Below are 144,179 nucleotides of genomic sequence, written 5' to 3'. Positions count from 1 at the left end.
AAACAGCACCTCTATTGAATAATACGTTGTAACAGTATTTACACATTATATAAGCACACAAAAATCTACATTCGCAATTACATCTCACATCTAACAACTGTAGTTTTGTATCATACTTCAGTAGGAGACTGTTTCTTTCCAAAAAAAATGATTCATACATGTTTGTATAAATTTCTCACATCATTTAGCCATTAGCCATTTCAGTATGATAATTTGGACTTGTTAAATCCTAATGATTTTGTGTTTAAATACAGATATTTATGCTGCCAGCAGAAACCACTGTTGTTGCTGAAAGAAATCTGGTGTAATGTATGATCTCGCCATGAAGCTTTTAATGTTGCATTTTTTCCACCTGCCTTGGCTCTTGATAGATGAATGCTGCTGACTCATGTGGCATGTGCTACAATAACCTTACAAGGACATGAATCAGAAAAGAAAATCTTGTGGCTTCATGGCTTAGTGAAAAGGAAAGCATGCTGTCCAGACTGTTATTGGGAAGTAACCATTCATTGATAACTCAACAGCTGTAAATACAACCTGTCTCCACAGTTTTAAATGGAGGTAACCTCAAATGCCCGTTAAGACACGCGTCCAGTCTGATCTTCTGCTTGTACTTCCTAACCCACCAAGCTTCCTTGTGTTGGACAGAGTGTTGTGGATTTTGAAGGACTTTAGTTGAGGTACTCTAACTGACCTGTGTGAGACCAAGACTTCCGATTCATCCAGTGCCACGTTACCTGCCCAAGAGGTGAGAACTCTTTGTAGGGCAGTTGCTACTCAGGCTTCACCCATGGCAATGCTGGAGGGGGCAGGAAGCCCGATCCCAGGTGAACTTTCTCTGGGGAACCTTTTTTTAATGTTTTATAATAAGCCTTCGAAAGCCTCTGATTAAAAATACAGTTATTTTTCCTGAAGGAAATAAGAAGAAAGTAATCTGAGGGGATTTTCTATACATTCATCCCTTTCAGATATCTACTCACACTTATCCGTGTCCTAGTGCTTCAAATAGACAGTCATTTAGTGATTTTTGCAAAGCTTCAATTTAGAAAGTCAGGCTTAGGTAGCCTTATACACCCCACTAAAAGCAGGTTGTTGAATTGTTCCCCATTTCATTCTTTGCACATAAAGGTCTCATGAAGGCATAGCAAGACCGCAAAGGTTTTGTGATCTCTTGGCATTAACAACATGGATCCGTTTTTTTTTTGTTGTTGTTGTTCCACAGAGAAGTTAGGAGTAACCTTGTCAGCCTTAGACATGAACATTTTAAAATTGATTTTGCAAAATTTCCTCCTTTTTCCAGTAGAAAAACACCATTCCATGGTAGATTCCTTCATTTTTTTCAGATGAGGGACATTTTCATTTCTCCTGAGGAGGGACATTTTTATTTCATGATAACCCCTTGGCCTTTTCTCAACTCCCATTGCTACACAGTCAGACTTTCTTTGTATCCTTGTCTACTTTCACCAACATTTTTCTGTCAATTGAGATTTTCCATGTTTTTCAACACACAAAAAGGAAAGATTTTGACAGTAAGAGCCTTTGTCATTATTAATTTGACAATCATGTCCTTCCTACCCTACAAAACAAAAAGGCTGCAAAGTTTATCCTTCAGCTAGTATATCTATATTTGAGTGATACTGCCTCTGAAGGCTTAATTTTCTCTTGTCCAAAATTTAATCTTCACTTGATAATAAATGTGAGAAAAGACTGTCATGAATTAAGCATTAGTTTCATTTATATCCTAAGAGATATCACTGTATCCATCCTTTCTCCAAACCAACTCTGAATTTTTGTGACGTTGTTCATTTTTCAAGTATTGCAAAATAAAGAATTAAGGAGGAAATCTCACAAAGTTGAATTTATTTTTGAAGTAACTCTGTTGGCTTTAAATACATTGAAATCAAGATACAGTTTAATTTGTTTCTCTGAGATGTGGTTCTACTTGGACGGTCACCCCCAGAAACCATAGTTATTCACACTCCTTGCCATATCTTTCTGCTTTTAGTGCTCTTAAATTCCCTCCACTTATTTACAATGCATCTTTGGCTTCCTCTTCATCATCCTGGGACTATTTCGTTCTCTACCACTAGGTATCAGCATTGCTCTCACTCTTTTTAGAATATTTCCTAGCTAAGAAATGCTGCTGTTTAACTTCAGCCCCAGCAAGGAAATGATTCACTAGTGGAGTCTAAGGCTTCAGTCTTTTTTTCTGTAGCAAATGATCTTGAGCAGTCTTAGACCAAAGTTTTAAAGAAAACTCAAGATGCATTTTTACCTGATGTCTGCTATATATGTGTATTATATTCATATGGTCTGTGTAATGAAGATACTGAAGAAGAGTAGTACTTGGTGGTTCACAAGCAACAGTTTCCAAAAGCTCAGAAACCAAATGTAAGCAAATTCAGGTGGAGAGAGGATTTGAACAGAACAATGAAAATAACATTTAGGAGTCATTCAAGTACATTTTACAAGACACCAAATCCACAATCCAGTGATCAAAAAAAAAATTATATTGTGGAAGATCATAAAATAAGAATTAAGAAACAAGCAGAAAAATTAGGGAACATTTCTGGAAAGGCAAAAGTCAAAGGGAACAAATCTGGAAAGACCAGAAGGAGTTATAGTTATGTGAATTGTCTGACAATAGTACCGGACCACTTTAGGTGCAATTGGTTGAATGTTTAATTTTAATCTGGAAAAGACAGAATTACTTATTACATATTTCTGTTCTTTTTTTGGGAATAGTTCAGTTGACAGAGATCATAACCTCTGTGGTGATGCAGAGACATTTTTCATTCTTAGAGTAATTACGAGAAATTTTAAAAAGAATATGGCCTCGCACCATCAATTTAGAGGTCTTTGGACAACCAGTGTTGACTGAGCAAATGCTAGCATACCAACCAAGTCTAAAGATGTTGGAAGAAAGCAAAGAGTAACTGAATTACTTGGTGATTTGGATACCATTTTTTGTATTTTTGTTATAGTTACACATACAGATATGAAGAACAGGTGGTGCATTTTTACAGGTTGGTACACAGCATCTGGGAAACTGCAAACCTGGAAGTGTTGCAGCTTTATGGTGGATAGCCAACTGACCATGAAATCCCAGTGCAACCTACTGGGCAAGTAGCCACAAGAGCTATTCTTAATCTGAAGAGGTATGAAAAAGAGGAATACCAAGTAAGATCTGAATTAAAGAATAACATTGAAAATTTGGGAAGATTCAAAGAAGAGCTGCAGGAATGATTAAAGATGCTGTTGTCTGAAATAACGGGAGAGCAGGATTCCCCAGAGACGTGGAGAAATGAGATGAGCCCTTGAAGCAGTGGTCTGAGAGGGCCACCTGGCTCAGGTTGGCTTTCTGCAGAGCCAGGTTTGGTCCCTTGGCATCCACGTCTCAGCTAATCTGCACCTAGGCAAACCGGTGACGGGCAGGTGTGAGCTGCTCCTGTGAAACACCCCAGCGACCAGAAACTGAAACTGCACAAATTCAAGTAAAAATATGATGTGTTTCTAAAAATTGAGTGTTATTAACCATTGAAACTACCTCCTTGAGCTTCTTTCTCTGTCAGTGGAAATACTTGTAACAGAGGTAGACTATTTTTCCTTCTTAAAGATAAGTGTTAATTGAGGCAGGAATCAGCTTCTAGTTTCTCTGTGTGGGTGTTTTTCTATTGCAGCTTTTGGTCGTTGTGAAAAACAATAAAAACATTTCAGTTAATTATTTGAAATATTAAAATATTTACTCTGTAATTCATTTATAAATGAATAATCTTTGCTTTCAAAAAAATTAGTATGATTATTGTTTTACTAGATATAACCAATGAACTCAAAAATAGACAATTATATTCTCAACACAATACCTATTTATTATTAAATTTATTCCACTGTTCTTTTTAAATTTTCTATTTTACATGGAAGGTGTTTATGCTAAGATTTTTTTATAGTCATTCAGCTGCGTTATTTATATATATTAAAGTGTAAGCTTCAACTAGTAGTATATTTAACAACTTTAGGAAATATTCTACTAAGAAACCAATATCTCAGATGATTGTTATATTCTGTCTTGTCAATTCATTTTTAGTAATTTGGACAAGTTGATTTATTATTTTAAAAGATGGGATAACTTAAAGTGTAGAAACGCTTAAAATTCTTGACTGTGTGCATAGGCAGAAATCTACCTGTGCATTAAAACTGACTAAGGCCAAGCATCATTCCCTGGTAAATATACAGCCACCAAACACATTTTATTTGGAAAGAACCTCAATACTTGAATGCGCTGTGGATCACTTTGAAGTGTTCATGATAACCATATATATGATAAAAATTATGACCTGTGGCACATTTAGCCTTAGTGAATAATGAGCTTGTCGATGGGAACCAATGCAGGAACTCGTACTCTGAACCCAACACACCCTCCACGTTGCTCTAACAGGTTCTTCCTCTGAAGGATAGTAGCTGTCCATGACAGCACAGCCCCGGACTTGAGCGTGTATCTCCCCTGCTGGCACAGTCAGCACTAATGCAGTTAAGTGGCTTCTGAACTGAAGTTTGCACACAGCTGGCTTGAAGTGTGGGCAAAGCAAACACATGGTTGAATCCATCTGGATAGATTTGCCCTGTGGTACTGAGAAGAGAGGCACCAGAACAACCTTCCAGCAGCTGCAGGTATGGCTAAGCCCCCCCAGACTTCTGACTTTGCTCTGATCCATATGAAACTTGTTGAGCTGATGCTTGCAATTATATGATGTTGCTTCCTGATCTTGACAATCACAGAATCACACAGAATCAGCCAGGTCGGAAGAGACCTCTGGGATCATCGAGTCCAACCGTTGCCCTGACACCACCCCATCCCCTGTCTTTTGTCCTAAAGAATTTGTTCCTATGACTTAGCCAAAGCCAGTGGGTTCAAATACAGCAAGAAGAAAGCCTTGGTACTTTGGGTGGTACCAGTGCATGTCACAGACTCCCTGTTGCATGATCAAACAGCTTTGAGCATGCTGTTGTCTTGCTGGAAGTTAGGAAGCTCTTTCAGGGTAACCTTGGAATGGCTAATCAAGGCTGTGCAAACCTCCAAATAGATGCAGTTATGCACCTAATCAAATAAAATGGGTGTTCTTTAGTTTGTGTATTACAGAAGAAACTGTACATAAGTGTGTGTGTGAGTATGTGTGTGAGAAAGAAAATTAATTTTGCAGCAAAGGTATGCCTTGAGCTGTTCTTTCACAACAGGCACTTTAAATTTGCCTGCTCCACTACCAAGCTGGCTGTGAAAGTCAAAACATAAAATTACTCCAATTCAAAAGTCTTGCAGACATAATGGCCTTCTCCAGGGTTGGCTCTGCATCCCATTTCCATGGCCCGAGAAGGGTGCCTTGGATCACCCTCTCTCTGCGTACTATTTGAAAATCCTCTATTATTCATGCCAAAGCAAGAAGCCTCCCGTGTTGTCCTTTCCCACTCCGTCCTGGATTTTATCTCGGTTTTGGGAGAAAACTGATTGAGTGGAGGGGCAGGGAGCTTTTCTCACCCAGCATTTCTGAGCTGCTGATGGTGACACTTTAAAAAAAGTCACAGGCTCACTCCTCTTTCCCTCCAGTTGCCATTGTTACCCCCAGAGTCTCCCTTTTTATCTTATATATGGAGGAGGGATTGCCCTGGCATCAACCTTTGCTGATTACCTTTTGTTCTAAAGGCCCTTACATACTGCCACAAGGATAAAGCCATTTGTGAGGAATGACACCAGGAAAATTATCAGATTGAGTTGTCATCTCTTTGCAATGTAATACAGTTTTCTTTAGTTAAGCAGCAGATGTATCATGAAATTAGACTTCATAAAGCATTTAGCAGGTCATTTCTAATGTTATTCCAAATTTGTCTAATCTTTACAGGGAGATTTTCTTCCTTTCCCTGGAACCAATTCAATTTAGAACAGAAATGGTCTGGATTTTGCAGGACAGAAGCCTTAAAAAATTAAATTTTTTAGGGCTTCTGCCTGTTAAAAAAAAATTGAATCAGGCACCTTATGAGTACATTGGTCCTTCCTCTGCAGATCTCCTTAAATTTGCCATATGACAGTATAATTTCCAGATACTGCTGCTTGGTTGGAAAAGAATGAACATGTGGAAAACCGATATAGATACAATTATTAACATACAGAATTCTATTGTGACACCATAATAAAACTTTAATTATATTAAAATGTATAGGTTTAGCAAATGCAGGCAGTGGAATGTATTATGTGACACACACAAACTTTGTGCTGTGATTTCCCACTTTCTCCGCCGCATCTTCCCACCACCCCTCCTCGTCCTGATGTGGCTGCTTTCAGGGAGCCATCAGCATCCCCAGTCCTGCATGGAGAGGAGTATATCAGTGGTGGCTTCTTCCTTCTCACTTTAGGATCTGCTTGGTGTCGTTTCTGTACGTGCTGTACACCTCTCTCATTCTTCATCTGTTCACGAGTCCAGTTTGCATCTGAATGAGCTATGTATGGTGTGGTTTATGCGTTGGGTCCTTGGTCTCCTGTGCCTGCACTCCTCCAGGCTGCATCTTTATTCTACAGTTACTGCACAGAATAACCTCTTGTTGTCACTATCTGTTAGTTACAGAAATATGTATGTGTTGCATCACACACTTGTACAACGCTAAGCAAAAGCTAAAACGAAGTAGGTTATGGTTACTTGGTCATTCAATAGTTGTTGCTACAGCTAGACAAGTTAAACAGAGCTCCAAGAGTGCTGAGACAGGTCCGGACAAAGCCAGGGGGTCTGGAGGTCTGTGCAAATGCCTCTCACGTCTCGGCGCAAAAGCTAACGGAAGGTGTGGTGAGAGGCATGGTACTGCCTCTGCGTTTTAAGCTCAGGTTTCATTGTTACTTGCTTTATGTATTACAGAAAGACCTGAAGGTCCCAATTAAAAAGAGTAATTCACTTTTATTTCAGTAAAAATATAATTTCATCCAAATGCTTCAGAGCAGAGTAGGAGGTTTATTAACAAGCATAAAACCCCTTTTTGTTTCTCAACAGGAGATTCACAGTGCCCTTTGCAGAAAAAAGAGGCGCTCTTGTTCACTGCTCCCTGTGGAGATATTACCAACTCTGGCTGGTAACATGGAACATAACCAAATATTAAAAAAGAATACTTTTTCTTGAAATAGTAGGGAGAATTTGTTAATAACTAGGTGCAAATGTAACCAGTTCTAATAGCTCAGGAAATCATTGCTTTGCAGCATTATTACTGCATTTATCTGCCTTGATATGCCACCATTACATTGCTAGCATTTTCCTGGATTTATACTACAGGTTCTAGCTTTCCAAGTGTAGTGAAGCTGCTTCTGATTTACATTGCTCCGAGTGACTGGAAAACAGGCTCTTAAAAACTCCACCTATAGCTAAAATGTGTAACACGACTTCTAACACCACTACACAAGTGAGCAAGGGTATTTTTCTACTCATGAGGCTTCAAATTTCTCCACAAACTGAAAAATATGTTTAAAAAATTGCTTTCAAGTCAGCTTTTTGCAGTTTGCAAAGCACAATTTTCCTCCACTTCTATGGCATGAAATTGCCCTAAGAAATTTCGGAGATTGCTTCTCTTCCAAGAATTTGTACTTTTTCTGCTTTCTTTAAGACAGGCACAAGAGCTATCCCAGAAAGCTCAAATAGCCATTGTAACATCAGTAAGTATATTAAAGATACCTGCTTTCCAGAAGGTACATTTAAGCCATTGTAAGGCATGGTATTGAGAGCTGTTGCGAGGATGCTAATGGAAAGTCTGACAGCCATGAAACTGAAGAGGATAATACGTGAATGCAGCAAGCAGCAGAATAGATGCATGTTTCAAACACCACCACAATCCTTGTTGAAGAGCTTTGCCTCTGCTTGGAAAGTGGTGAAAAAAATGCTGTACCCTTGTTCTGGAGTTTGAGCTCTGAACAGGGGCTGTGAGTTGGACCATTCATGAAGTAGACGGATGGTTTTGGGGGAACAAAAAAAGGCAAAGAAAAATTTCTAATTGTTCTATGCCTCTAATAACAATCTCTATCCATTTGTAAGGTCAAGGCACAATAGCAACGCAGCTGGCTTAAGAGAAGATTTTTTCATGCTGCAGAGAAAGGTGGAATTTCTCTACCCTCTGTAATAATATTAGCACGGTATAATCATTAGAAGAAAAGAAAGATTTTAGTCAGCAAATGAGCAAAATTTTGCAGACGAGGTCTGGGCTGTGAGGTAGTCTTACTGTCATACCCTTTTTCATGTAAATTTTTTGAATGTGAGAGGGGGGATTTTCAGAGCAACCTGTTGTCTTGGTATAAAAGTGGTGCTAAGCACCTGTTTACTTAATATTTAGGTGCCTTCTGCCAAGCGAAGCTCCAAGGTAGGATCCTGAACCCCTCCACAAACCATCATGCTAATTAAATACCCAAACATGACTGGAGGGCTCCAGACTGAGAACAGGGCAGGAGGGAATGGGGAGAGATGTGGTGAGTTTGCTACTCACCTTTCAGGACTGATAATGAATTACCCACTATTCTAAGGCACCACAGACTCAGCAAAGCCTGTGCTCGCCTGTTCTGTTCCTGGGTGGACTTCTGAAGTTGTGGCTTTGTTTTACAATAGACCTAAAGCTTCTGCAAATATGAGGAATATTTATGGTCCATGATGCATATATCCACAGTGATCGGATATTCCCCTTCCCTCTCTCTTTCCTTCCTCCCCTGCACAATTAACTGTTGCATTCTTGTTATTACGAGGAAACAAAATCTAAGTGAGCCCTCCAGTCATACCCTATGAACTGTGATTTGGATGGTCTTCTAGACAGTAGAAGATACAGGTTTAAAGTTTCTTAGGCTGAAAAGATCTTCCCATTTCCCTGTTAGTGCTTGCACATGAAGCAGCCTCTGCATAGCTCCGTGCAGTCAGGGTGCTCATCTGTCCCAAAGCAAAATCAACAAGTACTTAGAAGTGTCAGCACATGGCTACATCTTGCTACTTAGACTTGAAGCACTCACTGGAAACTGTGATTTAACTTCTCAGTAATCAATCATCAGAGCTTTGTTAACTATGAAGAGTCTTTCAAGGCTGGAAAGATGATTGATGTTACCTCAAGAGCCATTTGGGAAGCACTGTAGATTTCTAGAGCCAAAACTTACGGCTAAGAATTCATATTTTGATTAAAGGCTGATTAAAGAGCCCAGAGGATGTGAAAGGGAGAGCATCTTCTACAAACATAAATGTTCTTGGTAATCAGAGCAACCTCAGTGTGCATTGCTAGTATTTGCATGCTGTTACTGTAGCTAATACTGTAACTTTATTTTCTTCTTCATTTAATTTGTTGGAAAAAACAATTCTATATTTCTTAAAGCAGAACCGCATGGACACTTGCAGTTATCAGGTGAATTCCTACAGCTCGCAGAGCAAAGTGCCTCATGCAATTTTTTAGACTGGAAACTCAAAGACAAATCAGAAAGTTTTGTGTTTTTAAAGTCACTGGCAAAGTGCTAGCCTGACCTCCTTGCACGTTGCTGCATAAACACTGATCAAATGCATAACTATAATAAATATGTTTTACTAAACTGTAGCCTCGTATTAATGTGAACGGTTTGATTGATTTGGACAGTAATCTGGTCTAGTCAGGTATTGCTGAAATAAGGGCTCTGTGTTATGCTGATTGATTGCTTTTTATTGGTTTGTTTCTTTATTCATGTAGAACTGATGTTGTATATATGGCCAGATAGTGAAAGTGTCTAAGAAATAATATTAATCAAACAGTACATAAGCATATTTTAGGTTGGTATGGAAGAACTGTAAGTATGCTAAAGTTGCTAATAAATCTCTAGCCAAAACCAAACAAACACAAATTTTTGGAAATGAAAAACTTGACTTCAGAATTCACACAATTATTTGGAATTAATCACACTAATTTTTTGCTTGAACGTACTCATCCTATCCTGGTGTTCAAGCCGCAATATTGCACCAAGTGAAATAAGGACATCATGCCTAATTGAAAAACTCATGCCAGAATTTATTTTATTAGAAGCAAATTAAAAAAGTCAGAGAAAATTAATCATTTCCTAAATTAATTAATGTGTCACTTACTAAATGTCATTAAAATCTTGTTGATTTTATCCAGTGACAAAGCTAATTAAGAAGATATATGTGCTTCTAAAAACTAATGAATATTTTAGGCACTTTGTTCCTTTAACATCTTCCTCAATTGGTTTAACAGACAATGGCAGCATCATGTCATTCTCTGCTGGCCAGAGGAGCCTTCCATGACCCGGCACAGAGCAGTAATGAGGCACTGCAGGCAGATCTAATAGCAGGCAGCCCTTCTTGGAAGTGACAGCTCTGTCGGAAAGCCGAAGGGTGAAGGCAGCAGACCTCGAATGCTCCTACAGTTCAAGCCCTAATTTTTCACTTTCAAAGTGTAAGTGCGTGCTTCACTTGCAACAAATCAGCCCTTTCAAACCAAAATAAATATCCCAGCCAAAAAAAAAAAAAATTGCTTCCTTTCTGATTGTAAATCTTTCAACTATGTACATTGCTTGCTTGACACTTATACCAGATCTTGGACAACTGAACCCTTATCGACAAAAATTACTGCAGGCTTGAAAATAATAACATTGAGACACTTTCCTTGGTCCTCCTGGGTGGGCTGTGGAGTGACTCCTTCAGCTATTCAACATGGCTTCTGCTACCAGGTGTATCAGCAGATGATGCTTCGTGCTGTATTGTTCAAGATGCGACTTCATAGAATCATAGAATCATATAATGTCCTGAGTTGGAAAGGACCCACAAGGATCATCGAGTCCAACTCCTGTCCTAGCATAGGACAACACCAGAATTCACACCATGTGTCTGAGGGCATTGTCCAAATGTTTCCTGAATGCTGTCAGGCTTGGTGCCATGACTGCTTCCCTGGGGAGCCGGTTCCAGTGCTCCACCATCCTCTGTATGAAGAACCTTTTCCTAATATCCAACCTAAATCTCCCCTGGCATATCTTCCTGACATTCCCTCTATTTCTGTCACTGGTTGCTAGGGTGAGAGGTCAGCGCCTACTCCTCCACTTTCCCTTGTGAGGAAGTTGTAGACCTCAATGAGGTCTCCCCTCAGTCTTCTCTTCTCCAAGCTGAACAGACCTAGTGACTTCAGCCACTCCTCGTACAGCTTCCCCTCTAAACCCTTCACCATCTTTGTGGCTCTCTTCTGGACACTCTCTAGTATTTTCATATCCTTTTTATACTGTGCTGCCCAAAACTGCACACAGTACTCAAGATGAGGCTGCGCCAGCGCAGAGTAGAGAGGGACAATCACCTCCCTCAACCAGCTGCCAGGGCACACTGTTGGCTCATGTTCAACTTGCCGTCGATCAGAACCCCCAGATCCCTTTCCCCAGGGCTGCTCTCCAGCCTCTCGTTCCCCAGTCTGTATGTACATCCAGGGTTGCCATGTCCCAGGTGCAAAATCTGGCACTTTTCCTTGTTAAACTTCATGCGGTTGGTGGTCACCCACCTTTCTAATTTATCTAGGTCTCTCTGCAGGGCCTCTTTGCCCTTGGGAGTGTCAAAAGCTCCTCCCAATTTAGTGTCATCAGTGAATTTGGAAAGTAGTCCTTCAAGTCCTGTGTCCAAATCATTAATGAAGGTATTGAGGAGCAGTGGCCCCAAGATGGATCCCTGAGGAACCCCTCTAGTGACCGGTCGCCAGCCTGATGTAGCCCCATTTACTATAACTCTTTGAGCCCTAACCATTAGCCAATTGTTCACCCATTGCATTATGTGCTTATCCAGCTGTATGCTGGACATTTTGTCCAGGAGGATACTGTGAGAGACAGTATCGAAAGCTTTACTGAAATCCAAAAAGATACATCGACTGGCTTCCCTTGGTCAACTAGGTGGGTAAACTTGTCATAGAAAGAAATCAAATTTGTCAAACAGGACTTCCCCCTCATGAACCCCTGCTGGCTGGGACCAATGACTGCATTGTCTTTGAGATGTGTTTCAATAACTCCCAGAATAATTTTCTCCATAATTTTGCCAGGCACTGAGGTGAGACTAACAGGCCTCTAGTTACTGGGATCATCCCTGTTGCTCTTCTTGAAGATTGGGACAATGTTTGCCAACTTCCAGTCAACTGGGACCTCTCCAAATTCCCAAGACTGTTGAAAATTCATTGAGAGAGGTCTCGCTATGATGTCAGCCAGTTCTTTAAGTACCCTTGGATGAATCCCGTTGGGCCCCATTGACTTGTAAGGATCCAGCTGGAGCAGCAAATCCCGCACAAGTTCGGGGTTGATTAGGAGTTAGTACTCACAGTCTCTGGCCCCAGTTTGCTTGGGGCCACACAAAATTCAGTAATGCCAGCCTTTTTGTCTCACTTAAAGAGGAGATTTCCCTACACTTCTACCTTACAAAGCCATGCTCCTGAAATTTGAAATGTGAGGAAATGCCATATGGTAGCTGGAGGTGCAGCAAGCACTGGCACCTTGCCACATGCGTTGCACTCACTCCTCCCAAGTGCGGGGTTTCCTAAACTGTCATGGAGATATTTGAGAAATGCCATGCCACTACATGCATTAAATCAGATACTAGTTTTGGAAAACTGATAATTCTCCTCTGCAATTAACTGCAGTTGAAGCTACAGTGGCTTCTTTTTAAAACCCTGTGTAAGTTTGGCTAGCAAAATTGATGTGGCCTGAAATCTGACAGCTCAGGAGAATATATTTAATTTTCCTATCATTTCAAACCAAAGCAATTGTGCTAATCACATAAGCAAAATGTCTGTGCAGAATATGGATGATAATCTCGTTTGATTTTACTTTAACCTGTCTCTAAATTCATACTTGTTCCTTGCAAATTTCATTAAGATCAAAATGAACCTATCAATCAATCATTTTCCAGACAGAATAAAATATTATTCTGAATGATACTGTACTTCACCTTTCCTATCTCTTGTCTATAGATATGCAATGAAAAATTGTTAGTTCTTGCACCTTGTCAATTCCCTGATTGGATTTAGTTATAATTCTGGATCTGATATTTGTGGTAAATACAGATCGCATGGTGGTAAATGGACATGCAAATTCAAGCAGTGTTTGACATCAACAATGCATGGGAACACCTAGGAAAATATTTTTGTGTGCTTAGAAACCACTCTTGTTTTGGTTGGGTTTGGTTTTTTTTTAACTTTTAAGTCTTCCACACATTAGTGAGACAGCTGAGTGCACTTTTATTCCTAAGAAAAGAATCCTTAGAAAAGCACTATCAAATCCAGATGAGTGGCACCTACCATGGTAAACAGCCACCCAACAGAGAGCATGATTAGGGGACAGTATGCTAGTCTGAAGCCTGGGAGCATGTTAAAGATCAAACTCATCATTGAACAACTGTTGAGACACTCGAGGCCTTTTTCACCTCAATTTTCTTTTTGGAAGCCCTGGATGGTGATTACTTACTTGGTGAACAGATGTTTTCGCTTTCAGTGAGTGAAAGGGTGATGATATCTGGTGTGCACTCGTGGGAAATCATTTACTTGTAGATGTACAGGACCATGGAGATATACGACTTGCATGCGAAGGCAGATGATTCTGCAGATTACGGTCCCATCCCACCAAATACCTTGGGGAAGTTATGAATAGCTGATGTTCAAGCATCAGAGCCTGCCTATTCAAGTAAGACCAAATAAATCTGAGTTAGTGCTTGCTACTTTTGCTCGATTTAATGCTAAAATCTCACAGATTATTTGATAGGAACTTACATTCTTCATCTTAATTTTTTTTTTTTGCCTAATATTTGTTATTGCTAAAGTCAAAGTTGTTCTAACTTCATTCATCCTAGCAGAGCAATAGCAAAATGAGGATAGTATGGTGCTCAGAAATACCTCCTGGGGAAATGTTCCCAACTCTTCATGTATCTTTAAAAGTCATCTATCTGCTTTATGCATTTTCTATACTTTTATTGACGCTGCTGATTAATACTTTTGTGAGTCTGATTCTTGTTGACCACACAAATCACTGACATCAAACTTGCATTGCTACATGCCTCAGTTCAATATATTATTATGACAACTTGTGCTAAATTACCAAAACCAAGTTTTGCAAACACTTCAAATACTCTAATCTAACAAAAATATCATGTCTTTTATTTTTGATTCTAGCTAACAAGTGTGATCAGTATAACTTCCTGGAAAATAAAATGGTTGCAGTATTTTCAACATTCTCACAGTTCAAAACAAGGCAGGCTTTAGCAAATTAGCACATGACAATTTCAAAATACAAGTTTAATAGAAGTTTAAATACAGATTTTGTCTAGAGAGTTAGCTGTTAAATTAACAAAAATTTATTTATAAATGAAATTATTACTGAATTGCTTCGTGTTAATATTATAAAGGCTTTACAGGCAGTAAAACAAAGGAGAAAGATGACTGACCATCCATGTGCTTTGCACTGGTGATGGCTGTGCATACATGTCACAAGGCAAGAACAGACCAGAACAAGTCTATGAGGAGTGGCTGAGGGAACTGGGGTTGTTTAGCCCGGAGAAAAGAAGGCTCACAGGAGACCTTATCACTCTCTACAACTACCTGAAAGAAGGTTGTAGCAGGGTGGGTGTTGGTCTCTTCTCCCAAGTAACAAGTGATAGGACGAGAGGAAACAGCCTCAAGTTGCGCCAGAGGAGGTTTAGATTGGATATCAGGGAAAATTTCTTTACCAAAAGTGTTGCCAAGCATTGGAACAGGCTGCCCAGGGAAGCGGTGGAGTCACCGTCCCTGGGGGTATTTAGACGACATGTAGATGTGGTGCTTAGGGACATGATTTAGTGGTGGACTTGGCAGTGCTAGGTTAACAGTTGGACTCAATGACCTTAAGGGTCTTTTCCGACCTAAATGATTCTGATTCCACGTGTCAGATCCTGTGTTTCTCTGAACTTGGAGCATGGCAGAAGTACAAAGTAGGGCTTGAATAGCAGATGTTTTTCTTAAAAAGTCGCTCTAATTCTTTTTTTCCATTAAGAATGATTCCTCTTACTTGCCTCAGCAGTTCACCTGGGTTGGAAGGTTATCCAGCTCACCTGTGTGTTCAAGGCACAGTGCTTCTGCCCTTTGTGGAAGTTGTAAGATGTGATGCATATGTTAAGTGGTGCTGACATCTGCATGGTTAGTATACAGAACAGAAATAATTAATGTAGCGTCAGACACAGACTGAGTAGCAGAGGGCAAAAGGGTTAATTATCTGGTGGCTGTTGTTCTCCGAGACGCAGCATGTCAGGGTGTGCTAGTGGTTCCTAGGGCTTCAGAACTGGCACAAGTGAAAGAATAAGCAGGAAGCTGATTTCCAAAACTGTCAATTCCCAGCATGATACTACTCTTTTAACCCTCCCACCCTTGCAGCTGAAAGAGGTTGCAGAGTGGACTTAGAGGTTGCTCGCTGGCTGGCCTGACCTCTTGCTTTCCGTCCGTAAGTGTCCAAGTGGGTCTATCTTAAGGCTCGCACAGCCCAGCAACCACAAACCAGGAGCGAATCATGGCTTCTGGATTCCGGTTGTACCAGCCTAGATATCTTTATGTACCTTCGAGGCTCCTTTTTCCTTCTCTGCACTGTGGATAAATAACTGTTCGTCCAATTAATGTGGGAAGGGAAATTGGGAACCATCTTACTTCAAAACACTTTCTTTGTTTTCACTCTGTCTATCATTAGCTTAGCCTACCTCTGTAGGGAGCCATAATGCCTTCCTAACCACAATGCTTACTTAAAGTATCTTGCAGTTCTGGTTTAACATCTCAGATGCTCCACGTGCAGTTTGAGATTTCTGTAATGCCGTGTACTGGATTTCTGAGTTATTTGCTACTTGGCAGGTAAAAATTATTTTGCAATTATATCCTGTTTACTGTTTTATATTGTCAGACATAAAACATCATTTAAGAGTATTGTAGCCTCTGTCTTCACTGCCTCTGGCATCCTCAGACTGTATCCTTAGGTTCAGACTCTGTATGTTATGACTTATTTCAAAGCAGTACTGTGGAAGTCTGCGTCAGGTAATCACTGGGCTACCCTGCCAGAGCAAATTGTCACTGTGATTGGGGGTGAACCTGACTTGCTGAGGTCAGCAACATCTGAGGTGGATCAGAATTTGACTAGAAGTAGTTTGCTGAAGTTACTGTAAATGTACCCATGGAAGCATAGAAGTTGTAAACTGTGATGCGTATGTATGAACTATGGGTAAAACAGTGGATTTTGTCCCAGAATATCTGTGCTATGTGAAAATGCTCATAAAATATCAGCAACTGGAAACAGAAGCAATTTCTTCTGATGTAAGAAGTGAGTTTTTCTAAAAAAAAATGCTTGTGTGGTTTTCTGGTATAACGCAAAGAAAACTGAAGAGGCTCAGAGTTCGATGTTACTAATACTAGCAGTCCCAACGATAATACAACGAAAATGGAAATCGTAACAAAATGTGTGTAAAGGTTGCCATTTGTGAGGAAATATTTTTTGAGTGTTGAGTTCTACCAACCCATCCTGCATCTTGCAGGTCAGGCAGGAGACCTTGCAATAGATGATCCAAAATCCTTCTGCACTTGAGCCTGGGAACAAAAGCAGAACAAGAACGTACCCTCTAATGTTCGCACACTGGACTGGACTATCATGGAACAACCAAGGGGATTTGTTAAGGTCTTGTAATAAATGGATGCCAGACTCGGTGGAGAGTTGACCTTTGAGGCGTGTGCTTTAGCTATTTTTTTTCCTCAAGTACAGACACTGACTTTTCTTGTTCTAGGTGGAAAAATGTTTTGATTTATTTTGTTTGTGCACCTTGGCTGTATTAAGCACCAGAAACTTCATGTTGAAAGATATGAGAGCTGACCGAGGAGTTTATGCACCACTCTGCAGAGATGCCCTTTTCCTTCTCATACTGAGCCTAGTCAGCCCGCTCCAGCTCTCATCTCTATTAATATCATGGATTAGGCTTTAAGGATTATCAGGAGTGACGAAAAAAGGATTTAATGAACTTACAAAGACTTTCAAAATCTTTAGTACAAAGATAGGAATCCTTGCTCCCCACAGCTGTGGCAATACTGTAATCAGAGGGCATATTCACTTTTCTCCTGTAAGTCAAGAACCTACGAAAAGAAAGTCTGTGAAGCAGGTCCTGGTTCCTAAAGGCTGCATTCCCTCAGGCTGCTCCACGGGATTTATCGCTGTAGAGACAACTGATACATAATTCAAGAAAAGGTCAGAGGTGATTTAAAAAAACCAAACACAACAAAACACCCACAGTTCCCACATGCCATGTAATTGTCATGTATCGCAAGAACTGGCCAGTACAATTGGCTTGAAGAATGACAGAACAAGACTATGAACAACCATCTTCTGATGGCTACAGCACCGGGCTTCTGGCATACTGCCCCCAAATCCAACAGAGGCTGGAGATCCTTGTAGGTAATCCTAGAAATGAAATGCAATCGAGTGGTGTTGGCTCATTTGTCAGCAAAGCCTGGCCTTGCTTTCCCCTTTGTTTGCTGAAATGTGTAACACGTGCATGTGGGACCTGTTCTGTATGTTCAAGGCAATGCATTTTTCCATTGTTTGGTGGCTTCTTGCACTTCTTGTAGTTCAGCTGCAGTCTGTAGGTTAAGGTTGTGTTTGCGAGCTTGGCTTTAAGTAAGGACAATGCATCTTCGAGCTCAGGGTGGGAGAGGTTTCTGGTCCATCACAGTGAATGTGAGCATCTGCCTTAGACCAGCCATGGAGGAGGGCAGAGTCCTTCACTGCAGCAGTCCAAACTCTGCCCCAAACCATGGTCAACAGAAGTACTGATTTGCTAAGGAATTATACAGAAACCATAGCTCTCAAAATTGTATTTATCTTCTAAAAAAGACTTGGAAAACCTATCTATCCATTTAATTTGCTACAAAATATTTTTTGTCTCTCTCATGACACAGTACTGCAGATTCAAAAACTTAAGGTACTGGATAAATGAAATTGTTTGCCTTCCTGGTCAGGTACTGCCAGTCACAGTTTGAGCTAAGTTTTGATTTGGGGGGAAATTTCTGTCCTTATTTACACCTCCATTTCTGCTAAGGCCAGAGGTGCATGTTTTTAAACACGTTGTATCTGGGAAGGATGTAATGAAAAAGGTTAAATTTGCAGGAGGAGGAAAGAACAAAAGTCAAATACATGCTCTAGTTATAAATTGGAAGGACTTGATGCAGCACTAATTAATCTCAGGTAGAGATTTCCAGGATGGCATTTTTATTTTGATTAATAATCTTGATTTTTCAGATCTAGTGAACCCCTGTGGGTGTATGTGTATGAAATGCAACTTATGCTAAACCAAGATATAGTTAATAGACCATCATATTTAACTTAAAGCATGGCATGCTTAAACCTGAGTAGCCTCTTTTCAGAGCTAAAGACAATCGATTTTTTTTTCCAGTTATTAATTTTAAGCCAACACAAGATTTGGAAGCATGTGCTGACATAATGTTTGCAGGCTGTCTGCACAATTACCCCCCTTTCTAAAACACACTCTTAAAAAAAACAGGCCTCAAGTGCTATGGCTTGAGTCTCGAAGGCATGTACGTAAAGATCTGTCTTGGGCTAGGAAGGTACATGCAACTTCCAGTTTTCTAACACCCTCAGAAAGAGTGAGATAAACTGCTACCCCGGAGACAGGAATCATGTGAAACCAAGGCTTTTTTATGAGAGGCAGGACAGATCCTGGAAGAGAAAAATTCAATTTTCCTCACTGTGAATCAGTCTCTAAAAGCTATTACCCTTTGAGGAAGGTGAGTGAACCTCTTAACAACATGTTGCCATTAACAGCTACTTTATTGTCATCTCTTATGTCACAAAATGAGGACTACAGAGGCTGGAAATGCAGATTCCCTTCCCTCGTGATTCCCACTCAAAGAATACTGAGGTGCAGTTTCAGGTTTTTTAGGCAAATCCACTATCAGAGCCAGGGCAAGAGAAAAGTTACAGTCAAGATCTATTAACGTGCCCCCAAAGATAATAGTACCACTGAAAAAGAGAGAACTAAATAAAGCCACCTAATTATTTTTCTGATGAGGCCTTTAAAGAAGCACTTGAAGAAATAGACTTAAGGAGTCTAATTCTTTTACAATGTGCCTCTAGAAGTGGAAAGTGCCTCTTGAGACTTGTATAATTTAAAAAATTATTCTTACTATTAAAATATCCCACAGGATCATGCCTGGAATAACAATCAGGAGAGACTGATTGATTAGTGTTATAGCTGCTATACTTGCTATGTATGTGTAATGTCCACAGGTGTCTATAGAGAAGACGACCCTAGAGAAAATTATATTAAGACATCCAGCCTGCCTGATGGTTTTGTGGTGTATTTGTGCCTTGTGTGCATGTGTGTTTTGGGAAGACATGAGCTGTCCCTTTTGTTAGTGCTGCTGTTGAAGTTGTTTCACAGCCTGATTCTGTCGCACTGCATCCTCCTGTAGTCCTCCCCTGAGTCAGAAGTTCAACCACAAAGTGTGCCAGGGACTCGTCTTCCTGTTCAGCTGGGGACTAGCACTGCTGTACCTAGGGAGATGCAACAGCTGTGATCGTGCTTGCTGCACCGTGGCACACAACAGGAGGAGAATTTGCGTGGGTACCTCCCCATTCTTGCATCTTTCCACCTTCTGCACGTTCAGCTCCTGTAGCAGGTATGGTTTTCAGGGACATCATACACAGTTACCTACAACAAGTCCTCAGATTGTCCTGTTCGTGCTTTTAATGCAGACCTTTCAGTTAACTGTCCTTCGGTGAGGGAATGTTAACAAAAGATTATCTTTAAACAAGATGAAGCACAAGGTACTGTGCGAGAGGCTTACCTATACATATGGTACTTGTTACTGTGGTGTAGTTACTGTACACCATGGTAGTATGAGGGGAATTACATTTTAAGTCCATTACTTCAGTCCTTCCCAGCTCCCCAAATTAGACATGTACTTCAGCTGTGTCTTGAACCCACAAGGAAAGCTGAACCTGCACTGATCCTTCATTTCTGCTGCCTGAGAGCTGTGACCTGAGTGAACCCTGGCCAGGGAGACTGGCACAGACTCAGGGTCCCATAGCCAGGACCAGGACTCCAGTGCTCAGTGGGATAAAGAAAACCTTACACAATTCAGATGTCAAATCCTAAGATCTACCTGGGAAAACTCTCCCAACAGCAAGATGCACCTTTTTACTCAGCCAATGCTAGTAAGAGCTCTAGAATTTGTCCTGAGGATAGTGATTATATAGCAGTTAATTTTTAAAAAGCATTTAAAAACCCCACTGAAGTAAAGCTAACAGCTCCATGGCTGTGCTTGAGTGTGGTCATTAAGCAAAACTAATTTTACCAAGGGCCAGACAGACACTGAGCAGGCAGGCACGGCAGCCGTGCTACAGTGAACTGCCGTGATGAGGCTTTCTGAGCTCCAGGGCAAAGTTGGAGAAGTGGGGAAGCATTGCAGGAACTTCAATTTTTTTACATGTAATGTTGTAATTAGTATTCATGCAATTAGTAAAAGTTTGTGCCAGCAGAGCTATTGAAGTGTGAGGTGTGATGAGGGGTGAGCAGCGACAGGAGTGACAGGTCCCCACGTGAAGACTTTGTGCTGCTGGGGCAGCTGGTCCTGCTTTCTGGGATCCTGCCACGAAGGTCACTCAGAGTTGCTCTTCTGGCATCTCACAGTGGTGCTCCCACCCTGCGAAACACTCCCAGCGTGGGTATAGCATAAGGGAGAACGTGGAAGCAGCTTTCCCAGGCTGGGCAAATGGAAAGCCAGCAGTAAAACAGGTCTCCTCTGGGACCTCTGAACAACAGACAGGTGGCTGGGCAGTACTGAAATACAGACTTTGGGAGGAAGCTTTTTGAACTTCAACACTTTACTGCTGGTGTCACAGAGTGTAGATCTTTTATGTTTCACTTGTTCACTGAAGGTAAGTTTATTAGAAGTGACACAATGCGAACACGGGAGTGCAACAGCAACAGTGAAAGAAAAGCTGCAAGTGCAAATAGTTCAGGACAACTTTCATGGTATGAATCAAACTGTTTTCTTCCTTGTCATCATTCTGATTTTCATTATTCAGCAGGCTGAGGGCCATGTTCTGCTCTTAGCTGTAGCAGGAAAAAAAAAATCACCAAACCAAGCATGAGCTGAACTGAAGACAATTTGCTCCGGATGCTCCATGCTGTGGTTAGACTCGGGGTTCAGGTATAATTCAGCAGAAACTAACACTTTGTGTTACATGCAAGGCACTCTTTCAGAGAGAGCTGTGGCACGCTAACTATATGGGCATGTGTGTGTGGGGACAGTCCTTGGAGTGTCCTAGGATTATCCTCCAAGCTGCAGACCTGGTCAGGTCCTTATATCACTGATTTCTATCCTAATTGTACTACAGCCTTTGCTAAATTCTCCAAATCCAGTCTCTTTTCCAGGGAGCCTGGCTCAGGATCTTTGGGCCCTAAGCCAAAAGCTCTCTAAGACACTTCAGCCCTACAGACATCTTTAGCAGCGCACCATGAAAGACAATGTCCCCAGCTAAGAGGGCTCCTTTGCCCCTAACAGCACATTAGCTGGACGCCATTTCCAATTGCTCTGCCCCAGGAGAGCCCTCTGCTCGCTGTCTCCAGGGTCCCAGTAGCTCCTCTCCCTCCCATAAATGTCTTTTTTTTCAGGCTGTCTGGTAAGATATAGGGGCAGTTTTAAGATTTACGGTTGCAGTTTTAGGATTACTTTTGCAGTCTGACAGTGACCTCGCACCTAAGCCTGAAATTTTAGTGGGAATTAATATCTATTGAAGACTGCCATTGATGAAGTATTAAGTATAGAATTGATGAGGCCTTATAAAGCGTCTCAGGATGTTCAATGGACGGTTTGCCTCTGAAACACCCTCTCACATAGTATGTCAAGTTTTCCCTGGGCCCGTAGGGGAATGAGACTTTATTACACTTTCCTCTCTGTGTCAGTCTGGAGTTCATTTCATCATTTATAATTTAGAAGATTCTTATCATCATTAAAAACATGTCTGAATATGGCATAATTTATTTACAAGTTTCAGTGTGGGTTTATATTTGTAGGATGGAAAATTCCTCATGTTCCTCTCATAAACTAAGTAGTGCCCAATTTCTATTCCTTTTTCACTGCTTACCATCTCCAGGGCAAAGGGGAAGAGGTGTGAAAGAGAAGCCCATCAGAATCAGTTGAGGAGCATCACACCTCCAGGTATGCCAGAGCCCTTTGTCGCCTTAGGATCAAACAGCTTGTTGCTGTACACAGCTGCATAACACTGTGTATGATTTGTGGGTGAGTGCATTTAATTTGTCCTCTTACTTGGAAAGAGGAGTACGAGGTCAAATGATACATGCTAGATGATGAGCCACACCAGAGTTGGTCCAAAAAGCCTATTTTTTCTAAAAGGATTTGGGGGATACTTAAGGTATTAGGCATCACTTGTAGTGTCACCACTTCATATATATCATAGTTAGACTGCTTGAAGTAATTTATTAGTAAACTCAAACACTTGCAGCAGTCAGTTTAGAGGAAGCAAAATTAAAGTACTGTCTAATCTTAAAATCCTGTGTGTGAGATGCTTGTGGCACAGCAAATGTAGGAAGATGGTTTATAATAGTCTAGTTATCTTTGAAGCCAAATTGTACTTAACTAGTTGGGGGAAAAAAAATAATCACAAAGAAAATTTAGAAAATAACAGTTCTAAAGCCAGCCTGAAATCTGTTGTTCTCCATTCGAGAAAACTGTCTGAAAGGAACTTGGCCTTTATTGCTGTATGAAAACCGGTTAATGGAGTAACGTGCAGATGAACTTGTTAGCTGCTGTTCTTGTTAGTGATACACAACTGCTACTGCCACATACACAGGATAACAAAAAAGCCATCTTAGCCAAGTGAAAAGAAATTAAATTGACCCATTATATCCTCCTAGTCATTATACTGTTAAATATTTAGTGGTTTGGTTAGGTGTCATAAAAGGGGAGAACATTAGTCTGGGAAATCATAATGATAGTTTTGAGCTGTTCTTTAGTGTCCTGCAGTTCCAAATCCAACAGCTTAAATTGTTAAAAATGTAAATGGATTATTGTTAAAATTTAAACGTGTTGTTGATATTATGAAATAAAGGAATTTCAAGCAGGCTGAAAATGGTTATTACTTCTATGTAGATCCATTATTAGCACTACTAAATCCTACAAACAGCCATATTGACAGTCACTTCAGTGCTTGTGCTGCCATACCTGCTTTGTAAATCCTCTCCTAACTAAGCAAGGTAAAAAAAAGCTGGCATGAAGCCTTGTAATGGATAATTCTTGCTTGCAGCAGATTCTTTTGTGACATTTGGTTAGAAAAGAGAGGGAAAGCAAGGTTTGCTGGAGAACAAGGAAAGCTGTCCTAGCGACATGGAGTCATTCACCTTTAAAGTGTCTTTTACCAGCAGTGTAAGCAGTGTAGGTTGGTGCTCTTCAGTGTCCCCCATTTACATGCTGATTAACATGAAGTAACTACTGCAGCACGAAGGTACCAGAAAAACAGTGTGGTAACCTAGTCTGTGCTGCACAGTCAGAGCTGATGCTCTAATCACGGAGATGCTGTATCTCTCACTATGTCTAATTCCTACCGCCAGTGTGAAAACCAGATTGCATGTACCTACACTATTCAGTTCCATGTTTTTTTATTTGACCTTCTGCAGTCCAGAGCATTGGCTCCTATTGCTGGCATCACACCAGCTGGTGTCTTTGGAAACGATCTGGTGTGAAAGTGCAAGATTACAGGGCAGTATTAATACGTAAAAAACTTTTGCTTTAACAATGGACTACATTTGGATCTGCTATAAAGGTGTGAAACAAAGTTTGGGGTATCCACACTTACTCCATGTATAAATTTAGACCAATGGCTCAAGCTTTTTCTTATTATAACCTTTTTCTTTTCAATAATATTTTTTCTTTTCAATAATAGCGCAGCCTCCTTGAAGTCAAAGACTTTCAGGCCCTGCTGTTGTAAACATTGTTACCTAAAAACTGTTTCTTAATGTTTTAAACATTTATCAGTTATTTCAACAGTAAAGCTGGGCAAAGTGCTAAGGTTTTCCAACATCCACCTGATTTTTGAGGGAGCAGCAGGTAAGCCTGTAAAATTAATTCAAGTTCATAAGCTTTTGCAAAAAACAAGAATGTTTTTCCTCATTTTCTTCCTTCCCAAAAGTGATTCATATTTCTTAAAATTCATTTGCTTTTTAACAAAAAAAAAATCTTGTTTTTAAGGTATTGGCAATAAAAAAACTCATTAGACACATTAGTTTTTGAAAGCCCACTGAATTGTTTCCTTAGGACTATACTGAGAATATGAAAGAAAACAGCTTTTTGCTTGTAATAGGTGTGTGGGGTGTTTCTCTAGGCTGAAATAAAGAGATCACACTTCTTTAACAATATATCAGTGCATATTGTCATAACCCCAATTTCCAACTATTTCTCCCCACAGGTATTACTCACATATCTGAAAATACATGTGAAGTTGAAAAGCTCAATTTAGAGCCCTAGTGCACATCACAAGCCTATGGCCCTTGTTTTTAAATGGCTTGAACGCAACATTATATTCCAGTTCCTTGGGTTTGGACTGTTAACATCCCACTGCCTCCTTGACCACACGAGGAATGTTAAGCAGTGTCCTGCATTCAGAAAGGAGAGCCACAGTGGCAAAGGTTGCAGCCCTTATAAAAGGCATTTCAAAGACTTAGATCTGCCTGCAGAAGCAACATCAACTCATCCTTGACTTTTAGGATCAGCTGAATTCAGGGGCATTATTTTTTAAACTTCTTTTTTTTGTGGAATGAAGACAATGCACAAGTAGCCTGATCACCCCACATATCTGTAGTAGGAAAAGAAGAAAGATGTGTTTTTACATTGTTACCGCAAGATCAAGAAATGCTCATGAGTAATTAGAGACAGTGAGAAAGTAATAGACTTGTTAGAAAACGTAACTTAATTTTTCAGACTCCTGAGTCTGAGAAAAAGACTGTTCTTTTTCTAAACGAAGTCTTCAAATAGTGAAAATCTTTATGTAATGGCTACTGTAGGAGGTATTATAATTCAGGATGAATCAAGACCTGTAAACAGAAACAGAAAAAGAGGCTGCACATCTACAAGGTATGGGAAATGGTTTGCAGCTACAGAAGACTGCAGCTGGGCACATATCAAGGCATCATACATAGCTGGGGACATATCAAGAAATCCCTAAGAGAAGGCTCATATGTTTGGGACTGCAGAACGGGATGCTGCCAAAATAGGGAAAAGGTGGGAATAAAAAAAAACCTAAGTAAGGAACCTTTATTCTTAAAGAATCTCAAACATACATATTACAGTTGCTTTATGACAGTTATCAATACATAGATTTTGAAAAAGGAAAAAAGAATAAGAGTTTAAGTCATCCATAGTGTATGGAATTAAGCCCATTTGAGCATTAAGACTTTCTAAGTGTCCTTCAGCTAGGAAAGGTTGTAAGTCTGTCTTTAATGTAAGTCTACTTTAATGTAGAAATGTGCAATGTGTTACGAATCAACTCAAAACATCTGGAATATGTCAATTTTTGTGGAAGATAATATCCCAACTGCCACTTCTGAATGAAACTTTAAAAATATAAGAAAAGTAGCACTTCAGTCCCAAAACAGACCAAAAGATTAAGACTGACAGTCATGAAATCATGCCCTCTGAAAGAGGAAAATTGCAAATGACAGTGATCAGTCGTTCGGCAGAGGCAGCCACAGCATGTTAATCACTTGATGTTACCAGGAGTTTCTCATAAGTGCTGCCTGCCCTTCAAACCCACTTGAAAGCAGCCAAGAGAAGGGTCTGCTTCGCTTTCCCATGCAGAAGCCTCCTGACTGTGTACAGAGCCTTGTACCAGTGGAAGGAAGGAGCTTTTCATCCCTTGTCTCTTTTTTGCCTGCCTGTTAGCTATAGTTAACTAGTGTAGAGTGTGTGTCGTGGTTTGTGTCTTCTCTTTTTGTCGACTGGGGCAATGGTATACGCTTGCACGTTTTGAAACAAGAGCCAAGGAATTCAAACCTCACATGGCTGTCCTTGTTGGCCTTTGATGAATAATTTCCAGCTTCCTTTTCCTTATTTGAGAAAAGTAGGTAGTATGTACTCTGTTTAACTTCCCTCTTGGGGGAGACCAGGAGTAATTAACCTTTTTAAGTATCAGTTGCTGTAAAAGTACTATCCTGTACAAACATCTTTGTCCATGGGACTAGAAAACACACACAAAGTTTCAGAAACATGTAGTCCAGAAAAGGGAACAAGGCATGGCAGTGTGTTCTTACTCTTTCTTTGAGTGTGTTTGAGTTAAAACAGCACTGCTGTTTTATATATATTACTGCTTACTGCTTAAGTAATATATTGTTAATAAAGCTTATAAAACCACCAAATGTGTAACCATGATTCCTTTATAATGTCCTTCCTCAAATACACACCATCATCATTATCCAAAGCCTGTTCCCCATGCTTGGCTGCTCTTTGTAGGCTGATCCCAGCTTTCTTCTGCTTCAGGTGGAGTTTAATTAATTGCATCTCTGTGGGAAAGAGAGGAGGAATTAACTTGCAACTTCCCACAAGGGCCCACTGCCAGCTTGTAGGGCGGAGGAAAAGCAGGGCTTTGCCACTGTATTACGGGTGAGTGGGTAGAAGTTTGCAAATGTTTGAGGCATATGGCCCTGTACGGCACCAGTGCAAGGGATGAGCACCCAGGAGATGGAAGACGACTTGACTTTCTGCTGTGCATCCTCCTTTGGGGCCTGAACACCAGCCTATGGGTAGACAGCCCTGTAAATACCTCTCCAGCTGCTTCAGCCAGTGGACTAGTATTATCTGAGTCTTAACTGTATTTAATTTTTTAATTAAAAGATTAGATTTACAAATGAACAAGAATTTAATGACAACAGATAGTTGCCCAGGCAATTAAACTAGGGAATATTTCCATGCAGCTTCTATGGCACATCACTGATACATTTGTCAGTGAAAAATAATACTTCTAATTTCATCTTCACAAGTTTGGGTTGTTATCATGTTATATCATTCTGCACACGGTGATAACTGCGTAACTAAAGGCTGGTTTCATAATACAGGGCAGTTCACCTTGTAGCTCTCCTTGCCCTCTACTATCTGTCCAACGCCTTGGTCAGCTTTGAGACATCTGCTGCAAATTCCAGCCTGAGATGTCAGAGCTGGTGCTGGCCACTAAGCCAAGTCAGTGCTGGGGCTCCTTTGCCTTGCTGCGTCAGCCCAAAAATTTCTGCAGCTATTTGGGAGCAAGGTGGAGAAAAAATCTATATGCAGCATAGAATATTTTATGTGCCATATTCTATGTACAAAATGCTACAAAATCTCTATTATAAAAAAAAAATGTACAAAACCTCTGTATGCAGCAATAAAATATTGTATATGCATATAGAGAAAAACTCTACATAGATTATTGTATATAAAGCTCAGTCCTGAGCCACCAGGCATTAAGACTGTCTGGAGTAAAACTGCAGCTAGTGTAAATTCCAGTAACTCCACTGATGCTTCTCCTCAGCATAACTGTGTGGTTCATGCCAACAGAGTACCTGAAAAATTTTTTCTCATTTAAATATTTTCAAAAGTCAGAAGCTGTCTCTAGATTCAGGGTGTTCATCACAAGGGACTAACATCAGAAGCTGTCAGGTCATGTACATCTAGTGAAATGTCTAGCGAAATGTTAGCTCTCCAACCCTGACATACACTGAAGCGGCAGTTTTAAAATAAAAATTTCCAGAACAGAATATGTTAACAACTGATTGGGCTTCATCATCTGTTATATCAGTTTAAAGTCAGTGTAGCTCCACTGTTTCGCTGCTTCACCTGTGTCAAACCAGGGTAAGAGAGCAGCAGATGCTCTCTCACCAGGTTCTGACCGACTGATAAACCAGTGCACATATTCTATGTCTGTCTTCTTAGAAATGCAACTATTCAAGTGGAAATCGTATTTCCATTAAAAAGTCTATTACCATATTATAGTGCAATAAATATATTTTCATTAATTGCGATCCTCAGTCTCTTTCTTCCACTCCTATTGCCTTTTCTTTGGTGACATTTTTTCTTGTCATGGAAAGGTCATGACATTTCGAGGTGTTCACTTCCTGAAGCATGACTCCTCGAAGCAATGAGATTCAGATGATCTGTCAGTAAAAATCTGCCACGAGTGAAAACCAACACAACAAAAGCAAAGCTCAGAAGCGTCGACTCATGGTCACTCACGATGGGGGTGATGGCTGCCCATGTTATCTGTGTTATTACAAGATTGCCCAGAAAGGAGAAAAGAAACATGATTATATGTTACTGAGTGCTGTTATTATTTGAACCCCTGCTTTCAAGCATCTTGTTAATTTACATAGTGATTCAAACTCTGACAAACTTTGCTTTGTTTTAACCTTAAGCAATGTTGCATCAAAAATTGATGTAAAGAGATTTTTGGTTCCTTGGTGAGTATAAATAGATTTCAGACTGCATATGTTAGTTTGAACCTTTCTGACTGTAATTTTTAGGCCTTTTTATGTGTGGTTGTTACCCAGGAGAGCAACACTGAGGACTTCCATCTCAAAGGCAGATCCTTTTAATGCTGGTATCTCCAGAATGTAAAGCCATAGCACAGTAATTTAGAAGTAGATTTGGGCCTGATTCAAAAAGTTGGTTGTTTTCTGTCCCAGTCTTCTTATTGCAGAAAAATTGCATAGGGTTTCCATTTTGATTTAGCAGTGCTTTGCATTCGCTTTTCACCTGGGAAAGACTACATCACATTGTTCTGCAAAACCGTGCTCAGCCCAAGGCAAGTCTGAAACTAGCCTTGACATCTCCCCTTTGTGTCAATGTATGCAGAAGTGATAAACCATCTTCTGGAGAGAGAAGTGTGCTCTAGCTCTTTTAGCTACACAGCCTGCTCTCTAGTAATATTTCTTAAATAATCCTTACTGAGAATTTCATTGTGTCTTCTCAAGAAGAGACATAATTCAACCTAGTATACATTATAGCCTATTATATAGTCTATTATATAGTATTATTCATTATAGCTTGCTTCCCTTTTAGCTGCTGTGATTTAGGCTGATAATTTTACTTTTTGATAAGTTCCTGACAGTTTGCAGCCCATTTGAAAACAAATAAATCTGTATTTTCAAGCATGAACTGCTTGAATTAATTTGTTATTTTGCCTTGGAGCTCCCAATGTCATAGTTTGATTGGAGTTGTTCTGACATCCCTGCTTTCTGCAGTCTTTATTTCTGATCTTCGCCAACACAAACAAATAATAACTTTTAACAAATCTCATGTCACCAGTAAAACTTTTTTACATAGATTGTATTTGTATTTGAGGAGTTCTTTTGTCTGAGAAGGGAGCAAAATAAAATCAGAAGTCAAAGAATTTAGGAAGGAAAATCTCATTAGTGGAGACTGGATTGATTTTTCCCTGAAGGATATGACGCTGTCATGCTCTTCCTGACAGCTAAAACTTTTTTTTGTCCTAAATTTCTAAATGTATTTAAAAAAAAAAAAAACAAACCGGGAAAAGCATGCCTTTCTCCTGGCTGCCACTTTTGTAATTTTTTACCTGTTAAAATATGTTTATCTGCTTTATGTTGCTTCATGCCTTAGCTTTGCCAGATAGCAAGTCTTGATTTTCAGGTGATAGCATGGTGCTCTTTATAACCTCAAATGCAGTCCTCTACTTGGGCTGAGCTTCAGCTGGAAGACCGCTGCCTGCAGCCTTGATTAACCTGCCATGAGTCTCTCCTACTGCTTCTGCCCATCCCGGGTTCACTTTTCAATAAACTAACCAGCAGAGGCTTCTCCCATTTATTTAAGTAGAAAGGAGGGTGACTTAAGTACAGAATGTGTGCAACACCCATCGGTGGAGCACAGACAAATGTGATTTTTGTGAGGTGGTTATGCATCTGAGAAGTAAAGCTGGTGGCAGACAGCATCTCGCTAAATTGGACTGAGCCTGGCAAACTGATAGAGCTGACTGAAAAAGCTGGAACCTGGTCCATTACTTCACTGTTATTTGGCTGAACACATGCTTTCTGATGCTAATTGTTTCACTGTGACACACCTGAACAGCAATCAGAAGGCATAAATGCAAACCGGATGATACGGTACTGGCACTGCTCCTCTGCTATAGCGTGACTCCTGCAAGCATGCGGACGTTCTCTGCCAGAAATGTATGTACAACTCACGTTTTATTTGATTTGATGAAAAGGAAACAATGAAATAATTATAAATTTTTCTACTGTCTTTATAAGGTATATTTAAACTGGCTAGGCTTCTCTTAGCCTAATTAAATAAGAAGAAAATAATGGAAGGTATGAGAGTATGAAAGATCTATTAAAGGATTTCCTTCTGTGTGTGTGTGTGTCTGTGTATTATATACACATACACACAGCTGTATTACGTTCACATAAAACAAACCAATAAGCCATTTTTTGTATTTTTACTCTCAGTTGTTCATACAAAGTGTCTCTAAAACTCCGTAAATAAAAATTCTCACCAAATGATTTTGCCTTTTTCCATCTGCCTGTTATTGATTTTGTTTCATTTTGGCAAGGTATGAAGTTAACAATACCAACTTTTCTTTGATTTTCTTAGCACTCGGGTCAAAATATATTTGTTTCTGTATCAGAATAATTGATTTTGCCATAGCTTTAAGAATAGAAGGTTTTACCTCTTATTCCAAATCCAGCCAACAGTCTTCAGTGCAAGTATGTTCCACTAAAACATCACTGATTTAAAGTAATGATCTCAATAAAACACTTTATTTAAAAGAAAACTACTCATCTAACTGCACATTCCTGCAAAAACATAGTTCTGTGCTCCTAACTCAAACTGTGTTTTAAAAGCTTCTAAGCAAGAACTAATTTTTTGAAACTGAGTATTTGTATGAAAACCGATACTTTAAAGTTTTTGTCCTTTTTATAGCCCTTATGGGCTCACTTCCATAATAAGAATATCAGCGGATAATCCAGGGCTGTCACTTGAGATGTAGAGTGCAACAGTGGTGCAGTTTGGTTTTATTTGCTGTTATGGGGGGGAACTGTCACTTGTAGTAGTAATAATAGCCTGTATTATTCAGCATTTGTGAATGTTTCTTCCTGCTAAGTAACATTTTTCATAAGAAAAGTCACCTTCTGTTCTTCCAGGAGGAACACGTGTGACCCACCATGTACTAATAGCAGACAGATTTTTAATGAGAGGATTTTTAACATGCGGTTCATGTAGCTTTCATTCGGACATTTGCTCTGCGGAGTCATTCTTACTACTCATACACTGTAAGTAGTTACGTGTGTACCTGCGTGTGTATTCATGCAGATGCCGGAGTATCAGCTAATTATGCAGAGAAAGTGTCACTTGTTTCTTCCAAAATGTGAGAACTTCGGTAAGGAGTTAATCTAGCAGCTCTGCTAATCCAGCCAGTCACAGTGGTCAGATGCTGTTGAGAAAAGCCAGAAATACGGCTACAGCTTCTCAATGTCAACAAGCGTGGGATGTCTCAAGTTGGTTGAGGTTTTGTTCTCCTGAATGAAAGAAGAATGAATCTATTTAAAGTTTATTACTACATCTTCCCAATCTGTGCCATGTGTAATTTATAACCTAAAGAAATATTAAAAATTAATAGTGTGGTACAACAAAGAAAGCAATAACTAAGGATGGGGTTGCTGCTATGCTGTATTTGACAGGCATATATATATATATATATATGTATAATATGAAAGAATGATACCTGACCCAAGAATCTTCCCATATATTAAAGTAGTTTTGAACTCAAATAAAGTAGTTTTACCTCAAATACCAAGTCCAGGGTGCACTGTTAGTGAACAAATCAGCTTAGAGGGCTGCCTCAAACTGTCCCAGGTTAGTCTTGCTCTACTCCATGTAGCTTCTCTTTCTATTCAAAGACCACTCATAAATTTTGGACTCCTTGTAAATTCATGGCTCCCCAGTGCACCATGGTTCCGTATAACACTGTGATCTGAGCACTAAGCTCACAAGGCATTTGATGTGGGATTAGGTTCACAAGTCTTGAGTCTTTAAAGATAAGCATATGTTCCTGGTGAGTGGATGCCAGAAGCATACAGGACTGGAAGGAACCGTGGGGATCCGCATGTTCAGTTTACAAGCAATCATGAATATGTGGCATCTTGCAGAGTTTAAGTGGATCTGAAGTGAAGTTAGTGACAGCCTGAAGGTCAACATCTGGCAAAGGGTGGGCAAGGGATGGTGAGCTGATCATCAGTGATATATTTGAACAGTCTCTACAAGAAGAGATAATTTAAGATTAAAATAATAAAAAAAAATGGGGTGTATAAAGATTTTACTCATTTCAAGTCACAGGTTAACATTATAAAATCATTGAAAAGTTCATGTGGCAGTTCATGCTGTCTGGGATTAGATATGTAAGACACATTACAAAACTCTGCTTATGATACTTTATTTTCAAGACATTGCCATGTAGGCTTATGACTGTAGTCATAAGAGAAGTCAACAGAAGAATTTGCCTTCCCAAGTCCAACTTTCTAGGGAAAAATGTATTATCTAATAAACTTCAGAGTTGGCGCTAACAATCTCATAGACTCCAAAAATCTAAAACTAAGCAAAGAGAAATTTATTGAATTTTGAGATTTGGAGGGCAGGGCTGAAGACTCTACTGATGATTTTTGGCATTCTTTTGCATTTGGTGGTTGGTATAATAAAAAAATAGCAGCAGGCCATGTCCAGAAATAATATCCTGTCAGGTAAGCTGCATCGCTGATTAACCCACAGTAAGAGCAGCTTTGTGGTGATGGGAGAAAAATAAAAAGATTGCTAGAACTGATTTTTGTTTACCATTATTTTGACATGACAAAATCTATTAATGATTCATCTGTTGCCTGCTCTATTAGTAAATATGATTTCTAAGTAAAATTGACATGTACTGAGTGCTCTGTTCTTAGGAGGACAGTGAACAGACAAACAGACCAAGCAGCAGACCACTGGGATCCCATTGCTTAACACTTTAGACAGAGAATCTCTGAATGATTCAGACTGGAAGAGACTCAGGGAGGTTTAGTCCATTTTTCCAAATAATTTCCTTACGGTCCTTTCCTTCAGACTACCAAGCACACGCTTACATGTTGCATCTATAGCAGGAAATTTCTTGCAGCTGGCATTAGTTGCACCTCACTAGCAAGCTGGGAGGAAACCTAAGGTGAAATATCAGAGTTTAGACAATATATCAAATTCAGCCCTGGATTATATTTTTCCTGAAGCCAATGGGAGTTCAATACTTCTGCAAAATACACTGGAGTTTTTTAAGCAAAATTTCCAGGATGCCTTCCTGCCCACTGGATTTATGTACATATTGTGAATAAATTAGACTAAACCATTGCAAGGCCACAACATGAGTTTGTCTCTCTTTAAAAGAGAAATGATCCCATTGCAAAACCAACACAGCTCACAGCCACGTGGAAGGCAGGATGACATTTTCGAAGTGCCAGTAGTCACCCACCTTCACTTCTTCTCTTTCTTGCTTAAGGTCTTTTTAGTTACAAAACCTGCAAAATCTGAAAGCGATATTGGGTTTTTATTGTTTCATTAATTATGTGTCAACAATCAACAGGATGCTCAAAATCCAAAATCCTGTTTTCCCAGGCAAATCTAATCATGTTGTTTTTAAAACAATTGTCACATGCATTGGTGTGTATTAGAGAAAAGTGAGATGGAGGTATCTTGAAGATTAGCTTTTTTCCAAAAATTTATACGACCGTACTTCTTATATAGTAATGATAGTAGATGATTATTGCTTTTCTTTGAATTGTTATTCAGTTGAATAATATTGAATAAAGTTTAATTATTATCATGGATTATTGTTTTTCTTTACCTTTTTTTTGTACAATAATCGGGACTTCATAAAACAAATAAACCGTTTTGTTTCAAGTCCCAGGTTTTCTATAGACTTAATGAGGCACACCAGTCGAAAAATTGGAAAGTGATGTAAACAGAGTGAGAAAGATTCATCATCTGTGACCAATTCTACCTCTAAAACAAGTGGAAGTCCATAAAAATTACACATTTCTGCTGGATGTATTTCTTATGAAATCTCCTTACTCCAAAGATGATTAAATACCATGGACTAGGCAAGAGATGTCTAACGAAATGCAGAGCTTTTTATTTCCATGGGACTGATTCAGAAACATCTCAGGATATAATAAATGAGACATGGGAGTCATGACTGCCAGGTCTTATCATAAGAATTTGTTAAAAGTAATTTTTAAACTTTTTTTTTCACATTGTTCATATATACATATGTATTTATAGACCTATATTGTAACCCTCTCTAAGTTCTAGCTTTCCGTGCTGAAGAGTCCCAGTCTTGTCAAACTCACACTGAACTTACTACAATTCTCTGCATTTTCATCTGGAAGGAGCAGGGGATTCGTAACTGCAGTAATCCACATGTGAAAGCACTAAGGGCTTCTGCAAAGGCTGAGTAATGGTTTCTATATTGAGGTTTTCACCCTTTTTTTTTGCCACATCTTTATAATTGTAATAGTAGTAATATTATTTTTTTCCTAGTGATTCACAACATTCTATTTCACTTTTTTAAACTTCACTGAGAAGTGACCTGGTGTCCATGTAGAGCCAGTCATGGTGATTCTGGCACCTCTTTTCTATATGATGGTATCCAGTATACTGCCTGTTGCTGCATAGGTACAATAAGGTTTATTTTTCCCCACATGCATTACTTTTCACACAGGAACATTGATCTTTCTGCTGATACTAGAAACAATGCAGCGATGCAATTCAGAGGTCTCCTATTCTTCCTCTAAGGATTCCTTCCAAGCTAGAGGAATAAGGAATTGTGCAGTTTGTGCCCATGTTGTGTGTCTGCGACCAGAAGGCTTCAGTCTCACTATACAGAGTGAGCCAAATTCAGCCCTAATTTAAAGAAGTACCCACTATTTTGGAAAGATTATTATATTTTTGCTGAGTTTGGTCACTGTCATCTATCGAGCAAATTTTCTTTAGCTGTTAATGAGCTCAGCCATCTCTCCTTCACTCAAGGACTTTTTACACAAAACATTCTGGGACTTTTGAAGAGAGCCCGGAACACTCGCTGCAATCAATCCCATCGCTGTTCCCTAGTAGAGTCTCTCTCAGCCCAGAGGCTGGAGTTTCTGTGCTCGTTTCCAGTAGTTCAGACAAGTTCCCCTCAATAGTTCATTAGAGGCTCCTAAGGTCATTTAAACTTTACTTATTCATAAAGGAAGAGCTGAGGCATTATCTTGGATAAAATAAGAAAAGAATATTCTGAGAAAATAACAGGGCCTATCATGCCTTTTATGGCTTGTTTTTTGTTGTTGTTTGTTTCCTATTTATAGGGAGATATCTCTAAAGACTTCTACTGAGTGAATATCTTTTGGGGTTAAGTCAACACTAATAAGAGCCCATTCAGAGATGCTGATTCTTGAATTGAGTTTCCAATGGCTTTTCTTCACCGATCTTTTTCTGTTCTGATAAAAGCTTCATGTTCACTATCAGTCAGTAATATATAGAGAATACCTTGGAGAAGTGGAATATCTGAGCAGTCATTAATTGATTGTTGAGACCTGCCTCCCCAAAGTTCAATTCTCTAGAACATAAACAAGTAAGAAGAAAATCCATGTATGCAACTTGTTCATTCCACAGGAGGAAAGATATTACTGGACCAAACCGAAATTGTGAGAGACATCAGTATGTTTGCATACACTGACCCATCAAGCAGTCTCCAGCAAGTTTGGAATATTTTGGTGAAGAAAGTGCAGTACGGATAAAAACGCTCTTAGTGCTTAAGTTCAGAAGTAGGTGGAATGATTTCTCAGCGTTTTTACTGATGTCATAGAAAAACCAGTATGCACTGACCTTTTCACAGGCTGTGTGTGCATGTATGCAGCAAGTGAGTGGATTCAGTGATGTACCTCCCAACCTTGCTTTTGCTGAAGACAGAGAAGATGACAGTTTCACATACTCAACTGTTTGCTTTCCTTTCCACTAGCCATAATTAACATTTATTCAAGCAACATTAGGAAGAACATAAATATTTCAAAGCAGCTAATTACAGCATCCAAAACATCCCCCAAGCTATTCGTTTAATGAGGCTGGGCTTTGTTCCCGCAATAGCGTAACATTGATTTCGTCAAGCAATTAAACAAAACAAAACCAGACACAACAGAGAAAGATGTATTTTTTTCTCCTGTTTACAAGAATGCTCGCTTGCATTTCAGTGAGTTCTTGTGTAAAGGTGACCATCATAAGCTATGTAACCTCCTACAAACTGAGACTGAAGCTTGGAGAACTTGCTCTGTAAAAATTTGCAGAGATTTCAGTAAAGATATTGTCTTTGTATAAACTTGAGTTTGGGCTTAATGCAAATATACATTTTTTCTAAAAGTTATATTGTTTTTTCTAGTATACGATTAGGAGGATTACAGTTATACCCAAATCAGTTTACCTTACCCCTATATCAGGAAATGCAAAACTACTCTGATGCTCTTAGTAAAAAGGCACAGTTTAAAATGAAATGTAGTTCACACTGGGTTGGAAGTACTGGAAGACTGTAGCCTGCTAGGATTCAGGTAACGTAACTCAGGCTGCAAATAGGATTGCACGTGTAACGGTTACTGCTTTTGAAGATGAAAGATTACAGAGCAATATGAAACCAAGCACAGAGAGAAGTATTACAGGGTTTTTTTTCTGGTAAATGGAAGATCAGAATTTTTCTGGAAATTTTTCTCATCATCTTCAAAATCTCTTTTAATATGTTTTTGTGCAAGTGGACTCAGCTAAATTTTTTAGTCTGCAGTATTAAAACAGATATCACAAAAATGCAATTTCTGGGCTAATCAGAGCTCTTTCAACTGAAAATAAAGTTTAATTCAAACCGTACCTTTTTTTCACTATTCTTAAAACTCTCTGCACCATTCAACAGGTGTAGAATATTTGCAGGTATTTAACTCTCAAATTATAAGATACTGTATTTTATGTCACAATCTATTAAATATTTAACAAGAAGGTATTTATTAAAACACATAACAAGTTAAATCCTTCCTCAGGCCAAGGCTCAGGACACTGATTCATGTATTTGAATCAAGATAGATTAGGAAGATGATACCTTTTAGTGCTGATGACCTCCCATTTATGATAATATCTTCTAAATAAGTATCTTCTGGTTTTATTAAGAGAAACCAGAAGCAAATGCAATTCCTTGATTTGGATTGTTTTAAAACAACTCTTTTAATTAGGTAGGTGTAAGTACAATAATGCATACAAAATACAGGCTGCTTTAATTTTTGTACTGGATTTCCATTGACACAACGATTAGCTCTGTCCCCAGTCATAATAAAGGAAGCTTTGCTACTGAGTCTGATAGAGAAGATCCTTCCATTACTATGAGAATTTTATAGCGTCTTAGCATGCTGCTTGGCAAAGCTTTTAAAATTTTGATGGCCTGTCAAAGTGTTCACGGTGGCAGCGTGCAATTCACAGCACATATGACTGATGAGGTTAAGAGCAAACAGCAGACAGCGATGCTATGGTTTTAAATCGAAGTTATCATTTGTTTCACAGTAACACCTACTGCTCTTGTCAGGCAGCTTTACTCCACCACCCATTACTCACCCCGCAGCCAAAATCCACTGAAATGGTCTGCTTTGGTTCTTACAAAAGAACTGTTTTGGAAGATAACAACCTCTAATATTGTACCACTGCACCATTGCTGGACCATGATGCAACATTTCCTTTGAAAGTTAGAAAAAAGCAACCAAGGAAAAAGATAGGAGTGAATGGGAAAAAATGGGAAATACATCATAAAGCTAGACTAAATTGGGAGGTGCTGCCCTGAAAAGCTCTCCGTAGCGTTTCAGTGTTGGAGCTGTACCTCAGCTGGGCAGGACCTTCCTGGAGGAAATGGCGAGGTAGCAGACACAGTTAGACACGTGTCTTTGGAGCAAGCCAGACCCTGCTGCTAGGCTGAGTGCAAGGAGCAGGTCAGCACCAGCCCGAGCATCCTGCTGGGAGTGGGGATGACTGGGTGGCTCAGGCACCCGCAGACTTGGGTAGCAGGTCTGGTAAACTGGGGCTTTCTCTGTTTCAGGGGATGCTGGACTACGCTGCCCAAGTGTCTTTACAGACTTGGGGTCTGTGTGTATATAATGTAGTTGCCTTGGCTATTTACAGGTGTAAATAACGCCTGGGAACAAGGTCTGCAGCTGTATTTTAAGTAAAATGCCTTGCTAAGGACCATATTAGGTTTTTAATCCCCAAATACTACCATATTATTGAGTTCTGTTTCATGGTGTGGCATTTCCTGTGTGTGTATTTAAAGCATGGGGGAAGTCAGGGACCGGTCACAAGCATGCAGTGGCTGGTCCTCCAGAAAACCCACCGATCGGCAGGTCCCAGGACAGATGGGTGCATGTCCTCAGAGCCTCACGTCCCAGCCGCTGACGGCCTCTCCCACACACAAGCGCAATGAGTTTTGACTCCCAGGTTCAGCTAGTTAGGGGCAAATCTGTGTGAGGTCTCACCATTTTAAATCGTGCCTCTTCTCCCCTCCACACCGGGATCAGACAGTGTCTGAACGCTCCCCCTTGCCACTTCCACATCACCACTCTGAACTGCGGAGCACAACGAGGGACAAGCAGCACCTTTTACGCCCGCCATCACGGCTGCTATCAGGGCTCAGGGTGTTTTACAGGCGTTTTTAAAAACATGGATTTTAATTAAAGACGGGGTTTAATAAAGGGCCTGGAGCCTGCTCAGCCCCTCATCTCGCTGCTAAGCAGGGGCACCCACGGCCCCAGCAAGGGTTACGCGTGGGTCTGCCCCCAGGGTGGGAGTGGGGCTGAGTACGGAGATGCCCGGCGGAGGGGGTGAGGGGTCTGGCCCGGGCAGGGCGGGCAGGGCGGCTGCCGCGCCCCCCCGCAGCCAGGCTCATCCTCCTCCACGTGTCAGCGAGATTTAAAAAGTTTGCGGAGGGAGCGAGGGCCTGCCCAGAAGAGCGGCGGGTAGGGAGGCAGCGCAGAGGACACGGCGGGCATGGGAAACCTCTGCCACCAGCAGCCCCCCGCGGCCACCCCCCAGCGCAGCCTGAAGAAGGCAGGGGACGGCGCGGCGCTGCCGGGGTCCCCGCTGCTCCTCCTCCTCCTCCTCCTCCTCCTCCTCGCCTCCTCCGTGCCTGCTTGCAAAGGTGAGGCGCATCCCCCGCCCCGCAACCCCCTCCTGCACTGCCAGTCCTGCAGTATTTTGGGGGTGAGGTGACCCCAGCAGGCTGCCAGCCTTGCGAGGGGGCTGCGAAGCGAGCCGGTGCCCGCCTGCGCTGCCCGGCTGCGCCGCGCTCGGGTGCGGGGCTGCGGCACAGGCAGAGGCGCGCAGGAGGTCGCAGCTGCTGGCCACGGCTTCAGGGGCTGGTTTTGGGGGGCTTCCTCATGTATCCCGGCAGGATTCCCTGTCCTGGCAAAACTACACTCCAGCAGCTTGGGGAAGTGGCTTTTGTTAAAAGCGATTATTTTAAATATCATTTACTCTGAGTTAAAAGCGATTATTTTAAATATCATTTACTCTGAGTTAAAAGCTAAGAAAAGAGAAACGATACGTATCACGGAACTGTTGGAAAATTTAGAACCCTTTGGATGTCATTTAGCCTAACCTGAAGCAGTATTTATTGCATGAGGAATCCCTGGGGGTGAGGTTAAGTGGGAAAGGATAGAGCTGCTGAGCTGCTTCAGGCATAGAGCTTGGTTATCTTGATTTAATTTGGAATGTTGTCTTACACCTGAAAGTTGCTATTTTCGTAGCAGGGAGCGCTCGTGAAACGAGCACGGCTAATGGGCTTTTTACAAAACGTACTCTCTAGTCTATTTTCCCGCTCCAGGTAGACTAACTACTTATACGTTGTGAAGTTGAGTTTTTAGAAGTTGGCAGAATTGAAGGATAAGAGAACAAAATGTGTCATAGACAGTGGCAATTTTGTAAGAGGATTTCCTTCTCCACGCTCCTTTTGAATAGGATTGCTTCCCTCTTTCTTTTTTTTCCCCCTCCCTCCTACGGTTATTTTGTACATGTTACAATATAACTTCTTGTTTCCTTGTGTGTGCTGTTGTGTATGTGTGTAAATGAATGAAGTACTGTAGGCACTGCAGCATTGTGCTGGATGGGGTGATGGAGGGACACCCCTTGGCACTGGGAGGAACATAGTCCTAGGTGTGAGCGCAAAACAGATGGGACTGCACATGAATTAAGTTTTGTGAATAAGTGGAGAAGGGTTCATGAAACTTAGGAGCTGGAGAAATAATTGCATCTCCTCTGCCCAAAAGTTTACGTTCCAGGCAAAAAAAAAAAAAAAAAAAAAAAAAAAGCAAGCTGTAATATTCAGGCTTTCTTGCCTGCTGCCCTAAGCTTTAGAAGCTATTGGGTTTCTTCTGCTCCCCCTGGAAAGTCTCGGGAACCAGGCAATGGCAGAAGCAGTGTTCAGAGACAGGCAGGCAAAGGCTTAATGGGGAAGGCGTGTTAATTTGAAGTGTTGCCCAGTTCCACTCTTTGCAACCAGGATATCAGTCCCAGGCAATACTCCAATTTGAATATACCAATTTAAGAATAGAAGACAAAGTAAGAGAATGGTAGCACCTTTAATTTAATTGGCATGTTTCCTTGAACTAAAACAACATCCAAAAAAGCAAATTTTTCATTAGAAAGCAGTTTTCTTGTTATTTGAACATCTGAGAGATTTCAAAATATCTCACTTCCACATAGTGTGAAATTTAAAGTCCCTTTAATTTTTTGGGGGGACTACAAGCATCCAGAATAATTAGTCACCTTAAGTCTGTGTCAGCACCAAAATGTGGTTTTGAAATCCACCCCTTAATGCCTGAAACAAACAATTGTTGTAATTATTGTTATTAGTGGTACATGTAAAACAAATGGAGATGATGGGCATTCGTACCCTGCTCACCTGGCCATTCTAGCTAAGTCTGCCTTCACCTCTTTTTTGTTTAATTTGGTTCAATTATTTGAAAAAAATGTCACCACAGGTAATTATAGACTGTCTGGGAAGTTATAAAATCTCTATTAATTTGAGGTCTTTAAGAACAGTGTATAAACTAGTTAGGCATGGCTCATGGACTGCAGCTTTGGGCAGCGGGATAAATTAGATGTCTTTGCAGGGTTTCCTGCAGTGTACAGATAAATCACAACCCTCTCCAGCAGCACCAGTCTCCCTCCCAGGTGAGTTACAACACATCTCCTGACTTGTATGCTTGCATGGTGTCTACTGTACTCACAATTCAGTGATGCTCATTTCTATTATTTACAGAGGCTCTAATAATACATTGCTATTAGAAATACACTGCCAGATAAAATATCAGTGTGGAAAGGTGGATATTCTGGGCGCTGTGTGGGGAGGGACCCAGAGATAGTGACTTGCCTGGGTGGGCAGAAATGGAGAAAGGAGCTGCCCCCAAGCCAAGCACGGCATCACTGCAGCATTATGCAGTCAGTAACACATTCAATCTTCTAAGGGACTGAGCTTTTCCACATCATATACGCCAAACAGAGGAAACAAAGCCAGTTACACATGTACTGCCTATCACCTTCTCAAAAACACCATGTTTATATCACAGGCATTATTCATATGCAAGTGTACGTTACATAGCACATGTTTAATTCTGTAATTGTAACATACAAGAAAGCAAGAGGTAGGATTCAGATTCCCAACTTGTGATGCGTGTGCTGGAGGTGAGCTGAGTTCTCGGAAGGCTCGAGGTTGCAGGTGCTGGAATGTGTTTTCCTGAGCAGGTTGTAGCATTCAGGAGCTGCCATGCAAATTTTCTTGCCTGCTACTTATCGCTGAGAATGGACTAGTGCTAGCCTGACCCTCAGTGAAACCTGAGTAACTTCCACACTCTTTATTGCTAAGAGACATGAGCATCCGTATCTGCTGTGAAGAAGCCTCCTGCTGTGTTGCTAACATAGAGCAGGCAGAAACTACTGGACAAACCCCACGACACCCGGGGCAGCAGACTTCCTTGGACCACGCAGCTCTCAGGCTTTGCAGTTAATAAGTGTGCTAGGTATCATATCATGTTCAGAGTTTTTATTTAAATCACTGACACCAGATACTTATACAAATGACCTTTGCTGTACAGCATTGCTAAGTATAGTTTGTGCTTCCAGGTGCACCGATGCCATCCCAAGCACTCGAGGCAGATGAAGATTTGCAGCTGTGGAAAGAGGTAAGTATCACCTGCTATATCGTATACTCACATTTCTTCTGTGCCCATCCTTGCTACAGTCACACCTCACTCTCCAGTACTTCTCTTGCACGGAGTTCAGGTCCTTCTTCCAGTCCTGCTTCTCCTGTACGTCTCTTATCCTGACATCACCAAAGAGGTGAAACATCTTATTTTCCAGATTTTCTGAACAGTTGTTCCAGGAGGATGTTGAGGCTGGGTGTTGAGATGTAGTTCTGGGAAAAGACTGTCTTGGCTTAATGGAGAGCTATGTGTGATAATAGTTGTCATTTAACTGTCCATGCCCAGGTAGTCACTGTCCCTGGAAGCAACACAGTGTCCTGTCTGGTAGTTTTATAGTCCGTACATGGTATGCAGGAATTGTTTCAACTCATCCGGTCTTACTTCTTGCTTCTTCTGTTCTGCACATAGGGCTGGAACACTGTACTTAATCCTATCCTAGCCTCTCAATTTACTAGGTAAAGGATAACGTACTGTGTCAATTAGCCCCTCTAACATTTTGCTTCTGATCGCTATCATAACTTCCACTCTCCTCTTTGAAATGAACATTTGTTTTGACTCTAGGATGTGACACATGTTAATGTTGGCTCTTCCCTGCCCTTTTGGAACAGATGGAGCAGCAGGGCATAACACGCAGAGAGGGTTTAGCCTGCAACTCGCATGCCCTGGCGTTGCTGTAACCTTCAAGTATTCTGTTGACATTTAATTTTGTAGCTTCTGATAACATTAGAGAGCAAGTGACTCACCAGGGGTACAGATATGGAGAGTAGATGTCTCCCTATTGAGGCCATTACAGGAGACACTTCTCTTACTGTCAGCTCCCCTTAGTTCATATTGGAAGTATTGACTCAAAAACTAACATATTTCTAGGCTGGCACTTGAACGAGCCCTGGTGATGTTTATCCCGTGGGAAAAAGTGGTCTCTTGGGAAGTAAGATCCTGACAGCTACAAGGAGTTTTTGAAAATAAGTTATTTACATTCTGGATTAAAAATGCTGGTTTATACAGTTCTGCATTTATTGCTAAGATTTGCTAGTTGTAAGGCAGGATTTGTCCCTGTGGCAACTGGAAACAAAGGCAAAGATCCTGTCGATTTCAGTGAAGAAAAAAGTATGCATAAGATACTAAATTCTGTGTAAAATTACATAATATAAACAATATAAAGCTTGCTAATACAGCAAGAATAATGGAGGACTGGAGAAGGTCTAAGGGAAGAGAATTAGATACATAGCTATATACCCTAAATCAACCTGATTACAGAATCATACGAGTTCAACAGAGTTTCTTGGAGTGAAAAGAATCAGTTCTTCCCTGTTTGTTATTTTACTAGTAGATCATTCAGGAGAAGCCACACCTCTAAACGAACCTTGTATTTTCCAGGAATGACTCCTAGTTTATAAATATGGGAGCTTTGTAACTAAGTATTGTGTTCCTTTACTTGTCTCTCACATCCTTTTTTTTTCTTTATGTTATTTAACCAACCCCAAACAGCTCACAAGCTCCCACCCTCAGGCCACATTTCTGAAATAGGAGAGAAAACTACGAAGAAGATGCATCAAGGATGATAGAAACGATTAAATTTTTACTTTTTAAAGAAAAGAATTAAGAGACACTGTGGCTTTTCCTCAGCCCTTGCTTTGTCCATGCAGGTTTTAGCTGAGCAATACCTTGCCTTGCATTGTGTCGAACACAAAGCAGTCTCTGGCTTGTCCTGCTACTGAATTATGGTAGTTCTCTAAGAGTCACCTCCAACTGTAAAACAAGAAATAAACCAATAAAAAACAAACAAAAAAAATCCCTCACCAAGAAGAAACAGCAATTTTTTAATGTAGGCTTCCAAAATGACTTCAGCTTAGTTTCTCTCGTTCACTGCTGATTTCTCCCTCTACATTTTCTTACTCTGAAAGTAGTGGAGCTGAACTAATGTACCCAGAGACAAACAAATGCAAGATGAAGGGAAAAGAGAATGGAGAGGAGGTGTTACCAACAAAAACTATTTGAAAGGGGAATTCTGTGAGCTATTAGCTTTCCCACTATCTCTACTAATGCTTTCTCATAGATTGTCTCTAGAGAAATGAATCATCTCTTGTCTTGAAGTACTCAGATATGCATTATTCATTTATTGTTTTTTTTTCATTTAATGTTTTTATTGCTAAAGAGTGCTGTTTAGGGCTTTTTACCTATAATAAAATCATAAGACCCATTGCATTGCTTACTCTTTATTTTAAAAAATCCCATGTTTTTTATGCAGTCTGTGAACAAGATGATTGGCAAAGCTTTTTGGCATCTGGACTAACAATATCAAATATTCAATGGAAAAAAAAAATAGTACACACCAATGGAGGTTGCTATTGATACAATTTTAAAGATATATAATGAAAAGTTAAGCCTCTTTTTTCATTATTATTAAAATGTGCAGCTTCAGTTGGAGTACTGGAGATTTCTTCTTTTCCTTAAAGAATACTTTGAGCTTTCAGCAGTGGTAATATTACTTCCATGAATTCAAATAGCCTTTATTCCATTTCTTCTCCCTTCTCAGTTAATAACTCCACTAAAAATGATTCAGTATTATGGTATTTTTTCATTTTGGAAAAGACACAAACAAAGGAGGATGTGATTAATTGTCTACACAAGGTCATGAACAGTAGGGAGAGGATGGGTAGGAATCACTCATTCGTTACTTCTTCCAAGACAAGATAGTGATAGTACTGAGTGAAGACAGCTTTGAAAAGATTGATCAAGACAAACAGAAGTGGTATTTCACGCAGTTTTTAGGAAACCCTTGCTGCAGGATGTTGTGGATGCTAAATGTTTATGGTGGTTCAGAGAGAGATTAGTCAAATTCACAGCACAGAAATCCAGTGAGCTTTATTACAAAGGACCTACCTCCGATTCAAAGTGCTTGCACTACAGGTTGCTGGTGGTTGGAGAGCATGGGTTTTACTCAGCCACTGGTCTTGTCTTAGGCTCTTTCTGTGTGTCGACATTTGGCCATTTTTGGAGATAAGATGTAGAGCTAAATGGACATTTGTTTTGATCCAGATGAAATGAGAGTTGGGAATTCTTGATTTGGTTTGGAGATTTATTTGTTTTGGTTTTGTGTCTATATATGTCATATTCTGTTCTGTGCTGACATGTCTAAGTTCATCAGCAATTACTTCTTCCACTGTGCTCTTTGAGTTTAGATCCCTTGAAATATATTGAATATATCTCTTACTAGTACTGTGATTTGGGAACCACCTCCTTTAAACAAAATCTTGTAAGTCTCCTCATTTGCCAAAGAAATCACTGCAAACCTCAGATATTGGCTGCTTGGTGACTCACACAAATTGATTGGCATGAATAAGATGTGCTGGCATCACTCAAGACATGTGTGTGTCATACACCTGCAGGGATGCTGGAATCCAATTGGAAGAGTTGTGTTTGAGGACTGCTCGTTGAGTCACTTGCTTTAGTTTTGTCATTTTCTTTGCACTTTTGTATAATCCAAAGATTATCACAGAAGATATTTAAATTCATAATCCATAGCCTAGATGCTTAAAATCATAATTTGAAATATGACTTAGTCTGAGAAGATTACAAATAAGAGGGGCATGTGGTGGGTAGGATAATAAAGGACAGAGATATGTATGTGTTAGTCCAGATCAAGAAAGTATAATTTTTTCTATGTGGTTAAGGCCTTTTTTTCCCCTTGAATGCAAAATATTTTCCTTACAGTGGACAAGCTTGCCATGCACTGAACTATTTCTGAAAATATACATATTGCACTTGTTTTTATTAATCTGACTTTTTAAAAAAGGACTATGTGAACTTTTACAGATAAACGATGCATGTTCTGCCTACCTGTTCACAGATTCTCAGCCTCAGGTGAGTCAGACAGAGGTTACTTTGTTAATTTGGTACTATTCGTTATATGCAGTAGGATTGGAAGTGTGATACCTGAGTTCATGTTTTCTTTGCATTAGGTGTCCAGTACACTGGAAGAACTTTGTGTTTTGGTCATGCGATTTCACCAGAAACCACAGGTAACATACACAAAAGACTACTTATCATATTTGAAGCCTCATCTCTCAGTGTGCCAGTGTCTACAATGAATTCTGAGGACCCAGTATCTGAAGTATCACTGAGTGGCAGAAGTAACACTATCAGTTCTTACTCTGAAGTGTTATGTGTCCTAATCCAACACCTATTAAAGATAACAGGGAGACTCCAATTTTGGAAAATAATCTCCAGGTTGGATACTAGGTTTTAGGTGTTTTTATTGCTCTAGATTAGAAAAATTATGAGATTTCAATGGATAAATAAATTTACTTAGGAGAGTCTAGGGATATACTGAGGAGCATCTGCTAAAACCATCTACTTTTCTAGTGGAGAGGAATCAATGCTGTCTACAGAGTTTGAAGAGAGTAGCTACATTGATGAGCAAAGACATGTAACATATCTGTCAAGGAAGGACAATATTCCAATCCAGTACTGAAAAGTTTATAATGTAATCAAAACTGTCCATTGCTTTTTTTTTTTTTAACAAATAAAAGCGTCTGTACCGATTATTATTCCCACAGGGTTTAGATGAAAAAGACAACACCAAAAGGGTAAGATTTCTATGTATGTTTTATGATCACACTAAAATTGTCAAGAAAATCTAACACCCTTCCCCTGTTTTGTAGTAAAACCCCACTTTTAATTTTTTTGAACAGTTCTTATTTCATTATTCTAAGACTCATGACTCAGGCAACTCAGACATCCTGGTAAGTGGCATAGCACCTCCTTGTGAGTACATGTGTGCTTGTACATAAAAACAAGGTAATGTTCCTTTTCGCAGTAGTCTCTCCAACTGTATAGCAAGCTCAAAACTGGGAGTTTCGTGTTTAAGATACAGAATGTGTTTTAATAACATGGGAGAGGATCATCAATACCCTATAGGTGTGAAAGAAGATGACCAAACATTAATGGAATCCCAACTCCATCTGAATCTCGTAGTTTCAACATTTAAGAATAAGATCAAATGCTTTTTTCTAGTACTGGTACATAACGTATGCAGTGAAACAATGCAGATTTATAGATGCCGAGAACATGACCATGAATATTAAGAACTCGTAATGAATTTTTATTAATTATTAATTAAATTGTATGTATTTATTTGTGCATGTCATAAATACGTATCAGGCAAAACAGATTTAGGTCTCACTCACATTTTGCATTATATTTTAAATGAAAAATATTATTTGAAAAATAGCCTAGTGTTGTTGCTATAAAAATATTCTCGTAAACCAACAAATAAAATACTAGTGATCCATTCTTGCTTTTAAAGTGCAAACATAGTCTGTTATTTCTGTGCATTTATGTGGTTTTTCTGTGCACCATAGAATTTTGAGGAAGTTAAACATATTCATGTTTTCTCATTTCTTAACAATCATTCTTATATGTTAATGTCCATTTTTGCCTTGTTCTTACATTGCTTCAGAAATAGGTGGTATATTTCCTAGAAAGTGATATTGCTGATATTGGGGTCAGTGTTGTTGTGATAGAGCTACTCTGGAGGTTTTAATGGTAATCAGGGCACAGTGAAATGAAGTATTTCTGCTGCTGCTCCTGGTGAAGAGGTTACTGCATCCCCCTTTGTCCACATCCTGAATACCTTTGCTCCTGCCTGCCCCTAGAGATGATTGCTGCTTTCTCACTTCTGGTTTAGATGTTCAGTTGACTATTTTCTAGCCCAGCTCTCGGAGATACTAACTTAGGTGAGATCCATCATCCCTTGGCTTTATTAACCTGCCTCCACTGATGGCAAGACAGAGCCCAAGTGGCCAGCTGGGATGCCCTTTAACTCCTCCACTCACATCAGACTTCTACTTTTTTAGATGTTATGATGCCACATTGCCTACCTTAGCCAGACTGAGAAATTGGCTCCAAGTAGGCAGGTTCATTTTACCAATTAAGTACATTAATACTTTGGTTTCTTTTCGTTGTATTACTTTTGTAAGAAGTATTGTATCAAAAATACATTATTTTTAAAATTACGTTTATATGAGTTGAAGGTTTAAATTGGTTGACGGCTCATAGGTTTTTCTACTTTATATCTCACTGTGGACCTCTCTCCCCAAGCCCACGTGGTTGTGTTTTGCCAGGGGAGCACTTACACTGCACACAATGCCACTGTGCTTATCCAGGCTATCTGCAAGCTTAAAGTCTTGTTGAACACAAGGAATTTCATGATTGGAGCTTGTCTTTTAGGTAGAGCAACCAGTGCCACGGTTACAAACTTTACTCGAGAATGGATCCCTCCTGCACACTGTTTTCTAGCAAAAAAAAAATTGTTTTTCTTTCTTCAGTTTAATTATTTTGAAGTAAAATTAACTTTTCAATACAACGGAGATCGAAGCTACCAATTTACATAGTAGAAAACTGTAGAAATGATAGTACGAGCACTGTATGGAAATATTCTCTGTAGCACTCACAGAGGCTGATCAGTCTGAATAATTGCAATTGCCTGGGCAAGTCTGTAAACAGTTCTGAACTTTCAGTGAGTAAAGGTGAGGATGCATAGCTTTTTCCTCCAACACTGTCTGAGTCACATTCATAGTGTAAATATAACTTTTAGTGCCTAATGTTGTCAAGTCAGAATGTTCAAAAAATAAATTTCTCAATTAAAATCTTCCGTCCTTTTTCGGTGCATGTTTGGTCCAACAGCCCGTACTGTGGAAAGAATCTTTTTTGCATCATAGGGTCCAAATTTCATTGTTGCTCATGTGTCTGTGTTCATGTCCTCCCAGTCGTCTGTCCTGCATCCTTTGCTGCAACTCGTTCCCCAGCTTAATGAGAGAAGACTGAAGAGATACAAAGTGGACGTATGTAATCTTAAACTCTGCACGCTTGCATTCTCACACTTTGTGATTCATTAGCTCTTCTAAAAATGTCCTTGTAGACCTGTCTGCTCATAACATTTTTATTTTCAAATTTAATATCACACTAGTGTATTTTCATTAGAAATGTGAGGGGTTTTTATATTCTTAAATTAGTCAAAAAGAATCCTGCTGATATTTAACACTTAAAAACAAAAAAACACTGAAGTAATATACGCTTAACACAGAACAGTGGTAGAGCACAGAGCCTATGTATCAAAATGGATCTGTTATTTCTTTTATAAAAAGAAAAATACTTTCAAATTTATCTGTACCATTATATTGCAGTTGAGTTATATTTTTCTAGGGGCATTCTTTTTTTTTTCCCCATTTGGAATTCAAACTGTATCTACTCCTTAAACATATATTATTTATGACTTATAGCACTAAGAATTTCCAATTTAAAGGCAATTTTACTGTTTAACTTAAGGTTCAGGTAAGAAAGTTCTCTGTGGAATTAATTTTCTACAGAAAGTAGTGTGTTCTGGAACAAAAGTCTCACACAGAGAGAAATAGCCCTGTTGTTTCCAAAATACCATAAAATTTGGGTATGTTTACTGCAAATGCAATTTCAAATTTCAAAAATCGCAAAGCAGATGGATAGCAATGTCCATCTCTTTAATGGAGCTATGGAGAGAAGAGAAAAATGCAGGCTGATATATAAGAATCTTTCTCTATAAGAATACTGAATATTCTTGTATAATAAAGAATACCAAAATCTAAGACCCAGCTTCTTCCTGTTTTACAATAACTTCACCTTGGTTATTCCTTAGATTAATTGATATGATTCCGTATATTCATTGATAGGCAAGTTAATTTAGGTGTATGAAGACAGTATTTAGAACTCAGGTAGTGGCATCCCCTTAAGTAGGACTTTTCCTTTATTAATCCAGATAAAGGCTGTGTTGTTAACTCCCACATTTTCAATGAACTCTTAATCCTATGATAATGTATGTCAACTTTCATCTAGTCATGTTTGGGGTCGATAATACTACCTACCCCTATCTTCAGATCACTGCATAATCTCAACTGTATGCCCTGAATCACTAGGAACAGGATGAAGAGCACAACAGAAAACATTATTGTGTCAATTTAAATCCCATCTCAATATTAGACACGCATATTAAACTATAGGCAAAGAGGTTACAACTTTCTTCACCGAAAGGGTTGTCAAGCATTGAACAGGCTGCCCAGGGAAGTGGTTGAGTCACCATCCCTGGAGGTATTTTAAAGACTTGTAGATGTGGTGCCTCATGGCAGTTTTATTTTTAGTGGGCTCAGAAAAAGAACTATAAGGATATTTTCCCAAGTAATAATAATATCAAACACTACAGAGTATATCAGTCAGATCATGTGTCTTTATATATATATTTAGAGTCACAATACATATGACAACTCACAAATGAAATTTAATAAAGGTCTTCAATTTAAGAGTTGTCAATCTGTCATGTGACATATAATTTAGACTTTTTTTTTTTACATCAAAGAAACACCAAAGTCCATACTCTACAAATCTGTAGGAAAAAATTAAAAAGTATACTAGATATCTGATACAAACTGTAAACATACACTGATATAAAAAGTCCTTTTTTTTAGGATAGTGTTTGGAAACATTTCTTCCAAAGGAAATTAAAAAAGCAAACAAAAAATGCTATAGCGCTTGGGAATGAGCCCAGAGCAGGCAGATATAAATTTGTGTCAAAAGACAAACATTTTATCAAGCTTCTTTTTGTAAAGTACCTCATTTTAATCAGATTTTTAAAGTAGAAATGAAGGAATGATGATGAGTATTATGCATTTCCTTGGTCATCTTTTCAAGTGGCTAATGTTTAAAAGATCTGTCTCCTAATATTTGTATTCTTGTACTCTTAACTAGTGGTACATAGCAATAGCATTAGTTAGAATTCCAACCATTCCGCATTGTGATAAGTAGTAGTCTTTAATTTGCAATCGTGATGTTATGCATTATGAAGTAATGACGTGGCCAACACTTACAGAATACAGCCATTTTAAAATATTCATACAAATCTAAGGAAACAATTAAAACAGCTCTAAATTGAATTGCATTTTATAGAAAGCAATTTCTTTGATTTTCTGTTCTCAGTTCCTGCTGTGAATACCAGTCACCTTGTTAAAGGTGTTACTTCTGTACAGTGCATAAACACCAGACGTTTACAAAGTGCTAACATCTTCTGGAATAAACTTCCTTTTCAGGCTCTTTTGGTTTGGGTATTTTTGCATGCACCTTATTTATTTTAACGTCATAATAAATCTCTGAAACTCATCCATATTACGCTTATCATACTTATTTATATGTCAGACTTGCGCATATTTTAGTTTAAAAGTTTAAAATCCTCTCTAAATGTTATTGCTGAGGGCCATACCCATTTATAAGAAAATTAAGAAAACACTGAAATAATCTGCCATCAATAATAAAAGTATTGCAATTATTCCCTGACCGTAAGAAAGCAATAAATCTGTCTTTCCAAGAGACTCTACCAGATGGGCTGATGGGGAAACTGCATACGTAAACTTTAAAGCCAGTAGAGGATCAGAGCAACCCTGCCTAAGATGTGCAGAGGAATTCCGATCCCCCACAGAGCAGGAAGCCCCCGTGTTCCTCTGGGCTGCCCACCTTTGGTTGGACTGTCTGACTCTGGTGTCACAGAACGTGCTTCAGGAAGGGTTAGCTTGCTGCTGGGTTTTTTTCCTCATTCTGTGAAGAAAACCGGAACCTGCTGTACATAAACACACCCACCTCTCTCCCAGACCAGACAAGGAATTGAAAAAGTGGATGGGTGAAGGAGGAAAAATGCTTTCTTAAATTTATTCTTTCTTCCTGGTTTGGAGTGACACCAGATTTTGTCATGAATTTGATTTCTCTTGAGCTACATCTTGGCTGACATAATATGATCTATGAAAGAAGATGCAAGAGCATTTTGTTGGCAAGTCAATCTAAGAGACTGAACAAAACTTTTAGAGGGCAAGCATTAAACTAAAACTCTAAATAACAATACTTCTTCACAAATACATATGTTATTGTATACATATATATATATATGCAGGTTTGTGAATATACATACATATACATCACAGCATGTATTAATTATTTTTGAACATCTTCAAACCCTTGGAAGTTTAGAAGGTGGGTGTTACAATGAAGACAGGTTTTTAACTCCAGTTGTTTTCTAATACCAACCTTCTGACATGAAATCAAACAAGAAAACTATGTAATCTTCTTTAAGAGGTGTCTGGCTGTAAGCAGAGAATGACATTTTAACATAAATCACAATTCCATATTAGTAATTGTATTCTTGATTCCTTTTATGTTCTAGATCAATTTCCTTAACTTGCAACAGCTGCCTATTCTAGTTTCTATTTTTGTTCACACATTGAATAGAAAAATTAGAAAAATAATGAAATATAAATACCATCAGACACTCCAATGACAATCTACAAGACTCCATTAACAAACAAATTTTTAGTCTTTTTAAATATAAAAAACTATAGTATTGAATGCTTTATAGATCTGAAATGGGTATTTCAAACCAGGTAATGCTATAATGAGGTGAACAATATAAATAAAAATAATCCAAATGTTTTACGTACAGCAAAGAAACTGGGTATCATGGTATACCTGATGAACTGAAGTCACAATTAAAAGCAAGACTCAAAAATGATGTTCAGTTTAAACCCTACTTCATTTGAAAGCTTCCTTAGATTGAAGCTACTCCTGTGTTTGGAAATGATGGGAACCATTCTCTTTTACACAATTCATACAGCGTTAGAATAGAGCATAAAGGGATGTTTTTCTATGACAACTCAGGTTATGATCGTTAGCCAAGGGATCAAATAACTCCAGTTTTTAATTGAGAAATAAAGTCCATCTAAATTTTATGTTCTGATAAGCACAAGATTTGAACTATTTTGTTTCTCAATTGTCCTGTCTCCCCACCTGCAGGACCGACACCTCACTCGTATGTCGGATATTAACACAAGCAATGAAAATGCTGTGATTAAGCTTATGTGTTCACTATCGTGAAGGTCTCATTAAAGCAACTGGTTACTTCATGCTTTGTACTTGTTACATTTTAATGGAATTCCTATTTTCTTCATCGTTCGTTCCCCCCACCTTGCTGTATGGAGCAGTAGACAGTTGTTTCTCAATGTGTGCAGCATGGGCAGGACAGAATATCATAAGCACTGTTTTCTTTGGGAGTTAATGTGAGAGGGGTGATCATGATACACCTTTGGGAACAGTCTGGGATCTCATTCCTGAGAGGAGCCCAAGTATTTCTGGTATTTAAGCTTTGCGTTGCTGTCCTTCTGCGAGGTGCAAAGACCAACTCTACTTTGTCCGTCGAGATTCCACTACCACGAAGACACTCTGGTTGTGTCTGGGTAATGAAACCTGGAAAGTCAAAGGCAAAGGCTGCTCATCATTACTAGTACCATTCTAAAGCAATCTGAACTGAGCCAGAACTTGAGGTGGAATTTGGCCCTCATTCATATGTTTTCTGCTATTTCTACATGACAACATGAACTTCTTGTTACTGACATGGAGAAATACATGTAAAGCATGCCTTAAGGTGCAAGACTGTATAGTAGTACTGAAGAAATATTTTTAATATGTACATAACCAACCTCTTTATATGTATTCATTTACCAGAGTAGGTATGATTTTAAATCCTTTTTTCCAGGAAGAACTTCAAGGACCTGGAGGTATTCAAAGCAGAGGCTACTTTTTCTACAGGGTATGGTTTGTTTGACTTCTTTTCATTTTGTGATGAATGCTACAAAACAAAAAGTAGAGAGACCAGTGAATTACAGTAAGAATTACTGTGACAGAGGAAACTTTTTTCAGTAAGAACATCCAACTGTATAGAACTACTTAAGATCTGCTCCAGACACTTTCTTGGATTAAAATAAAGGCATAATAGGAAGTTTTTGTACATTCTTCTCCCAAGTAACAAATGATAGGATGAGAGGAAATGGCCTCAAGTTGTGCCAGGGGAGGTTTAGATTCGATATCAGGAAAAATTTCTTCACCAAAAGGGTTATCAAGCATTGCAACAGGCTGCCCAGGGAAGTGGTTTAGTCACCGTCCCTGGAGATATTGAAAAGATGAGTAGATGTGGTGCTTAGGGACATGGTTTAGTGGTGGACTTGGTAGTGTTATGTTAGTGGTTGGACTTGATGATCTTAAAGGTCCTTTCCAACCAAAATGATTCTATGATTCTATGGCTCGTTCTTCAATCTATATGTAGTAAATTTTACTGTATAATTCTCCTCCAGAGGTGGATATACGTTAAACAATAACTGGTCTCAGGTTTATCTTTAATGATGATCACATTGGCAGAACCGAGAAGTTTACCAGTTTCTATACATACCAAGTTGGGTGGGGCTTTGTTATTGAAACCAGTCAGTTTTATAGAGAGCTTATTGAATATTTGCCTTTCAGCCACGCAATGGAAGGAGATCAGTGGATTTTCGCTAAGGAGGTATTTATTTAATACTTTTCATAACGATCTATATTTAAATTAGTTTATTTTTATACAAATAGGCCACAATATTTATGTTGAGAAGTAGACTCAGAAAGCCTTTAACTGTGTAGTCAACTTAGACTTCCACAGACAAACTTCTCCCAGATGTGTTAAATTCACTGATCTTCAGATGAAGGGAATAGAAGCTGTAGGTACGCAGTTCCTAGAGCAGAGAACATAGAGGTGTTTCTGGCAGCAAGAATTGCAAAATATCCCAGATTTGTAAACAGTTTGGAAAGTTACCAATGAGGATAAGTCTATGTCAAGAAGAACTAATTCAACTACCTGTCAAATACATACTGAGAAGTAAACTGACATCCTGGGGGTAATCCCCTAATCTTACACGGGAAAACACCTCACACTGAAACTAAGTACAGACTTCAGGACTTAATTTCAAAGCATTCAACTATTTAGAGAGATATAAAAAAGTATGCCAATGTTATAATGCTCTGTTTTCTAATATATTTCACGCCTCTATCATATTTTAAGTATTCATTGTTATACCATATCAACAGTTAATGCTTTTTCTTATTTTTCAGGATTTAAGATTCCTGAGCTAGAACTAGTGCTGCAGGAATGCTGAGTACATGGACATACTGTTTTTCCTTACAAAAATCATTCGTTACTAATGTACAATTAAAAATCACTAGAATGTAAATGTCCTTAAGCTAGATTCTAAGGATTCAAAAGTTTCTTTACTTTCTTGATTATATTAAAAGCATATTAAAATTATTTGTTTCCTGGTGTTGTGATGTTTACAACTGTGTGTCATGCAAGTATAAAAAATTCAGTGTGTGCATTCAACAGACATGGCCTCTAACAACACAGCTATGTACATTTATTTTCCCTTATGAATAAAGGCACTCAGAGAGTCATTTTAATGAGAATGTTTGCAATGTAGACTATTGCATTTTTTCAGAATATATTGTAAGTTATTTGTGCAGTCTTTAAAATCACAGCTTATCTAGGCAGGCGAAACAAAAGGTATGGTCTGGTTTTCAAGATGATGTTCTCTACCCCTGTACTTCCTTCACTGTAGCCTACAGACTCCTGGCAGTCTGCAGGGTTAAGATAAGTGCTCTACAGGTGGCCTACAGAACTATATTGATAATAACGAAGTTTGGCAGTCCTCAAAAAGCCTTAAGATTAATAGTGTTTCACTGGCTGAAAAAAATTTAGAACCTCCATTCCCTTAACAAAAGGAAATTGAACAAGTTGCATGTTTTGAAGAAATATCTTGACTTTAATTCAACTGAAATACAATAGCATCATTTTTTTTTTGCTATTAAGAACACAGATGTAGTATGGTTCTCATTCAGAAGACTTAATTGCATTGTTTACACTGTTCCAGAATTAGAATTCACTTGGAAACTCAATGGTTTTGATGTAGACTTGAAGAAACTCTAAAGAACAACTATAAAGAACATTTAGCCCACACCCAGGGCTAAACAATAACCACTTGTTCTATCACACAATCTCCCCTCCCAGGCCGAGAAAGGGAATTGGGAAAAGGAGACAGACTCGTGGGTTGAAATTTAAACAGATTTAATAAAATAAGAAAACCAATATCAATACTAATACAAAAGACACAAAATTATGCTTAGCCCATAGAGTGGTGACAAGCCCCTCCAGGGATTGTAACTGTTGAGGTGGTAAGGGGAGAACCTCCCCAAGTTTTCCAATTTATAGTGAACATGACGTTAATATTATAGAATACACATGTGGGCCAGCCTGGGTCAGCTGCCCTGGCTGTCACTGCTAATGGCCTTGATCACCATACCACAGCTGGCCACAAACTGAAACAAAATGTAACAGAAAATTGATTCTATAATTTTATCCCCACGAAACCAGGGCAACAAGTTAGCCTTGCAATCTTCCTAGCTTCTCTCTGAGTTTGTTTTCCCACCAAGGTTGTGTTAAAATACAATGTTGAGGTTGTAACTGTGTTGGAAGTAACTAATGATTCAGTGTAGAAGTGGATTATTGTTTTTAACATTGTATCGCCTGGTCATGGTTTGAATTGACCTTAGCTTTACTACTCCTGCATCTGCAAGCTTGGTTGAGTAGCTGAGCTTCAGAAGGCAGCTGGGAAAACAGATGGCCTTGGAGGTGGAAATCAGCTTAAGAAGTCCTTTTCCTCTTCTTACCCACTTGTTTTCACTCTGCAGTTTCCTTGTCTCCGGTTGAACTGGTGCAATTAGCTGTGAACTGAGGATCCAGTGTTATACTACCCCTGGTCAGAACTAATGTGTGGCCTTCTGCCACAAAACACTTATTATATTGTATTGTATCAAATTAGGTTATTTGTTTAAGTTTTTCCCCTCACTGCCTTACGCCGCACGACCGACAGCTTTCACTCAAGCAGGCAGTGGGACGTGGAGGCCACAGCTGAAGGGCAAGGCAGGGCAGCAGGGCTGCCTCTGTCAGTCGCACCCAAACCATGGTCTAAAGCAGCCCAGACTGAAAGTGCCCTGTGTTTGATGTTTTGTTTGTTCCGATTTTATTTATTTTGGTTTGTTTTCTGAGTTTTTTTCTTCTGAAATGTTTTTAAACAGGATCAGTTTTGTCAGCAGTAACCAATGAACAGTGGGGCAAACGGCGGGGGCCCGCCGCCGCCTCACCACCTGCCCGCCTCACTCCGCCACCGTTAGAACCGGTGATGGCGAGGTGGCCCTGCCCCAACGGCCGCCATTGGGTCACAGTAGTGGCCTCCATGAGGAGAGGCAGCGCCCCTGGGGTGCCATGCAGGTGGGTGCAGAGGGTCACCCCAGCCCCGAGCTGTCATGGTGGGGCAGCAGCTGAGACTGAGGGCGGTGAGGGAGTTGGGGTGGGGATGCCAAGGAAATGGGGAGGCTGCAGGTGGGCAGCGGTTGGGGCCGAGAGAGGTGCTGGGTGCTGCGAGAGCCATGTCGTGCTGCCTGAGGCACCTGCAGCGCCTGATGGGCAAGGAGAGATGAAATGGAAGGTGGCAAGGAGGGCAGGAGCAAAGCTGGCTGCCAGGGAGGGCTACCTCTGCATGGCCAAGCCTGCCCCAGGGCCCGCAAGGCAGAGAGAGACAGTGTCGCTGCCCCGGTCCTGCGTAGCCTTCCCAGTCCCTGTGGCAGTCCCGGAAAATAGCAGGTGGGACAGCAGTTTATGTGGGTTTTCTTGTTGGAACACATCAGCAAACTGTGAGTTTCTAATGGTTAAGAGTTAACTGTCATTACTGTCCTGTAAGAATAATAAAATACTGCACTTTGATAGCTGGACCATTGTAGGTATTACTTTAAAAAGATCATCGAGAATTTGTTTCATGTCATTCATAAAAAAAAAAGAACTGTAAATTAAATTTACCAGAAGTGTTATTTACACTTAAGGATTGAAGTTATCCAGCCTGTGGGTTCCCAAGCTTGATACATGCATCACCCCTGGCAAAGCTGGTGGTAATTAACGTTATCCTTCATAGCAGTGAGAAGTGTCATAAGAAGTTTTTTTGCTTGGGATTGTGGCCTGCTAGTAGAGTAATACTGCTTCAGTAGTCCGACTTCATACTTCGAAACCAATTTACGTTGGATCACTTTTGCCACTGCTTGGCTCCTTTGCTCTCTTACCATCAAATATCTTTTGAAGTTTTTGACACACATTTTCATTTATTTCATCTGTGCACATTACTGAAACCTTGAACTAATCACTTAACACCAACTTTTTAAACATTGATTTAACTCAATTTGTTAAAAAATTGTTAAATATTTGTTAGATTCTGATCTTCTCTTCCTTGAGACTGGAGTTCAGATTTATCAGACACATCTGTTTCTGTTATGCTTACTCTGATTTAGGATTCTTGATCCAATTTTTTTTGCTTTCTCATTTTGTAGATGTGACAGCATCTACAAAATGTGCAACTGGTTACATAAACTGATTGAATATGACAAACATTACATAGAAATGGTATAAAACACACCATTTAAGTAAAATACTATGGAAAGATTTTATGTAGGACCTAAATTTACAGAAAAACACAAAATGTCAAAATCTTTCCTGGCAAAAACTGGCCAGAGCTTATCTTCTAAGTTACCTACACGCCAATTCTGTTTCAGTAGTCCTTTCTGTTGCACGGTTTTGAAATTATTTGTCGAGTTATGATGATGATTTTTGCTATGTTTTTGAATGCCTCATGATTCTTTGCATTCTGTGAAGTGGGGAAATCTGATCCTGACTCAAGTCAGGAGATCATATGGTAAAGCACTTATGTGGAGACCAAAGTGCATGTGTATCACTCGTGTTTCTTCAGTGTTTCCCTTGGAGGAGTAGTCCTCTTAGTTCTGTGGAGTTTTTGATGCCCTGGCTGTACCTAAGTCAAAATTCTACTTTGGTGAATGGTTGAAAACTTGTAGTAAGACTGACTGTAAGACTTTCTTATGTAAGTAAACTCTGGGAAATTACACTATAGCAAAATCTTCATTTGGGTTTTTCCTATTCCAGACCCATTAGTGGCCATCTAATTAATTAGATTATATATGGAGATTCTCTTTTATTTTTTTCCAGTGGATTATATCAGTTACTATTCAATCAAAGAAGGAGAAAAGATCACTTATTCTTAATTCTTTATCTACATTTTCATATGTGCATAAAGTTAAAGTAAGTTTGCTAGTATGATTGAAAGACTTGGTGATGAAATAACCATGTTCTTAGAAGTGGAATGTTACAGAAAATAATTTTCCAAATACTATAACTAACTATTTACAAAGGAGATGTCATTTTTAGTCCAAAATATGGATATTTGAGATTTGCAGAAGGAATCAATTGAAGTATTCAGATATGAAATCTCCTCTTTATCTTAGCAATAAGGCACTAGATGTTTGCAAAGCCAGAATGCTCCACTAGTAGAGAATATTGGTAGCAGTACCCTTGCTGCAATCTGCTGAGCCCATGTAATAGGTCTGTTGCAGAAACTGCCATAATTATTGCCACTTCCTTTCCACTCCAAACCCTGCAAAGTCCCGCTTCCTCACTCATGCCAGAAGAAACTGGCAGAGGCAAGAGTCTTCTCGCAAACCCACTGTACTTAACTATTGTGAGCAACAGCATGATTCTACTTACTCTCTTCGTGAATTTCCCAGGTATGTTTTAGTCTAAACCGCAAAGCAATACTTTTATCTTTGTGAAATTCCTGGAGGCCTGTGTTGCATTTGATTTTAATTAGAATTTGTTTCATTATACCCATGCTAAATTCTGTACAAGAGCCTTGTTGAATAAAAATGAGGCAGCTATTAGCTGGAAAGGCCAATGTAGTACTCACAGGCATAGTACTAATCCAATGGAAATCCTGGATTTTTCCTCAGGTAAAATTTTTGTAATGTACTTTTTGTTCATTTGATGCTGCTTTATTATGGAATTATGAATACTGATAAATATTTCTGATATATACATATTATACAGAGACTTCTTTATGGAGGTTTTCAAGCAAGTCATTACTTCAGGGCCAAAAATACCACACTTTTTGATTAACAACCTGTTTTAAAATCTGCTTTAGTACTTTGAATCCATATTTGAGGCCTCCTAATGTGTTGCTGTTCTACCATTCCAACAGCAGCCCAGTTACAACAGATTCTTTTAATGTGATAATTTCAGTAGAAATGCAGTCTTGTAAAGAGTACGCAGTTCCTTTATCTTAACCATTTAATTAAAATTACCACAAATGAAGACTTAACACCCACGGAAGTCCTGTGTTATAAACATGGTGTATAAAGTAGCTTATGTTGACACATTAATAGTAATCATTCATTTAAAATAAAAAGGTATTTTCCTTCTGATTCTAGGCATGTTTTTCCATGTTTATTCACAATGTCAATACCTTATTCTTAGTAGTGACATAAAAATACTGATACAAAAATCTTGCCTGTATAAAGCTGTATTTCTTTAAGTGTGTTTAAGTAAGCAGTGTATAGTTTTGGGTTTCTGAAATAGGTTTCCATATATCTTTTAGACAATTTTTTAGCTGATATTTTGGAGACTGATTATTTTATCTATGCTTACATTTTGAGTTTTCTTTCTGTCTTATCATCTCCTTGCTGTTTTCTGTTCAGAAGTGAAAAATGACAAATGAAAATTCATGATAGAGAATAGTCCATGAAGGTACTGCAGCCTCTAAGTAATGGTTTCCTTTTGTTACATTCTTAATATATGCCAAAGTGAAAAAGGGCTGGTTTTGATTTAAAAAAGGGCACACAACACTGATTTGTTGATTTAGTTTTGTTTCATAATATTAAAACAGGATCCAAATGAAGATACTGAATGGAATGACATACTGAGACATTTTGGAATTCTTCCTCCAAAAGAAAAACCAAAAGATGAAATTGAAGAAATGGTTTTACACTTGCAGAAAGAAGCAGAAGGCAAGTAAAATTAAAAATACATGCTATTAGTATAACAAAATTTGAAAAGTGGAGATTTTGTCAATAATGGTTTTCGTAATGTAAACATTGTACAATAATTACATTTTTATTTTAATTATTTTCACTTCATTATTTTAAAAAGGATTCTGAATTTAACATATAACAGAGTTAGTGACAAACATTATGGCAGGTAACATGTACAGATAACTAATTTTCATAATTTCCTAAAGGAACCAGTCTGTATTTTCCTGTATAGCTATAGTTAAATAAATTTCATTTTTTTCTCTCTCACCCAGTTATACCAAAGTTGACTAATCTCTGAAATTAGTAAATCTTTTTCTTTCATTAGTTCCATGTCCGTGTAATAATTTTCATAAATTTAAAATTTTTGTAGACACTTGGAGAACGAAAGATGACTAATTTTTTGTTTATTGTTTCCAGTGAAACCATATGAAATAATGAATCTTGAAGAACTGAACGAAGCTGAAGATGACTTTGATGAGGCTGATAGGAAAGCTATTGAAATGTACAGGTATAGTAAGATATTTCTACCCAGATTAACATATACTATTGTACATGCACATGGTCCTGAAAAATAAACTCAGAATCTTTTGAATAGTTATGCCCGCTGACTGACACAACTGCCTTTTTTCACCTTCCACTCCTTTGCCAGCAGGTAGACAGCACTCATGTTACTTTCCTACTTCTTCCTGATTGCCAGTGGCAAAGAGAAGCAGTTTACACCATATTTTACTTTGACGTTTTGTTAGAACAAAATTATTTGCCTTTTAAAATACTTAATGTAGCCTGAAAGCTGGATATTTAAAAGAAAAAGAATAGAAGGGACCACAGTGGAAACCACTGTTATACATCCTCAGTTCAACTGAAGATATATCGTCCTACTGTATGTTTAGAGGCTTTGTATGTTTGAAGTGTTCTATACTCAACATTTATTGAAGTTACACAAGTAGGGTTCATTCTCTGTTTGCCTGATTAGACTGTACGCCTCACTCTCCCATTCTGAAGATACTTTCTGCCAGTCTTTAGGAATTAGAGCAATGATGATAGGAGAAGTTCTGTATCCCATTTTCTCTCTTCTCTGGACAGCATTTTCCGAGGATTTCAAGCCAGGAGGAAATGGACAGTTGGTTGCGGGCATCCCTTTTCTATCACATTGCACAAGAACATTAGGAAAAACAGGGTCCCAACATACATGGCTTCAACTTTGTGAAAGATACTGAGTTTGTGCATATGGAGCGCGTGCCACCTATATCAACATGGCATGCCATTAAAGAAGAAAACTGTATTTCAGTGCTGGAATCAAACAGTTTAGTATTTTTAATTGATAATGAAATAATGAATCTGAGTATTACGAGCAAAATACATCTCTGCCTTTTGGATAGCACTCATTTCCAGTACAGTATGCTTTCTAAACATATTATTGAAATAAAAATGCAATGTAAAATTTATTATGAATTACAGTTTCACTATATCATACACTGCAGTTTCTACGCTGGAATGGTGGTAGTTGATAAACCTGTGTGGTTTTGAAAGATGTTTATCAAGTCAGCTGTGGACCCCTAATACACAACTATTGTGTTTGTTTTGCTTCTTATCCACGATTAATTTTAATGGCTTTTCCATTTCTTACTTCATTAAAATATTAAGTTTATATTGAAGGGAGCTCAGGGGAGATCTAATCGATGTCTATAAACACCTGAACGGAGGTTGTAAAGCTGACAGAGCCAGGGTATTTCCAGTGGTGCGCAGTACACAGGACCAGAGCCAGACAGCACAAACTGAAACGCAGCAGGTTCCCTCTGAACATCAGGAAACACTTTTTCACTGTGAGGGTGACCAAGCACTGGCACAGGTTGCCCAGGGAGGTTGTGGAGTCTCCATCCTCAGAGATGCTCAGAAGCCATCTGGACATGTTCCTGGGCAGCCTGCTCAAGGCTGACCCTGCTTGAGCAGGGGAGTTGAATCAGATGATCTTCAGAGGTGCCTTTCAACCTCAGCCGTGCTGCAATTGTATAATTCTGTGATATACCATACACAGTTCTTACGCATAACTGTGGCACAAACTTATTCAACTATCTTATAGGAGTACACCAGTCTTTTTACTTACAATACCATGCAAGGTCAATATGTTTTATGGATTCAGGTTCGGAAAACTTTGGCAGTTTGTGTGAAGACAGTAATTTTAGCTATACTGGACATTCACATGTATATTTTTGTGGGTTTTTTACAAAGTACTCTGCTGAGTTCTGTAGAGCTTTGTACTGTAACTAAGAAAAATGAGACATGCAGTTTACACAGAATGCGAATATGATCAAAACTTTTCCTCTCTCTAGATTCTACCTGTACTTACTGCTTTTGCATTGTTAAAATGACTAAACTAATTCTAGTGCTAACATTGTGTATCTGGTGCTGTATTCTCATAGGAAGATAATAATTCACATAATTATGTGGAAGTTGTGAACCTAAATTATCAGGCATTGTTGCTAAAGTATAAATTGCACATATATTATTTAATCTTTTTTGAAAAAGCCACTTCTATAGTGGCTTTCAGTTAGTAAAATTAATAGCTGCTTTCAGTTCAACAAATCTCAGTGAGGCTTTTTCTACCTTGCAAGTATTTTTATAGATGAAGACTGCCATCTACTGTTTTTACATTACAATTTAAATGAATTATTTAAAAATTGTCTGGCAAATATTTGTGTAAGTACTGGTAGTTCTTCTTCAAACTAATCTCATTTTCAGAATCAGAAAAACGATTAGTACCTACTTTAGTTTTTTCTTGCTTTGTCTCAAATAACAAACCCTTGTGCAACATGTTTGTTACTCAAGTTTCCCAAATCTGATACTGAGGAATACAAAACTAAGAAAATGTATTTTAATGTTATCTTATTGAATAAAGTGTAGCATAGAAACCTTTCTAGCTCTGAAATTATGTTTGAAGAGCGTCAGCTAAATGGTTACTCAAAGCATTCTTTAAAGAAATTGAGAGAAATGCACTAGATATTATTTTAAAGTGCAATTAAAACATTCCAAAGATGCTTTTTTTAGTTATTATTTTTCAATTAGGCAGCAACGCTTGCAAGAATGGAAACGTCTTCAGAGGAGGCAAAAGTATGGGGAGCTAAGAGAAATTTGTGGAGAGCAGTATGTAAAGGAAGTTACAAATGCTCCAGAGGACGTTTGGGTTATAATTCATCTTTATCGGCCAAGGTAATTACTTTCTTGTTTAAGATGTTGAATACTTCAATACAGAGAACTGAAGTGGTAATTAAAAAGCAACACCAAGAAAAATGAAATACAAGACTAATGAAACAGCAATTGTTTGGAAGCAATGAAACCATAGAGCATGGAGCCTCTTTGATTTGTTAATTCACTTTGTGAGAATTAATCACTTTTGTTCAATTATATGGAAGATTTATTTTGCCTTGTATGCTTACCACCATGCACGGAACCTCACTGGGATCTCTGAATTTCACTGAGAAAGTGGTGTCCACTGTCTGTGCTAAGGGAAGTTCGTTTGCAGACTCTTTTCTCAGCTGGAGTGCTGTAACAGGATTACTCTAGCTTTTCTTGCTTTTCATTGTTTTTGTTTACTGGAGAACCAATTCTATACTTTGCCATTGCATAAATACGAGTCTGTGAGGAAACTCGTAATTCCTTAGGAATTAATACGAGATCCTCGAAGTCTGTTATTGCCAGTGATAAATCCTGCTCTTCCAAACCTGCCTCACCTGCCTGTGACCACGAGAGGGTGCTGCTGGAACTCGTCGAGGGTCCATAGGCTCAATCGGCTGCTTGAACTTACTCAGTTACAACAAAAATCCTAACTTCTAAAAGGTTAACGGGCTGGAGGGGAACAAAAACAAAGCCCACCGTTTTCTTGTTGTGGGTCTTTTTTTTTTTTTTTTTTTTTTTTGAGATTTATATGGTGATACTATTGCAAAGAGTGGCTATGAAAGTAATGAACAGGCCTATGGCGGTAATATGAATATACAAAGGTTTCCCTGATGTTACATAGATTTTATGAAGAGAATGAAGAAGTGATTACATGTTAAACTGAAAGCCAGTTCAAACAAATTAAAGTAAAATGTATATTACAGATTTAAAAATCTCATTTAAAATCTACAATAAATGGACAAAATGAGCTTTAAAATATTAGTGGATAACAAAATTCAGGCACAATACTTGAAGCGTCCAGTAGCTTTACTGACATATTTTACAGACTATGCCTATTATGTGTTTTTACTTGGATAGCTCTTTAAATCACAGTGATCTTAGAAGAAGCTAAATAAAATTTGTGGTGCAATTCTTATAACAAATTAAAGTAAAAGCAGCCTATAGGAAAAGGTACATTTATTCTTCCAAGGCTTTATTTTTAATAACTTAGTTGTTTTACAAATCATTTACACCAGAAGTGTCATCATACTTTCTTATTCTTTTCTAGCATCCCAATGTGTTTACTGGTTAATGAACATCTCAGCCTGCTAGCCATAAAGTTTCCAGAAGTCAAGTTTCTCAAAGCCATTGTAAACAGCTGCATTCAGAGTTACCGTGACAGATGTTTACCCACAATACTTGTATATAAAACTGGTGAAATAAAAGGCAGGTTCATTGGAGTAGCTGAATGTGGGGGAATATATCTTAAAGTAGAAGGTATGAGAAATATTTTTTAATAATTCACTTTATAGAAAATTTTATATTGTTCATAGTCATTAAATCTAAATATCAACGCTTAAAGGTGGAAAAGGTTTCTGGATGTTTTTGTAGAAAAAAGCCTACAAAAAGCAAAGAATTTATGTAATTCTGTGGTAAGAATATTGGATAAGCACAGATATTTCACAATTTCACAGTTATTTTACTGAGATAAAGTTGGGTTGTCAAATGATGGCTCTGTTGTTTCTTGTTGAGGAGGAGTTTGATCTTTTAATAAAAGTCCTTTTCCTCTTAGGTGAGAATTTATTGCAATTATCAGAATCAATTGTCATTTGTTTTTACAGAGCTTGAATGGAAACTAGCAGAAGTTGGAGCAATAGAAACTGACTTAGAAGAAAACCCAAAAAAGGGCATTATGAACATGACGACACTGTCAGTGCGAAATATTTCTGCTCATGAAGTCACCAATACAAAAAGCAGTGACGTGATGAAACCATGTATTACTTGAGAAAATTTTAATGCAGATCATCTGTTCCGACATAAATTAGCTCAAATACAGTTTTTACTCCTTGGCTAAGTCTGAAACAATTAAAAGAAAAAAAAAGAGCTTTTGTTTCACTTTGTGTATTTTTTGGTTTTGATTTGTGGAAGAAAATTGATGTAGTCAATGAAAGCCATACTTACCTTTAGATACATAGAGATGGCTGTCATTGACCCTGCGAGTCTGGATTCTCCATTTCATACAAATTCTGTTTAAATGGAACGGGAAGGGGAAGGTATTGGCTGGCAGGCTCTAACCCGTACTTTCTTCCTCCTTTTATCCAGCATGAGTGCAAAATACTCCCTTAATTCTCAGTGAAATGGCTCTAGTGGAACTCTGCTCTGCTAAATACTTTCTCAGTTCCCCCCATTGAAAAGGTGACCCAAAGACAATGGTGTGTATAGTGATATAAAATCATGATTTGGCCCTGAATCCATGGACTAGTAGTTGTTTGTTTGATAGGTGTTCAAGGATTTTCTTCAGTGTCAAGGATAATCTTCCCACTATTTTAGAATACTGACAGTTGCATCAGTTGTTCCTAACAAAAATAAGTATATCCTTAACAAAACAGTTTACAGTACAACTGTAGATAAGCAAAACTACATGAGTGAAGAGACCATGCCCCTGATTCAGCATTTTTGAATAGTGAATCAAATTGTACAGTATTTTTATTTTTCCAGTGACTCACCATTAAAAAAACAATCTCAATGTGCTAATGAAGATTTAGTTATACATAGCTGACATGGTTTATAGCATCAGGATGCAGAAAGAAAAATCAAACAGAAACAGTTCACTTAACACTTGGTACATAGATACCTAAGAACACAAAAATTAACAGTAGCCATTTTTTTTCACCTAGTAGGATACAGCTGCACTATCAGTAGGTACCTACTGGCAGATACCACTTCTAGAAACTTTTATTTTTCAGATTCAAAGAGATAACTAGTGGAGGCATTTCAGAGATAATGGCGTATTTGCCACTTCAAACTACAAAGCTAACCAGTAGTTTTAAATGTAAATAGGTCTTCAGTGACTTTAGATATGATTCCACAGTCACATCAGGGGAGTATCAGCGTAGGCTGCTACAAAAGGAGCACTACCACCCGCCTCCTCTTAGTGGTGAACCTCCCTCCTCCTACAGTGGCTGCCACGGGGTACAATACACAACGGTACAATTGCTAGTGTTATCACATTGGAAGTAATAGCAATACATTGCTAGATATGACAGGAAGGGGCCAAACCTCGCCTTTGGTGACCCTTTGTCCAAGTGACCATGCGATCGTGATTACAGCCATCAGATGAGACCAAGCAGCAGCAAAACCTAAGGGAAATCTGCAGGTTAAAAGCAGGTGTTTCTGGTTCTTAGTTAGTTACACCATTGGTAGGAAAAAGGTCTAGGGATAATTGTTAGTAAACCTTGCTTTGCAAGGATTATGTAGATTGTAACAGGCTTTCAAGTCAGCATCTTTGTTAAATCCACTGTTTTTAGTGTTCTGGAGTGATATGAAATTTAGTTTCAAAATCAGCTTCCTCAAACAGATCCTCTTTTTGAATACGCTGGTGAGGATCAAACAGGACCATTCTGAGCAGATGATTGTTCTATGGCTCTGAAGTATGTCATGCCCAAGATGGCGATGACAGTTCTGTAGGAAACACAGACACAGTTAATGGTAAGTGCACTGGAAATTTCTGCATTTGTGGCCCAATCTAGTCCCATCATTCAATAATTCACAAAAGATTAGCTGCTCGTAATTTAGGAATGTCCGAAAATGATGCTGGCTGTCATGTAACCTTTGTGAGTGAAACAAAACTATCATTACACACCAGAGCAAACTCACATTGACAGTAACTAGGTAGAGAATAGTTTCATAAAACCACCACACCATTTCTAAGCCTTCCATCCTGTTCCTTCAGGAGCCTTTAAAATACTTTCAAAAGAGAAGCAGCATTTAAAAAATGACCTTGGTTAGGCCGTAACCTTGGCAGAAAATACAAATGTGTGTGATTTCCACAGCTATGTTGCCTGTTTTGATCTTTGATTTTTAGCCTGTTGGTTTCTTGGCCATATTCTAGTTCTGGCAATTATGCATTTTTGTTGACAATATTCCTGAGTTGTCTCCTGGATTTTCCATTCCTGCTCTATCCTATTATCTTTACTACATTTCATCGTAGGAGCATTACCCTTTGCATGAGTAATGAAATGGTTAGTTTTGTTTATATCACTTTTTCCTCAATTCAGAGCTAGGAATAGAGTATTATCAATCAGTAAGTAATGAAAATAAGTGTTTTTACTAATGCTTTTTAAAATTCTTCCAGTGGAAAAACTGAGCTCATGGTTAGCTCTTTAGCAGCATTACTGCTAAAGAGATTCCTGTCCCTACAATACCTTTGCATGAGACTTTGGTCACAAGGTGAATCAAATGGGGAAACTGATCTACCTGAAAAGTAATTCAGAAAGAAAAATCCATGAGATTTTGCAGCCAAGTCGAGTTTCTTACTTCATTCCAGACACAAATTGTAATTAAGCTGCTATAGATACACATTGATAATTATGCTTTTATATACACTGCTGTTTAGGAGATCGACTGAAAAATAAACATCCTTGTAACTGACAAAAAACCCTGGGAATATTCATACCCTATTACCACTGAGCAATGTTTTATTTTACAGAAGACAGTTCTCTGCTATGTTCTGCTGCATGCAGAACAGGTTTATGCTAACATAACCACTACACATTTAAGCATATTCCAGTCCTGCAGTAGGCAGTATAGCTGGAATCCGTTAGCAGTTGTACATAAAGACTGTGTAGTGTCAGTCATCTCTCTGATACCTAATGCTGTTTGTATTTATTAGCTGGGTTGTTCTACAACTTTCTCTGAAAGTCAATAATACAGGCACACCTTACAGTTTTTATAAGCTTTACCAACACACACAAGAATACGAACTTTTATTATCAGAGGTAGCCTGCAAACTCCTACTACAGCTGTGTCTTCCTGTGCTGAAATGATACATTTTCTGAACAAATCTACACCTCATTCCCGTGTAGTCTGCCTAACAAAAATACTTCAGCTCCATACAGGACACTTCAGTTTATCAAGTTCACAATTACTCTTTTACCTTGCAGCCACACGAGAAACCCCAAACTATAAGGATTAGCAAATGAGAAGAATGGACTTAAATTACTGCTTCTCAGCCAGAAAGCAGGAAACTAACTTGCTGTGAGCCTTCCATCATTTGGTGGTCCAGAAATCTCTCAGACCTCACCATGCAATATTAGTACTATACAATACAAATTGGACAAACCGTACAATATTAGTACAGTATTTTAAAAATTATAGGATTTTATTAGGTGTTGAGACTTTAAACTTAACTAGTGCCATTTCTTATTTTTAACATTAGGTCAGACTGGTTTATAGAACTGGTATCAAAAGCACTGCACGCGTACAAAAGGACTGAGACGGTCAAGTCTGTTCTCTGCCACTCCGTTCAGCTGTACCGGATTATGCACACCGATAAGACACCACCGACCACCGCCAGGACGGGCTTCTTGTATCCCTACACAACCTGCGGTGCCAAGTCTGTTCCCACCGAGCATCCGTGGTGCTTATTCCACCTGCACCGGGTACCGCGTCATACGTTCAGGCACCGCCCGGAACGGGGCTTTGTACCAGGTTCACCGTTTCAGCAGCGAAGTGCCTCCGCTCAGCGGAACCCGTTCACAGGGCTCGGCTCCGGGCTCCGGGCTCCGCGCCCGCCTACAAAACAAGCGCCGGGCACCGCGCCTGGCAGCGGCGGCAGCCGCTCCGGCCGCCGGGCCACTCTAGCTGCGCCACAAGGCGGCAGCGCTCACGGCCTCCCACGGCGCCGCTCTCCGGAGGCGGAGCGCGGCCGGACACCGTCCCCGCTCCCCGGCTCCCCACCTCGCAGCCAGGCTACCGTCAGCCCGACGAGCCCTGACACTCCGAGCCGCAGACACAGCGCTGCTGGGTCTCTCCGAGTCGGTCTTCCCCAGTGCCCAGGCGCCCGGACACGACCCCGCGGACGCGCCGCCCCCAGCGGCCGATAGCCGAAGGCCCGCGGCCGCCGCCATTTCCTCCCCGAGCGGAGCGGGTTTACGCGAGGCGAGGTGAGTGGAGGTCAGGGCAGCGCAGCGCGCACTACGCCTGCGCAGGCCCCCCTGTCCCGCCCCTCACAGCCCCGCCCTCTCGCGGGCTGGCGGGCGCGCACGCGTAGAAAGGCGAGTCAGAGCGTGGGATCACCGCCCCGGCCTCTGCGCATGCGTGATGGCGGCTCCCGCGCGAGGGGCCGGGGTGCTGCAGCTTGCAGTGCGCCTGGGCGCACGCGCGGTGGCGCGAGGCGCCGCGGCTGCCGGCGGTGGGCTCGGCGGCGCAGGCGTGGTACCGGGGGAGTCCCGGGCCCGGCTGATTTTGCTGCCGCTGGAGGAGGCTCTGTGCCGGCGGCGGGCGCGGGGCTGCGCGCAGGGAGCGGCTCTCGCCGGGAGAGGTCGGGCGGGCAGCGGCCACCGGGGCCGGGTAAGGAGTGCGCTGCGGGGCGGGCGGCTCCGCCGGGCCCGGCTGCGGCAGGGGCAAGGTGGGGAACGCCACGGAGGGGAGCCGTTGAAGTTTGACAGCGCCGGCGGGTCCCCCGCCGCCAGGATAGCGGCGGCGGGCGGGGAGGGCAGCGGCTGCCTGCGGGCGGGGGCGGCCGCCGCCGGAGGCCGGGGGCGCTCGCGGGGCACCTGCTAGGCCCGGTGACCCACTTTGCTCCTGTCACAACTCCCGGGCACGTTTGGAGCCCTGCCCGCCTGGCCCTGCGCCGGCCTGGCCCGCTCCCGCCGCCCGGGCTGCGCGCAGGCAAGGCGGGCGCGGGACTCGCCGGCATCCCCCGCCGCCTCGCCGGGCCGGGCCGAACCGCGCCGAGCTGCCTCCGGCCCCTCGGCGGTGGGGCGGGCAGCGCCGCGGGCGGTGCCTCACCCCGGGGCACGTCTGCCGCCGCTCCCCTCTGCGGGGCGGCTCGTCTCGTGGGTGCCGCAGGGGTTGCCCGCCCCCGCTGCCCCACGCGTGGGGGGGCTTTTCCGCTACAGCTCCGCTCAGCGCGGTGAGCGGGGGGCGGGGGGGAGGTGTTTACACGGCGGGCGGCTGCGCGGGGACCGCGGCGGTAGGTGCCCGCACGGCGGCGGGGCCGTGAGGAGGCGGCTGGGCCGTGGCGGGCCACCCGGGCCCTCCCTGCGGCGGGACGGCTTTGCGGGGCCTCGGGCTCCCGGTGGGGAGAGGGAGCCCGGCGCTCCTGCGGCGCTAAGGCTCCCGGGGGCAGGTGGAGGGGAGCTGCGGGGTGCAGGGTTGAGTTACTCGCTCCGTGGGCTTATTTTTTTTTTCCCCTCTGATAACTTTATTGCGGTGTCTACAAGGTGTTCATGCTCTTAAACGGGAGGACTTCTTAGTAGCCCACCGTCTGCTCACGACTTACGTGCGTCCTTAAAATCAGTGTGTGAAATGTGAACAGCGAGGCGCTGGAAATCCGTGATACTTCATTTTTTTGTGTATCTGTTAAGGTTTGGATTTTTGGTTGGCTTCACTTTCAGATTCCTGGTACTTTAGGTCTGGATATAAATTTGAAATGTTTTTTTCACGAGGAGGATTGCTTGTATGCTAATCAAATGTATTTGTAGTGAGATTTTTATAAGGTCGTTGTTTACATGTTAAAAGTTGACCTACTAAGAGGCACAAGGAAAGTCAGATATAGTTCTAGCTCGGATATGAAGTGGCAAATAGAGGCAGAGTGGCTGATCATAGATCCTGATCCTCTAAATCCTTAAAGGAAGTATTTTTTCTGATGACATATTTTGACAAGCTGTGCTTTTGGTGGCGGTGTTGACTTAAACGGGCCTGACTGTTCCTTGCTCCCAGCTCTCACCTCTTTGCTGCCCCCCTCAGCTGTGCCAGCACAACGGTTCGTGGAACCATGTCCTGTAACTGGGTTGGGGAAATGATCCAGGTTAAAATTAACTACCTTTTTTCTTTTTTTTTTTTTAATGTGGTTATATTTAACCTAGATCATTTCTCTGGGTGACAGGTGTGCCAGAAGGCAAGAGGACTGTTTAGTGAAAGAAGTACTTGAGAAATACACCTCAACTGTGGTAGTCCTGGCAAAGTTCAATATGAGCAGTTGCAGTTGTTTCACACTGTTCGATCTTACAGGAATAAAATTGATTTTTTTCTATGAATATCTGTGGGGTTTGGGCCTGTCATTTGAAATTAAGACAGCATTTGATTGTTATAATAGAGAAATTCTACTTGACAGGACAAGTAACTGCAATTTTTTTTTAAATAAAATATTGATTTTCATATATATCCATGTAAGATACTTTCTCAAAAGTGTTACAGACACTGCTTTCAGATGACTAAACATTACATGTTTGGGTTAGGATTTTTTGGTTGAATGTGGGTGCTGGCATTTTTAAGGTCCGAGAATTTTGTTGGTAAGGCAAGAGTTACCTCTTCTTAATAAACAGTCTGAACAGGAAAAAAATAACTCCTGGGTTGATGTTTAATAGTTTAAGATGTTATTCAGCCATGTCTTGTTTTTTTATTTCTTCTGCTTCATGTTCTTACATAGAAAAGTTTAACACACATGGGTAAAATAAAAAGATGTGAGGAAAGCAGAGAGTGTTTTCTTTATTAATGCTCTAAGGACCCCATAAACTATCTGCTGTAGCTAATTTTACTCTTTTTGTACTCAGCAATTTAAAAACTGAGTGGTAATTACTTTAAGTTTAATTTGTGGTGTTGGTTAATTATCTTGTTAGTGTAGAATTTCACCAAAGTCATGAATCTTCATGGACGGGTTGGTCTTGCCAAGGAAATTGCTGCTTTCAAGAGCTTTGAGCTTTTGCTGTTTTTTTGGCCCTATTCTAAATTTGTGCAAAAAGTTGAATATATAAATTAGTAGTAGATATATTGACCCCCACCCTCCCTACATGTTCTGTGTAGGAAATGTTTTTATCAACTTGAAAAGTTGTGATTTTTTTACTAAAAATAGTAGACTTGTGTTGAAAATAGTTGTGAATCAAAAATGCAGTTTTCTTCTCAAGGTAATTTCATCATTTGAAAATCACAGCTCCTTTTTTAGCTATGCACCCCTTGAGGAGAGATGTGTAATCTGCTGTCTAAAGCCTCCCAGCTTCAGCCTTATTTTGTAGGTTGAAGAATATGGATAGTTCTCCTCTTAGAACAGAAAATTAGTACCCTAATACAGTTTTTAATACAAAACACACAGTATAGTTGGGAAGAAGTGGAATTACAGCTAAGGTGCCTTCCTTTTCATTGCATTGTGATGTGTTAGCTTTTCTTGAGGAAAAGACTTTGGTAGATGTTTGAAGAAAAGAAAAGTGCATTTTCAGCCTTTTTAAAGTACTAGTTTCCATATGAACGCTAGAAACTGTAAAGGCCAGATGATAAAGCAGATCTAGAAATGTTTCTGAGGACAGATGGTATTGGTAGATAGTTGCATAGCAAAGACAGTAGTAATTGTTCCTACCATTCTTACCTTCTATTTATTTATTTTGCAAAGTATTTTTAACCTTTCTATGTTAATTGAGCTGGTTCACCCTGTAGAAAGCTGTACTGGCACCACGGAAGGGGTGGCACAAGAACAGGAGAGAGTTGCCAGGCTGCTGGGAGATCAGTAGCTGTTTTAAGGTAGCTTTATCTCTGGAGGGGAAAAAAAATATCTGTGAGGCTACAGACAGACAGTGGCCAAACCATTCAACTGTCTCTCTCATATTCTACTAATACTGAATTATTGTTAATAGTATTGGTATCATTATTTTGAATTTAATGGTCTTTCAGAATAAAAAGAAGTGTAGGAAGTGTACCTTCAGTTATGTAGGAGGGGCTGAAATGAAAGATTCCAGTGTCTCAACGTAACTCTGCCACAAGCAAATTCAGCTGTATCCATTGAGAAGGTATCTCATTCACCTCTGTGGGTGGTCCACCTGGGGAAAACAACTTACCATTGCACTTGTTTATTTTGTTAACTCAGTTAATGAGGGTCTGTAATAATTTGAAACTCTTTGTGGGACATTCCCCTGTTCATTTGTTGCAGGAGTTAAAGATGTGAAATGAGAAATCACGGAAGAGAAAGGAGACTCGCAGTTAATGCAGCTCTGCAGCCCTGAAGGACTGAATTCTCAACCCTTACTGCTGCCACAAAATTCCTTTGTAATGCAAAGGCCACTTTGATTTTGGCATACGTCATGCCTGAGTGTTTAATTTTATAGTCTCACTACTCTCTTACCATACTTTTTGTGTATAATATAAATTCTTAATTATAGCCTCTTTCAGAATATATAATCATACACGTAAAAAGTTTCAGTGCTCTGCGGTTGTTATATATTTAGTATTATGTGGAAGCAACGAGGCTTCCCAGATTATTTCAGCAGTTTAGTGTTGCACACTTTGGACTCTTTCCAGCTGTTACATTTTGTCATTAAAATCACTGAATTAGTTTTCTGATTCTGCACTAATGTTCTGAGGAGCATTGCTGAGTATATTATAAAATCATCATTAGTAATATTAATATTTTATTAAATATAGATCCTTAAAAATTAGATACACCCATGAGATTCAAGACTGATAAAGACTTATATTTAGAGAGTGAAGCTTAGAAACTTAGATACTATGGGCATTCCTCATCTTCATAATAAAAATGTAGCCAAATTAGGCATAAATGTGGCCACTTAAATGCTTTGTCCTTAAAACTATGTGTTTAATAATCTCAAAGTAGGTGAGAAAGCTTCAAAACTGAAGCTAATATCATTTTACTCATAATGACAGCCTGGTGCCACAAGATAAATAGTGCTAGATTATTATGCTTATGTTAAAACAGAAGAAAACAGTTCCTGGAGTAAGAGAGTTATACGTTTAAAGTAGATTTTAAAAATAAATATATGTGGCCTTGTTCTTCTATAGAGGTCCTTTTAGAGTTCCATTAAAAAGGATATTTGCAGGTATCTCTGAGAAGGTTTTTGATGTATGTTATTTTGGTATATGGCCAGATCTGTAAAATAATATAGAGGAGTCAAATCTGTGATTTAGATGGATTTTGAGTGGCTAGCCCCAAATAAAATTTTAGCCATGTGTTGGCTAAATTCTACAGGTCTATAGATTTTCACTAGTAAAGTTTTCCAAACACTCTGAAGTTTTGTTCTCACTCAGACCTTCCATATTCTTGTCACAACTGAGCATCTTGGCATCTACATCAGTTTACTGTTCATAAATTAGGCAATCTGTAAATTAGGCATTCACTTGTCCAAAGGCATGTTCAAACCACACCTCAGGCACACCTATGGGATTGGACTCAGACCAAAACCCTGTGGTAACTCTCCCTTTTGTTCAGAAACACAAAGGAGTGAGGAGGAAGAGGTTTTGTTGATGTCTCCTTTTAAAAAAAAAACAAAACAAAACAAAACCAAAACCAAACAACAAAACCCAAACCCTAAAAATCCACTTTTCCTTGTGTACAAGATGATTAAAGTCTAATTGGGCAAAGAGAGATACTAGGTCAGTTATTTTCTTGGAGAAAAAGGAGGTGAGTGCCTGTGTTCCAAAAAATATTTTGTATTTCCTTTATTTAAAATTTTAAATGCCATTAGGAACTGGAAACCAGGACTCGCCTCTCTCATTTGGGTGCCCTTCTCCCTAAACAGGCATGCACACTGCTGGTTCTGCTCTGTCCAGCAAAGCTTTACTTCTTATTTTTCCTTCCACGTTCTGAAGATTGCCACTGAAAGGAGAAGTTACGAGTTGATCCGTCTTCCCAGTGCAATGTGGAGCCTGCTGAGAGATTATGGGTTGAGCCCCTTCTGGCACAGTAGAGACTGGCCTTCAGATTTCTCTGTTCCAGTTTACTGTGCTGTAACTTCATGCTGCTGGACAAAATGAGGGCACATCTTTTTCCTCCTGCTGGCATGTTAAAAGAATATATTACTCCTGTTTTCATGGGAAAAGCTTAGCTATGTATGTCAAGGGCAGGGACCAGGATTGTGAGTACTAACCTTACCTGTGTCCTAGGCCTTCAGAAACAGGTGAAGGTGAAGGCATAATATTGTGTTCACTGGTTACCTTTATGGTTCGCATCTCTACTAACTTTTGAAAAGTCTTACTGAGTGACTCAACTCTCCTTGGCTTTGGTACTTCAGAGTTGTGGATCCTGTTGTATGAAATCCCCTTTCTGTGCTCTGTTAATAATCTCTTTTAGTGAAGACTATAGTTTAGGCTAGTATTGCCTATTATAGCCAGAGCAGGCAGCAGAACTTAATTACTAACTCATCACATGGTAGTGGTGTTGCTGTGGGACACTTAGAAAAGAAGGAGTACCTGGGAACAGGCTGATCATCCAGCATGATGTCTGAATTTTAAGTGCTTTATAGTAGACTATAGTATTGCTAATAAGACCATCTACGAGAGTTTTTAGCTTGCAGCTCCACAAGTTTCTGAGTATATCTCAACTGCTTGCAGAAGGATGATCTCAGATCCCATAAGCATCTCATTATCTGCTGAACTGGTAGATATCTAGAAAGTTCCAGCACTTTCTTTTAAACACCATTGGGGCAAGTATTTGTGAACATAGAGGAGGCAGGCCTGTAACAAGTGGCTGTTGTAGGAATGGGGAAAGATAATATGTGAATTTCCTAACATATGCATTAGAAGTCTTGAGGAAATACATATTTTTACATATTAAATTATGATCTTAGAGAATGAGAGTATGAGATACTAAGCTGCCTGATAAAAAAGGATGCTTAGAAATAAATTGTATTAATATAGCTAATTTCATATTTCCAATTCTGAGAATGCTGCTGCTGTGGTAAATAAAACATAAATTGCCATTTTTACGTTTGACTGAAGTTTTTCATGACATAGTAAATACTAGTCTCTGGCATTTAAGAGCATCTGATGTCTTTGGTGGCTATTTCATTGCATGTTTAATGTAATAACAGAGACTGGTTTTGCATTTTCGGTTGTGGCTATTACTGACATGCACCCTGACAGAATACTATTCCGTCAGTTTGGTGGCTGCTGGTGGAAAGGTGGTTGTGAATTTGAAGAGGGTAAACTCCTGCTGTCATGGTAAGGTAGAAGGTTCGTAATTTTTCAGGTGGATCTTGTTGGAGAAGTGCCAAAGGTTTGGATTATCTGAGTTTTCATCATTCATCCAAAAGCTTCAAGATATATTAGGGGAAAAACGGTCTTGTTACGTGGAGTAACTTTCCCAGTCCTTAGTCCCCTAAAAGGTATATTTGAAAACTAAGTGTGAAGTTGTAAAAAACCAGAGAAATTGGGAAATATTTCTCCAAAATATGCTTATTTCCATTGGCTCAGAAAAACAACCAAGAAATTTTCTCCATTAAAAGCTGTAGGGAGTTGCCTTTTTTTTTAAGCCTGATTTCCTAAGGCAACGTGATTTATGCTTTTTCCTCGTTTTCTCTCATTCTTTCCTTACGTATTCGCCAGTAGCTTTTGAAATCATTGACCAATTGCAACCACGTTTGTAGGAGGGATAGAAATCTCAAAGACCATAATGTTCCTACAGGTTTTGTGAAAATAGGCAAACTGGATAGAGAGAAACATGCGTCACTAACCTCTCTTGAGAGAGAGAGAATGCCATGCGAGTTTGGCACTGACCTGTTTTTTTTCAGCACACGCTGTGTTGGGTAGGAGAGCAGGAGACAATTGTATGTGCTGACAGGGCTTGAGGCAGAACACTGGGCTGTTTCGGAAGGGGATGGGGACTGTGAATATTGTGGTGTGTCTGAGGGACGACGGGAGGGGAAGCTGGCTTCTTCTGATGGGGGAGTGGAGAGTGTGGATAAACAGTAGAGCTGTCCGAACTGTACTGTACTGCCCACTGAAGAACTCGCTTAATGATAAGCTGGTAAAAGACCATTAACTAGGAAATCATTGTCCTGATCAGAATTAGGTGATACTATGTTTCACTGACTGCAGGGTTGCCTGACTCTTAGTTTGGTTTAGTATGTAAAAGAAATCCTTCTGAAATTAACAGAATAGCTTTAAGCTGTGATTAAATTCATATTTTCCCATTGTTTCACGGAAAAAAATGGTTTTGGTGTATTTCTTTGAAAAGACTAGAACACAGACTTTGCTTTCAGTAGTAAAGAGGGAAAGAAAATGTAGCTTGAGCTTAAGAAGTAGGACTCTTCCATTTAAAGGCCATAGGGAATAAGTGCTTTGAGTAGTGGAGAGAGAAAACTGATAGGGTACCCTCTAAAGATTTCTGTTTATACCAGTTACTGTATGAAATATGTCCATTAATAGGAAAAGAATAAGATTTTTCTCTCAGCATAGGAACCAAAGATAGTACTTCCCAAATGGGATTTCCTGTAAGCCCACTCCTCTGTCTTGTAACACGGAGTTATTAGTTGAAAAGCAGGAGTTGAACTTCTGTCTAGAATGACATTTCGGGTTCTTTCCGGTCTTGTCTATATTTGCATTACCTATTAATCATGATAAACAGCAGACTGAAATTTACCTCATTATTTTCAACTTGTAAGATTTTATCAAGTCTCAGGGGAGAATTGTAGTCTGTCCTACTGATAGGTTTAGAGAAACTTCTGATAGACTTAGTAGTGGTGAAAGTGAAGAAAACTTTATTAACTTGCTACTTTCATTTCTAGAGAATTCCCTGCTCAATAATTTCAAATATACTTTTCAAGCCTTCAGTAACCAATATAATCTTCACAAATTTTAATTCATTAATTTCAAGTATTGAAATACTTAAGTTTTAAAATATCAGAATGGACTGCAAAACAGTTAGGTGACTTTGATTTGTGCTTATTTTAAAGTAGTTTTCGTAGTAACAACAAATATTCTAAAGGAAACTGGATTTTCCTCTGACTGTGAGTAGAAAAGCAAGTAGCAGCGTGAATCACAGCTTCCAAGAACTGTCAGAATAGGAATGCAGGTTCTTCCCGCCTCCACACACACACTTTCCTCACTGTCAATTTTAATGTAGTAATGTGATTTAATAAAGTTTTTCTTGCCATCCACAGCAGCAACATTCATTATATGTAATCAAACTACTGCTAGCAGTTGCGTGGTTGAGGATGAAACTAGTATAGTAGTTCCAGTGATAACTCTCTAACATCTCAACAGTTCTGCTTAAAATATGTTTTCTGAAAATGTTTTTGTTGTTAAAATAATGTACTTTGTTTTTTTAAATTTTTTTTTTTTTTTTTTTTTTCCAGCTCAGAAGCATTAGTTAAACATTTTGTGCTGCACTAAAGCTTTGCATGATGTTTCATAGATAATAAGATACAGTTCCAGCCTTGAAGAGCTTGTGATTTGAATTTCACTGACGTAGACAATAAGGAGAATGACCTCAGAAAGGGGGACAAGGATTCAAACGAATAAGTGAGTTGTTGTGAGCAAATTAAAAAAGTTGTTTCTAAGATCAGAAAGAGGTAGATGAGCAAGGAGGAAGATGGGCATATAGAAGCAAAAGACAGCATAAAGCAAGTCCAAATAGTATAGGGATTTGAAGGAAAAGAGGGAAAATGTGTTACATTGCAGGATCTGGAAAGCATAGTAAAATCGGAAGAGTAGTCTGAATCAAGTTGAAGGGTAACTAGAAGGTGTTAGGAAATGGGGCAGGAAAAAGATATGTAGAAACTTATCAATTATGTTGATGGGTTTGGCTTTTATGAAGCAAAAAAAGATGAGACAGGAAAAGGCTTTGAGAATGTGCTGTTTTGATTGGTTTGGCAGGAAAGTCAGGACACAAATTCTAGTAGTCAGAATTTTTTTAACACCTTAAGAAATTTAGCTGTCAATTTAATGTGCTTTTAAAGTGAGTGGTAAAACAACAGGCAACTGTGCCTGAAAATTCAACCTCAGGCATTCATGTTGTCCTGTTGCTATCTCATTACACCCAGTTTTTGTATAAGCTGGAGGACTTTTTATGAGTTTCAGTGCAGTTGAGGTGGGGCTATAGAAGCCTCTAACATCAAAGGTAATTGAAGCAGTACCACTTTATTTAAGTCGAAAGGATCACAAACTTTTTTTCATTAAAATAACTGAAATTGCTTTTCAAAATTATTTTAGTTAAACTTGTACTAGCTTTATATGGACAATTAAATTTGTGGTTGACTTATACTGAGTTATGTTAATCTTTGTATTGTTGGCATAAGAAGTGAAAAATAATCTCTCATAAACTTGTATAGATTGTTTTTTTTAAATGACACCTGTACACTTTTCCTGCCCCGTAGAGTATAGTTTGCGATTTCTTATCTATATACTGGTATTTGATTTAAAACATTGATTTCGAGCATTAGAACCTTTAATGTTACTGCATAGAAAAGTAGGTAAGTAGATGATAATGGTCTGCGTTTCTTATCCCATTAGACTTGTCTAGTAGACCTTCTTCAAACGTTGGCATACTTCTCCCCAGCTTGACAGCTGCTTCTTTCTGTGTTGTGTATACTGGGTGACAAGGTGATAAAGAACAGGGGTTTTGAAGTTCCTTTTTTTTTTGTTATCTTATGTCAAAGGAAATCTCCCTACCCTTGCATATGATGTAAGGAAACAGATTTATGTATACCTTAAAGGCTATACTTTGCCACATGGGTGTGCTGAGTAGAAAGTATCAATAGTGATAACTAGCAGTAGTTTTCCCAGCAGGATTGTCAGCAGTGAGATTATATTGCCAAATCGGTGCATGCGTATTTAAAACACAGTACTGCATGTAGGAATACAGAATTTGTGATCTGTAGTAGACGGGGAGCTATGTCTCTGTGGAATAAGTAGAGTGTTTGTGTACAGAAATATCTATTGTACAGTTAGCTTCTGCTCAGTACAGCTTACTGAAATTAGTTTTTCATTAGTGAGGGGAAGATGTTTGAGCCTTTCTTATGCTGTTGTGTGTCATGTTCTCTGAGTTTTAAACTGGGTTCTGAGATAGATCACGTCCTGTTTGAACTATAGTAGACACGCAGTAAGATTGTATTGATGTATTTTATTTCCATGAATTTCTCTGGTGTATTATTGATGATCTGCAAGGTCATAATATACCCCAAAGCAATTTTAATATAATAACTGTAATATTAATGTTTTGTAGGCAGTGTTAGAACTGTAACTTTAATGTTACCATTAGGCTGTTGCATTTGTCTCGCAGATTTGGATTTCAGGCAGTGCCAGAGCTACATAAAAGGTGGTATGCAATTTTGAAGTTCTCCTTCATGTTTATTTACTTCATTATGTTGAATAGAGGAATCGGAAAGTGAAATTGTGGACAGTTTAGGGATGGAAATAAAGTGACTGAGATGACAGGAGAGAAAACAGAGAGCAGCAATCAAGGGCTCACCTCTAAAAATTGTTTTGAATGGATTCATCTTTATAGAACTGTGGGGTTTTTTTGTTGTTGTTTTTCAGAAGACTGTGCCAAAGACGACTTTTGCTCAGATGACATCACATTTGGACTACTAATGCTATCCACCCACTCTACAAGGCACAATGCATTTCTAGGTAATGTAAGTAAGTATGTAGATTCTATGGCTGCTAGAGCAGTAATGCTTTAAACAGAAGCATCCCATTTTCAGCCTTAGGCAAGGTAGACATTCCGCTTCAATTTGAGATTGAAATTAATGTTGTATGGGGGCAAGAATAAACTTCAAATAAGCTTTTAATAAGCTTTCATCCTCTCCACTGGAGCATGGAGTCAAACAATTGAACTAACTGTACCTGAGCTGCCTTGGAAACTAGAAGGAAAAAAAACCCTTTATGATGCCACTGTCTCCAGCAATAGAGTGTGCTGTTGTGGCCCTGTGGTTTCTAGAGACTGAATTAATCTTTCTCCCAGGGAAGCGTTGCAGTGAATGAACATGTGTATCGCTGTGTTCACAGGTTTTCTAGGTGGTGGGTTTTTTTGCAGATGCTCATGTTAAAGTGGAGATGAGCTTAATACCCCATCATGTAAGAATATATAGAAAGCAAAAGAATGAATCTTAATAGGTTCAAGTAGCAACATCTCTGTTCATATGTCATCTTATTTGTGAAGGGGTTGCATCTCCCCACTTTCTTGATGGAACAGTACGTATAATCCATCTGAAGATGGGCCAGGAGGTGCAGATTTTCATCTTTGCAAGATTTGTTCATGTCTTATCTTGCAGTAAGGTTGCTGATTGCTTTGTACATCCATGGTTATGCAAAGAGAAGCACACGACAGACAGGGTAGTTTAAGGTTCGTCTTACGAGCGACGAAGGGGTTTTGATGCAATGTATTGTGAGGATCATGGCCATGGCCCCCTGTAGCATTCATGTATGTGTTTATGTGCTTTTTCTTTGTAAGTAGATATTATTGTTAAACTTTTTCAGATGTTGTTTTTTTGACTGACTCAAAAAAACACAAGAAACGGATCTATTTAGGGAGATCAGACATTGTGCCAGTCTTGCTGAAACTGGATTATTTTGTCTTGCTGGCAGAAAGCCTTCCTATATTCCTAATGGCTTATCATGCATTGAAGGTGTTTGGTCATGCATGAAGGAAAGTGAATGGAGTTACAGGTAGCAGTGCTTGCAGTTAATGATGCTTGACACTTTCTATTCGAAGACCGTGGTTTTAGTTGCTTATAATTTAGCAAGACTTAAATCATTGAGCAATAATTCTTTGCGTTATATATCTGCTTCAGCTAAAACTTTACCAAAAGTCAGCCTGTGTCTGAGAATGAGATGAGAGGGAGGAACAAACTGTTTCCTTGATTCAAAATGCAATGAAAATCTTACCACTGGAAAGATACAGCACCTGCATATGTTAGAGCAAGCACTCAAGGTTTTGGGAGAAAACTTGAACTGTTATGCTGCAGTATCAGGCTATTTTTTTAATGCCATCCCAAGCTCTTACATTAGGCAGCACGATAGATTTCTGAAAATAGGGTTTGTACTAGTTCAATGATTTACCTAAATCCATTTCATCTGTCCAAACCAGATGAGGCAGATATACTCCAAATCCTTTTAGTCATAACCAGACAGAGCTACTGAGCATGTTGTAGCTGGACTGGGAGAGGTAAACAGGCCTAATCTCCTCCACTCCATTGTAATGTCAGGTACAAATATTCAGTAAGGAGACTTTCTTCTGCATTCCTTGTGCTTTTCCTTAACCACATCCCCCATCTACTGTTGATTCTGTCCTTCAAATGCTGCCTCAGTAGTATATTTCCATAACTGATGTGCATTTTTGGTTCAACTTTTCTGTATTCTTTGATTTTTCTTCTTTGTTGCAGTTCTTGTGTTCAGAACAGCTCATAATAAAATAGATTATTTTGAACAATGCATATTGTGTGTGGTTAAAAGTTACAAAAGACTTCTTTTTGAGAATCCTGAAAACTTATGCATGCTCTGCATCTTTGGTGTTGCTTTTCAAGGAACCTTTTTAGATCTTGAGGACCTGCTTTGTTTTATTAAGAATTTGTGTTTTCCAGGGCACATCTCAGCTTTATTTACTGCTTGTCTCCCAATGGGCTGTTTTCCTTCACCTTTCTTTTTCGTTAGTCCTTTTGCTTGTGTTTCTTTCTCAGAGCTTTTTTTTTTAACTTGTGCAGAAAATCCTCAGTTTAAAACTGTTCTTAAGTTACAGAACTTTTGTATTTATTTATATTAAGAAATCTTTTTATACATTTTTTTCTTAATGTTTTTTATACAAACACTAAAAGCAAATAACTAAATAGAGAGAAAATACTTTTGACACTGATTCGTAGAAGTAGAAGAGAGATTTTAAAGTTGTTGTACTCTTTCTCAGTGGCTTGTGTGCAGGTGTGGGTGCTTGCAGTCGTGCCTCTGTGCTTCTCTGGAAATGTACCTGTGTTACTACTTGTGCAAAAACACATTTACTCAGGGGAACAGTGAAGTCAAACCACTGTCTTATTCTGATTTGTTCTTATATACCTGCTGTAGATGTGCAATGAATAAAGAGTAGCAGCAGCACAATCAGAGCCCATCCACAAGGAATGGGAAATGTAGCATCGTAGGGTAGTTAGTTATCATGGACGTAATTATTGAGGCTGCTCTGCTTATCATGGTGAAGAAAATTTGCAACCATTAAATCAAAATTTGTTTAATAGGGTGTAGAGAGCTACTGATCTGAAAATGGTCTCTTGGTTCCTAACTGAGATTTAAGGGGAAAAAAGAGATTGTTTCTGAGCAAGCTAAGAGATTATCCAAGGTTTTACATTTGGATCAGAGGAGTTGACTTCAATTAATGAAATAAAGTAGTGGAGTTGCTGACCAAAGCAAAGGTACACCCTGGGCCAGGCAGAGAGGAGGGAGAGGTGCTCTGTGGGAGAAATCATCACCCTGTTTGTCTGAAGGTTCAAATTATGAAATAAATGAAGACAGACTTACAAGGCAGGCTGGAGACTTCTAGTTCCACTTTCTTTTGCTCAAACAAGGATTTGTAGTATAGAGGATGATCTTAACATTTCCACCCCTCCCTTTTGCTTATTATAGGACTGCACTGAACTTCCTTTTCAAATATTTTGGATTTTTCATGTTGCAGTGACCCAAGAGCGTCTGGTGTTCATGAGTTACAGGAAGACAGAATTTGTGTTCAGTATAAGAGTAAATAGAACGATGTATTGCTGTTTAGAATTTTGTGGATTAAAAATGTAGTATTGAATTAATATTAAAATTCTGAAATTGCTTAATAGAGTTTAAAAAAAATCAATGGAATAAGTTGTATTTAATGTTGATGAAAATTGCTGCTAACTGATTTTTTGTTATTAAGACGAGAATCACTTAAAAACCTTGGGTTTTGCTTTGAAGCTCAAGTCCACACAGAATGAAGCTTCTGAAATGAAAAGGATTGTCATTAGACTTAAAATTTTCAATTTATGTACATGTGAAAGTTTGTATAGTGTTGTTCTGTGCTTTGTTTTTTTGTTTTTCTTAAAAGACAATTTTTCTTTACAAATTGCTTTAAAGAGATCTGATTTTCTTTTCATCTAAATTTTAGAAAATGCAGAGTGAAGCACATTCTTTCATTTGCAAAAATCTTCTGGAAAATTACTTGGATGTTGTATATTGAATGTCAGTAAAACTAGGTGAGTCTCTGAATATTTTGATTATTCTAAGCAACTAATGAGTTAATTGTGTGTGACAAAATCCTGTTTATAACTTACAACACTAAGAGAAACTGGCATTTAACCTAAAATCTAGAAGATTAAATTATTATATAAACAAATGACATAGCTCAGAAAGGAGGGGGAAAAAAAAAAAAGGCAAAGATTAAGCAATATGTTCCTGGCTTTACTCCTAAGGTAAAAAGCTGTGTATACACCAAATATATTTTTATCTAGTGTTTCTGCAATGAAGTTCTTCCATAACATAAGTTGCTTGATTAATTTCCCTTGGCATTTTTGTCATGGCGTTCCTGTGGCTGTTCTCTGAGATGGTGTTTAGAACCAGGCTAATTTCAGTCTTACAGTAGACTAATATTCCTGTGTCACTAATCTGATTTTTCTCAATTCACATAGTTGCTTAGCACTGGCTTTAGGGATCAATTTGAATGATTGAAGCAAACACATGTTCATCTTTAGCCCTTTCAAATTTCATTTGAGTTAGAGCAAGTTAAATCACAGTGGTAGTGCTTATGTGCCTCTCTCAGTCTACACTACCTGAATTTCCCAATAAAAAAGAACACTGACAGCTCTGTCTGCAAGTTCAGAGATCTTCAGTTTTCTCTTGCTGTATTTAATAGCATGGGTAGTAGGAGGAAATATATAAATGAAATATCTGAAAGAAATAAGGGGGAAACAAGAAAAGAAGTAAAATATTTAAAGGAAAAAAAAAGGACATAAAAGATGAAGTGAAGAAATGAAGAAAAGAGAAATGAAGCCAAAGTGGTAGGGATATCCAGTTTTATGTCTTCTGTGAAATTCTGGAATAGGGGAAATAAATTGGTAGCCAGTAGATTGCCATGTACCATGATCTATCTCTCTTTGTGGTGAGGAGTAACAAAGAAAAAGTTACAGAATTTTTCTAGAGTCCTTCAGTGCCCTGAAGCATTCTGTTTTGTGAGATGACAGCTGCTTTGGTTAGTCTGGTTTGGAAAGGCAGGATATAATTCTGGTGTATACATTACCATTTTGATTTGGATCATTAATACTGTTCTGGAGAAAATCTCTGTTATCTCCCCTTACCACATCTTGCTCAGTGTGTTCGAACTACATTCCTTTCCCAGAAAACTAGTATGTAAATTCTGCTGCAGGTGCAAAGTGCTCTTTTGTGTCTACTGGGGACTTACAGGTCTGAATCAATTATTAAATCCTGGGGAAACTTTGAATGGCCTGTGTGATGGTGATGTTTGCTTCTGGAGACCAGATGAAATCTAATCCAAAATAAACCCTCTTGAACAGCTAGCATAGGAGAGTCAGCACCAGCTGCTTTGATCTGCTGATCCATTTCTACTGCTCCAGATTACTTGCTAATGGAGACATAGCTAAAATTGTTCACTTTGGTTATAGGTCAGTAGATAAGGGCAATGAAGATCTGTGATATGTATCTATTCTACAGATGCAGTTTAGGTTTTGGTGCTAGTATTTACTACAAGAGACAGTGAATCAAGTGACTAAATCGTAACTGCCTTTTGAAATCTTGGTCGTTTAGTCTGTTTTTCTTCCCTGCTTATATTCTTAAATTGTTAAATATAGGAGTCTTCTGATTTCTTTCATTTCATAATTTTTATATAGAATTCTAAAATTTGTATGCTTCTTACCCCAGGTGTTTTGCTTGAGCTGCTCATCTGCACTGAAAAAAAATCAAGTCCAGTGTTTTATTGCAGTCATTAAGTAGGAGCAGGACAAAAAATGAAAAAGAGATGGTCTTCACAGGTGTTTGCAGTTATTACCATCTTTCTGTGCATTGAGCTGTCACGAATCAAGACAGAATTTTTTAATTTTTTTTTTTTTCCCCCCCTGGACTGAATTCCTCAATTTGAGGTTGTAGATGGCAGTTGTTAAGGTTCTGAAAATTTAAGTAATATTAGTTGCCAATGTTAAATCATTTTATCTTGAAGTAATAGCTGTAAGAGTTCTCCCCACCTGCCATGTGTGATTTTATGTTCAGAGATTCCAAGAATTTTGCACAGTTACTGCTAGGGTAATACACTGCATGTCTAAGCCAATGATAAGGACTAAACTCAGTTATATTTCTTGTTTGTTAGATCTTTGCAGAATCTAGGCCTTAGCTTTCGGCATTTTCCAGAAAATTTCCAGGATTCAAGATTTCTATTGACAGGGACATGTAAAAGAACAGCCCTTTAGTATAAACGTTTAAAAAAAATCTGAGGTTGTATCAGCAGCCAGTGATTTTTTTCAAACCACAGTATTTGCGCTGTTATTTAAATCATTTTTATTCAGTCTGTTCCTTCATGTTGTAACTAGCATAAACATATTATAAAAGTTAGAATATTTTATTCCCCTAGGCTTAAGCATCTCTTCATTCAGTTTGTATAACCCTTTCTAATAGAGCATTTATTATTGCCATGTGTGTATGTAGCACTTTAGCTAGCGAAAAAAACAATGCATTAAGTAAAAATCAAAATTTAGTACTTAGCTGCTTCATATAGCAGCTTTGGGAAGAGGCCTCATTGAGGCAGGTACAAGCCTCAATTTAAAAAGAAGTGTTGAGAGTCAAAAGTCAGAATTGTAAGCCAGCAAGTTATGAAGAGTCCTCGTTATTTTAAGTAATCTTGTTTTAGGAATACTGCATCTCTATGTTCAATTGTATGTGTCGCTCTTAGTCTATTTGCGTATTTGTTAATGTGTTAGGCATAACTTGTTAGGCATAACTAAACTGTTGCAAGCTTTAATGTATGCTTAAATACAATACAGCTGTTTTCATTAGCCTATTGGCTTGTGGCCTCAACATATAATTTGTATTGGTTTCAGGTTTTCCTGTGAATATTGATAGCTTTTGGCATCCCATTCCTTGATACCAGTGTTAAATAGGCCACTAGCAAGATCCTAGGTCATTGAAACCGTATTCCCAATGTTCTGAGCAGAAGAGAATTGCCATTTAAAGTAAAATCTGATTGTAGTTTTACTTTTTGATAACTGATATATTAATTGAAAATTGGAATAGCTGTAATGCCTTTATAAATAATTTCTTAATGTTACTTTTCAGAACTTAAGTGCTGGATGATCTAAGTCAGGTTGTGTTAATAAAGTGGGAAAAGAGCCTATAAGGGGTGGGTTAACACATTTGCTTTGATTTAAGATACTAATTGTAAAATACATCTAGTGCAACTTGATTTTTAACTAGGTTCTACTTGCTAGTTGAGATGGCAGTCTTTTAAGCAGTGCTAATTTTAGCATCTTCAGTAATGACCTGGAAGGGAAGGTTCTAAATGTTGGCAAATAAAATATGGTGATACTAATTTGGGAGGTGTTGAGAACTTGAGAGTGCAGAGAAGGCTTTGAGGGGCAAGAAGCGGGCATACCGAGACGTGTTTTGGTAGATAGAAATAGTGTAGTCTGATCATTCTGTGAAAGAAAAGCTTGAGAAGCGGTAAAAGAGAAAAAGAAAAAACCTGAGGAAAAGAGTTCAAAGTCTTGCAAATGCAGTGAGTATGGTCCCAAGCAGTTGATATGATTTTTTGTTTGGTATTGTAGGTGGTAAAAGGGACTAATAGTTCTCACATAAATAACTTTGAGGATTCATGAGTGTTGAATTAGTCTGCAATGTCCTGAAAGTCTTAATTAAAAAAATTCCCAATGTTTGAAGAGTAATATTGTCATCATAATTAATCAACTTAATTTATAATTAAATTGACTGGGCCCAATATTTTTAATATCATACTGATTTATGGGGACAAGGAATTTGTTGGTCTGCTTTTGCGGCTTCTCTGGTGACCCTCAGAAGGTGAATTCAGTAGGTTTTCTGGACTTGCCTAGTTAGCACAAGCTCTGAAAGTTTCTACATATGTCAGTAGCAAGCCACAAAGGAGGAGTGCATGCTGCTGCTGCTGCTCGGGAGAATGAAGAAAGAATTTGAGTAAATTTGCTATCTACATAAATTGATAACACAGAAGGCTAAAAAACAGTTAGTTAAATGTTACAGTGTTACTACAAACTATAATTTTTCTTTCAACAGTGTTTACAGAACATTCAGAAATTCAGTTGTGTTCAGTGCTCTAATATTTTAATATTTAAGTAAAGATGTTCTTCCTTTTTAATTTCCATATAGATAAGAATATATATGCAGAATGATTACAGTAAAATTCCATTGAATTTAGAGTTGACTTTATATGCTTTTTTCCTATTGCTGCATTGCTGTTTCTGCTTAGTTCATGCAATGCTGTGTATTTTTTTTTTTTAAATAACACACCATCTTTCCTGCCTGAGCATGTCCCAATTATTGACTAAATGTTGGATGATGTTCCACTTCCTTTTGGTTCTTGCTTATAGCAGGGTGGCAAAAGGATACCTAACAACTATCCCCAAAGTGGTTACAAAGTGTTTTGCAAAGAGTAAGACAAGAAAAGTAAAGTCTCTTTGCCTTGGTTTTGTCCATTCTTTAGCCAAGACAACAGTTAAGACATTTCCTCTCTGCACCAATTGCAAAACTTGTACTTTATTTTTTTCCTTTCCTGTTAAGGCACTTCTTGTCTATGTAATATGAAGGACTTGTCCTGTATCTCAGGTTTTGCAATCATTGTAATTCCAGTTGAGCTTGGATTGTTATATTGAAAGTTCTGGCAAAAGAGTAACTAGTGCTTTGTTTAATGACATTAAGGAGTAGTGCAATGGAGGGGTTTGGAATTCTGTAACTATGGTATTGAATTTTTATTTGATGTATAAGCTTGCTCTTTCTATAACAGGTAGTTGCATCAGGGGAAAAACTGAAGCAGACTGGCAGACACCAGAATTTAGAGAAGTCAGTCTTTACTTTTGTTAAATCTTGTTAATCTTATGAATATAACAGTAAGCATGCTAACACAGAAGAATATTTTGCCGCATCTTTTTTGAATACACTGAAGTTAGCATCCCCTAGAGTTTCCCTTGTTTTGTTCTGTTCTGTTTTTGTACTACCTCATTCTTTTTTCATTTGTTATCCCTTTCTGGTTTCCAGGATGATGTGCAGGACTTCTAGGGGAGAGGGGTGGGGGAAGCAGGGAGGAGGAGCTGCTTGTTTGGTAATTTTTGACTTGGACTGTGCTTCAGTGTTGGAGCTTAAAATGTTCCTACTCTCTCATTTTATGGAAACGTGAATGTGGAGTCTCACGTCTTTCTTTCTGAAGACGCTTTCCAATGAAGTGCACTGCTTACTCCGTTCTTCAGGCAGGCAAACAGTCCTCTCTTCACAAAAGCTTTACAGAATAATTTAGCTGTGCATGAGTCACCCACACTGGGAAATCTAAGCATCAGAAGCGCTTCCACAGCTGCACAAATTGAGGATTGTGCAATCAACTTGGAAAAAAATTATGCCCATCACTAAATATTTTTTAAGGGTTTTATTTACATATTTGCATTTCTGCATGAGATGGATAATAAAGTGTCAGACTAAATATTAGCTTTCTGAAACACCTGTCATTTGTTCTTGGGTTTTGCTAGTAGCAGCTGTCCTAGTCTCTTTTTATGAATGTCCATTTGGTACACTTGTACAACTCTTAAGAGTTACAAATAGTTGCTGTTGGTATAAATCATTGTTTCATTAAATTTTTCTAGTTTCATATTATTCATTTAGGTGAATACCCTTGTATAAGTATCTGTAATGAGGATCTTCTATAACAGTCGCAGTTCATGCTGATTAACACGTTATTTGATAGATAGGCTGATAACTACTTAGCAACGCATCAGTTATATATACTCCTATGCTTTATATTTTGCTTGAATTTCCCATTGACTCTAAAGCTGAGTTCTGGATTTGTTTTCATATCCAGAAGCTGATCCATGAGTCTGGATCAGTGTATGTAAACAAACCTCATTCTGTCCAGAGATTTCATTTTGTCATGGGTTGCCACATGAGATGCAGCACAAATTTGAATCTCATTTTTCCTAATTTTGTTCTCTGGTTGTAATTTAACACATGGTGTGGGTCAGCATGAAATGGCATTGTTGCTAAAAGATGTCTAACCTGGTGATTCACTGCTTCCCCTTTCCCTGTGCCAACACAGCTTTTGAGCAGCCATATGGTGAAACAGATATGGTTGATTTAGCTGAATGAAACACTATTTGGGTTAGTTTTAGGCGGGACCAGTTTTAGGCTGTGTTGACTGCGTGATCACAGATACTAGTGCTAGCAGAAGAGAGGGAATTTAATGCGTGTGTGCAAATGAGTGATCAAAGTAATGATCGAAGGCTAGCATTATGAAAAGTTTCAGCTTGACCAAGGAGTTTGGTAAAAGTACTTACAAATACAAATAACTGTTAGGGTGTGAAGCGCGTAGTGTCTGTAGCCATGTAGCTACCTGCATGGTCTATGTATATATTGGTCTTGCTGTTTTACATATGGTAATTCTTCACCTGCGAGCTGATTCAGAGGAAGTACTTAGTCCGTTTTTCCCGCATCCTAGGTGAGTACCCTGTCTGTGCGTTAGGAATGAGTCTTTGTCTCCTGTTTAAAAACAAAACAAAACCAACCAAAAAAAAACCCCCTTGAGTTCATTTCATTGAGTTATCTGGCATGGCATGTCACTTTCTCTCTGCCCCCTCCCTTCAGTTATGTGTGCATAACTGAGAAGCGCAAGATGTTTCTGGATGTCTAGATGTGGTAGATAATAACTTAAAGGAATAAGTTGTAGATATGAAATAGTTGGTTGTCCTTTAAAAGGTAAGGTAGATTATAAATCAAGCAAAACTTTGAGACTCATAGCTATATCCTTAAAATTTCTCCTAAATAGACTGTAAAGGCATTGGGTGCAGAAATAACTTGCATAACTTCTTACAGACCCTCTTGGCCATCTTTTGACTTCTTGGATTTCAGAAGATTTTAGAATGCAGTAGTGAGATATGTAAAAAGTATGTGTTCATTTGGATACAAAAGCTAACAAATCTTAATTGGGTCGATTTTCCTGGTCTAGGGTAGAATTTTGGAAAGATTCATTTGTGTGAATTTCAAAAATTGCTTTTTAGTTACCTTTCCCACCTCACAACACACACACATGCATACTAAAAGTCTGGCAGTTAAAGTGCTCACCTAACATGTAGGTTCATGTTTTTCTGCAAGATTAATTGTAGTGGATAGCCGAGTGTTTGTTTTTGTTGCAGTAATAATAAGTGTAAAGTCCATTTTCTAAATTTAAACATGAGTTTATGTCAACACTGAGCAGAAATTTTGTATGGAATGGAAGAATAATTTACTTGGCGTTATCTTGCTTTGAATGTGTAATAATTGTGTCTGTTGAATTTGGTAATGAATTTTCTCCAGGACAGTTTTCAAAAATTTGTTTACTTTCTATATCTAGACATTCTTCTGTCTTATTATCGGGGTAGAGGAAAAACAACGTTTAACTCTTTGATCTGTCTCATTTCTTGGTGAATTTTCATGTATATTTTTCAATGTCAGAATAAAGTGTTTAATAAATATTTCCTCTTTGTTTAGCTTTATTAGTATTCTTGGTATTAATTATGATCTGAGGAAAATGTGAGAAACCATTTTAGACAAATTGTTGTTTAAACTAACATCTGTATCTGATGCAAAACATTTAAAATGCTAATGCTCTGTTTCATAAATATGCACATTTGTAATTGGATGAATCATTTCAAAGTGTTGTTAACTCCAGGACAGATATCTTGGTACCATGTTTTAAAGTGTTTTGTTTTTTTTTTCCTTAAATTTCTATTAATATTGAGAAACCATCAAGTGAAGAATTTTTTTTTTTTTGTCTGGTAACTTCGTTCTGTAGAAAATAATTGTTTTGTATGTAGCAGATAATGTTCTGGGATAATCAGTAATATTCAGTGGGAATTTAAACTTTTGAGCATGTGTGTGTGGTATTTTTTCCCCTTTTGAACTTCTGAAAAAACCCAGTCAATTGCCTACCTTCTCAGTTCCGTTTAAGAGGCTGGAAGAAGAAAGCTGGGATTTCGTTTGTTCATTGTAAAATATACCAAGTTTAGATGCCTCCTGTGAGACAGAATAGCAGAATGTCCAAATTTTACACCATCTACAGCACTCTTTCTGCGATGCAGTGAACATTAATTTAGAATTTGTTCTTGAGCTGGCTGGTAGCAGGTTGTTTCTGCACAGAATCCCAGTAAAGGAAATGGAGATTTACAGAGGTGTGAAGGTTTTCAGTGTTGGATTGTAACACTAACATGTTAGCTTTTCTTGATTAAAACTCATGTTGTGAAGTACTGGTTTGTTGTTAAGCACCATGTAAGCAGGCAGTAGGTGTATTTTTCAGCCAGGCTTGATGATGAGCTAAATTCTGTTTTAGATGTGCAAACACAGTGCATACTCTTGAGTCTAACCCATGATTCCCTATAACAGACCCAGCAGTGGCAGATGTAGTTAAGAGGTTCCTGCTCCTCTTTGTAGAGGGGCACTGTTCCTCAGCTGTGCCAATTTTCAAAGGTACATGAAGGCACACTTTTTAATAAGACCAAGATAATAAAGATTATATTTAAAACTGTGTGATATGTGGGTTCTTTTAGACACATCATTTCACAAATCTGCTTCAGTGTGTGTCCAGAGCTGAAGGGGTGCACTCCTCCAGTAAAAGTCACGGAAGGGTGGCAAGAAGCAGGGTGGAGCCTTATAAATAAAAGCGTGTGCAAGTGGAATCGTAACATGTAGCTGCAGTCTTTCTCTTGTACAGACTAGTTGCACAGGATTTACAAGCATTATTTCTGCTGCAGTTACGGCTTTGTTACTGAAGGAAGGGGATCTCCAGTAAGGAACTGTGAATACAAAGGACTGAGAAAATATTGTAAATGACAATACAGAAGAATAGCAATTGTTGGTGATGGCCAAGTCACTAAACACTGCCTTTCACATTTTTCTTATAAACTTAGTGAAGTTTGTACTATTTTTTTATTACGCTTTATGCTTGTCTACTCCCTGCAAAGGTAATGGACCTAAGCAAGCTGATCTGACAAGTCTGGCTAAAAGTCACTGTAAATAATATCCCCATAGAAACATAGATAATGAGGATTAGAGGAAAAAGCAGTTCTCTCCTGCATTCTTCACATGTTAGACTGTCCCACCATCAGGAGAGAACTTTGTTCTGTAACTTGGGATTGAATGCAGTTTGCAATTTCCATCTTTCTAGCTCGTGGTTAGAGGAAACACTCCTGCCCACCATTCTTCTGTCCGCTCCTGTCCACTCACAAATTTCCCTATTAAAAGGCCATTTGGGGTCAAGTTGTGTGGATGCTTGTGCTGGAAGCAGCCCTCTCCTACTCTCTTTTCCTGTGGAGCAGGTGAAGATGTACACCTGCTGTTATAGCATGTTTATCTACAGAAAATTACATTTCTGGCATCTATCAGCTCCTCTGGACAAGTGCGGACCAAGATTACTGTTGGTTTGTTGACATGATAGAGAAAAGTTTGCACTATATGATTATTCCTAGCTGCTAGAATAACCTTTTCAGCTGCAAAGTTTGAACAGTCTTTCTTGAAATTCATTTCAGCCCTATCTGCTGATATTTTTGTTTGTTGGTTTGTTTTCCTTTTTTTTTTATTTTGAGGTACGAAATGAGAGAGACATATGTCAGTTTTAAAAACATAATATTTTAACATATAGCCTCTGATAGCCTGTGAGAAGGGATCAGTCATTACCCTAATTTGCTTTCTGTTGGTGTGTATACCATTGCAAGCAAAGGAGCGAGTATCTCAAAACCTGCTAGCTTGTTCTATTAGGCCGAAGTATATCTGATTAGAAGGCAGGTTATGGTTTACCAGTCTAAAGATCTCTTGCTCTCTCTAGAAGTTTATGATTACTAGAAAGGAACTAAACCAAAGCAAATTCTTCCCCTTCTCTTCCCCTCTACACTGCCTCCAAAAAAGAAAGAGCTAAAGAGAAAAATGGTTGGGCTGGGGAGGGGAAAACCTTTGAAGCAAAGAGCAAAATGGAAAACATGAGTGATAGTGATGCTGTGTTCTGGGCATGAGATGATGGATGGATCTCTGCTTGCCCATTATGGTGGGATGTCCCAGTAGAGTAAAACCCCAGAAGTTAATAATCCAAGTTATCAAAAGCAGATGTTTCTTTGCTCCTAGAAAGGAGTATCAAGAAGGTTTATAATTATCCTCAGAACCTGTATAATGAATAGGGCTTTTGGTGCATCTGGGCAAGAACAACCCCATGTATGAGTACAAGTTGGGGACAGAGCTGTTGGAGAGCAGCGTAGGGGAAAGGGACCTGGGGGTGCTAGTGGACAGCAGGATGACCATGAGCCAGCAATGTGCCCTTGTGGCCAAGAAGGCCAATGGCATCCTGGGGTGTATTAGAAGGGGTGTGGTCAGCAGGTCGAGAGAGGTTCTCCTCCCCCTCTACTCTGCCCTGGTGAGGCCGCATCTGGAATATTGTGTCCAGTTCTGGGCCCCTCAGTTCAAGAAGGACAGGGAACTGCTAGAGAGAGTCCAGCGCAGAGCCACGAAGATGATTAGGGGAGAGGAACATCTCCCTTATGAGGAGAGGCTGAGGCAGCTGGGTCTCTTTAGCTTGGAGAAGAGGAGACTGAGGGGTGACCTCATTAATGTTTATAAATATGTGAAGGGCAAGTGTCATGAGGATGGAGCCAGGCTCTTCTCAGTGACATCCCTTGACAGGACAAGGGGCAATGGGTGCAAGCTGGAACTCAGGAGGTTCCACATAAATATGAGGAAAAACTTCTTTACAGTGAGGGTAACTGAACACTGGAACAGGCTGCCCAGAGAGGTTGTGGAGTCTCCTTCTCTGGAGACATTCAAAACCCGCCTGGACGTGTTCCTGTGTGATATGGTCTAGGCAATCCTGCTCCGGCAGGGGGATTGGACTAGATGATCTTTCGAGGTCCCTTCCAATCCCTAACATTCTGTGATTCTGTGTGATTCTGTGATTCTGTGCTGTGCTTATGTTGGGAGTCAGGTTCTGGCTCAGCTGTTTGCCCGCAGTGCTGATTTTTGTGGCTCCTTGGCTTGGTTACTCTGGAACGGAACTAGTGCTGGAGCTCTGCTGGGGCATCAGGTGCTGTGGAAGTGCAGACTGGTGTGCTGTGGTATTTGATTCATTTAAAACAAGATCTTCTCTAAACTAATCCTCAGTGATTGTAATGACTAGTTTGTTCCCCCTCGCAAAATAGGATTATGGCACAGAGATCAGGTGTACTAAAAGAGTTAATCTGTTTCTGTTTGCAAGAAACTGTAATGTTGGAAAAGTGTATTGTTTCCGTATTTTTCCTGTGATCTTTCCTGGGTGAAATTAAATGTGTCTTAATAATACGTGTTGCATTCATTCTGTCTGAGGGTGCTGTAATCTGTAAAGTCACAAAAATATACTTATAAAATCAAGACACTTATATAAAAATCCTTTTTATAATATAAGGGCAATACTGATTCTTCCTCAAAAATATTTAGCAATGTTACCGTTATGGTGAAGTGCTGGAGGCGTAAGGGTTTCAGTCACTGACTAGATACAAAATTAAGTACAGGCAACCCGTTGACTATCATCCTGTCCATTTTTCAGTCCAGTCCTGACAGAAGATCTGTCATGAGCAAGACTGTAGTATAATTTCACAGTTTGTTCAGTCTTTTAATTTGTTTCTAAGATTTAATATCGCTGACGTGCGTACCAGGATTGACGATATAAATTGGACTGAAGTTACTGAAATTCTTTCAGTCTAAAACAGGGAATGTTTTATCAGATGGTGTGAACTTTTCACTATTACCTTAGGTTGGACCGTGGCTTTTTTACCCTATGACTTACTGAGAACCTTGTTTCTTTGGCTCAAGCAATAATCTTGGCACCCAGTGACTTACTGCCTCTCTGTGAGTGATAAGTCAGCATAGTGCAGAAGTTGCAGGGTTGCTAGTTTTTGTGATTTGGTATAGATTGAGCAATGTTGTGTATTAATAGTTTGTATATGCATGGCAGCAGATAAGGTTTTTGATTGAGGACCTCAGCTTTTGTAATGATAGTTTCGAGCCTTCTTGGTTGCAGGAAAGTTTGAAAACATGCACTGAAGGTGTACAAAAGACATAGTATCTAGAAACAAACACACATAATTAATTGTATTTAAAAAAACATCATGAATTCTGGAGACAGACCCATGACCTTTGAACACTTGTGGCTGACAGTGCTGGCGTGTAGGCGTCTTAAACCTTTCTGCTGGCTTTCACACACACATGCCATTTCTACTGAGTTTAGAGATCTTTGTGATTTTGGTTACAAAAGCTTTGTTCACTGTGATTAGCTTTCCTTTTGGTCTGGTTTATGCTTGCTTATGTTCATTTATGTTCCATAAACGTATTCCTTTTTGAAAATACCCTTAAAACTTCATTTTTTTTTAATTCTGTTTTATTATCAAATATGGTTCTGTGCTTAAGTACTGTGGTGTTTGTCTTAAGTGTTTAGTCGTGTTTTTTTTTTTAAAATGCACCTCTACATACTGCAGAGATGAGGTCTAAAGTTTTCCCCATTAGAACTCTGTTAGGAGCTGGGTGAGATCTGGCAGACTTGTTCGACTCCAAGCAGTTTAAAAACACAGGTTTCATGTTGCAGTCGCTGTAACCTAGACTTTCATGGGACCTCTTTGTCACTATTAATGTTTGCACTTGTCAAATGGAACAAAACAGAATAGGAGAGGAGGCTGTAAGCACCTAAAAAAGTAGGTCAATGGGCCAGCAGGTTTATTTGGCCAGAAAAGAACGAGTGGCTTCATTGAATCATGCTGTCATTGTTTCTCTCCTGTTGGGCAGTATTTGTTTCTGCTGTGCTTTAACTTCCTATGTTAATATTTGCATCTGTATTTTTAACCACTTAAGAGCCTCTGTTAGGTGCAGGGGAAGGAAAAACTTATTTTTTCTAATCAAATACGAGATAATTCTGGTGTTTTTTTGTAAAATCCATTACTGAATTTAGGAGTAACATAGGCTTAGTTTTTAGAACCCAGACTCCTTTTAGAATTTAATATGCTTTAAAATAAAATTTTTCAGAAGTGGTACATGTACATTGTATAGTGAATAGATTTTAAGAACAGTAAGCAAGTCAGAGAGAAATGGGATAAAGACGGGAGAAGAAATGGATTTCATGTAACAGAAATGTAGGAAAACAGCATGGTTCAAGGAAAGAAACTGTAATAAATGGAAAGTAGTGGTATAAAGAGACCGGAAGTTGGTGATCACTTATACTGGTGCTGAGTTTTTTTATGGAAAAAGAACATTTGCGAGGTAGGTTTGGAATACATTCTTGAAAGTGTTTTGAAGTAGGTTTTGAAAGAAGGGGTTAATGACTGTGTTTGTGGGGAGTAGCAATAATGCAGCTGGGCAACTTTCCAGTTGCTAGCAGCAGCAGCATTCTACACATTTCTGGAGTCCTGAGAGTGGAAATGTTGGAAACTGGGAGAGGAGAAGACATAACTGGAAAAGCCAGTGGAGGCCCAAGTAAGAATTTCCGCAGAAAAGGTGTTGAAATAATGGTTATAAAGATAGACTTTGAAGGTAACAAGTGGACGTGAAGATGTAGGGTGGTTGTGGGAGATACGGAATTCAAAAGTAAAAATGATGTCAAGATTAAAGATGGCATAAAGTGATAGCTTAAAGCAGAGATTGAAAGTGTTTCAGAATATCCATTTTATCAAGGAGAGCTTTAAAGCAAGGTGAATTTCAGACAGTGAAATACTTGAGATATTTTTAGTAAGCAGAATATGCATTTATAAATTACTCTTGTTGGAATGACTACTGTTTTATTAAAAAAAAGATTAAATAAGTGATCATTTTAAAACGCCTTGATTATAAAATTCTCCTTTTTTATTTTTTTACAGTTCAGAACTTAATGCTTTTCTGCAGAAGAGGATACATCTAACTCCACGTTGTTCTTCAAAGGAACCAGTTTTCATCACTAAACTTCACACTTTAACAAGTCCCAAAGTGTAAAAGGTAAAATTTGCTCTTATAATGAATAAGGTTCCTGTGGCTTTCAGTCAACCAACAACTGAAGGGCTGAGTAGCAGTGTTAAGTAGTGTCTTTTGTTCTCCAGAACATGACTGAATTTGATTCTTAGAAATAGACATAGTCCTTGATTTCTTTAATCTTTGCTTTAAACTTCACTGGTTTCATTGGAATTATCTCTACGATCTTACCCATTGGCATGTATAAGTGCTGAAAATGCTTAGTGTATTGAAAATTTGAATGCAAAGACAGAAGGGTCAGACCTTGAAGACAGAGAAATGCACTACAGGTGCGTTTCTTGTAGTCTTTTAAGTTCTTTTAACTATTTGTCTTGGATACCAAATCTAAGTCACTAGTTCTGATGTAGGACCTGTATAGTGTAAGAAGTGAATGATTTTGTTGAATTCTAGACAGTGAGTTGCTTTGTCAAAGTGAAAATATTGACTCTTAAATTCTGATTCCTGCATAATGATGTCAGTTGTGTCACAGGTTAAAGTTTTTTGTGTTTAGCTCTACATGTATTTTTCTTTTTCAGATTAATGGAACAATATATCATTTGTCCTACAGAATTTCATATTATTCTTGATCCCTGTAATGTTAGGTTACCAAATTAATTTAAAAAGAACACAGGGCTAAAAATATAATTAGTACATACCTGGTATTAGACTGCTTACTATGTAAGCTAAACGGAAAACAAGTCTTCAATTGGTGTCTTGATTTTAAAACCTAATTCCATGCCAGTGATGGGAGTTGCTTTTACTGCTGAGCAACCTGTCTGTTGTTGCTAGCTTTCGACAAAAATTTGAACAAACACTTCTTAATTTACTTTCCTCCTGCTATTTGATGGCTGGTTTTCAAATAGTGCAACTCTGTTACTTTATAAAACCTGGCCAGCTAGTTTGGGGAGTTTAATTTGTTGGTATGGACAGTGCAATTGTTATTTTGAAGAACTGGAGTGAAGGAATGGTTTGCTTCCAGTGTCTCTTCAGGGCAGTAGATTTTGGAAGAGTAAGGCAGGACAAAGTTGGGCCTATTAATTGAAGAAATGGGTAAGAGGGGTCATGGGGAACTTGGGCAAAACTGCCCGCACACCTTGCGGTGCACCTTGAAAGAGATTGTGCTTCAGCACAGCTCTCCCAGCTACTTTCCTGCTGCACTCAAGTTATGAAACTTTGTGGGGAAAAACCCTAGTCTTGTGAAGCAAACCTGCATAGTATGTGGCTCTTGTAGAACCTGAGACAATTTGGTGGAAAGCTTTCTTCCTCAGTTTCCCCATGTATTAAAAAACTGGGATACAATTTTCCTGAAACATTTTGAAGACTGTCTGGATCATGGAGTTGCAGCCGCCATATTTCTTGTGGTATTAACACTGCAAGTTCCACTGGATTTGGCACTTTCAGAAACAAACAACTCCTTTCTTCTCAGAAACTACGAGTCACTAAAGTGACTAAACCCAGCTCTTCTGAAATAAATGCAATGCCTTTTTACAATTAAGTTTATTACATAGTAAAAATTCCCAAAGATCTGCAAGTTCAGCTCATATAAAACTCCTTGTTGCATGCAGTTGTTCCTTAATCACTGACGGTGTTACAGTCCTGCTGCTCCCTTTGAGCAGCCTCTGACATCTGACTTTTCTATATCAAGGAGAAAGGTTTAATTGCATTGGTTTATGTTTTCTTAAACATTTCAGCCTTTCCATACAGTCATGTAACTTGTGGGTGCCTAAAAGCAGGTACTTGTTGAATTAAATAATTTTATATTCCTTCTCTCAATATTTCATTCACATTATTTATTCAAAATCATACATGCACCTGAAAAAAACAAAAACTTCCTACTGAACCTTTGTAATGAATAAGTGACTGCTTTAAGAAATGGCCAGGTTAACTGTAACTTTCTCACAGCGTGGAGATCACATTCTAATAGGTATGTTGTTGTCATCTTTTCACATGTCTGTTATAACAATGTGCTCAAGAAAAAAATATAGTAAGAAATAAATGATAGCTATAAAATACTATATCCCAAATGCTTTCTGTTTGCACAGTTTCTAAATAGAATATGTTACTACTGAGGAATGTAGTACATATTTTGCATCTGTTCAACCTTCAAAATTATGAGTGTCTTTTAGCTAAAAGTTAAAATAAAAAAGAAAAGCTGTATCTGAATTCAGAGTCAGAAAAAACGTTTGTATTGGTTTAGTCCAGACTTATTTATCGTGACATTTAATAAAACAATGTTCTCTTGAACTCTCGGTCATGTAAAATGATACATTAAAGTCAATGAGATATTAAAGTCATCAATTATGATGGTAATGGAGACTGCATTAGAGAAGGTAGGAGGGCAGAGCAGAAGGTTGGAAGAGAGGGGAAGATAAAGAGCAGCTTATAGAGCAAATTAAAACTTCAGTATTCTCTAATGAAGAACATGTTTATTACGTGTTTTCCTCCAGAGTCACATTTGGATTTTTTTTTCTCTTACAGGCAAACGTACAAATGTCTACCACAAGACTGAAGTGTGTTATGTTATGTTTTTTACCATAAGCACCCATAAAATGAGCTCCATTGCAGACAGGTATGTTAATAGACACTAAGAGTTTTGAGGGAATTACTGTTCAATGCTTTCTTTAATAATCTTTTCTTGTGGTTAATACATAGAGAATATTGATTTTTGCAAAAAATAAGAGGAGTGAGTTTTTGGCTTTTTTTTTCCAAAGCTATTTTGGTAGTGATTAGATGTGTTGTTTTGTAGTCATCGGAAATAGTGATTTTTTTTTATTGTTTGAGGTGAGTCTTAAAATGTATTACTTGTTTTCAGCCATGAAACAGCATCTATGCAATTTGAGTTGATTTTTAATGTTTACGGCAATTCTTTTTTTGAGTGCTCCAATACTTGATTAAGGAAAACAAATACATTTAAACAATTAGTGATGCTGCAGATGATAGTAAAGTGACCTGCTAACCTATTTCAAGGGAAAAGTAGTAGCTGAGACATAGTTTCTACTTGATTCCTTGAGCTGGACCTTCTTAGCAGCTTAGGTGAACATCTGTCCTTCATATTCTGTGTATTACCATTTTTGAGACTTCAGGAAATTAAACTTGCATCAAATTTACAGAAAGTTAAGCCTGTTCTAAGTAACAATAAAAGCAAAGGGTAAAACTTAAAATGCTTGTCTGAGTTCTCAGTTCTTTTGGTGAAGTTTTGTGGCATTTCACTGAAACTTCAGCCTCTTGAATAGACAAATTCCTTTTAATTGCTTTATGTTTATATAGTAGTGTACAAGATAACTACTTCCTAACATCACTGCTTATCATAATGTACGATTGCTTGATGATGGTTACTTGCATTAAGGGAAGGAAACATTAGGATAAAAAAAAGCTAACGGTGGACACACAGAGGTCAGTGTGCACAGCACTAAATAGACTGAAAGCAGACAGAAGAAGTTAGAGAAATAAAATGTGAAAATTCATTACATAGCAGTTTTGGAAAACAGAAGAACAGTTTTGACTTGACTTTTAAAACAAAAGGAAATGAAACAAAGGAGTTGCATGAAGTATACTGAAGTGTCTTCAAAGGAAAACATGTTCGTATTTTGGTATTTTAACACCTCTTTAGCAGTATGTGGACAGTCGTTACCTGAGGAAAATTTATGGGATCCTTGGTTAGGAAGCAAATATAATGAATAATTGTTTATGAACTGTTTAACATTGATATTAATTGTATATTTATAAAATTACATACATGGATGAAGTATAGCATATTCCTTAGCCCTCTTCTGTTAATGATACTTCAGTATTTAAGAAAAATGTGCTTTCTTGCTATAAATATTTCCAGTAATTGTAATTGAAGTTGCCAGTAAGTAAAAATAAATTGTATTTGTCCTCTCTTATGTTTTCAAAAGGGTAGGGTGATCCAAATAATCAAGAAGATAGAAAAATAAAATTAAGTAGTGTTCAGTTAAGTGTTTGCATAGGGTTGTAAGTTCTCGTTAGAGATAGTCTGAAAAACCTTTGAATTGTGTCAGAAATGTAAGGGTTTTTGCTTTCTGTTTAGTAAATGACCTGGAAAAAGAACTTATAGCAGACTTGGCTTCAGGTAATTGATGGTAGCCTTTGCGAGACATCACAGTAAAACAGTGATTTGGTTTCTTGATGTAACGGAGATGATGAATAATTCTTTTTTCCATTGTTGTGGTTGGACTCCACAAGAGAGAAATTTTACACTGTAACATTTATTTCTTTTAGAAATGATGGAAGCATTTTTGATGGGCTGGTGGAAGAAGATGACAAAGATAAAGCAAAAAGGTAAGTTTTTAAGTTATTTAAAGCTAAGAAATGTCCTATACTTGTACACTTGGGCTTACCAGGGTGATTTCTAAACAATAAAAATGTGATTCTTTTATAAATGTGTTGTTCAACAGCATTTCTTTTACTGTCATTAGGCAGATGTTGTATATTTATGACTGTGGTTCAATTATTTGTGTTTTTGTCAAAGGATGCTTTATTCCAAAGGCTTAGCTGCAGCCCTCCATGAGAAGGAGGAAGCCATTCTTCACAAATGGTGTCTCAGATTTGGAGTAGGTGTTTTTGTGACAGTTCTCACAGCAGAGATTCTTCAGGGGCTGTTTGCATCAGGAACTTGACAGTAGTATGCAGCTTATTATAAGAAGGTGTCATAGTTGTTATAAAACATTTTCTGGTTTATTTTTCAGAGTGTCTAGAAACAAGTCCGAAAAGAAACGTCGAGATCAGTTTAATGTACTTATCAAAGAGCTGGGTTCCATGCTTCCAGGTAATGCTCGGAAGATGGATAAGTCCACTGTACTGCAGAAGAGCATTGACTTTTTACGGAAGCACAAAGGTAATTCTTTGTAATAATTTAAAAAATGTGTAAATTCTTAATTATTTTAATGATATTCACTTAGTACATAAAACATTAACAATTTTGCAGCTCCTTAAAGGAAATTGTCAAAAAATGTAAAGAGTTCCCAAAGAAAGAGATTCTTAAGATCATAATTTAGGTAGCAGATATATAACTATGTTTTTTCTAATATTTTGCAAAAGCCAGTACTAATATTTTTTTTGTCTCACAATTGTCAAAGAAGTCTGTTTCATAAAGAGAAGCATTTATTTTTAAAATAACCTTCAAGTTGTTTGTTGTGGACAGATGGAGACCTTTAGAATATAGTTGCTTCATAAGACACAAGTTGTCAAAGTTTGGCTTCACAGGAAAACTCTGCTGATCCATTTCAGTGGAAGTACTTGCTGAAAGTACATATTTTGACATTTAGATAAGACTGATTAGAACAGTTGGTTTGTCTTTCCAAGTTCAATGTAAAGCAAGAATAAATCACTCAAAAAGCTAGTCCGAGGGCACTTAATGGTCCCTCTCTTCATGTCACCTATCACAGAATCACAGAATCAACCAGGTTGGAAGAGACCTCTGGGATCATCGAGTCCAACCGTTGCCCTTACACCACCCTGTCAACTAGACCATGGCACTAAGTGCCATGTCCAGTCTTTTCTTAAACACTTCCAGAGATGGTGACTCCACCACCTCCCTGGGCAGCCCATTCCAATGTCTAATAACCCTTTCTGAAAAGAAATTCTTCCTAACGTCCAACCTGAACCTCCCCTGGCGAAGCTTGAGGCTGTGTCCTCTTGTCCTATAGTTGCCCGGGAGAAGAGGCCAACTCCCACTTCACTACAACCTCCCTTCAGGTAGTTGTAGACTGCAATAAGGTCACCTCTGAGCCTCCTCTTCTATCTACACAACTGGCTGCTTTAACTAAGATGGTATGGTAGTAGGGCATTGTGGTCTCCAGCAAGCATTGTTGTGGTAAGTTGTTTGGTGAGAGAGGGTGGCATGCAGTGGGCACGCAGACCAGGAGCATGGGCATTTTCTTTTTCCCATTTAGTTGGGAAAAAAACCCCAGAAAAATCTGTAAATAGTTTTAGCTGAACTTTCTAATTTTCATGACATATCCACTGATGTATAAGCCAATGAGTGTGTGTTTGTTGTTTTGTAAACCATCATGTGAAATGTCAAAACGATTAATGTCTTTCAACATCCTTGCTATGTTTTGTTTCTCTGGTTGTTTGCATCAGCTGATGGCAGGATATACCCAAATATGTTCTACTGAAGTTCATTACAGATTGTTATTTCTGTCACTAAAAAATTCTTCCAAGCATACACTTATTTATGGCTGTTTGATATTTCTGTATATAAAAAAATCCCTACTCCTGCTCCTACACTTGTTCTTAATATGGCACCTTGTGGTTCACACTGCCAAAAACAAGATTAAAAATTCAAGAAAATGAGCTCTTTCACTAGTTAACCTATTTCCTTGAGTAATTTCTGACTGTGCGTAAGTAACTAGAAAGCAGTAGGAACAAAAGAAGCAGCTACTTGGTTATAGAATAAAGTAAGTAAAGCTATTAAGTGGATCGATAGGTATGTATTTATCAACACTATGTGTGTCAATTTAAGGTATGTTAAGGTATGATAAATATTTTTCCATGCCCTAGCACATCTCTTCCATTAGTGTTATGTTTCAAGTGGCACCAGATGTGTACTGAATAGTGCTGTTAAAGGTAAACATAACAACTAAAATGGAAAGGGAGGGGAAATAATTTGTGCAAGAATTCATAGGTTTGGGGTTTTTTTGCCAATTAAATATTGATTATGCTGTTTTAATTCTCTGAGACATGTTTGCCTCATAATGAAAAGAAAAGCAGTATGAAGGCTCCTTCTCTGTAGAAGTCACTTCTGTAGGTTCTAAGGCCTTTGTGAAAATTGGTTCCGTTTCAAAATCACTGTATCATGTATTGATTCGTATCATAAAATATAGAATGTAGAATGAACACAAGTCAGTGAGCCAGCAGCACCAGTCATACTTTTTTCTTCAAAGTGCTGAGATTTTTTTTTTAATTATTTTTATTTTTTTAGGATAAAGGGGGAAAAAGTAGCTCTGCAGATGGGTGCCTTTTAGGGCATGGTGCTTCTGTCCTTCACCTGGTGGGACAGAGTGCATCTCTGTGGGACTGCACATATCATATTAAGGTCTCTAAAGCTCTGGCTGCCAGCGCTTAGTAACATTGCTCTGCACTGGTTTACATTAAAATGTTTTGGACAAAATGTTGGCAAAGGTTAGAAGCATGTTTTGCCTCCTGAGGTGCTTGGATCTGTTTGTTACAATAAAGCAGGGTGACCCTAGTGATAAATGAATCATTCAGCACTGATTAGCTGCTTTATTGTTGAAAATCCTACTGTGTTCAGCCACCAGGTTTTGATTAACTGCGTTGCTTCTGGTTCTTCCTGGACCATTTCCACATTGGCCAGGCTTGGTACTCTCGCGGCAGCTCCAGATGAACTGTCTGAGCTGGTTATCGGCCAGCATGGATTCTGTTTCTCATTGGGAAAAAACAGCAGGCTAAGCACACTGAAATTGTATTATTGAGAGCTTCTCCTTGGGTAATACTGCCTATCATCTTCCTCTGAATTTGTAACCAAGAAATTTTTGAAAATTATGAAATACTGAAGAATTTTACTGCTTGTAATTACAACTAGTAGACTGATATTCATACAGCCCACAGATAAATGCTACAGATCTTGGCCCAGCTGGCAATTTCTTTTGAGGATGGATACTCAGTGCTGATGCAGAGTTGCTTCAGATCCAGGATTTGAAGGCTGGAGAAGTTTAGTGTGCAAGCTTGGTTATACTTCTTTGTCTGGTATTTAGCTAGGAATGTGACGTCAGTGTCATTTATCTTTGAATGCAACTCCTGCCATAATTTTTTAAATGTTTCTCTAAAGTTACCAAGTGAAACAAGTTTTTTTCCATGTTACTTTGGCTCTGTTTTCCAATATCATACTTGTTGTTCTAATTACGGGAAATGTAAAAGAAGACCTGTACCTGTGGTAAGATAATTCAGAATGGTTTATTAAAGACATAAACTTCAGCTTTTCTTTAGTGTAAATCCTTTCTACTGTAGAAGCCAGACTGACTTTTTTTTTTTTTAATTATGAAGTAGGATGGTTGTATGGGCCAGAATGAGCCAATGAATTGGACTTTTCCAGTTATAAAATGGAGATTATCTGTGTCCTGTGAACTGCATGCATTTAGTTCCTTGAATTTTGCCTCTACTTTGGTGGCAGAGCTTTTCACTTCCATGTCCTTTGACTTCCCTCTCAGTGCTCAATATGTTTGTTCTGACTGAAAAGTTAGGTTTGGGATTATACTTACGTTATTCTTATTCTCCAGCCCACTCTTACTGCTTTGTGATACCATTTCAAAACAGATAGCAAAAGCCTGATCAAGTTATGTCTTTTGTGAGTTCTGGTCATTGGAAATTCTGGTCTGTCCTATTTGTCAGTATTTTTTCCCCTCTCCTTGCAGCTCTCCACTTCTTGCCAGTTTCTTGCATGACCTTGCTGCTGTGTTTACTGTTTTAGTTAAGTCTAAAGCTCTTTCGTAAAGTTTTCCCCCTTCAGTCTGGGAAACAAAGTTCTGAACTGTTCCAGCCCTTTGCATATTTAACTCATTTCCAGGTTTTCTGTTGTCTTTGAGCCATCTGAACTAAGAAACTAGCTTATGGCCTTTGTACAGACTTGTCCTTTAGAAATCAAAAAAGCCTTAAAGACATGGTTTGGTTCTTTATTCATGATTACTCGTTCAAGGTTGCTCTTACAACCAGTACTTCTGTAATGCCCTTGTTACTCATAAAACTGAAGTACTATGTGGTCTTGTTCTTGTTGCTTCAGCTGTCACTTGATAAGGAAGCATCAAGCTTTCAGAACCTGGGGTCTGGTTTTGCTTAGCAGCTGTTGTTTCTCTCACCTATGTATTGGAAGTTAATTCCTATATTTCTTTTAAGTTCTACAGGAATCTGCATTCAAAATTCATCTCTGTACAAATCAGACAGTAATTCTGCAGTGGAGTCTGCATACAGCTCTTAACAGTCTTTGTTGCAAACCTACTCTTTTTTTCACGTAACCTTATTTCTTTACAGAAAAGGGTGGCAAGAAGAGAAAGGACAGTGACAATTTTTAGTGCAAAGGTTAGAATGACCAGGATTGTCCAAGATACTTGAGGATTAGATGTTTTAATGACCTAAACTGATGAGGAATTTTGGCTTTCTAAATCTTGGAAAACAACACTCTCAATAAAACATTTTATTATGGTCTCAGAGGAAAGAGTATTTTTCTGTTGTCAAAATCCATTACTTACTGCCATTAACTTCAGCATTACCATGAAGTCTGGCAGGACTTCAGCACAAACTGGTAAAAGGAAAGAGAAGACAAATCTCATTATGACATAGGGGAGAAGTCATTTATTTTCTTTTTAAGGAACAACATCTATATGTAATGAATGAAAACAGAGGAGACTGGAGAACCTTCTGCTGTTTCCTAGTGTGTATATGTAACTTAGTGGGAAAATAATGGCTTTTGGAAGTGTGAATCCTTACGTTGTTTATATGTTTGATTGTAGAAATTACTGCACAATCAGATGCCAGTGAGATTCGACAGGACTGGAAACCGACATTCCTTAGTAACGAAGAGTTCACACAGTTAATGTTAGAGGTATATTATTTCTGTTTTTCTGGGAGTAGAGTATTCCCTCATAGGGAGTCATTCCATAATGAAATTTTTCAGTTTGATGACATAACTTTATTTTCATATTTTAATTGTATCTATACATTTTCATGAAGATAAACAATCAAAATTTGTAAGTGTGCAATGTAATGCAAAACGGCTTTTATTTTAACTGAATTTTCAATTACATAAAAGATTATAACAGAGCAAGTCCACAAATGAACATATTTCCTGTCAAAGTAAAGTGGATATTTTAAATTATCAACATGAGGAAGGTACTAGTCAAATAAAGAATTGTTATGCATAAATTAAAATCTTAATTATAAAAAAAGCTCAACATATCCATGCAACTTGTGAGCAATAGTGTTTAATTTCTTTGCTTGTTATGCTTTCCAAAAATGGTGTGTGAGCATTACTTTGCTAAAGAAGATTACACGAGTAGTTGGATTACTACTAGAAATAAACTTTCAGTATAAGCTATCATTTCCAAGGAAATGAGGATAAGTCATTTGTATCTTGTTAGTGAAACAATTTCTAATGCCAGTTAAATGAAAACATTAAAAGTAAATTAACAAGCACTTTTTATTTTCATTCATTCATATTTTATTTAATTTTTCACTAAACCTTTTCTTTGAGGCACAGACATAAAAAGTTCTGATTTTCTGTACTTAAAAAATTTTCAAAAATCCTTAGTGGTGAATTTGCATATTTTTTCCAACAGGTTAGTGAAGTAGTTGCTTCTGGTTTTTCAGATTTTTTTGTAGATGTTTCTGGTGTTTCTCAAGTCCTCTTACAAAATATGTGTCTGCAACTAGTGACTGTAAAGCTAGAACAATATGATATACAAATGTTTTTAAAGATGTGAGCTCTAAAATTTCCTATTTAGAAATACAGTTCTGTCATGCTTTTATGTTTGGTAGTGTTCAACTAAAAGATAGTCGTGTTCAGTGGAAATAAGTTTGAGTTAAGTAGAAGATAAGGCAGTCAGAATAAAATAAAGTAAAATCTCAATACAATCTTGCCACAAATTTTTTATTGAGATTGGGAATATTGAGATTTTAAATACTGAAATTCATTTATTTCACCACCTCTTTTACTTGTTCTTCTCTTAGTTTTCTGATGTTTAAAATGATGATGGAATTAAAAATTAACAAGTAGACAGAGTGGGAGATGGGGGAAACAGTGGCAAGCTGTATATGGACTGAAGTCTTGCTTCTGAAATGACAGATATCTAAGAACAGAACAGTATGGGAATTGTAATGCTCGTAGTGTAAAAGCAAGACCCAGAAGTTTTAGTAGTAAAAGGTATTCTCGTTTTTGTAATAAACTAAACTAAAATTGGTCTAAATTATTTTCCATGTTTAATATAGCTTAACATTTTTAATATGCTCTGTTTCTTTTTATTTAACTGCCAATTATGTTTAATTTCAGGCTCTTGATGGTTTTTTTTTAGCAATTATGACAGATGGAAATATAATATATGTGTCTGAAAGTATAACTCCCTTACTTGAACATTTGCCCGTAAGTACAAATTCCTTTCAGTAACATATCAGTTTATCTATGGATGATGTTCTGGTATGAGTACTAATTAATCATTAGCCTTTTTGGCATTATAGGACAGATGTATGCTTTGTTCTAATGCTTCTGCTATTTATTCAGCACAACTCCTTCCTACTGGTCTGTCTCCTGTATTAAATATTTCCTTTGGAAATACAGAATGCAATCGGTACTCTGTTAGGCAGAATTATGAAGTGCCAGACTAGCATCAGTTTCTCTTCAACGTAACTGAAATAACACAGTTGACTGCAGGAGACCCTTTAGACTTCACACCTATCACAGTCTCTACATGAGCCAGGAGAGTATTGCTAAAGACCTATATCCTTGGAATTTTTCTAAACTACTTTTTTACTCCTTTCTTGCCAAGGAACTCTTATGAGAAATACATTGCTGATGGCTTTGCTTTTTAAGCTAGGTATATACTTTGGGTTTTATCACATTCACTCATCTTTGATCTTGGTGGCGTTGGTCACTGGTTAATGTAACATTATAGTTTTTACAGTTACCTTTGAATAATGTTTTTCTGAAATGAGGCAAATTAGTACTCAAAACTGCAAACAACTGATGAGTGAAACAATGAGTTGTTTTTTAGAAGAGAGGGACAAGTTATTGTTACAGGCTAGTTGTCTTACTGTGATAAGAGTATTTTATAAAACTTGGAGTGGCATATTTAAAAAATGATTCTGCAAAACACAAATTCCACTAAGGTATGCATGATATCAGCTCGAGAATTTTGAAAAACATACAGGTAATCGTGACTTTTGAAAAAAAAGTAGAATTTACCAAGTTCTCAGAGGCACGTTTGTCTTTTGCTTTTAGGAGTAATTTATATATTCTAAATGGACCTTCTATTATCCCTCTTTTCTGAATACTTAATCAAATGCATTTATGCATATAATCAGTTGTTCAGTTTTATTGCATTCACCCCTATTGTTCCCAGTTTTATGTACATAGTTGTGGAACTGATTATAAAATTCGTTCATAAAATCAACTGCAGTTGGATATAATTATGGTAACATAATAACCTATATGATGTAGGGAGGGACTGTCTGTTGTTCCAAGATACTGTTTCAATGTACTGGATGCTACTGACAGGTTACAGTGCCCTAGAACAACACCCTATAATTTCTAATTAAAATGCTCCTTTACTTGGAATTGTTGCATCCCAGGGAGGTTAATACAAGCTCCATTGTGCTTTAATGTGTATGTGTATCTGCTGCATTCATGGCGTTTTTTCATTAAATGGTTCGCAGTGTCAAAATTAAGACAGATCAAAGTGAGATTTTTTCCTTGCAAAATATTCATATGTGTTCCAGCAGGTGGCTTTGTTGAGTCAGTGATGTTTTTGTGATCTGTCGAATTGTTTTGCATTAAAATAGTAGGCTTTGTGACATTGTACATCTTGCATTATTTTAATGCTTATTTAATCTTTTTCTTTCAGTCTGATCTTGCGGATCAGAGTGTATTTAATTTTATCCCAGAGGGGGAACATTCAGAAATTTATAAAATACTGTCTTCTCATCTGCTGGAAAGTGATTCATTAACACCAGAATACTTAAAATGTAAGTAGTTATTGCAGGTTAAGCCTGGTAGGCAGCTCAGCCCCACACAGCCACTCGCTCACTCCACCTGGTGGGTTGGGGACAGAATCAGAAGGGTAAAAGTGAGAAAACGTGAGGGTTGAGGTAAAGACAGTGTAACAGGTAAAGCAAAAGCCATGTGCACAAGCAAAGTGAGATAAGGAATTAATTTGCTACTTCCTACCGGCAGGGAGATGTTAGCCATCTCCAGGAAAGCAGGGCTGCATCATGTGTAATGGTTACTCGGGAAGACAAACCCTCTTCTCCCCCTCCCTCCTTCTTTCCCCAACTTTTATTGCTGAGCACAATGTCATATGGTATGGGGTATCCCTTAGGTCAACTGTCCCAGCTGTGTCCCCTCCCAGGTTCTTGTGCACCCCCAGCCTACTCGCTGGCGGGACAGTGTGAGGAACAGAAAAGGCCCCGACTCTGTGTAAGTTCAGCAATAGCTAGAACATCGCTGTGTTATCAGTGCTTTTAGTCATAAATCCAGAGCACGGCACCATATGAACTGCTATGAAGAAAATTAGCTTTATCCCAGACGAAACCAGTACAGTAGTTGTGTTAAAAATAATCTGCTTTGTATCATATGTGGTCAGTTCTTTTCTTCCAGTGTTATTTAAGCAGAAACATATGGGTGAGCCCTGAAGAACAGAAGCACTTTTCTGTGGTTCCTCCCCACCACCCGGAAGAGTAAAATTTTCAGTGGTGCATTGCTTTTCACTCTGTGATTTCCCCATGTATTAGAAATGTTCATCTTGTTTATATAGCTTCTATTTAGGCAGTTGTAGCAGTTGGCAAGAATAAAAATATAGCAGACTAATGGGTTTTGGAAATGCATGCTTTAGAAACTTAAGTTTAGGGCAGCTGCTTCTTCAAAATAGCTCTAGTTTTCAGGGGTTTTCTATGTCATTAGCATTCAGGCCCTTCATGCAGAAATTCTAAAGAGGTTCTCCTTTTCATTAGGTTAGTTAATATCATGCTGGTTAAAAGCAGAGGCTGTAGCCATTTGTAATCACAACATTTACAGTATCTCAATAAGTATGCAGCTTAATTATTCCTGCTTTCCATTTCATGTTGCCTGTGAGCTTCATCAAGCATGTAGCCTTTTAATTTGTTTATTCTTTTCTCAGCAAAAAATCAACTAGAATTCTGTTGCCATATGCTGCGAGGAACAATAGATCCAAAAGAGCAACCTACATACGAATATGTAAAATTTATAGGAAATTTCAAGTGTTTGAATAATGGTAAGTAATTTCAGCCGTGTTCGAGTGGAATATTTAGGCAGCTTCACAGCTAAACAGGCTTGGGACCATTGCACAAAACTTAATGATGAACTAAAATCAGTCTTTTAAAAGAAGAGCTTGAATCAGAGTGATGTCACTTCTATATTGTTTTAATGAAAAAGAAGAAAAACTGCCTATCAGGTATTACATGTCTGCGTATGAATGCAAAATGTAGTAATTATGCTTAATGCTTTCAATTAAAGAAAACTAGTATCTTCTAAAACATTTTTTAGAAGAATGTAAGAGAAATTTAAGCAAATGCTTAAAATAAATAGCCTGAATTTAGTTAAGCATAATCCATACTTAAGCAAGTAGCTAAGTAACTTGAAGATCAGTGGTACTGAGTACCTGCAGTTCTCATTATGCAGTGAGCTGGGAGGTAAAATGTAGGTTCCCCCCCCCCCCATTTCAATTCTCTGCTTTCACTGACAAGAGTTACCACTCAGATGAGTGGATGGGCCATTACAGTTTTCCACACTGAGTTCCTTCTCCCTTCCATTGAAGTTATTTTTATTAGTTATGTACTAATATTATTCCTCTGTACTACATCTCTAATCTGTTTGGCCAGCCCCTGATGACTGTTTACTTGAGAGGCATGTTTATTTTGTCAGCCAGACAAATGGGTTGTGCAGTGTTGTCAGTAGTAGATCTTCATAAAGATCACCCCAGAAAATATTATCAAAAACAGTATCTTGTAAATAAACCTATGGATTTTTTATGTGATACCAGTATTTTTCTCACAGAATGGGGAGAGGTTGAGTCTTAGTGCCAAATGCAGGTATGTAATATGATAGGAAAGACAAGAAACAGGCCTGAAAAGGCCAAATATGGTGCTGGTCTTGGAAAGAGGAGGAGTGGGGAAACTGCAGATCTTATTGGTTGCAGTTCAATATTGGTAAATATTCCTGAACAAATAATTAAACTGTATGTGAGCTTCAGGAAGCTAGCAAGGAATTGAATAGCAACCATTGTGGATTTTTCAGGTAGAAATAGCAATCAATTCAGTTTCCTCTACCAAAGAGTAACACACTGTGTGGATAAGAGGACAAATCACAAATAAATTATGGATTTTAAATATGCTTTTGACAGTTATCATATTCTGTTCTCACGAACATGTAAGGGAAGCACATGTTAATTGAAATTGATGGAGAGTAGCTGCAGAAGCTGGTTGGAAAGGTTACCAATGTTCACCATCAAAATGGAGTTTTAATGGGCTACTTCTGGATTTGATCAGTTTTTTCATTAATGTTATGAATAATGGCACATAGTTTTCAGTCATGAAGTGATGCAAGAACACCAAAAACAGGATAAAAATTCAGCCCCAAATTTAGAAAACAAATTATTCTGGGAAAAAGAAAAACAGACAAATTGACTAAGAACAAATGCAAGTTACTACATTTAGGAATAACAAACTATTTGAGCAGGGGGAAAGGTTACAGTCAGCTAGATAGCAGTCCTTTAGAAAAAGGAGTTACTGTGGAATGTAAACTGAACATGACCAAATTTCCATGATGAATCACTAAATTGTGAAAATGCAAAAGTCTTTCTTTAGAAAGACTTTTAATTTATTAGACTATATTTTAATATAGTCTAAACTACATGAAATAATCCCTCTGCACTTGTTAGCACCCATATGTCCTCATCCAGTTTTTGACACTGTCAGGAGTGAGTAAAGCAGTTGGAAAGAGTTCAGAGTAGAGCAATGAAAGAAATCAGAAATTTAAAGATCTAACTTACAAGGCAAGATAAACTCTGAAGAACAAAGGAGGAGGAATAAGATAAAGAGGAAGAAAAGTACCTATTTTCTTTCTGATAGAAAGATCAAGGAGCTGTAAGCTTAAATTGCATGAAGAAACTTCAGTAGAAGTTCTAATCTAGAGTTGAACTAGAACCAGTTAGACTGAGAGCCTGAGGGTGTTTTGGAGTCACCATCATTAGAGCTTAGTAAAGATAAACTAAATGGATATAATCTGGAAATGAAAGATAAGGTTAATCTGTTTTGAGATGTAGTCCATCCTTTGCCCACTTCAAATTCCATCCACCTCTGTGATTCAGTAAGTGGAATTTGTTTGGTTTTAACTGGGTGTCCTGATTCTTTCATGTACATAATTGCTGTGCTTTTGATTGTTCTGTTACTCAGTATGTCTTCAGCTTGTGTCATTTGAGTGTGATGGAAGCCTAGAAAAGAAATACCTACCTCAGAGTTCAAAAGAAAAAGTTAGCAAAAGCTGATACAAAAGAGAAATTATAAAGTTATTTTTGAAGAAGGTGTATTCCAGTCAGTTTTAGTAGTTACCAAGAAGGATTAGAATTGTTACTAGTTTCTTAAAACTGCTTTGTCAGATAATATCCTGTTAACTGTAATTTTAGTTCTTTGAGAAAGTTAGTTGATGGTTGTGTTCCCATTACTTCTGTACAACCACTATTCCTGTGCATATATGTGTATATTATATGTAGCATTTTTCTTAATACATGTTTAAGTTATAAACAAACCACATTAGATAAATATTGGGCCATTTGTCTTGTGGTATGACTGCCATTTTCCTCCATGTTTATATTGTAATCTGTGTTGTCCTCTTCTCTGTCTTCCCTCAGTTCCCAACTCAGCACACAACGGTTTTGAAGGAACTATCCAGCGATCACACCGGCCTTCATATGAAGACAAAGTTTGCTTTGTAGCCACAGTTAGATTAGCTACACCTCAATTTATCAAGGTATGTACAAATGAAATCACTTTTATATAATTATTAAATTTACTCTGAACAAGAAAACTTCAGAGAGAATGCGTGCAACATTTCAAATATTACTAATGAAAACTGTAAGAAATTTTATGATGCGAAACTGAAAGTGCCTGTTTCTTCACACACAAATAGGTTAAATGTTATGCAAAGCATCAAATAAAGTTGTTATGGTGAATGTCATTTCTAGATAGTCATATAAAATAGTAATATGCAAGAAGTAAATTTAGAAGTCCATAAGAATATAATTTAGCAAGTTTAACTTAAACAAAATGAAAGATAACACTGAGATTCCACTTTCACTGGAGAAATTAACAGGTTTAGTTGAAACTTGGATGTGAATTTAATGTTGCTGATGGTCTTGCTGTAGTTTGGCACAGAAGCAAATCTGGTAGGGCTTAATGAAAGCTTACATTACTTATCAGTAACTGAGAGTTGGGTTTGAGGTAATAGAACTCTCTCTTTTTGTTTCAGTACTGTTTGTTATTCAGTAAGTTGGTGGTTTAAAGAGAACATTTTGCTTAACTGCTAATGTACAATAAAGGTATATTTCCAAGTTTAGAATTGGATGTGTATGAAATTTGTAGTTTACTAAGTATAATCCTGTTCCTCACCAAAATCAGTCAAAATAAATGCTCAGGATACAGTACAGCGTAGTCTGTGATTGTGATTCAGATTATGTGTTTTATACAAATATATTAATCAAGGTACAGCATAGTCTACTATCTAACATTTGTTCTTGCAATTCAGTTGTAAAGAAATGCCATGAAATGTATATGGCACATGGTTAAGCTGCTGTCTCATGCAGAACTCTTTGAACATTTAAATATTCTGCCTGTAAAAGTTGAATGCACTGGTATCTTAAGCTGAAGATTGTTGGTGGTAGCCTCTGAAGTCATGGTCTATATACTTTGCACTTTGAAAGCGTAGTAGGGAGCCTGTGGAGAAATCGTATAAACTTCTTCAGCTCTGTTGGGCTGAATAGGAATTGGATCTCTCCAGACTGCATGCCAGGGAGAGTTTGTTGTTTTATTTTTCCTGAAGCCATGAAAGTCTTTCATCTGACACTTTCCTTCCCCTGTGGGTCTAAATAATGTTCTTTCTGTTATGCCTACAGTTGGTAGAGATGTTAAATGTGTGATTTTTGCTTCATGAAATACTTGGGCAAAAAGACCAACTTGGCAGTATTTGCAATTATTTTGCAAAGATATTTGCAAGATATTTTTATCTTTAAAGTCTGACTGTTTAGAATATACAATGGTAAAACTTTTGTGTTTCCTGCTTCTGGAACAGGACATTTGGAAGCTGAGGAACATCCATTTATGATCTTTCAGCTCTTAGTCTCCTGAGGGTGAAAGCCATGCAGATTATACTCTGGCTAAAGTTTCATTCCTTTTTACCTGAACTTCTGAGCCCCTACTGCCTAGTGAAGCTTTCATGTTGCGGAGGTTTTAAGATCCTCTCAAGGGTTTCGACTAGTGCTATTCATCTGAGAAATCTTCTTGTGAAGAAGAGTAACATTAGAGTGAAGACTTTTAATCTCACAATGCTTCTTTATACTCTTTTAATACCTTCTGTTATTATTGAGCCTAGCATTGACTAGACTCTAGCAATAAGTGTTATGTCAGGAATTTTACCATCCCAGTAGCTTTACTAACAGATGCGTGACACAGACAGTAATGAGATATGTATTTTAATACTGGATTGCCTTATTTAACGTAGAAACTGCCTGCTCATGTGCCACTTTTTATTTCAGATGGTATATGGTTCCGGGTTTTTTTTTGCCTAGAATGTCATTTCTCAAGGATATACAGTGCTTTTGCAGAAAGTCATAATATTCATGAAATCTCTGAAAGTTCACATTTTTATTTTCTGCATATGACCCCACCACTAACCTTTTTGTAATGTGCCACAGGTTTTGCTCCCCAGTGAAGGGATTTGGCTCTACACATTCTTTAAAAAAATTGCCTTGCATTTTTTCTGGTAAATGATTGAATCCTATCAAGAACTGGCAGGATTAATCCAGCCAAAAGGATTCTACCAGAATACTTTTTGTTACAAATGAAAGTCCTTTCTTTTCTAGATGCCTTGTTGACAACTTCAACAAGATGCCTTGTTGAACAAGATAGCTTCTGCCCAGGGGTATTTACAGTGGAATATCTGTAAATCATTAATATAAATGCATTGAGTAATCAGACACTAACCTGCTGCCACCTCCTCTCTAACAGTGATGTTTTTACTGTGATGTTACTGCCTGCATTTAAGTTATTTTTACTTTTGTTTTGACTTGTGCCAAAATGATCAGATTAAAAGAAACAACAAATCAAAAGTATATCTCAAGGATATACGCTTGCTCTGTCATTTCTTTTACTTTGCTATGAGTGGTGCTTTATTAAATACTGTAATCTTATGAAAGTAGATGAGCTTTGGGTTTAAGGGGTAGTTTCAAGTTTTTGGAGATTAAGTCTTGCTAACTGAAGTTACACCAAAGAGTCACAAACTTGTGCCCAGAGTGATTTTGTTCATTACCTCCATCATATAACTAATTTTCTAGGCATTGTCTTTAGATTTTACACTGGTGAAAGTGAGGAGAAAACATTGCCTAGTTATGTTCACTTTTTTTCTTTCACAGAAAGAAAACTCAGAAATATCTCTTTAAAAAACTGCAAAATAGCCACTTAAACTCTTTGTATTATAACCTGAAAGAATGAAAAGGAAGGTAGTCCCTTTGTAGGAACAACAGTTAGTCTTCTACTGTATTTTTCTGCAGGACTATTTTAGTTATAGAAGTTTGCAGAACAACAGTGTGCTCATCTGTCCACGTCTGACATGAATATTATGTCAGTGCAGCAGCAGCTTCCATACAGTAGTCTTTAAGAAACTGTTGTGGTACCTGTTCATCAATAGATTCTAATGTGTTCCCAACAGTGGCAATAGAGTTGCAAGCTCCTACAAGTGTGACAAACGTGTCCAGGAGTCCAAAAAAGAAAGATTTACTGATCTCTAATTTTATTGTAATACTTTGAGGGTTGTATTTGTAAGTATGCATGTATTCCATCATCCATCTTTCTTCTTGAAAGGCAGTGCAAGAGGAGTTTGCAAAAGAACTGACTGGCTTGGGGTACTGAGCTCCATTACTTGTCTCAGCATGAGGCACAGTACTTGGTGGGGCATCTTCACCTCTCTGGAAGGGGACAACAGAAATTGACTGACATGCAGTGATTGCACATATGTCTGAGCGGAATACATTTAAAATGATGTACAGAATGCCATGAGGATGTGTTGTAATAGTGGAGATACAATCATTCTCTTCCTGTTCATGAGTTCTAAACATAAAAAGTGTGTTATTTGTAGTATGGGTCTGTGCCCTCAAACCAAAATGATTTAGAGTACTCTGTATTCACTAAAAGGAAGAATCCTAATCCTAAACTCAAAAAAATGTGACCATCTTGCTAATGTTGTTTTTTACTCATTATAAGCATATACTGTAATCAGAGTGTCTGGTGGGAGTGTTTAATCTCTTCTTTTGCTTGTTAAAAGTTAAAAGCATAACTGCAGGAACTATTGATTTTTGCTTGTACTACTGTGTTTGTAGATACTGAGCTGGAGTTTAATCTCACACCGGGGTTGTTCCATTTAAATCAACTTGAGTGTCAGCCTGGCACAGCTGAGATTAGATTCTACCTCAGTACTAAGCATCTAAACAAGCAAAACCAATGAAGCTGTCTAAAAATAACATTATAACTATTGTGGAGTTATCTACTAACTTTAGGTAAGTCTGAACTTCGAAAGAGCTTATGACTTAGAATAGAGCAGTTTTGAGAGAGATTTTTATTTCTTTACTTTTTAGGAAATGTGCACTGTTGAAGAACCCAATGAAGAGTTCACATCTAGACATAGCTTAGAATGGAAGTTCCTATTCTTGGATCACAGGTGCAATTCCTTCTACGTATAGCAGCAATAGTAGCTGAATCGCAGTGGTGACTATAATATTTAGAGTTAACTAATCAGCATTAATTACTCGTAGCTTGTGTTGGGTTTAATTTTTTTTCAGAGTACATACTGTAAACAAGAAAACTTATATAATGAAATAATTTGGGGTTTTTTTGTGTGAAAATAAAATGACATTAATTTTTGTATTAATTAGGGCACCTCCAATAATAGGTTATCTTCCATTTGAAGTTTTGGGAACATCAGGCTATGATTATTATCATGTGGATGATCTAGATAATCTGGCAAAATGTCACGAGCATTGTGAGTACGACTAAGTTGCTACAATGAACGGGTTTGCTTTATAGATGTTAGTTTAAAGTTTGTTAAATTGTATAACTGTTGTAGTGAAATTTTGTGATATATTTGAGTGAAGTGTCTTTGCTCCCATTCATTTGACATTATTGCACTGCTGATCAGCTTTTTTCTTTTGATGCAGAGCTACAAAATAGATTTAACTTTATCTTATAATTTAGAGTTTTCATTGTGGTAAACTGGAGTGCACAGCACTATGACTAATACTTCTCCAGTTCTTTGAATAGTATTTAAAAGGCTCTGCGATGTTTAATAAATGCAAAAATTGTTTAAACATGTAATAGAATAAGCTTTCTGTTTAGTTATGGTTTTCTTCATAAAGCTGTATTTAAATTTTTTGCACATAAATTTTTAAATTTTTCACAATATGTAAAAAAACCCCACAAAAACAGAAGTTTGAATTCTACAGTTCTATGAAAAATGCAGTGTAAATTTTTTTGGTAGAAAGCTACAGGTTTAAACCTATTCTTAGTCACAGAATCACAGAATGTTAGGGATTGGAAGGGACCTCGAAAGATCATCTAGTCCAATCCCCTGCGGAGCAGGATTGCCTAGACCATATCACACAGGAACGCATCCAGGCGGGTTTTGAATGTCTCCAGAGAAGGAGACTCCACAACCTCTCTGGGCAGCCTGTTCCAGTGTTTGGTCGCCCTCACTGTAAAGAAGTTTTTCCTCATATTATGCGGAACCTCCTGTGTTCCAGCTTGCACCCATTGCCCCTTGTCCTGTCAAGGGATGTCACTGAGAAGAGCCTGGCTCCATCCTCATGACACTTGGCCTTCACATATTTATAAACATTAATGAGGTCACCCCTCAGTCTCCTCTTCTCCAAGCTAAAGAGACCCAGCTGCCTCAGCCTCTCCTCATAAGGGAGATGTTCCACTCCCTTAATCATCTTCGTGGCTCTGCGCTGGACTCTCTCTAGCAGTTCCCTGTCCTTCTTGAACTGAGGGGCCCAGAACAGGACACAATATTCCAGATGCGGCCTCACCAGGGCAGAGCAGAGGGGGAGGAGAACCTCTCTTGACCTGCTGACCACACCCCTTCTAATACGCCCCAGGATGCCATTGGCCTTCTTGGCCACAAGGGCACACTGCTGGCTCATGGTCATCCTGCTGTCCACTAGGACCCCCAGGTCCCTTTCCCCTATGCTGGTCTCCAACAGCTCTGTCCCCAACTTGTACTGGTACATGGGGTTGTTCTTGCCCGGATGCAGGACTCTACACTTGCCCTTGTTATATTTCATTAAATTTCTCCCCGCCCAACTCTCCAGCCTGTCCAGGTCCCTCTGAATGGCTGCGCAGCCTTCCGGTGTGTCAGCCACTCCTCCCAGTTTTGTGTCATCAGCGAACTTGCTGACAGTGCACTCTATTCCCTCATCCAAGTCATAAATGAATATATTGAATAGAACTGGTCCCAGTACCAACCCTTGAGGGACTCCGCTAGACACAGGCCTCCAACTGGACTCTGTCCCATTGACCACCACTCTCTGGCTTCTTTCCTTCAGCCAGTTCACAATCCACCTCACTACCCGATCATCCAGACCACACTTCCTCAGTTTAGCTGCGAGGATGCTGTGGGAGACCGTGTCAAACGCTTTACTGAAATCAAGATAGACCACATCCACAGCTTTACCATCATCTATCCACCGGGTTACGTCCTCATAAAAGGCTATCAAGTTGGTTAAGCATGACTTTCCCTTGGTGAAGCCATGTTGAGTGCCCCTAATGATCCCCTTATCCTTGATGTGTCTAGAGACAGCACCAAGGACAAGTTGTTCCATCACCTTTCCAGGGATGGAGGTGAGGCTGACCGGTCTATAGTTACCTGGGTCCTCCTTCTTGCCCTTTTTGAAGACTGGAGTGACATTTGCTTTCCTCCAGTCCTCAGGCACTTCTCCCGTTCCCCACGACTTAGCAAAGATGATGGAGGGTGGCCTAACAATGACTTCCGCCAGCTCCCTCAGCACCCGCGGATGCATCCCATTAGGGCCCATGGATTTATGGACGTCCAGATTGCTTAATTGGTCCCTGACCCAGCCCTCATCTACCAAGACAGATTCCTCCTCTATCCTGACTTCTTCTGGGGCCTCAGGGGTCCGGGGCTCCTCAGGACAGCCTCCAGCAGTATAGACAGAGGCAAAGAAGGCATTCAGTAACTCCACCTTCTTTTTATCCTCTGTCTCCAGGGCCCCCACCTCATTCATCAGTGGGCCTACATTGCCTCTAGTGTTGGTTTTACCTGCAATGTATTTGAAGAAGCCCTTTCTGTTGTCCTTGACCTCTCTTGCAAGGTTTAATTCCAAGGAGGCCTTAGCTTTCCTAGTTGCCTCCCTACATCCTCTGACAACAGACTTCTATTCCTCCCAAGTGGCCAGCCCCTCCTTCCATGATCTGTACACCCTCTTCTTCCACTTGAGTTTGCCCAGCAGTTCCCTGTTCAACCATGCAGGTCTCCTGGTACCCTTCCTTGACTTCCTACCTGCTGGGATGCTCTGATCTTGAGCTCGGAAGAAGCAGTCCTTGAATGCTAACCAACTATCTTGGGCCCCCTTACCTTCTAGTACCCTGTCCCATGGGATTTCCCCTAGCAATTGCTTGAAAAGGCCAAAGTTGGCCCTACTGAAGTCCAGGGTTGTGATTCTGCTAGCTATTCTGTTCTTGCCACATGAGATCCACTCTACCATCTCATGGTCACTACAACCAAGGCTGCCCTCAGCCTTCACCGCTTCAACCAGACCCTCCTTGTTAGTGAGTATAAGATCCAGCAGCGCTCCTCTCCTAGTTGGCTCATCCACCATTTGCATCAGAAAGTTATCATCAATGCACTGGAGGAACCTCCTGGACTGAGGATGGCTGGCTGAGTAGGCCTCCCAGCAAATATCAGGGTAGTTGAAATCCCCCATGACAACCAGGCCCTGTAATTGAGAGACTGCTCTCAGCTGCCTGTAGAAGGCCTCATCACCCTCCTCATCCTGATCCGGTGGCCTGTAATAGACACCCACAACACTATCACCCCTGCCAGCCTGCCCCTTAATTCGCACCCACAAACTCTCAACTCGCTCCTGATCCGCCCCTGGACAGAACTCAATACATTCTAGCTGCTCACTCACATAAAGAGCAACTCCACCACCTCTCCTTAGTGGCCTGTCTTTCCTGAACAGGACATAGCCATCCACGACCACATTCCAGTCATGCGAGGTGTCCCACCAAGTCTCTGTAATTGCCACTAGATCACTAGTCATTGTCATAATACTGGATTCGGACATGGTTTGGGACCATATGAAGCTAGGAAATAATATTTATTATGTAATTGTAATGTTTACAGACTGGAAAGACAGTAAACTTTATTCTTCACTTTTATAGTAATGCAATATGGGAAAGGGAAGTCATGTTACTACAGATTCCTTACGAAGGGACAACAATGGATTTGGCTACAAACACATTACTATATCACGTATCACCAGTGGAATTCCAGGCCAGAGTTTATTGTCTGTACGCACACTGTTGTAAGGTAAGTGATTTTTTAAAAATCAATATTAGAGAAATTCTAATGGCGTGGGAGCTGCATTGCTGGTATTTTTGGAGGTAGAGAAATCATAGCAGTTTAAAGAATCATTGGAAAACTTCCTGAGATACTTTATGAGCAAGGTACCTCTGAGGAGTTTGTTTTTTGAGGTATATTTTTTAAATCATCCAACAATATAGTAGTCATATTTGGTTTGTTCTTCTAGTTATGCAGAAGTTAGGGCAGAAAGACGACGAGAACTTGGTATTGAGGAGTCTCTTCCAGAGATAACAGCAGATAAAGTGAGTGTCTCATATAATTTTATTTTACGTCTTCTTTCTTTCATACTAAAAATAATATGTAAGCAAATACACACCAGCAAGAAGTGTTTTGTCCTGTTACAGATAAAGCAATTCTTTTGATCTCTAAATAATATGACTATTTAAAATCATAGAGTCACAGAATCATTTTGGTTGGAAAGGACCTTTAAGATCATCAAGTCCAACCATTAACCTAACACTGCCAAGTCCACCACTAAACCAAAATGATCAAAGAAGTCTAGGCAGGGTGTTTGTTTAACTGTATTCTGCCCTGAACACTTACCCTCCTGTTTTCAGGAGTTCATATGCATGTAGTTATAATATGGCAACATCCATAAGTCCTCATTAAGATCTGATTCCTGCAGAGTTTGACTCATAAATAAATGTTCTTCCTTAGTGGAAGCACTCATAATCTGAAAAACCAAGGTCAACACAAAAAGATGTCTTAAAGGAATTCATGAGAGGAAAGCAGGAGCTGTTCCATTGCATGACTCTCTCTCACTCCTTAGAAGTATACAAAATTAATTTTGAATTAATGTCTCTTGGAAGCTCAGTCAGTCTTAGATAAGCCAACTTGTACAGATGCTCTGTCATGTTTTCCCCTGGCAGTTCAGAAATGTTTTCACTTGGCAGTTCAGCAAGTTTCATCTGACAGTCCTCGTTCTAGTGGAATTAACCCACCCTTCCTCAAAAGAATACGTAGTTCACTCATTACACAGGTGTTCTGAGTGAATTGAGTTGTAGAGAAGGAAGTCAGTTCAGCAGTCAGTTTGTGACCTATATCTGCATGTATTTTGGTTTCTAGGCCTATGTGGCTTCGGTTTGTTTTTTTTTCACAAGGATAAAAGCCGCAAATAGAAACTAAGCTTACAGATACCAAACAGGCCACTACTTCTGCACAGTCACCTGTGTAAGGGGGTTGATTAGACACAGCATGGTCTTAGATATTTGCTAGCAGAAATGTACATTGTGTGCTCGATCAGATAAAATAAATGCTGTTTGTGTGTGTCTCTTCAGAGTCAGGACTCTGGGTCTGACAATCACATAAATACAGTGAGTCTCAAAGAAGCACTGGAAAGGTTTGATACCAGCCCCACACCTTCTGCTTCCTCCAGGAGTTCAAGAAAATCTTCACATACTGCAGTATCAGATCATTCATGTAAGCACCAACTGTTGAAAATATAATTGCCTTCCTAATGAAGGCTTTCTCTACTTAATTAAATGCATAACTAGCAGTTAATCATCATTGTATGAAAAGTGTGCAAATGAAAATGTCCTTTTTGATAGTTCAGAGATCTACTGACCACTCAGATTTTCAGAGGTTGGATAGTGACTTCTAGTTCTAAAAGTACAATAGCAGACCCTAGAACACCCTATTTCAGTCCATCAGATTGCATTATTGTTGGATAGTCAGGGGAAAAAAAAGAGTCCGAGCCGTAAGCTTTTTTTAAATTCATGAAAAGCTTCCTCTGATTTGATTAATGCTTTGCAGAATTTAGATTACTATTAACACACCTCTTTCTGTTGTAACTCTGAATATTGTCAGCAACACCAACTAAAATGACGGTGGACACTAGCACTCCTCCAAGGCAAAGCTTTTCTGGTCATGAAAAGACTGCGCAAAGAAGATCATCTCTGAGTAGTCAGGTAAATCTTCAGAGAAAAATTTTGTACTTGATCAGTGTAATTCACCTTTAAAAGGTATTATTAAATCCATATAACCTTTGTTTTATTTCTTCTGAAAAATTTAAACTGTAACATTTTCACTTGGAATATGTGACTATCAGAATTGTATCATCCATTTGCAACTTCAGTATACTGCATTTTAAGGGCATACAATAATTAAGGATATGAGTATTTATTTTTTGGCATTAGGGTTTGCAAGATTATGTATGTAATGCTGTGTGTCCCTATAGAGAATTCATATAGATTTATGACTCTAAGAATATTAGTGAATACTTTCATATAGTTTCTGAAATCTTGGTAACATGAGAAAATGTCATGCTACATGTACTTGGTGCTCATGTTCCAGTTGAATTAATAGATTCACTTTCACTTCAAAAATAGAATGCTTATTAAAAATACACATTTTTAAAAATTATCAGTTTAAGAATAAATCAAAGGAGTCAACTTGCAAACTTGTGGAAAAAGTTTTTCCCTTACTACAAAAAAGACTTTTAAAACAGTTGTAATTGTAATTTCTGTTTTTCCTGTTGTATACCTACTGCTTTTATATATTTTTAGCAGTGGAAAAATTATATATATATAATGTACATAATCAATTGCTCTTGTGTTCTTAATTCTCTAATATTTACGGTTAGATATTTCAGGAAACATTTACTTGTTTTTATCACATGATGCTATTTTGGAATTGACACTTTATGTGAAGAAATACTTCATATAAAGTATGAAGTTCATTCTCTTCCAGTTATGGAACAATTTTTTAAATCCTAGTCTTTAAGCTCCCAGTCTCTTGGGCAACCAGTAGCACAGCCAACGATGTCTCAGCCTGCAACTTTACAGCTCCAGTCTGGCATGTCGCAGGTATGGATTAAGTTGGTTTATTGTTTATAATTTTTTAAATAGTCTTATTCTGAATATAAGGTTAATTTCTCTTTCAGAAATTGAGTTCTTTGGTGCCAAAGTCACCTTTAATGTTATTCTCTTGAAATGAGCAAATTCCCCAACGTGACACTTTTCCTTTATTTTTTTTTGTGTGGATTTTATTGTGTGGATATAGCTTTCAGCCTTGGCCATTAGAAACGTAGATACAAACACAATTTAAGATAAAATATTTCAGGATATGAATTTAAAAAGCTATCAACTATGCTGGTAACTTTCTACACATATGCTTATAAGACAAGGCAACTTAGTCTATGAAACACTTTTGTGAAATAAGAACAGTGGCGTCAGGTCCAACCAAAAATCTATGTCCTGTAGATAGGGTATAAGTATCAAAAGGTTATATTGACTTGTGGCCCGTAGCAGTGGTCTAAGGAAGAACAGAAGTGGCAAACATAGTTTCTCTGTGGGCTTAGCCTTCAACAGTTTGTGACTGAGGATACTCCCAAGTTATTTGCATATGTTTTAGCTCTGGGTGAATTTTTTGTGGTAAACTGGTACAATTCTAATTTTTAACCTGAGAGAGCTTTAACATCAGCAGCACCATGTAAATTACTAATCCATTTTATAGAGTCTTTGTGATTTGGACACCAGTCAATTTCTTTTGCTATGGATTTTTTTTTAGTGCACCAATTCTGATGCATCAATTAAATGTGACATCAATTAAATGTGAGTTCTGTGATATTTTCATGCTGACAAATTTGTCCTCAGATTATGGTTATTAGCAGTTTAAAAAGCAGTGCTTGATTTCTTTTCTACTGTGGAGGAGTATATTTACTGCTTGTAAATAAAATGTCATTATTTTTGCTCAGTTTTTAATTTATTCATTTATGCACTACAGCCTGTGTTTCAGTTTTCAGCTCAATTAGGAGCTATGCAGCATCTAAAGGACCAGCTAGAGCAAAGAACACGCATGATAGAGGCAAATATTCATCGACAGCAGGAAGAGTTGCGTAAGATTCAAGAGCAGCTTCAAATTGTCCACGGTCAAGGTCTCCAGGTGAATTAGTGTAACTCTTACAGGTTTGATCTGTAGAGAATTTAGGCATCTAAATGAGACTTGGGTGCCTAATTCCATAAACTGATCCTCCCTACCCCCTGTCAGCTGCCATCTGGACCTAATGTGCCTAAAATACGTAGTATGTGAAGCTGCTGCTCCCGAGGTACCTGCCATTTTGCTTCTGAATGTATCTGGAAGTGCCCCAGTGTATCTTTTCACTGTTGAACAGCTCAAGCCTAGCTTATGCCTAAACCTAAATATAAAAGGATGCAGTGGTTGTTACTTCTTGCAAAGTTTTGCAGCCATCAGAATATTAATCCAAAATGTGCAAGATAAGCATTTATTTCCTCTTTTAGCTCAAGGGTGTCAAATTCATACCTTTTCTTTCTTAAACTGTCCTAACTATCAGGCTGTGGTCCTCTTACACACCTTCCTGGTGAAGTGGTTCTACTTTGCATGGTATACCAAAGTAGTTACTGAGCCAGAAAGACAAGAAGTCTAGAGGATGCGTTCTAGCAGCTGACTACCTGATTTCTGTATTTTAACCAGTTATTTTTTATACTGGTTAAAAAACCCACCCAAAACTAAAATACAACTTAAGGAAATAATCTAAATATTTTGAGTGTGGATTGTGAATAAAGAGTAGAAAAAAATACTTCCTGGAAGTATTGAGTATGTTGCTTAAATTCTGTTGAAGAGTAGGAGTTTCTGGTGTGTGCCATTTTCAGTGTTTTATCGTGTCTAGTGCAATCCTGCCAGCAGCAGACTGCCTTATAGATGCCTCAGGAGGAGAGATTCACAGCTGTCTTCTCATGCACTGTAGAGGGACCTTATTCAGGACTGTGGAAACTAGGGAAAATATCCAAGTGCTGCACATTCTGCCTTTGTTACCCTGTCTTGTTGTAGTCTTGGGCCTAACTTTTTGTAAAGGCTCGAATATTCTTGTGCTGAATTCAGTTTATTACAATGATGTTGGAAAGTTCAGCATAAACATTGTGATTTCTTGATTGCCAAGGAAGATTATGTCCTTGGTGCTATGCCTGGATCTATTGATTCTGAGATTTTCTTCATTTGAATGAAATGGAGATCCTACAGATAGAAATGTGATCTCAAATACATTTTGTCTTTAGACAGTTGTAGACTACATGACAAGTTAGTCTCTAAATAGTACTTTAAGAACAAATATTAAACCTTAATGTTTAGGGCTCTAGAAATCAGGATTCTGATTCTTATCATCAGTTACAGTGCTCTTGATGGTTGCAATGCTGTTTCAACACTTCTAGTAACTAAGATAAAAATATCTTATATTGATTTAAAATAATTAAGTTTAGTTTCTCTAAAACATCTTGTACAATTAACAGATTTTTCTTAAAAGCTAACGTGTAGATTTTCTTTTTAAGATGTTCTTGCAGCAGTCAACATCTGGACTCAACTTTGGTTCTGTGCAGCTTGCTTCTGGAAATTCTTCAAATGTTCAGCAGCTTACGCCAATAAACATGCAAGGTCAAGTTGTTCAGACTAATCAGACTCAAAGTGGGATGAACACAGGCCATATAAGTACTCCACACATGATTCAGCAACAGCCTTTGCAGAGTACTGCAACACAGGTAAAATTCTCATTACTGATTTTGCTGGATAGAATATATGCTCAAAACAATATCTGAAACACAATAGCTTCCCTGACATCTCCCTCCCAAATTGTTTTTGAACAATGTCCTTTGAGTCGTATTAATTTCTTCATGTTCCAAGTTTTACAACTGAAATGCATTTCTGTTCTTGATAATGCAATTTCAGATCTTGTTTTTATTTTAGGAGTTAGGCATGTAAATAATTAATAACAAGTAACTTTTTGGAAAGAATAGCATCAAGAAAACTTTTAGCTTGCTTTTTTTTGAATGTCTATGAATTTTCTGTTGACAGAACACGTAACATGAGATTTGTACTAGGTGAGCTTGAAAGCTGGTGTCCAGACAGCAAATAACTAGAAAAGCATAAGAACAGGACAAGCATGTATTGGTGCTTTTGCAGTTGACTTTTCTACTCTTCAGCAATTTCAGTCAGATGCCATAGGTGTATGACATCTGTAATGTAACAGCCTTTTTCTTCTGTGAGTTTATTCAGTTTCTTTCGATGCAATGTAAACTTTTGAAATCCACAGTGTCTCGTAGTGAATTCTACAGCTTTACTTTCTGTGAAATACGATTGATTGTTTTTTAAACCTGCCACCCAGCTCATATACTGGGAAACACATTGAGCAGCTATTCACTTTTCATCTTCTCAGTCATACATGATTTCAAAGTCCTCTGTCACATGTATCTTCATAGAAGCCTGTTCTTCAAGCTGAACACTTCTAATGGGTTTGACCATTTTGTGTACGGAGGTTCTTTATACCCCTGATCTCTGTGGTCACCCTCCTCTGTACCTTTATCCAAATTCCACGCTTTCTTTTTGAGATTTGTGAAGAGGCAGACTAGTGGTGGACAGTGTTACCGTCTCAGCAGTAAGCTAGTTCCAGACTTTCAAGAAAGAAAAATTAATTGACGTGATGTGCATGTTTTCATCTGTCTGGCACAGCGATGCTAAAGGAGTGGAAAATAGGATCTTGAGCAAACAGTATGCAAGTAGCTGAAAACTTAAGGAAAAAAATAACCTGAAGATGAGAAGAGGTTAATCTAATAGATTTTCAGATGCCTGAGGGTCAGTCCCACCTCAAAATCCTCAGTTGGTAGAAATACCTGTTGACTTTAAATTAAGAATTCATTTGTATCAGAAAAATGTTGGCAGTTGTGAAGTATGGGCAAAGACAATGAGGAGGACAGCTGTAGTACCTGGCTATTTTCTAATTACTATCTCAAAAAATATTTTTTCTTTTCAGCATAATCAACAAAATGTACTTAGTGGACACAATCAACAGTCTTCTCTTGCCAGTCAGTCACAGAACACAGTCTCGGCACCTTTGTATAACACCATGGTGATTTCTCAGCCAACAACAGGAAATGTGGTCCAGGTTCCTTCTAGCTTACCGCAGAACAATAACCAGAATGCTGCTGCAGTAACCACTTTTACACAGGATAGACAAATCAGGTAAATTGTCAAGACCAGTATTAAGATGACTTGCTATAATGATATGCTTACATAGCTACATCATACACAAAAGGAACTAAAGTAGCATTAAAAAATCACGTGACTTGTTATTTTAACTGTATATGGATACAACTGTTACACTAAACTTTGCCCAAAATAACATGTTCACAGGCTTATCAAAACGCATGTTATAGAAAAGTGTGAACCTGACAAATCTGCATTTCTCAAGTGCACGTGGTGCTTGATTTTTTTTTTCCTAAAAGGACTCCAAATGTCTTTTTCCATTAACAGATTTTCTCAAGGTCAGCAACTTGTAACAAAACTTGTAACGGCCCCAGTAGCATGTGGAGCGGTAATGGTACCAAGTACTATGTTTATGGGACAGGTGGTGACAGCTTATCCCACTTTTGCTGCCCAACAGCAGCAGCCACAGACTTTGTCAGTAGCGCAACAACAGCAGCAGCATCAGCAAAGTCAGCAAGACCATCAGCAGCAGCTCACCACAGTTCAGCAAACAGCTCAGCCGCAGCTGACCCAGCACCCCCAACAGTTCCTACAGGTAATGCAGCATTCTCTACAAATTTTTCTAAGTCCTGACACTTTCAGCATTGCTAGTTTACCCTAGTGGTGCTTTAATCTGAAAACAGAGCACTTAAAATAGTAACCTATGAACAAGCCTGATGCATGAGATAAGTTTATTCTGTAGCCATTCTCTAAAATCTTACTACTTAAAGGAGCTGTAGTCTTTCCTGCAGTTTCACTCTGTGCTTTGTCCTGTTTTATATCTTCTTCCCTTTGAATTGCTGCTCTTGATTGAGCATGGGATGAAGAAACAGATGTTTCCCTTCAAAACAGCTTGCATTTTCTTTGCATTCACATATTAATGCAAGATGAGAGATGGTCTCAAACAGAATTGGTTGGTCTGGAAAACAGCATGCAGCCCAAAGCAAGACATGGGCCCATAACATGAGGCACGAACATCTGTCTAGGCTACAGGGGAGGCTGAGCAGCAAGTAACCTTGTATGCAGAGAGTAGCGAAGAACCTTGTTTTAGTGAAGAAGAGAGACTGGATCAGAAGAGAAGGAAGGCAAAACACAAGGAGTTTAGAGACAGCTAGGAAATGCCTTCAAAAACAAAGAAAAGAACCAGAAGGTAGAAAGAATTGATGGGGAAATCTGTTGCCATTTGTTGATTCCAATTAATTGCTGGCACATAGCTCGCCCAGCAGGTGATGTTGATGAGGGAGATGTAGTGGTAGCTAGAACACTAGAGAGGAAGTGCCTCCAAGAAGGTATGAGTTAAAAAAAAAAAATCTTAATTTGGCCTCTGATGTTGCCTTCTCCAAAGAAAGATAAAGTCCATGTAACTATCACGATGTAGTTGGTGCACATTCTTAACATTCTTTAACTACTCTGGGAATGTAATTTTTTTTTATTCTTTAAGAGTATACATAATTAGAAATCCTTATTTTGCAAGTATTTCTTTCTTACTATGTGTGGTCTCCCATTTGCACTAAATGGGGGATCCTGTGCATAGGTGGAATATATACAAACGCAATAAGTAATTGGAGGCTTAACCTACATTTATGTGGATGAGGAATGGTTACAGTTCTGTTTAGGGCTGAGTAAAATATTATTTCACTAGGTCATTTACAGAAAATGCTGACTTGTTGAAAAAATCGTTCATGGAAATACACCAATTTCAGTCCTGCATTAGGCAAAGGCTTTTCAGCTGCAAGTTGACTCTCAAAAAGAGAGCTGAAGAATACCTAGTGATTTGAATTTCAGCACTCATTTATGTAGTGGGAGACTCTTGAACTGAATCAAACCAGAGCGCTGATTTGAATGTGTTCTCTGACAACTCAGATAAATACTGTAACAACAATGCTGTTTAGCCGGTTGGTAGTGTCTGTAGTTCTGTTTCTAAGTTAAGAAGGTTGTACAATTTTGACTGAATTCTGGTGAAAAATAGAAGATTTGTGGAAGATGAAGATCTCCAAAGGTCTGTTCCTGTCTAGAGTTTCTTTCTAGGCAAAAGTTTAGTATTTTTAATACAAACTATTAAAATGCTAAAATTTGAAGTGAAGCAAATGCTCTTTAAAATGGGAGAAAAGGAAGAGTGCTTTTCCTGCCTCTGCTCACTGGGGCTTCTTACAGTCTGATTCTGTGGGTGCAGCAGGCGATGTAGTTTACTTTCTGCAGCAGAACGTGTTTCTGGATTGAGACGTCCAAGAGCATTTGTACCCATTCATCATTGCTTTTCTGCAGTAACCATCATCTTTTGGTTGTAAGAAAATTAATATTAAAACTAAGTACTACTTCCAATAGTAATTAGTCCCCTTCAAAGGGAATGTTTGGGTGTGCAAATGCAGCAGTTTCTTTGACTGTTAGTTTTGGCTGTGGGGGATACACGTGATGCGTGCCAAGTCATGCACTGTTTTTTCATTTGACTGCGATGACAGCCACCTGCACTTGTTCAAATAGATTCCTTAAGCCCTGTTATGCTCTTGTGGTTTGAAATGGAGAGAAATTGCCATGTGTTCCTACGCATGGTCATGGGAAATTACGAAGACCAGTTACAGCTGCCTTATTAATTGGTCAGATGCTCTAATCGGCTTTATTAGTATGAACTAATCTTTGCATTGTTTGCTCAGTTTAAATGACCAAATCAGAAGTTTATTTTGATTGAACCCTTGTGAAAAGTTAAACAGCAGTTAGGCCTGTGTTTCTCAGTGCAGCAGGAAAAATAATCTGTTTATATTTGCATGTTTTAGACATCCAGGTTGCTTCACGGAAATCAGTCAGCTCAGCTTATCCTCTCTGCTGCTTTCCCACTACAACAAAGCACTTTTTCTCAGTCCCACCACCAGCAGCATCAGTCTCAGCAGCAGCAGCAGCAGCAACTTTCGCGACACAGAACTGACAAGATGACTGATCCTTCCAAAGTTCAGCCACAATAGTGTGGGGCTCTGCCTCTTTTTGAAGCAAACTACCAGGAGGGGACTGCTCCACAAAACAGTTGCACTGAGGCTACAGAGGCAGCAGTACAAAGGCTTTCTAACACCACAGTGTTGAGATCTAATTCTGGAATCTGTTAAGAAAAGCCACAAGATGATGATGGGGACATGGCCAACTTTGATAGTTGCCCCAGTTTCTGTGTTCTAAAGGATTTGCTGCCATGCATTAATTTGTCCAGGTGTAATCTCAAAATGCGACTGAAATGAGAGGGATGCTGAAAATATTGGTATTTTTATCAATCCTGTACATTTTTTAAGTATTAAAATGGACATGCAGCAATTGTGTGAATTAGCAGGAAAAAATGCCAGGAATATAGTCCAAAAACCATCTAATTTTTTTCAGATGATTATGGGACAGTAAATATTTTGAAAATGTTGTGTGAAATCCAGTTCTCTGTTGTACAGATGCTGTAAAATATTGTGTATATGTCTGCATAAAAGGAGAAAGAGCAAAATATTTTATATGATGCATGAAAATGTAATATGTTATTTGTAGGTTTGAATATGTTTCCCTAAATTCTCACGCCATACTCAGACTAATGTTTTCCTCTGTTCTACCCTTTTGTTTACAACATGATGCATCATTATTTTCACCCTTATTGTGGGCACAAGTCTCTTATTTGTGCTTTGTCTGTGATGCCAGGGTTTGTTTGGTGAGGTATAGTTGTTGGTTAGTTGACTTCTTGAGGTTAAATTATTGATGAAGCTGTTTGAACTGGTGATCATGCATCAGGGTTCAGGACATTCAGATTCATTAATATCATCCATCATTTCATAATTAATTCATCATTTTATTTGAAAAATAGGGATTTGCACTGCTTTCTTGCGGATGGTTTGGAATTTTATTCCCCAAAGCTATCTTTTGATATGGTTCATAGTTGGAAATATTTATGTAAAAGGTTTAAAAAAATGACAGTAATTTTCAAGAATGTTTCAGTTATAGGAGTAATTTGCACAAAAATATATTTACATTTAATAACCTTTTGGGCACTTTTTAACCACTTTCTCTGTGGTGAGAATTGTAACTTGTTAAAATATGTTGGAATCTTTTTATTCTCCTTCAGAAATTAGACAGAACTAATTCAGGGTCATTTTAACAACAACAACAAAACCCATAGTGCCTTGATTTTAATTCAGGTGATAATGTTGAACATCTTGAATTACAATGTCTTGAATCTGTAACCTTTTTCAATTTTGAAGTCTTAGTACATTGTCAACCAAACTTGTGTATCTACTTCATAGCTATTTCTGTATTGTGTTGATTTTAGCAATGGTCTGAGTTGAGAACGTGAGCATTTTTGAGTGGTACTCCCCCTCAAACACTAGCCAGAAACAGAGGAGTCTCTAAAATCTCAGACCTTGAAGGTAATACTCTTAAAAGATCAAAAAATCTAAAAGTATAGGTTACTCCTTTTGCAGGAGGAGGAATAGTAAACTGATTTTTAGTTGTGGAGGGTTTTTTTAATCATTTTCGTAGCATTTAAAATGTGTATTGTGGGAGGTCATGATTGCATTTAACACTACCAGGCTATTGATTTAAGAGATATCACTGAACTAAGACTTCAGGAGGCAACTTCACTTTATAAAGAAAATAAAAAGTTCCAACAGATACGATGTGCTATTTTAAGTAAATGTTCAGTAGGTTTTTATGGTACTAGTTTGTGGATACCAGAACTTCAGAGGAAAATGAATAAATACTGATAGATCAGATAATTAAAAACAAAACCAGTAAAAGCAGTTAACATTAGTACTAGGGAGAGAAAGCTGGATTAATCTTGAATACTGAGGAGGAGTTGAATGAATGTAACCAAATGGTGAGGGACTATTTTGTACTATGAAACAGGTTGATTGTATTACTGGATGAACCAAACCCAGGTAGGAAGGTAATACCAGTTTAGCCAACCAAACATACCGTTGGTTATGTTTTGAGGCTAGCCTTTGCCTCTGCGCACGTCCCACCAGTAGATCTTTTTTATTGCCCAGTTATAAAGCAAGAGTTTGGCACCAAAAAGCACAGTAGTGAATAAGGAAGGAGAGTGTGAGAAATAAGAGTACCAAAGAGAATCAGATTGCTTTCTGCTCCAAGCAGCCTTTTGCAACCTGGAGCAAGGAACAGATGCCAATACCAACACAGCAAGGAACACGCCCCCTTCTTTAAAGGGATTTCTGGGCTGGAATAATTGTCAGAAACCTCTTTCTGTAAAGTTCTATGTAAGGATATCCTGCCTTGCTCTACTATCCCTACCACGCCATTCCACCTGTTTCTAAATGAAGCTGCATTGACTAGAGGTCTGTGTTGTCAGTACTTTTGCTTAATGGAAAATAGGTTAGATAAAAAAAAAATTACCAATTACAATAATAATATAGTCCTAAAAAAGAAAACTGGGAGAGCTTTAATAGTGCTGCTTAGAACTATTGAATAGTGGTAAAATAGGTTTATTAAGCTATTATATTGAGAATTACAAAAAATGGAGATACCAGTCAGACGGTTAATGGTGCAGCTTTTTAGAAAAAGCTTTGTTTAAACTTCTCTTCCCATTTCCCTCTTCCCAAATACTCTGGTGTGCTGCTATAGGTCTGTCAGTAAAAAGGCTAAACTAGGTGAGAGAGAAATTAGGTGATGACAATAGCATGGCTGCTGAAAAGAGAACTATAGAAATGTACGCTTTGATCAAGAAGCTTTTTGTAACCTCAGAGAGAGGTCGTTCAATTGCAGAACTACCAGCTAGTAGAGAAAGTATAGAAGATGGGGAAATTCAAAGAAACTGGAAAAATATAGCATGCATTTGAAAAATTCCTGCCACCAATCAGGCAAACTTTTTACAAAAGTGAGTATGTAGAACTTGGTCCAGATTCTGTGCAAGGATGCAGATGCTTTATTTCACAGCTAGTGACTAAAAACTGTATTTTTAAAGGGTCTGCAGCTTCCTCTGTTGCTGAATCATTTGCTGAACTCTCCTTGATTTTTAGTGGGAAGAGGACCAGGCTTATTGCCTCTTAATCAGCCTTTTGCTTCTACGTGACTCTAATTAGTCATAGGCTTATTTGTAACATCCTAATAAATAGCATGATAATGAATGCTGTGATGCTGCAGGTTCTGGAGTGTAAACATTACAGGATGACTCTGACAGAAGGGAAAGAGTCTGTTAGGGAGAGGACTGTATCTATGAAGAAATGGGCTGGTGATACATAACGGAGTGACAAAGATGGCATAGTTGCGTGGAGTTTAGGAGACAGACATTGTTTGCCTGCGGTGGGTGAGGATTTGAAGAAAAGCTTCTAGGATAATTTCAGAGAAAAAGAATATAGCTATTTTTATATTATATTTAATATATATTATATTTGTATATAAATATGAAAGGATTCTAGTAGGAGCTCTCCATATGCCTTCCATTTCATCTAGAAGGTTTACTTTCTGCACTACGGTTCCAGTGTGTCACCACCTTCTGTGGGCATCTTGCCTACTGCCAAACACCAAAATTAGTAACCCAGTATCCTTACAAGAGATAGATAGGTTTCATTTCAGCTTTATGTAAAAATGAATAAAATAAAGCTATATCAGGCAGTTTTTCACAGAAATTCTCTTAAGACTCAAATAGCACTTTGTCTTTTTTTTTTTGAGTAATGACAAGCACTTTACTGAAAAGACTATTTGAAAAACAGTTTATTTCTTTAGTCAGTGAAACTGTTGAGGGGGCATCGAAGAATAGCATGCATAAAACTGTCAAGAGAGACATTTCTGGAAAATGTTTCTTTAATATGGTGATCCTTTGAGGCTCAAAGTGCAAGATTAAAAAGGCTGCTTCTAAAACCAGTTGGCTTTGTGTTTTATATGGCCAGGGGAAGGGATGAGTGATGACAGCTTCCTTGGAAGGAGACTTTTTAAGTAAGTTGCACAGTTGCCTATGAGAGAGAATCATCTAGAGGCTCATTTGCCTGCTCAATAATTCTAAGTGTCCCTTAGGATTATCATTTGTGTGAAAATGTTCTGAAGGTTTAAAGATGTGGCCTTTTTCAAATGTTGAAGTTGATTCAAGAACCATTTATATTTTCAGAGATTTAACCCAGGTATTGTTATGAGTGTTTTTAATGTTGTGGCAGCAGGAGATGTCAAACATGTCAGATTCATAAGTTTCTCTATCTGAAATCATTATTAAATTTAGATGTAGAGTCAGAGGGCTGGAAAATGGTTATTTTGATTAAAAGGGAAAAGAGACTAGTTTTAATAATTAACCTTTTATTTTTTTACTTATCCCTGGTGGAAAAAGTTGAAGAGAATTAAGTGAATTTGGATTAAAAGAGACATGTTTAAACAAATCATAGTGGACGAGACAACTGTGAGAGAATATTTGAAATTGTCTTGGTTGTCCGTGAGACTGGATAGTTGCTTTTTCACTATCATGATTTTTTAACGCTACATTCCTTGTCTTTTTTTTTTTTTTAAACAGGTGATTTTAAGCTCTGCCATGCTTCATGCTATGTCATCTGCATGAATTTTGCCAGCATGATATGCTATATTCAAAGAAATTGTACCTAAATAAAAAGGAGGGGGGGAAGAAACCACAAAACAAAACACTGTGTCTGAACAAAATACTGTATGGCCTAATATAGAGACCCCAGCTGAGACTGAAAGATGCTGCATTAATAGACAATCAATGGGTAATTATTTATGAAACACTTTTGGGAATGGTCTTAAAGGTGTTACTGCTTTGAAAGCAGTTGGTGAGTTGTCTTTTTTTAACAGAAAAGGTAAAAATTATTTATTTTCAAATATATCAGATGGAATTTTGAGTTTTTAAGCAGTGTTGATTTCACAGTGTCTTGGGTTTCAGTTTTGTATTTTTTTAACTGGCATTAGATTTGTATACGTAAAAGAAAACAAACAGAAAAACCCTAGTGCCGTTCATATTGACGTCAGGAAATGTAGATACAGTTCCTTGGTGTTCATGTGACCATTACTGTCAATTTTTTAACTGAATAAATGTAACTCATTTAAAATTTTGCTTTTTGTAGCTCCTACGGTTCTAGAAGGTTTTTTTCCGAGTTGCTCGATGTCAGTTTTATCCAAGTTTCACAGTGAAGCACTCTCTTACCCTTCCCACCACTGTAACAAAGGCACTCTCTCTCCCCCACCCACAGAACCGACTTGTGAGAAGTTGCTTGATGCCGATTTTACCTTCTCTCCCCCTCCCAAATGACTTGTGAGATTTCAGTAAAAATGCCTACTGTATTTTTTTCTTGTCTTCTCTCTGTATCTCTTTATAAATTGATGCCCCACTCTAAAGGCTAGAGACCTGTGATTTGTGTATTTACGTTACTGCCTTGGAACTCATGCAGCACTTGTTTGAACATGCACAACTTACTTAAAAAAAACTTTTCGTATCTCCGTGCGTACAGCCCCTGTTCTCTCCACATGACGGAGCAGCACCGCAGGGTTTGTACGTGCACTGGAGGGGTTGTCAAGCACAGCCCTTCCCTCGCTTCCTGACACAGGCAAAACACCCTTCTTTAATTCTTCCAACTCCCCTCCCTGGGTATTGCTGCTGGTGGTGAATTGTCAAAGTAATATTTTTAAAGGATTAGAGATGATCTGGAGTGTCAGGTGTGCCACTGAGAAAGGAGGGGGACACTTGCATTTAGCTGAGAGCACAGCTCGCTCAGAGCACGCCCTTACTGCTGTGAGAGCTGTGTGATAACACCCAACCTGTCAGGGTGGTCTAATCCCTTCTCCCTGATCCTTTTGCCCCGATCAAAGTGTGAACATCAATAATAAGAATCTAATAATTTGAAATTAATTAAATAGTCAAGGAAAAGGAGGAGGGAAGAAAATCCTGTAATTGAAGCTGAATGCTTGGAGAAAATGATAAATATGCTTAGTCCATTTTACAGTCTGCAGTTCTGTTCTTTCTGTAATATCACACCAGATGCCCATGTGAAGATACTGATTGTTTGCCTTTAGGAATTAAATCATACTTGGGCAAGTTCTATACTACTACTAGATGCCATAAACCCCCTGCGCCCCAGGAGTCAAAACAAAATTTATCTATAGAAGCGCAACAATTGTAGTTAAAAACTGTCCACACCCACCAGTGATAAGACCAATAGCATGTAGCAAGCAACAGTTTTCTTAAAATTGAACTTTGGAAATATCAATATATTTTTCCATAAACTTATCAGGAAGAAGAGCTGTAATTACAGCTGCTGCCACACCTGAAGCAATGCTGGTCAACAGCATTTTGCTGTCATGCAAACCTAGAAACAAAGCCCATGCTTACACGAGAACACAACCGTTAAGTACTTGTAAAGATTAGCAGTCCAAAGGTTAGCTGCACTTCTGAGTCTCCTGCATTAGTGATATCAATTCCAAAAGATTTCAGCTGTTTGAGGGTAACGTATAAGAACGACAAAAATTTCCACGGTCTAAGTAACCTTCTTTGTAGCACACAGTCTTTATCACCGTCACACCCCTTTGGCACCTATATTTTCACTTGGAAAGTAAATTTAAATCATCCAGAAGAAATATACATCTATAGCACATACCACGTATAGATGGATAGAGCCTTTAGGAAAATGTTACAGGTTAAATTTAACCTCTATCTATATTAGCAAATGCCTGTGGCTGTAACTTGCCAAGGGTGCTGACTTCAGGGCCCGTACAAGGTCACCTACGGAAAAACGCCACGTCCGTACGGCAAGTGCCACTATAGTGTTATTTCCGCCTGTCTGGAAATTAAGGCTAGCTCGGGTTATAGTAGGACGAAACTGCATGATCCTCTTCACTCAAGAGCCAAGATTTTTTTTTTTTAATGTACAAGATCTGGGACAAACATGTAGGTCGGCTCAGTCACCAACCCCTTTCTAGAAAAGTGGTGTAAAACCACTCACGTGAACGCAGTGGCAGCGTTCCCCAGGGCTGCGCAGCCTGCCCCGAGCTGGAGGTGCGGCTGAGGCAAGGGCAAGCGTGTACAGCAGCCGGCTGCCTCGTACAACACTCGGTGAAAAGAGCTCCTCATTAACCTTCAAGTGTCCAGACTTGGTATCTGACTGCTATATCTCAAAACAGCAAGCCCAAGCACCAGCCCAGCATACACATACCCTGTTGCATTGCCCTAGGAGGAGCGAGCTCGCGTGTGAACTGGACCTATACTTCCGTTCACTAAGTTTCCTTTGAAATCTTTGTCCTGGCAGGACGGAAGATTACAAGGTTACCTTAATCTTTGCTTATTGCACTTTGCCACGTACCGAGACAGGTTTTATCTAAGGATGGGGAATAGGCACCTTCGAAAATAACAAGTGTAAGGTCTTTCTCATTTTAAACATCTCAGTTGATATGAGAATTTTTTCATGCCAGTAGAACTGACCATGATCATCGCCATTTTGTTTCTGTTGCCTGGAAAGGAGTCGTTGCAGGCAGCGAGCGCTTCTAACCCTCTGCTGTGTGCACATGCAGTCAGAGATGCGCATTCCTGCTTTAGACACTGCTCTGGAGGTTCCTTTGGCAGCGGCTGCAATGGGCCTTTGGGGAACAGTTGCCCATTTATTTCTCATGTTGCAGGCACAACGATTTGCAGAGCCTTCCCTTCAAGGCTTAAACACTCACTTGCTGCATTTCACATTCTCCAGCTACAAAAGAACAAGAAATTGCACAGGACTGTGGCAATTAAAACTTCAGCTAGATACCTTAAGTGTTTCTTTCATATTCTAAAATGCAAGGCAAACCCCAAACTTACCTCCATTTAAAAGGGAAAGAGCACTATTGTTTGAACTCTTTCTAGATTTTGTTCCTGAAAGCCAGGCCTTCCAGCTTAGACCAACCAGCTCCTTCCCAAAAGTACCACCATCCAGGAAGTTGCCACACTTAATACCTTACAACAGAAGCATTTATAAAACCACATGGGACACTTTCCCCACCAGTACAGCATCAAGCCTGCCCTGCCAACCTGAAACTCGAGATTTTGCAGTTCCCAGCCCTGCAAATGCTTGTCCTACTCACCTGAGCGCAGCTCAAACCCAGCCACTGCAGGACTGAACTAGACATGCGATTGTATTTCTTCCACATGAGCAACCTGATGTGGCCAAAAGCCTTAAGCACTTCTGACTATCCCTCATGGTTTTCTTTTTTTCTGCTTTGTATTCTTCTTATTTACACAACAAAGTAAATCAACCCAGACAATCGTACAACCAATTACTGACCACTTCTATGCAACTGAAAGGAGGCTGACTTGTATGTTGTGACTCAGGTGATTTCTTACCCCCCCTTTTCCCCTCTACCTCCCCATGTTCTCAGCTACAATTGCCTTGCTTGGGCACCTCTACAGTCATCACACCTTCCTCCCCGCCGTGATCTGATCATGCATAGATTCCGCTCAGCCTTGGTGCCTTAACGCACAGGCTTAATGCTCCTGCAAGTTGGTAAATACCTTGTCATGACAGTGCCTCAAAAGAGAGGAGCCTGTGCTACAGGTAGCTCCTGAAAAGACAAAATAATCCATTCCTATATGCCCAGCTCTGCTGTGAAAACACATTCAGCTCGTTGAGGATCTTGAAGAAAGTTAGAGGAAGGTGCAGCACATGAGCCTACTGTAGTGCATAGTGCATTCAATGGGATAGGCACGCCCCATGGTTCCTACTTTATCATCTCTTGGCATAAGGAGAAGTACAGAGACAGTTTCTTTCACTAAGAAAGAGATCAGCAGCTTCCACTTTGGGCACAGGGTGGGGACAGGAGGGGCAGGGAATGAATTATTGCTCACATTCATCAGCATCATCTCAAGCAGCAAAACACCAGCTTTCACCTCCCCACCCTCGGAATTCAGAGGGCATCACAAGTCACTGCAGCATCAGTCCCCATCTTCTCACCTGCTGCCTTCACAACATCTCCTGCCCTGGGTGTTTCAGCCCTGGGGCCAGCGACCCAGCTCGCACAGTCTCCCAGAATGTGTTTGTTTTAGCTCTAGTAACCAGACTGACTTCCATCTTACCAACACGACGCCTACCTTGCCAATTAAGATCCAATACTTTAAAGGAAGCATGGGCACAGGAAAGGCTTTAACAAAATCTGTAAGTTTTTGATGCAAACTCACCCTAAAGGATAAGACATTTTTATATTGTATATATATATATATATATATGTGCACATGCACACACACACTCCTTAAGATACTACTTCTATCTCAACTATCCAGGTATTTCAAGGCAGAACAGTGCCACACACCCCTCCAATGGCAAGACGCTAGAAATACAAGGAAGAAGTATGATGAAAGCTGCTAAAATCCCAGGCCCTGAACCAGCCAACAGACAAGAGGGATGGCCAGGGTGCAAGGGCTTTGAGGCGCTGTGGAAGGACACCATTTGTGCCAGAGACAGTGCAGCAGAGACGGTGCTGCTAAAAATACCTCCCTGGAGTCCTCCATCTCCTTCAACAGGCTTCGGTTACATCACGACTACATTCTTTAGATTGTGAAAAATTCCAGTGGGCACTTGACAACATTTAATCACTGTAATTAGCAGCAACCACTAAAGCACCTTTCAAAGCTTTTACTAAAATGTCACAAGCTATCTAATTTTGTAATAGATTTCCAAGGATAAATCAATGTTTGTGTTTTAAAAAAAAACAACAAACCACTGTTCAGACTAAGTCCTACCTGCCTAGCAGCGTTAAGAGAGCAGCCAGATACTCTGCTGCGACTGGTCAAAAGCAGTACTTAGCATCACCTATAAGTTTGTAATAGTAAAATATAAATGTGGAGGTTGCAGAGATTTGTTCTGCAACTTCACACGTCTACAAACACCACATTACGTATCTTCATTTTTCTGTTGATCCTAATTGCTTTCATATCAAAACAGCTTTAAGCAGCACATACAAAGTTTGGAAAGCTTCTACATTACGAATATGGTCGATTAGTTTGGCTTTTGGGATTTTGCGCAAGAATTTTCGGCAGGATAAACCACGGCACCACAGCTACCTTACCCAGGAGACATCCGTGTGAACTGTAAGCCCAGCAGCAGCACTTTTGATTAATACAAGAAGCAGTTGTCCAGTAAACAGTTAAAAGTTTAGGCTCTTCCCTGCTTTGGGTTCCCTGTCCCTGCCCTGATTTAACATGA

At 38.7% G+C, this 144,179-nt stretch overlaps 3 protein-coding genes across 13 annotated transcripts; all 3 read left to right on the top strand.

Moving 5' to 3' along the window:
• Positions 1-39,123: 39,123 nt before the first annotated feature.
• Positions 39,124-54,731, top strand: NMU (neuromedin U). The gene is made up of 9 exons (XM_068404217.1): positions 39,124-39,274; positions 42,256-42,314; positions 46,152-46,199; positions 46,298-46,357; positions 46,895-46,924; positions 47,030-47,080; positions 49,106-49,180; positions 53,935-53,988; positions 54,696-54,731. The coding sequence occupies exons 1-9, from the start codon at positions 39,124-39,126 to the stop codon at positions 54,729-54,731; spliced, it is 564 nt and encodes a 187-aa protein (XP_068260318.1).
• Positions 54,732-57,436: 2,705 nt separating this feature from the next.
• Positions 57,437-66,333, top strand: PDCL2 (phosducin like 2). The gene is made up of 7 exons (XM_068404147.1): positions 57,437-57,525; positions 58,632-58,704; positions 61,031-61,151; positions 61,593-61,683; positions 64,239-64,382; positions 65,617-65,825; positions 66,170-66,333. Exons 1-7 carry the CDS (start codon positions 57,437-57,439, stop codon positions 66,331-66,333), a joined length of 891 nt encoding a protein of 296 aa, XP_068260248.1.
• A 4,402-nt stretch (positions 66,334-70,735) lies between these two features.
• Positions 70,736-139,084, top strand: CLOCK (clock circadian regulator). 11 transcript variants are annotated; one of them, XM_068402705.1, is made up of 24 exons: positions 70,736-70,898; positions 81,813-81,902; positions 85,384-85,471; positions 99,338-99,452; positions 101,943-102,033; positions 103,704-103,763; positions 104,171-104,319; positions 108,950-109,041; positions 110,485-110,574; positions 112,052-112,172; positions 113,324-113,437; positions 116,072-116,190; positions 120,065-120,147; positions 120,362-120,468; positions 123,888-124,035; positions 124,256-124,331; positions 125,367-125,508; positions 125,896-125,996; positions 126,804-126,893; positions 127,813-127,971; positions 129,372-129,578; positions 130,847-131,055; positions 131,347-131,614; positions 133,830-139,084. In XM_068402705.1, the coding sequence occupies exons 5-24, from the start codon at positions 101,987-101,989 to the stop codon at positions 134,013-134,015; spliced, it is 2,568 nt and encodes an 855-aa protein (XP_068258806.1). In that variant the 5' UTR covers positions 70,736-70,898; positions 81,813-81,902; positions 85,384-85,471; positions 99,338-99,452; positions 101,943-101,986; the 3' UTR covers positions 134,016-139,084. The 11 variants fall into 11 exon arrangements, with proteins under 11 accessions (XP_068258806.1, XP_068258812.1, XP_068258802.1 ...); XM_068402711.1 differs by having other exon boundaries at positions 81,810-81,902; positions 127,825-127,971; XM_068402701.1 differs by having other exon boundaries at positions 81,810-81,902.
• The last annotated feature ends 5,095 nt before the right edge of the window (positions 139,085-144,179 follow it).

Source organism: Nyctibius grandis, chromosome 6, assembly GCF_013368605.1.
Source record: "Nyctibius grandis isolate bNycGra1 chromosome 6, bNycGra1.pri, whole genome shotgun sequence".
NCBI lineage: Eukaryota > Metazoa > Chordata > Aves > Nyctibiiformes > Nyctibiidae > Nyctibius > Nyctibius grandis.
Note: the sequence above shows the minus strand (reverse complement) of the source record. Positions and strands in the feature narration are given on the sequence as shown.

Excerpts from the sequence above, each read along its gene's own strand:
- NMU (XM_068404217.1), top strand. The coding sequence starts at position 39,124 with ATGGGAAACCTCTGCCACCAGCAGCCCCCCGCGGCCACCCCCCAGCGC. Across the intron at positions 42,315-46,151 it reads ATTTGCAGCTGTGGAAAGAG|ATAAACGATGCATGTTCTGC; the intron begins GTAAGTATCACC and ends GAACTTTTACAG. Across the intron at positions 46,358-46,894 it reads GATTTCACCAGAAACCACAG|GGTTTAGATGAAAAAGACAA; the intron begins GTAACATACACA and ends TTATTCCCACAG.
- PDCL2 (XM_068404147.1), top strand. The coding sequence starts at position 57,437 with ATGGCGAGGTGGCCCTGCCCCAACGGCCGCCATTGGGTCACAGTAGTG. Across the intron at positions 61,152-61,592 it reads CTTGCAGAAAGAAGCAGAAG|TGAAACCATATGAAATAATG; the intron begins GCAAGTAAAATT and ends TATTGTTTCCAG. Across the intron at positions 65,826-66,169 it reads AATATATCTTAAAGTAGAAG|AGCTTGAATGGAAACTAGCA; the intron begins GTATGAGAAATA and ends TTGTTTTTACAG.
- CLOCK (XM_068402709.1), top strand. The coding sequence starts at position 101,987 with ATGTTTTTTACCATAAGCACCCATAAAATGAGCTCCATTGCAGACAG. Across the intron at positions 102,034-103,703 it reads ATGAGCTCCATTGCAGACAG|AAATGATGGAAGCATTTTTG; the intron begins GTATGTTAATAG and ends TATTTCTTTTAG. Across the intron at positions 110,575-112,051 it reads CCTTACTTGAACATTTGCCC|TCTGATCTTGCGGATCAGAG; the intron begins GTAAGTACAAAT and ends TTTTTCTTTCAG.